Raw genomic sequence first — 128,722 nt, forward strand, 5'->3', positions numbered from 1 at the left:
AGCTCCTTTATGAATGATAGCCTATATATATATAGAAGATAGAAGATAGATGACCCGTGGCGTAGCATACGCTGAATAAGGGGGTAGAGGGCAGGAAGGGGGTATTGGGCACAGCGGTGGGGAGAGGGGTCGGACCCCCCCTCACCTGGGTCCCTCATGTGCGCTCCCCCTCCAGCTTAAGCTCAGCAGGACCCTCCCTCCCTCACCTGGGTCCCCCATGTGCACTCCCCCTCCAGCTTAAGCTCAGCAGGACCCTCCCTCCCTCACCTGGGTCCCCCATGTGCACTCCCCCTCCAGCTTAAGCTCAGCAGAAGCCCCCCTCACCTGGGTCCCCCATGTGCGCTCCCCCTGCAGCTTAAGTTCAGCAGGACCACCCCTCCTGCTTAAGCTCAGCAGCAGCCGCCACTATTAGTAAGAGGCAGCGGGCAGGGATGACTCACCTCTTCCGCGTTCCAGCGTGCATTCCACTGTCGCCACTTCCTGCAATGCCGCCCACTGTATTGGTGTAATTTGCCTTCTTAAAACAGAGTTACCCACCATGCACTGCTACTAAATATGCAAATTATCCCATTTCACCCTTGGTAAGCCAAGCAAGCATAAAGAACCGCTGGTGTATAGCAAGCATATAGCTTTAAATTTTACACAGTCATATCAAACCCTCAACCCCCTGTCACATGTGACAGCCTATTTCAGACTTTCAGTCCTCATCAGTACATAGCAGGGATTGATAAGGCTGTATGAGATAGGGCTTGGACCAGTACAACAGAGTAACCAAGCAGCTCAGGTTGACCCAAACCACTCGGAATGTATAGGGGGATAAAAGGGACCAAAAAGACCTTCTGCTAAAAAAATCAAAGCTTGGTGTAATTTGCCTTCTTAAAACAGAAGGAAATCTGCAATAATTCAGCTATAAGTGAAGATTTGTGGTTACCCACAATGCACTGCTACTGAATATGCAAATTATCCCTCTTCGCCCTTGGTTTGATATGGCACTACTTCTTCTTCTTGCTTGGACCAGCCCCTTCTTCTTGCTTGGACCGGCCCTGGGGGCAGGGCGCTACTTCTTCTTCTTGTTTGAAGGTTGAGGCACTTACTCTATTATATTTTACTAGCCGACCCGTGGCGTAGCATACGCCACATAAGAGGGTAGAGGGCACAGCGGCTGGGAGGGAGGTTGGACACCCCCCCCCCCTGGTCCCCCATGCCCGCTCCCCCTCCTGCTTAAGCACAGTAGCAGCTGCCACTATTAGTAAGAGGCAGCGGGCAGGGATGACTCACCTCTTCCGTGTTCCATCGTGCGTTCCACTGTCGTCACTTCCTGCAATGCCGCACACTGTATTGGTGTAATTTGCCTTTTTAAAACAGTAGGAAATCTGCAATAATTCAGCTATAAGTGAACATTTGTGGTTACCCACAACACACTGCTACTAAATATGCAAATTACCCCTTTTCCCCTTGGTAAGCCAAGCAAGCATATAGCTTTAAATTTTACACAGTCATATCAAACTCACATGTAGACAGCCTGTTTCAGACTTTTGGCCCTCATCAGTGCATAGCAGGGATTGATATGGCTGTATGAGATAGGGCTTGGACCAGTACAACAGAGTAACCAAGCAGCTCAGGGTGACCCAAACCACTCGGAATGTATAGGGGGATAAAAGGGATCAAAAAGACCTCCTACTAAAAAAAACAAAGCTTGGTGTAATTTGCCTTCCTAAAACAGAAGGAAATCTGCAATAATTCAGCTATAAGTGAACATTTGTGGTTACGGCCACAATGCACTGCTACTAAATATGCAAATAGTTCCCTTTCACCCTTAGTAAGCCAAGCAAGCACCCAGAACCACTGGTGTATTGCAAGCCTATAGCTTTAAATTTTACACAGACATATCAAACCCACATGTGACAGCCTGTTTCAGACTTTTGGTCCTCATCAGTACATAGCAGGGATTGATAAGGCTGTATGAGATAGGGCTTGGACCAATACAACAGAGTAACCAAGCAGCTCAGGGTGACCCAAACCACTCAAAATGTATAGGTGAATGAAAAGGACCAAAAAGACCTTCTACTAAAAAAAAAATCAAAGCTTGGTGTAATTTGCCTTCTTAAAACAGAAGAAAATATGCAAAAATTCAGCTATAAGTGAACATTTGTGATTACTCACAATGCACCACTACTAAATAAGCAAATTATTCCTTTTCACCCTTGGTAAGCCAAGCAAGCCTATAGCTTTAAGTTTTACACAGTCATATCAAACCCACACGTAGACAGCCTGTTTCAGCCATTTGGCCCTCATCAATGCATAGCAGGGATTGATATGGCTGCATGAGGTAGGGCTTGGACCAGTACAACAGAGTAACCAAGCAGCTCAGGGTGACCCAAACCACTCGGAATGTATAGGAGAATAAAAGAGACCAAAAAGCCCTCCTACTAAAAAAAAAACAAAGCTTGATGTAATTTTCTTTCTTAAAACAGAAGGAAATCTGCAATAATTCAGCTATAAGTGAGCATTTGTGGTTACCCACAACACACTGCTACTAAATATGCAAATTATCCCTCTTTGCCCTTGGTTTGATATGACACTACTTCTTCTTCTTGCTTGGACCAGCCCCTTCTTCTTGCTTGGACCGGCCCTGGGGGCAGGGCGCTACTTCTTCTTCTTGCTCGAAGGTTGAGGCACTTGCTCTATTATGGATATAGATAGAAGATAGATAGATAGAAGATAGATTTGCAATAATTCAAGTTGGAGTGAGCTTGAGATGTCTCCCAGTACATCACTGCTGAATATATGTAAATTAACCACTGTTGCCTTTAGAAGCTAAACACACCTCCAGATACGCTGGACTGCAATGATGTGTCAGCTTGTTAATTTGTACTGAGCCATAATAATCCAACATGCATACAGACTGTTTCAGATTGTTTGAATCTAATCAGTGCATGGCATCGATTAACTTGGCTCTATGGAGTAGGGCTTGCAACACGGAGAGCAAGCTCATGGTGACCCAGAACTCATTGGAGTGTTTGAAGGGCTACAATGGTCTTAAAAGCCCCCTTACTAAAGCACTATGGAAAACAAAAGTTTGCTTCCTTAGAACAGAAAGAATTTGCGATAATTCAGGTTGGAGTGAGCTTGAGATGTCTCCCAGTGCATCACTGCTGAATATATGCAAATTAACCATTGTTGCCTTTAGAAGCTAAACACACCTCCAGAGCTGCTGGAATGCAGTGTTTAGCTTCTTCTTGCTTGGACCAGCCCTGGGGGCGGGGCGATACTTCTTCTTCTTGCTTGAAGGTTGAGGCACTTAGCCTATTATATATATAGATTATATTATATGGCACCACAGGGCCTTTTTGATAAACAAGACTAATAATATTTGTAATACAGTTGTATCTAATGAGTTCTTTAAATGAACTATGCTGTGTTCCTTTTTTTCTTTCTCTGCCTGAAAGAGCTAAATATCAGGTATGTAAGTGGCTGACTCAGTCCTGACTCAAACAGGAAGTGACCACAGTGTGACCCTCACTGATAAGAAATTCCAACTATAAAACACTTTCCTAGCAGAAAATCTCTTCTGAGAGCAGGAAAGAGATAAAAAGGATCAATAGTTCATTGATTTTAGCTCTGGCATACTTCAGTGAATGTGTCGTTGAGAAAAAACGATATAACAGTTAAAACTTAAAAAGTAGATTTAAATTAAAAATAAAACTGTGGTCATTTTTAGGAGAAGGAAGATAGATACAATTGTTTATTTCATTAGTTTATTTTCGCCTCGGGTGTCCTTTAAATTCTCACTTGTCTAGCTGGGCACCAGCTTATGGTATCTACGACCCAATAAAATGATGGTTGCAATGTAAATATAACAAGTCGTTATATTAAATGTGAATACCACATTTAAAGTGCATGTATTTTAATTTATTTATTTTATATTAGGTTTCTTGAGGCCATCAGACGGTGTAACGCAGGGAGCCAGCATGCATAACCTGGCTCACGTGTACTTCGGTGGAACAATGGGCAGGGTGCCAATCTCAGCCAATGACCCGATGTTTGTCCTGCATCACTGTTTCGTAGATAAGTAAGTATAAAGGTGGCCACACACCAAAGCAGGTAACTTCTGCAATGCTATGATGCGCGCCCCGCGCAAGAGTCATTCTGGGGCGGGGATTCGGTGATCGGCAGACCCTGAATTACACCTCCCTCGGTATAATGCGCGTTTTGCGCGCATTATAACGTGCGTAACAGTTTTTATGCAATCGCAAATGTTAGTTTGCGCGTGAAAATTTGCGATTGCGTGCGGAAACCATTATGTGTATTATAACGCGTGCAAAACACTAGCGCAATCGTGCTATGCGTTAGCACGGCTTTGTGAATCAAGCCTATAGAGTGCAAAAATGTATGTCAAATTTTATTAATGGTCAAATTCCAGTGAATAAAAAAATATAAAATCAATAATAAATAATAGTAATAATAATACTTACACCTCCCTCCGAGTTGCTACAACTGTATACAGTGGTGCAGCAATAGGGGGTGCAGAGGTAGCGACCATATCGGGGCCCTAGCCAGAGGGGCCCCAAGGAGCCCTCCCTCAACCACAGTATTCACTGTTTATTGGTCCTGTGCTGATAACAATCAGTGCTGCTGGGATACCCCTACATACAGGGGAGTGGCCAGTGTTCCTTTCTGTGATTGAGTGCCAGGGTTTAGGCTGGGACAGCCCTCTGATTGGCTCAATGAGGTCAGGTGGGGCTGGCCAGGGTTTCCCTCTGTGATTGGTTGCTAGGGCTTCTGCTGGGAGCCCTCTGATTGGCTCCAGGATGTCATCTCCTTAGTTACAGTATTTCGGATCCGGATACCTGCAATATCCACGGATATCCGCGTTATGCGTCCCCACATACGCAGAAAACTAGCAGGATTTTTTTTAAAATCCCGAATCCGAATCGGATAGCGTAAAAAAGTTCCGGAATCCTGATGAGCAGCACTAATAACAATCACATCTGATTTCTGTTCCCCATCCCCTTATTGCACCTCTGACACTGTGGTTGTCGTTGATTGGTTTTGGTGTGCCGTATAATTTGTTATGTATATAGCATTTGGGTGGGCCCCATGTTAAACTTGCCCCGGGGCCCACAGCTTCTTAGCTACACCACCAACTGTATAACACTGCCGGGGAGTTTAGCGGCAGCAGGGAGAGCCGTCATTTGGCTCGCCCTGTGCCCAACTCACCGGCGGCCATACAATATGTTGTACGCTCACACACAATACAGTAAAAAGATTTGATTTTATAGCAATTCAATAAAAATGATCGGTTATACAGAGAAAAATCTTTTTTTTTTTTTAGTGAAAAATCTGACTGAATTTACCAATTTTATCAATCTAAGGCACATATGTCAAACTCCGGCCCGTGGGCCAAATCTGGCCCTCTGAGCCTTCAGATTTGGCCCTCTGGTGGTTCTCCCGCTTGCATTATGATTGGCCCACTCTAGACCACCAGAGAAGCTATATTGGAGGGTAAGCCATAGATCACCAGGAATGCCATATGGGGAGGGGGAGTAGCACTAGATACCAAGAAACCGTATAGGAGAGGGAAGGGGGCCACTAGACACCAGGGAACTGTTTAGGGAAGGGAGGACCACTAAACTTCAGGGAATTTATAGGGGAGGAGGGAGAACCACTAAACATCAGGGAACTGTATAGGGAATGGAGACCAGGGAACTTTATAAGAGAGAAGGGTATAACCACCAGACACTGAGGTTGGCCTGCGACTTGATCCCAGAGCTCAATTTCGGCCCACTTTGTATTTGAGTTCAACACACCTGATCTAAGGGCTGAGCCCCCCTGAAAAGCTTTTTTGATACGTCAGCCTTGCATTTTTAAAAACAAACTCCCACTGACTTGCATTAAAATAGCGGTTTTAAAGTATTTTACCACAATTTTAATGCAAGCCAACGGGAGTGTGTTTTCAAAAAATCACAAATTCAGCGCTGCCAAATTGAACAAACACTCATTGTGTGGCTCAGCCCTAATGCAATCAGCAGTGGCTGATTTTTCTGATCAGTTTTTCAGAAAATTGAATAAAGTAAGATAAATTGTCTACAGGGCAGTTTTTAGGCTGAATTGCACCCCTGGCGAGGATGTAAAAATTGTGCCCCCCCCCCACCCGTGGACTTACGAACCCTTAATCTTTAGGAACAGTCACACATTCGCAGGTCACAAGTAGATTGGCCTACTTTCTAGTGACCAGTTGCTCCAGGAGGAAGCAGGGACCAGGAGAACACACAGACGAGGAGAGCCGGGAAAGCCGACTCCTCCATGGGTGCCGCACACTGCCAGCCTTCAGTACCGCTACAGGATATCAGATGTCATCACGGGGTGGTGACGTGATGATAACTTGACGTCTGACGCAGGCAGCCTAGGAGGAGTCAAGGAAGGTGATCGCGCTGGTAATCTTCCTTCTTCTTCCATTTGGCTGCACCGCTCATCACCAGCTCCCTGGCAATTATGACCTTCTGCCTGCACCCCCCTTCTTCTACTTGCCTGTCTGTGCCCAGGGTGGCCGCCCTGCCTACACTGCCCAAGAAATGGCCCTGATTGTCTAGTATGTTTAGTATGCATAGTATGTCTTATAACCCTCGCATCACATATGTAGAAAGGACCTTATTGATGAAAAATTACGGGCTAAAGCTTATCAATGCAAAAATATCAAAAACTTTATTGACACAGACATAAAAAGAGTAAAAAGTTCTCTATTAGAGGTTCCTTGTGGATATATCCAATACAAAATATACAGTACAGACATCGGCTTAATCGTAGAATTAGTGCAAATTTTGAAAAAGGCAACGACACGCTCGTTTCGGGCACAGAGGGCCCTTCATCAGGCCAAGTTGCAAAGAGCACTGTCTGCCAGTACTGTGAACAATGCACTTTTAAGGACACCAAGGAAGCAAAAACATCTGAGCCAACCAGATGTAGATTACACCATCCCAATGGCTGATAAATATAACCCTCGCACACAGGAGACACTTCTGTCACCCAGCAGGGATCAGTACTTGATCCCTTGAGCAACAGTGCTGTGCCAACACTGTACAGATGTGTCTAATCCAGCATGTGTACATAGCGTTAGGGAGTGGACCACATCAGTGAGGGACACACCTAGCAAGAGAAGGGACTGAGCACGGGAAGGACTAAATAGCATAATTATAATTATTTAGTATTTATATAGCACTGACATTTTCCACAGCACTGTACAGAGTATATTGTCTTGTCACTTAACTGTCCCTCAGAGGAGCTCACAATCTAATCCCTCCCATAGTAGGATTTTGGTGTTGATCCAGGGATTTTATCTGCCATCTGGAATCCGGAAGGAATTTTTTCCCTTTTGGGGCTAATTGGACCATGCCAATGATATTTTTGTGACTGAACTTTTACATATCACATTTTTTTTTTCAGGATTTTGGAAGCGTGGCTTGAAAAATACAAAGCAACCCCAGCGGTGTACTCTGAAAACACTCAGCGAGGGCAAGGCGCTGAAGAGTGTGCCACCCCCTACTTCCCCTGTTACCGAAACAAAGACCTCATAAACAGATCTGACAAGTTTGGGTACACCTACTCAGTTTTCCAAAACCTGTAGCGTTCTCTTTCTAAGCAAGTTGTGTGGGATTTTTTTAAAAAGTTTGATACTTGCCTCAGTAGTTTGAAGCCCAACATTCCTGTGCAAGTTTCCTCTTCATCTTTAAAGAGAATCTGTACTCTAATATTCTTACACTAAAAAGCATACCATTCTATTCCTTATTTTCTCCTGTGCCCCTCTGTGCTGTTTCTGCCACTCTCTGCTGCAATCCTGGCTTGTAATTAACAGTTTTAGGCAATGTTTACAAACAAACTAACCAGCTTCTAATAGGCTCAGCTAAGCATAGTGTGTGAGTCATTCACAGTGTGCAGGGGGCCTGCAGAGGGTGTGTATCGCTTCTACCAATCACAAGCAGCCCTGCACATTCCACACAATCAATCCTTAGCCCGACAAACAGGACAGAGGAAAGATACATTGATTTATTACAGAGACAGTGTAATTAGGAAAGACTGCAGTAAGCCAGAGCAGATTAGAACAGGCATAGGAACTCATAGGATAGAAGAACTAAGGCTGAAAAAATTGTTACAGAGTCTCTTTAAAGATAATCTGTATTGTTAAAATCGCACAAAAGTAAACATACCAGTGCGTTAGGGGACATCTCCTATTACCCTCTGACACAATTTCGCCGCTCCTCGCCGCATTAAAAGTGGTTAAAAACAGTTTTAAAAAGTTTGTTTATAAACAAACAAAATGGCCACCAAAACAGGAAGTAGGTTGATGTACAGTATGTCCACACATAGAAAATACATTTATACACAAGCAGGCTGTATACACCCTTCCTTTTGTATCTCAAGAGATCATTTGTGTGTTTCTTTCCCCCTTCTGCTCTCATGCACTGAAGTTTCAGGCTGCTCTTTTCTTCCTGCAAACAGCTTTGCCCTTGTCTGTAATTCCTCACTATGTGAAAGCCCAGCCAGCTCAGTGGACGATTTATCCAGCTTGTAAAAGATAAGAGAGAAGCTGCTCTAATCCTAAATAATACACAGGCAGTGTGCATAGAGGGGCCTGGAAGGGGGAGTTCATAGCAGAACCACAACACTGAAGAACTTGGCAGCCTTCCAGACACAGGCTGACAAGTCTGACAGGGGAAAGATACATTGATTTATTACAGAGACAGTGATAGTATAGAGTGCTGCAGTTAGCCAGAACACATTAGAATAGCTTTTTGAACTTGTAGGATGATAAAAAACAGGATGCAATTTTTGTTACGTAGTCTCTTTAATGGCCCCCCAGCGTTCACACCCTTTTCCTTGCCTACCATTGGTGACCCTCACAGCCTGGGGGTCTGTCTTGCAAAGGTCATAAAACAAGTGTGAAAATAATGTTCTCACCCATAACTAATGCGGCCACAAAAGCACCTGATCTAAAGCGTGGAGCCCTTTATTGAAGGTAGGGAAGATTAGTAGTTGGGAACCCCTCACAGATCTGGGTTCCGCTGCAATCTTGCAAGGGCTGCTCCCCTGTAATTATGCCCAAGGTCCACACATGCCCAGTACAATGAATAGCATGAACCCACTCGTGCCCAGTCCAGATGTGCTCATCTTAAAGGAGAACTGTAGTGAGAGGTATATACTGTATAGGCTGCCATATTGATTTCCTTTTAAGCAATACCAGTTACCTGGCGCTGGCGGCCCTGCTGAGCTATCTGCCTGCAGAATCACACCAGAAACAAGCATGCAGCTAATCTTGTCAGATCTGACAATAATGTCAGAAACACCTGATCTGCTGCATGCTTGTTCAGGGTCTAGGGCAAAAACTATTAGTGGCAGAGGATCAACAGGATAGCCAGGCAACTGGTATTGCTTAAAAGGAAACCAATATGGCAGCCTATACAGTATATACCTCTCACTACAGTTCTCATTTAAGACAGCCCTCGTCGTGATCAGAACAAATATATTTAACTGCCGTAAGTTGAATAGGTATAAAAGGACCCTGAGATGGATCAGTGGGCTGCAGGAGTTGACCATTAAGAGGCTTCCTACTACTGAGATAAGTATGTAACTTTTCTTCTCTCTTCCGGTGTACTGTAATCAGGGTACTATTTGTTTTTGGAAAAGCACTTGTAACAAACAAATTCTGATTTTAAAGGATACTTGTGGTCATCTGAAAAGAAATTACATACTGACCTAAAAAGAGGGAAGGCCCTGGATCTGTTAGCGCCTTCCAGGTCCCTCCTGTCTCCACTAGTTCCACCACCAGGCCACTGTTGTAGCCAGCGGCGTAGCTAGGGTATTTGACACCTGGTGCGGATAATTTACAGACAACCCCCCCCCCCCAAAAAAAAAGCGAAGTGCATCACATGGGCGGGGCTAACTGTAATGTAACTGTAACAGTAAGGCAGTGGGCTAATATAGGTAGCCAGAATAGTTGCCCCCAGCATAGGTTAGGTAGGTAGGTGCCTCCAATATAGGTAGCCAGTATAGTTGCACCAGTATAGGCTAGCTAGGTAGGTAGGTGCCCCAATACAGGTTAGATAGGTAGGTGCCCCAGTATAAATTACATAGGTAGCTGCCCCCCAGTATAGGTTAGATTGGTAGGAGCCTCCAGTATAGGTTAGATAGGTAGGTGCCTCCAGTATAGGTTAGATAGGTAGCTGTCCCCCAGTATAGGTTAGATAGGTATCTGCCCCCCAGTATAGGTTACATTAGGTAGGTGCCCCGAAGCAAAGGTTAGATAGGTAGCTGCCCCCCAGTATAGGTTAGATTAGGTAGGTGCCCCTCAGTACCCCCAGTATAGGTTAGATTAGGTAGGCGCCCCCCAGTATAGGTTAGATAGGTAGCTGCCCCCCAGTATAGGTTAGATTAGGTAGGTGCCCTCCATTATAGGTTAGATAGGTAGCTGCCCCCCAGTATAGGTTAGATAAGTAGCTGCCCCCCAGTATAGGTTAGATTAGGTAGCTGCCCCCCAGTATAGGTTAGATAAGGTAGGTGCCCCCCATTATAGGTTAAATAGGTAGCTGCCCCCCAGTATAGGTTAGATAGGTAGCTGCCCCCCATTATAGGTTAAATAGGTAGCTGCCCCCCAGTATAGGTTAGATTAGGTAGCTGCCCCCCAGTATAGGTTAGATAGGTAGCTGCCCCCCAGTATAGGTTAGATAGGTAGCTGCCCCCCAGTATAGGTTAGATTAGGTAGCTGCCCCCCAGTATAGGTTAGATAGGTAGCTGCCCCCCAGTATAGGTTAGATAGGTAGCTGTGCCCCAGTATTAGGTAGGTAGGTGTCCCCTCCCCATAATGGAGGGGGGAGTCAGCCGCGGGGAGGGCAGCCGATCTCTCCATCCCTTCCTCTCCCCGGGCCGCCCTCCCTGCTCCCCCCTCCAACTGCAGAGTGAGAGCGCAGGGAAGCACTATACACAGCTGCTCACCTCCCTGGCTCCAATCGCCGCTCACTCGCCGCCGGCCTCCTCTTCTTGCATAGACACTGATACACACGCTGCTTCCTGCTAAACAGGATATATTATCTCCTAGAAGATAACTCAGGATAAAAGCTGAATTGCATGCATATGGGCCTGTGTGTGTGTGTGTGTGTGTGTGTGGGGGGGGGGGGGGGAGGGGGGGGGAGGGGGGGGGTGCGCGCAAAGAGGATGAATGGGGGGGGGGGGGTGCACCAAAATCTGGTTACGCTCAAGGCACTGTGAAACCTAAGGCCGGCCCTGCAGATAGGGAGAAATTATGACACAGAGGCTTACACACTGACAGGCTGGCACACCGACGGGTGGGCAGGATGGCACACTTACAGGCAAATAAGTCTGACACACACAGAGACTGATACACTGAAAAGCTGGTACACTGATAAGGGGACAGGCTGACACAAAGACAAGCTGAGTCACTAACAGGCTTGCACACCAACAGGTGGACAGGTTAACACACTGACAGGCAGAAAGTCTGATACATAGAGAGGCTGACACAAAGACAGCCTGGCACACTGATAAGCGGACAGGCTGGCACACTGACAAGTGGAAAGGATGACACACTGACAAGCAGACAGGCTGACACACTGACAGGCGGACACAATGACACGATGACACACTGACAAGTGAACAGGCTGACACACTTACAATCGGACAGGCTGATACACTGACAAGCGGAAAGGCTGACACCCTGACTGGCAGACACACTGACAGGCTGGCACACTGACAAGTGGACAGGCTGACACACTGACAAGCATACAGGTTGACACAATGACAGGCGGGCACACTGACAGGCTGACACACTGACAGGATGACACACTGACGAGTGAACAGGCTGACACACTTACAAGCGGACAGGCTAACACACTGACAAGCGCACAGGCTGACACACTGACTGGTGTACACATTGACAGGCTGGCACACTGACAAATGGACAGGCTGACACACTGACAAGCATACAGGCTGACACAATGACAGGTGGACACACTGACAGGTTGACACACTGACAAGTGGACAAGCTGACACACTGACAAACAGATAGGATGGCAGATTGACAGGCTGACACACTGACAAGCGGAAAGCCTGACACAGGTGGACACACTGACAGACTGACAAGCGGACAGGCTGACACACTGACAGGTGGACAGGCTGACACACTGACAAGCGGACAAGCTGACACACTGACAAGCTGACAGGCTGACACACTGACAGGCGGACACACAGACAGGCTGACACACTGACAAGTGGACAGGCTGACACACTGAGAGGTGGACACACAGACAGGCTGACACACTGACAAGCAGACAGGCTGTCACACTGACAGGCGGACACACTGACGGGTTGACACACTGACAAGTGGACAGGCTGACCCACTGACAAGCGGACAGGCTGACACACTGACAGTCGGACACACAGACAGGCTGACACATTGACAAGCGGACAGGCTGACACACTGACAAGCGGACAGGCTGACACACTGACAAGCGGACAGGCTGACACACTGACAGTCGGACACACAGACAGGCTGACACATTGACAAGCGGACAGGCTGACACACTGACAAGCGGACAGGCTGACACACTGACAAGCTGACAGGCTGACACACTGACAGGCGGACACACAGACAGGCTGACACACTGACAAGTGGACAGGCTGACACACTGAGAGGTGGACACACAGACAGGCTGACACACTGACAAGCAGACAGGCTGTCACACTGACAGGCGGACACACTGACGGGTTGACACACTGACAAGTGGACAGGCTGACCCACTGACAAGCGGACAGGCTGACACACTGACAGTCGGACACACAGACAGGCTGACACATTGACAAGCGGACAGGCTGACACACTGACAAGCGGACAGGCTGACACACTGACAAGCGGACAGGCTGACACACTGACCAGCGGACAGGCTGACACACTGACAGGCGGACACACAGACAGGCTGACACACTGACAAGTAGACAGGCTGACACACTGACAGACGGACACACTGACAGACTGACACACTGACAAGCACACAGGCTGACACACTGATAGGCTGACCCACTGACAAGTGGATAGGCTGACACACTGACAAGCGGACAGGCTGACACACTGACAGGTGGACACACTGACAGGCTGACACACTGACAAGTGGACAGGCTGACACACTGACAGACGGACACACTGACAAGCGGACAGGCTGTCACACTGACAAGCGGACACACTGACAAGCGGACAGGCTGACACACTGACAGGTGGACACACTGACAGGCTGACACACTGACAAGTGGACAGGCTGACACACTGACAGACGGACACACTGACAAGCGGACAGGCTGTCACACTGACAAGCGGACACACTGACAAGCGGACAGGCTGGCACACTGACAGGCGGACACACTGACAGGCTGACACACTGACAAGCAGACAGGCTGGCACATTGACAGGCTGGCATTCAATGCACACACAAACTACTACCTGCTGCAGTGTTGTCACTCTCTTCAACTGTGCTGCAGTCATCATCACTTCTGCCTCTTGTTTTTCTAGACAGCTGACCGGCTGACACAAAGACAGAGTGACAGGCTGGCACACTGACAGGCAGAGAGTCTGACACACAGAGGATGACACACTGACAAGCTGACACAACGACAGGTGGACAGGATGGCAAACTTACAGGCAGATAACTTGGACACACAGAGAGACTAACACACTGACAAGCTAGCACATTGACAGGAGGACAGGCTGACTCATTAACAGGCTGGCACACCAACAAGTGGACAGGCTGACACATTGACAAGTGGACAGGCTGACACACTGACAGGCGGACACACAGACAGGCTGACACACTGACAAGTGGACAGTCTGACACACTGACAAGCGGACAGGCTGACACACTGACAAGCGGACAGGCTGACACACTGACAGGCGGACACACAGACAGTCTGACATAATGACAAGTGGACAGGCTGACACACTGACAGACTGATACACTGACAAGCGCACAGGCTGACACACTGATAGGCAGACACACTGACAGGCTGACACACTGACAAGTGGACAGGCTGACACACTGACAAGCGGACAGGCTGACACACTGACAGGTGGACAGGCTGACACACTGACAAGCGGACAAGCTGACACACTGACAAGCTGACAGGCTGACACACTGACAGGCGGACACACAGACAGGCTGACACACTGACAAGTGGACAGGCTGACACACTGACAGACGGACACACTGACAGACTGACACACTGACAAGCGCACAGGCTGACACACTGATAGGCAGACACACTGACAGGCTAACACACTGATAAGTGGACAGACTGATACACTGACAAGTGGACAGGCTGACACACTGACAGGCGGACACACTGACAAGCGGACAGGCTGTCACACTGACAAGCGGACACACTGAAAGGCTGACACACTGACAAGCGTACAGGCTGACACACTGACAGGCGGACACACTGACAGACTGACACACTGACAAGCGGACAGGCTGGCACATTGACAGGCTGGCATACAATACACACACAAACTACTACCTGCTGCAGTGTTATCACTCTGTTCAACTGTGCTGCAGTCAACATCACTTCTGCCTCTTGTTTCTCTTGACAGGCGGACCGGCTGACACAAAGACAGAGTGACAGGCTGGCACACTGACAGGCAGAGTCCGACACACAGAGGATGACACACTGACAAGCTGACACACCGACAGGTTGACACACCGACAGGTGGACAGGATGGCACACTTACAGGCAGATAACTTGGACACACAGAGAGACTAACACACTGACAAGCTGGCACATTGACAGGAGGACAGGCTGACTCATTAACAGGCTGGCACACCAACAGGTGGACAGGATGACACGCTGACAGGCAGAAAGTCTGATAAACAGAGAGGCTGACACAAAGGCTGGCACACTGACAAGTGGACAGGCTGATACACTGACAAGCGGACAGACTGACTCACTTACAGGCTCGCACACCAATAGGTGGACAGGCAGACACAAAGATAGGCTGCCACATTGGCAAGTGGACAAGCTGAAACATTTACAGGTGGACAGGCTGACTCACTTAAAGGCTGGCACAGGTGGACAGGATAACACACTGACAGGCAGAAAGTCTGATACACAGAGAGGCTATCAAAAAGACAGCCTGGCGCACTGATAAGCGGACAGGCTCGCACACTGACAGACTGACACAAACACAGGCTGGCACACTGACAAGCAGACAGGATGGCACACTGACAGGCGAACACACTGACAGGCTGACATACAATACACATACAAACTACTACCTGATGCAGTGTTGTCACTCTCTTCATTTACGCCCAAGGTCACTTCTGCCTCTTGTTTCTCTTGACAGGCGTACTGGCTGACACAGACAGGCTCAGAGCCGGAACAAGGTCCTCCAACTCCCAAGGCTGAGACACCAAAGTGCGCCCCCCCCCCATCCCTCCCACCCCAGCTACACTGATTGCTATTAGACTAAGAGGCGCCCCAGGCCCCCCCCCCAACACCTTAATCTTTAGTTAGCTGGCTTGCAGTCAGTGCCATGTATCCCCTTTTCTTACTTCTCTCTGCTTCAAACACAATAGGGGAATGATAGCCAGGTGAGTTTTGCGCCCCCTCCTACACTGCACCTGAGGCTGGAGCCTCTCTCGCCTCTGCCTCGGCCCGGCCATGGACAGGCTGGTACACTGACAGGAGGGCAGTTTGGCACACTGACAGGCAGAAAGTCTGACACACAGAGGCTGACACACTGAAATTCTGGCACATTGACAGGCGGACAGGCTGACTCACTAACAAGCTGGCACACCAACAGGTGGACAGGATGACACACTGACAGGCAGAAAGTGTGATACACTAACAGGCTGACACAAAGACAGCCTGGCACATTGATAATCAGACAGGCTGACAAGTAGACAGACTGGCACACTGACAAGCAGACAGGATGGCACACTGACAAGCAGACAGGATGGCACACTGACAAGCGGACAGGATGGCACACTGACAAGCGGACAGGATGGCACACTGACAGGCTGACACATTGACAGCCGGACACAAAGACAGGCTGACACACTGAGAAGTGTACAGGATGGCACACTGATAAGTGGGCAGGCTGGCACACTGGCAAGCGGACAGACTGGCACACTGACAAGGGGACAGGATGACACACTGACAAGCGGACAGACTGGCACACTGGCAAGCGGGCAGGATGGCACACTGACAGGCTGACACACTGACAAGCGGACAGGATGGCACACTGACAAGCAGGCAGGATGGCACACTGACAAGCAGACAGGATGGCACACTGACAGGCAGACACACTGACAGGCGGACACAAAGACAGGCTGACACACTGAGAAGTGTACAGGATGGCACACTGATAAGCGGGCAGGCTGGCACACTGGCAAGCGGACAGAATGGCACACTGACAAGCAGGCAGGATGGCACACTGACAAGCAGACAGAATGGCACACTGACAAACAGACTGGATGGCACACTGACAGGCTGACACACTGACAAGCAGGCAGGATGGCACACTGACAAGTGGACAGACTGGCACACTGACAAACAGGCAGGATGGCCCAATGACAAGCGGGCGGGATGACACACTGACAAGCAGACAGGCTGGCACATTGAGAAGAGGGCATGCTGGCACACTGAGAAACGGGCAGGCTGGCACATTAAGAGGGCAGGCTGGCACATTGAGCAGCGGACAGGTTAACACACTGAGAAGTGGACACAAAGACAGGCTGGCACACTGAGAAGTGGGCACACTAGCACACTGAGAAGCGGACAGGCTGGCACACTGAGAAGCGGACAGGCTGGCACACTGAGAAGCGGACAGGCTGGCACACTGAGAAGTGGACAGGCTAGCACACTGAGAAGCGGACAGGCTAGCACACTGAGAAGCGGACAGGCTAGCACACTGAGAGGCTGGCATACAATACACACATTTGGCCAAATTTGCTCCCGCGGCTAATGAGAACTTCTGCCCGATATGCTTTGAGTAGTAGGCGGGCAGACTGCAGCTGACAGCAGCCCTGGCTCCAGATAGAGTGCAGTAACTTGGCTCCTGTCCCGCCTCACTGGAGAGCGGCATCATGCTGAGAACTAGGCGTAGAGCGCTAAGGGACGTGGTGTCCCATCATGCTCTGCTTAGAGAGAGGGGAGGCATTCTGGGAGGGTGGAAGCTGCCTCTGTTACTTAAGGCGCCTGTTGGCACACGCCTACAGTGCTTTATGGATAAACCGGCTCTGACAGGAAGAGTTAAAAAACGTCAGTTGTTATCTATGCAAAAGAGCTTCTCTGAGCCATTAACTACTAGCCGATCACGTCACGCCGACGGCATGACCGCGGCGGCAGCCCCAGCACCGCTGATCGGCGCAAAGCCCCAGGACGGGGATTTGCAGGAGATCGTGTGCGCCGATGCGCGCGTATCTCCGCTTGGATCTCCCAGCGGCGATCTCCGATAGGAGACTGTTAGTCGGTGAAACTGCCATCTATTTAGTCTGTGCAGAGCTGCGATCTATGGCTGCGCTGTACTGGGGCACCCGTGCTGAAGCCTATGACAGCACAACCCACTCAGCTATCATTCCTCTACTGTGTTTGAAGCAGAGAGAAATAAAAAAACGGGATACATGGCAGTGACTGCAAGCCAGATAACTGGAGATTAAAGGATTTATGAGCTGAAGCAACAAAAAAAAGTTAATTACCTTAGCTGAATGTCAGACCTTAGGGCAGATGATCCGTGCCTCCCTTGCTATTTGTAGACCCTCTGTTATGTTAATCCAGCTATCATTAGTGGCCACGACCCTGGCCAGGGTCGCCTTAGCTCATGACGATTAGAATCGCCGCTTTAAAACTCCTCTGCCTACAGCCCTGGGAGTGCACATCATCGCTCGGTATACTGTTATACGTCATGTGGGCGTCACCACATGACAGCCCACATGACTGAATGCACTTCGAGATGGCCGCGCCCCCTCAGCACAGAATACCAGCGCTAAGCGAGGGAGGATGTTACCTAGCTACAGGATTTGTTTACTGCAGATTTGAATAAAATAAAGTACTCTGCAAAGCTGCAGTAAACAAATCCTGTAGCTAGGTAACGTCCTCCCTCGCTCAGCGCTGGTATTCTGTGCTGAGGGGGCACGGCCGGCTCGAAGTGCAGTCAGTCATGTGGGCTGTCATGTGGTGACGCCCACATGACGTATAACAGTATACCGAGCGACAATGTGCGCTCCCAGGGCTGTAATCCTGCGCAGCCGCAGTACTGCGCAGGCAGAGGAGTTTTAAAGCGGCAATTCTAATCGTCATGAGCTAAGGCGACCCTGGCCCGGGTCGGGGCCACTAATGATAGCTGGATTAACATAACAGAGGGTTTAAAAATAGCAAGGGAGGCACGGATCGTCTGCCCTGAGGTCCGACATTCAGCTAAGGTCATTCACTTTTTTTTGTTGCTTCAGCTCGTAAATCCTTTAAGGTGTTTGGGGGGATCAGTGTGTGACGGTTGGGGTGGGAGGGATAGAGGGGCGCACTTTGGTGTCTCAGCATTGGGTGCTGGATGATCTTGTCCCGGCTCTGCTGAACTGTACAGCCCTGCAGCGAGGCCTTAAAGCTGCAATGGCCTATTTTGTTAAAAATGGCCTGGCCACTAGGGGGGTTAAACCCCTGGTCCTTAAAGTGAACCTAAAGTGAGGAAGAAAAAATGAGTTTAACTCACCTGGGGCTTCCCTCGGCCCCCTGAAGCTGATCGGTGCCCACGCTGACTCCATCAGATGTCCCTGGACCGGCCGGCGGCGACTTCCGGTTTCGCCGTCACCGGCCGACAGGCTGGGAACGAGAGTGATTCTCCGCGTTCCCAGCCAGAATATCGCCCCCTATGCTGTTATTGCGGCCTCCCTATGCTGCAATAGCAGCATAGGGGGCGCTATTCTGGCTGGGAACGAGGAGAATCACTCTCGTTCCCAGCCTGTCGGCCGGTGACGGCGAAACCGGAAGTCGCCGCCGGCCGGTCCAGGGACATCTGATGGAGTCAGCGTGGGCACCGATCAGCTTCAGGGGGCTGAGGGAAGCACCAGGTGAGTTAAACTCATTTTTTCTTCCTGACTTTAGGGTCACTTTAAGTGGTTAAACCAACTTGCGTCAAATGCAGTCCTGTTTTCTAAAGCACCTAAACAGCCAAGAAACAGCGAGAGACCGCTTGAGATACGTTTTTACTGCAGGAAAGTTGAAAGGGTCATTATTTTTGCTCAGTTTTATCGCTTAAAAGACAAAGCATGGATTTAAAACTGCAAATGTGACAGAATGCTGCAATCTTATCAATAAAGCTATATAACTAAACATAGAAAATATGAGACTGTATGCTAATGGTCTATTTATTATACATACTACACATACAATTCATTATATCATAAGTTGGTTTTTTCACTTCAGGTTTGCTGTAAAAAGAAACCTGATACAAGTGGGATATGGAAGCTTACATATAATTTGCCTGGCAGTCCTGATTATCCTCTTGCCTCTTAGGCACTTTTCACAATATATACGTTGCTTATCCTGAATAATAGGATTGCAGCGCAAGGGGGATGTATCGTCCCGTCACAAATAGCCACACCGCGAAAGTAACAGTGTAAATGCCTCCATTCAAATATAATTTCATTGTGTTTTGAATTGATGCAATTAAATTGGGCATTGCACTATGATGCAATGAACGTAGTGTGAAAGAAGCCTAAAGGTGGCCACACACCATACAATTTTTTAAATATCTGTTCAATTTAAGAATTGCAATCAATTTTTTTGACTGATTGTAACATTTCAAAAATATGACCAATGTACCACACACCTATGTAAAATTTTTCCCCAATTATGATAAAAATGATTGGAAATTTAGAGAAAATTGCTAGGGTGTGTATATTAATAAATTAACAATCCAACACACACCATACAATCTGTAGTAAAAATTGAAGAGAAATATCTGGCTTTCCGGATCAATTGAAATCGAAAAAAAACGGGAACATTTTGCAATCAAATGGAAAAAAAAGCTTTCAATTTTTTTCGAGAGATACGATCGTTTTTATCAAATTACTGTAAAATCGGATCATTTTATTGTGTCGTGTGTGGCCAACTTAATACTTTCAGCCACAGACCCTGAACAAGCATGCAGATCAGGTGATCTGACTGAAGTCTGATAAGATCAGCTGCATGCCTGTCTCTGGTGTGTGATTCAGACTCTACTGAAGCCATAAAGTTCACCAGGATGCCAGGCAAGTTGAAATGAATATGGCAGCCACCATACCCCTCTCTCTTCAGGTGTCTTTTAACTGTTACAGGCAACATCCAAGAATTTAATGTAAAGTATATGCATAGCTCCTAACTGTCCCTCTTTCGGAGGGACAGTCCCTCTTTGGTAACCCTGTCCCTCTTTCCTCCTCATTTGTCCCTCTTTCAGGACTTTGTCCCTCTCTCTATGTAAATATATATATTTCTCTACCCAAAAAATGTGTTTGATTGACTCTAAACTTTATTCCCATCCTTTAAATTGATATATTACTAATTGTAAAATGTTACTATGAAGGAAAATGAACCAGGATAGAAAGGACCAGTGTGGTTTGAATTATAAACCAACATATTTTTCTCATGAAATCTTTTTGGTATGCGTGACTAGGGTTGTGACAGGGGCGTGATCAGGGGTGTGGCAGGGGAGTGGCTTAAGTGTCCCTCTTTCTCATCTCCAAAAGTTGGAAGGTATGTATATCTGTATTGTGGGTTCATATAAATGATGAAGTTAAAAATATGATAAAACTTTTAACAATAGGACTTTTTTTTTCTTTGAAGGCTTTTGTGATCATTTATATTTGGGTTGAAAATGATATCGATTTTTAATAGATTTCAATGTATATTCATTGTAGTTTCTGCTCTGTCTTAAAGTGTAACAGAGCTGAGTAAACTTAAAGGATACCCGAAGTGACATGTGACATGATGAGATAGACATGGGTATGTACAGTGCCTAGCACACAAATAACTATGCTGTGTTCCTTTTTTTCTTTCTCTGCCTGAAAGAGTTAAATATCAGGTATGTAAGTGGCTGACTCAGTCCTGACTCAGACAGGAAGTGACTACAGTGTGACTCTCACTGATATGAAATTCCAACTATAAAATACTTTCCTAGCAGAAAATTGCTTCTGAGAGCAAGAAAGAGGTAAAAAAAAAGGGGAATTTCTTATCAGTGAAGGTCACACTGTAGTCAGGACTGTGTCAGGACTGTGTCAGCCACTTACATACCTGTACCTGATATTTAACTCTTTCAGGCAGAGAAAGAAAAAAAAAGAACACAGCATAGTTATTTGTGTGCTAGGCACTGTACATACCCATGTCTATCTCATCATGTCACATGACACTTCGGGTATCCTTTAAAAGTTTTATACATACCTGCAGCTTCCTCCAGCCCCATCTGCATGGATCGCTCCCACGCCGCCGTCCTCAGCCTTCTGATGCGCCGGTACCAAGTCCCGTAACTTCATCCAGTTGCGGCCAGTCTGTGCAAGAGAAGTGTGCTCTTTACGTATCTCTCCAGCAGCAGCCGGAGAGATACGAGAGATACTTCTCTTGCACAGACTGGCCGCGATGGGCTGAAGTTACGGGACCCGAGACCGAAGAGGGAGAAGACTGAGGACGGCGGCGTGGGATCGATCCATGCAGATGGGGCTGGAGGAAGCTGCAGGTATGTAGAAAACGTTTACGTTTACTCAGCTCTAAACATACCATGCCAAATTTACACCGCAAAAGAGGTGTAGCAGTTATTTTGCATTTTCTATTCTCTCCTGTATTAAAAATACTGTATTAAACCCGACTATAATAACTGGATAGTGTATAAAGATATTAAAGCCTGTTTGGAACTTTTACTGTTGTCTGTGTCTTTCTTGGAGAGTTTAACCCATTATCTTTAGCTGTGACTCTATAAACCTTAGGAGAGCAAAGAAAAATAAAATAAAAAGTAAAAGGAGGGCTGACAATTCTTTGGTTTACCCCCCCCCCCCCCCCCCCCAAATAAAATAAATAAATAAATAAATAGTTTGGCCTGCTGATGACTGTGTTCCTGTTCAAGGGATTTACTACTTCCTGTCAGAAGGTTTAAAATATCCTCCAAGACTGGGACATAGATGGTATTAAAACCACAAAAGACTTTCTTACTCCTTTTCACATTATTGGTGATTAGACTGACTGCTTTGGACATACTTTGGACACATAGGGGCTGATTCACAAATCTTTTTTGTTGCTTTATCTTACCTTATTTACAGTATTAACTCACAATTTATCTCCCCTTAAAAAAGACTTAACTCCTGATCCATCTCTCCTTATCTAATTTAACTCATGATTTATCTCTCCCTAACTGATTAAAATCATGGTTTATCTCACCTTCTCCGACTTAACTCATGATTTATCACTCCTTGGGCCTGATGCAATGACCAGCATTAATACCGCCTTGCAGAGACAGCACACACAATATATGGGCACTAGCATAGGCAGAGTACCGCAAGTTACACTATTGGCATTAACATGTGTGTTGCCGTAGCAATTAGAGATTGCCCGAACACTTTGCGGGCGAGCACTATTCAGCAAAGATCGGGTATTCGTGACCCCTTACATCACAGTCAGCAGCCACATAGCAGCCAATCAGCCTGCACTCCCTCATGGACCCCCCCGCCCCCTATAAAAATGCTGCAGCGCCCACCATATTCCAGCCTGTCTTCGTCTGGAATAGTGAGAGGAAAGGAAAGAGTTTGCTGGAGATAGGGAAAGCGTTAGCTAGGCCTGTTCATTTTTATTCTCGCTGACATACTTGCTGTGAAAGCATCCCAAACAGTCTTTCTGAGGGATACTTCCTCAAAACTGGGACATGGAGGATATTAAAACCGCAAAAGACTTTCTTACTCCTTTTCACATTACTGGTGGCTAGCCTGAAAGTTTTGGACATACTTTGGACACATTGGGCTTGATTCACTAACCGGCGCTAAGCCTTATCACTTAGTGGGCACAAACTACAGCGCTAACCTTATCTGAGGTTAGTGTGCCTTATCTGAGGTTAGTGCCCCTTAAGTAGCTTTGTGCACACTAAAAGATGCACAAAGCTACATCGTGCACTGCACCGTTGCATCGCGTTGCACCGTGCGCAAAGATCGGTGCATTACGCTGTGCGTGGTGCAGTGCGCGATGTAGCTTTGTGCATCTTTTAGTTTGCACAAAGCTACTTAAGGGGCACTAAGTTCAGATAAGGCACACTTACCTCAGATAGGGCACACTAACTCAGATAAGGCGCACTAACCGGCTTAGCGCTGGAAAACTCTTTTTTACTCCGGCGCTAACACTTAGCGCCGGTTAGTGAATCAAGCTCATAGGGGCTTATTCACAAAGCTTTTTTGTTGAATTGTCTCACCTTTCTTACAGTATTAACTCACAATGGGATTGATTCACTAAACCGTACTATGACAAATAGCATGCCTTATCAGAGATAGCACTCTTTATCAGAGATAACACGCCTTATCAAAGTCAACAAGCCTAATCAGAGTAGCATAGCGAGCGCTACAAACCCGCAGGGGCTCAGGGCAGGACAAGTGCCATAGCTAATTAGCAGCCATAAGTTCTTAGTGCTCGCTATGCTACTCTGATAAGTCATGTTAACTTTGATAAGGCGTGCTATCTCTGATAAGGCGTGCTATTTGTCATAGCACGGTTTAGTGAATCAACCCCAATGGGCTTGATTCAATAAGAAAAATAGCAAGCCTTATCCAGGTTAACACGCATTATCAAAGTTAGCGTGCCTTATCAGAGTAGCATAGCAAACTTATGCCTGCTATTTGCAATGACCAGACTACTCCTCACGGTTTAGGGCCCCTAAAATGCCAGGGCAGTATAGGAACCCCACAAGTGACCCCATTTTAGAAAGAAGACACCCCAAAGTATTCTGTTAGGAGTATGGGGAGTTCATAGAAGATTTTATTTTTTGTCACAAGTTAGCGAAAATTGATTTTTATTGTTTTTTTTCCACAAAGTGTCATTTTCCACTAACTTGTGACAAAAATAAAATCTTCTATAAACTCACCATACACCAAACGGAATACATTGGGGTGTCTTCTTTCTAAAATGGGGTCACTTTTGGGGTTCCTTTTCTGCCCTGGCATTTTAGGGGCCGTAAACCGTGAGGAGTAGTCTAGAAACCAAATGCCTCAAAATGACCTGTGAAATCCTAAACGTTGGGCCCCTTAGCGCACCAAGGCTGCAAAAAAGTGTCACACATGTGGTATCGCCGTACTCAGGAGAAGTAGTATAATGTGTTTTGTGGTATATTTTTACACATACCCATGCTGGGTGGGAGAAATATCTCTGTAAATGACAATGTTTTGATTTTTTACACACAATTGTCCATTTACAGAGTTATTTCTCCCACCCAGCATGGGTATGTGTAAAAATACACCCACTTGGCACTTTGCACGTGGCACTTTGCACGTGACACTTTGCACGTGACACTTTGCACTTGGCACTTTGCACGTGGCACTTAACACAGTAATCCTATTCCCTAACCTAACCTATACTGTAGCTAAGGCTAGTAGCTGGCTAGCAGGCAGCAGCTGGCCTGGTCTGTGCACAGCACACACACAGACACATAGCAGCTGCAGCAGGCCTGCAGCACACACTCTGACTGTCTCTCACTGAATTAAATCAAGCTAGCTACCTAATTAACAGGGACATCATCTCCTTAAATACAGTATCTCAATAGTTGGATTTCTGCGGATACCTGCGGATATCTGGATTGCCTGCCAGTTATCCGCAGATAGCTATCCGGATTTGGGCCCAGGTATCCGGAATCCGAATCCGGTTGGATAGCTGAAAAAGTTTGGATTATCTGGGTAACCCAGATATGCGAAATCTTGCTGAGCACCACTGGCGCCGATTGCTGGATCCAGGCTGGGTAATGTATAAACGGGGGGAGCGCAGGGGATTGGGGGGTGCCGGACACTTGTACTAGCTAGCCTAGAGCTAGCACTAAAGGTTTTGCAGCTATTACTGCAAATTAATTGATCCTGGGGCACTCCTGAGGACAGAGAGCGGTATACCCGATACAGTGTCAGGCATACTGCTAAGGAGGTTAATAGTGACATAATGCGCTCAGGACCGGTTCTCTCATGAAGCAAGGTGAAACATTTGCATCAGGCGGCAGAGATTTCAGGGGCAGCATTTTTGTACTGTGTGTAGCTTCCTGAGGAGGAATGGAGCGACTGAGGGTGAGCAGTTTGTTTGTCACAGACTCACAGCCAGCCAGTGTGCTATTGTGTTGAGCTGCAGCATGTCATGTGAGAACATTAAATAAAGCAGAGTAAATTGGGTGCTTTGCGATCATTCCAAATGGGGGGGGAGGGGGTTGTCATCCTCACAAGTTTGTCTCAGGCAGCAAAAAGTTTAGAACCGGGCCTGATTGTGCTATTGAGCTCCCATTGTCTCTGAGGTTTTTTCCTAAGGTGTTCCCCTTTTTCATCTCCCCCCTTCCCCCCTTGGCAATACACTCAGGCTGGTCATGATGCACAGGAGTTTAAAATTGAATATGGTATATACTTAGTAGGCCACGTTCACAGTGGGAAATTGCGTTGTGTTCCCCGTATAACAGAGAACACAATAGTCGTACAGCACTTTATGGATGTGTTACGTTGCATACAGTGAAGCATACAGTCAATGAAAAATATGCTTCACTGTATCTGTTAACATGTGCATTTAGCGGTAACGCTCTGCATGAAGTGTATTGCCATACTGCAAGCTGTTATACCACAACACTGCCGCATACGTAGTGCATTGCAGTGCGGTAAGCCACGTTACAAAGCAGCCACTATAACACACTGCAACGCACTACTGGGAACATGGCCTTAAACCTAAAAGAAATCCATCAAAATGTAATAAAACCCCACATATTTTTTACAATTCTGAGAAAGGTACTCCCTTCCAAAAAATACAAGATAGAACTTCCAACACAATCTAAAATAGGGGCCATGGAAGAGATATGACTATTGGTACCCATACACGGTGCAACAGGAACTTTCAATTTTCCAGTTTTTTTACCAAAACGATCTAATCGAATGAAAGTTGAAAAGAAAAAAGAAAATATAGTTTGTTAGAGCAGCTACACAACCAAGGTGCCACCATCCTTACAGCCAATTTCCAAAAGCTTGAAAAGGGTCTAAGCGTATCGAGATTGGGTCTCAAGTGAGGAAGGATTACCACCAAAATAAGATATATAAACCAGTCCAGAAACATTCAGATAAAGTATATTTTTTTATTCATGATGTGGTGATGGCATGGGTCAAACTATTTCAGTGGGTTTGTAATTTTAGCCCAGAAGACAGAAGTTTTGATTGTGTGATCATAGATATTGAATATAAAAGGACGGTCAAATGTAACACTAGGAGGAAGGCTTGTTGGGATGCCTTCAATGACGGTAGTTGCTGCAGCCTCTGTTCCTTTCTCATCAATGCTCATCTTAGCTTTATGAAGAGCCTGTGGAGGAGAAAGAACATCAGATTCATATCTGGGTTGTTTACACTATAGGACTTATATACTAAATCCATGAAGAACAGTAGACATCTACTGTAATGAAGAAAAATTAAATACAGTTCCACTTCCTCTTAACAAGAAGACATTTTTGCATTACGTGTTATGTAACCTGTGTCTGCCCAGAATGCACGCAGCACAATACTCGCACATGGACGTGAATTTATGTCTCTGGCCAGTTCCATGTACGTGTAAATCGCAAAAACGTGAATTTCCTGTTATGATGGCAGGTGTAACCTTTGCCCATTGTAACATCTTTCCTCTCCCTGATTTACATTCTGACATTTATCACATGGTGACATTTTTACTGCTGGCAGGTGATGACTGTTGAAAGAGATGATGTATTTTTGGCAGTTGGAAAGAGCTGTTATTTCCCACAATGCAAAAAGGCTCCCACAGTGTGATATCAGAACCATGGTCCTGACATCACACTGTGGGAGTGGTTTCATCACAATATCAGCCATACAGAGCCCCCTGATGATCCGATTGAGAAAAGGAAAACATTTCTCATGGGAAAGGAGGTATCAGCTACTAACTGGGATGAAGTTCAATCCTTGGTTACAGTTCCTCTTTAAAGGACCACTATCACAAAAAAAAAGTAGAGAGTTGAAATCTGACAGAACTGACAGGTTTTGGGCCAGTTCATTTCCTCATGGGGGATCTTCAGGTTTTTTTTCCATGGACCTCATAGGGCAGGAGGAAGCCCTGGGTACGAATAAATACAGGATAATCCTTGATCTCAGGTCCACTTTAAAAGGTTCATAATATATGAAATAGACTTATTGCATGCAAAGCCATAATTTGTTATAATTTTCATGATTATGGTTTACAGCTTATGAAAACCCCAAAATCAAAATTTCAGACCGTTAGAATGTTGTGAAAATGTTCAATATTCTTGGCTGAAAGTGTCAGACTCTAAATAGCTAATTAATCCAAAACATGATGAGGTTGAAAGAAAAAAAGTTTTTTAAAAGTAATACCTTTTAATGGCTAACTGATAAAGTTAAATCATGCAAGCTTTCATGGATCTCCTGCGCCTGCGTTGTAGAGCGGACCCAACGGAAATCGGCTATTTCTGCCTATATCCGTCCTGAGAGCCGCAACAGCGCCCCCCGCTGGAGCCAGGTAAGGTAAATAAATCAGCGCTTGTCAGGCTTGTCAGGGGAGGATTCCGGGACGCTTCTGGGGAGCCAGCGCTGGACTGCCTGCAGCTACAGGGGATTGGGAGCCTCATTGGGACCCTGAGACTTCCCCCTCCAGAGGTGAGTACCCCCCAAAGGATGTTTTTTGTTACAGAGTCTCTTTAAATGAGATGGAATGTCCCAGTCTCTATTATAAATGTTGCAGTCAAAGATAATCTAGCCTAAATCAATGCAATACTGACATCTTGTGGTTATGCAACTAAATGCACCCATTGTATAGTACCTATTATTTATAGGGGAAATCGGGAAATGTGGGCCCCTCAAGCTAATGGAGTATTTGGGTGCTCCACAGGCACTAATGCAAAATATATATATTATATATTATACAACTGTTTGGAGCCAAAAGAAGAAATTTGGGCGCCGGATAAATAACTGGGGTCGGGCCTGTCCAATCATTTTGAAATTCTTTTTGAGAATTAAAATGTAATAAATCATTGTATTATCTTTGAAATGCTTCTTGTATTTGGAGGGGTTTTAGGGTTAGGCATCAAGAAGAAGGTCTTAGGGTTAGGCAACAGGAAGGAGGTCTTAGGGTTAGACATCAGGAAGGAGGTCTTAGGGTTAGACATCAGGAAGGAGGTCTTAGGGTTAGGCAACAGGAAGGAGGTCTTAGGGTTAGGCATCAGGAAGGAGGTCTTAGGGTTAGGCATCAGGAAGGAGGTCTTAGGGCTAGGCAATAGTGATGGGCGAACACCTGGATGTTCGGGTTCGGGAAAGTTCGCCGAACATGGCCGAGATGTTCGGCATGTTCGGGCCGAACCCCGAACTTCCCGAACATCCCTATTTTGGGGGCCCTATGGGGTCGCAGGCATAAGGGGGGAGCATGCCCCGATCGCGGGGGGGGTCGGAAATTCCCCCCACCCCCTCCGCTAGCGCTCCCCCCTCTGCCCGCTTCCCCATTCAAAAGTTTCAAGAAGTACCTGTATAGCGGATGGCCTGGCAGTGGGCGGCACTGTGGAGTGAGGAGGAGGAGGAGTCCGGAGAGTGACGAGTTGAGGGAGGCCGGGCAGCGGGCGTGAGGTCAGCGAAAGGGCGGAACTTCCGCCCTTTCTCTGACCTCACGCCCGCTGCCCGGCCTCCCTCAACTCGTCACTCTCCGGACTCCTCCTCCTCCTCACTCCACAGTGCCGCCCACTGCCAGGCCATCCGCTATACAGGTACTTCTTGAAACTTTTGAATGGGGAAGCGGGCAGAGGGGGGAGCGCTAGCGGAGGGGGTGGGGGGAATTTCCGACCCCCCCCGCGATCGGGGCATGCTCCCCCCTTATGCCTGCGACCCCATAGGGGGGCCGTATTGCGGCCTGTTCGGCCGAACAGGGCCCTGTTCGCCCGAACAGGGGCCCTGTTCGGCCCTGTTCGGGGGCATACAGAAGTTCGGGGCGAACCCGAACTTAAAAGGCCGAACACCATGAGGTGTTCGGCCGAACTCGAACATCACCCGAACAGGGTGATGTTCTGCAGAACCCGAACAGTGGCGAACACTGTTCGCCCAACACTACTAGGCAACAGGAAGGAGGTCTTAGGGTTAGGCATCAGGAAGGAGGTCTTAGGGTTAGACATCAGGAATGAGGTCTTAGGGTTAGGCATCAGGAAGGAGGTCTTAGGGTTAGGCACCAAGAAGGAGGTCTTAGGGTTAGGCATCAGGAAGGAGGTCTTAGGGTTAGGCATCAGGAAGGAGGTCTTAGGGTTAGGCATTAGGAAGGAGGTCTTAGTGTTAGATATCAGGAAGGAGGTCTTAGGGTTAGGCATCAGGAAGGAGGTCTTAGGGTTAGGCATCAGGAAGGAGATCTTAGGGTTAGGCATTAGGAAGGAGGTCTTAGGGTTAGACATCAGGAAGGAGGTCTTAGGGTTAGGCATCAGGAAGGAGGTCTTAGGGTTAGGCATCAGGAAGGAGGTCTTAGGGTTAGGCATCAGGAAGGAGGTCTTAGGGTTAGGCATCAGGAAGGAAGTCTTAGGGTTAGGCATCAGGAAGGAGGTGTTAGGGTTAGGCATCAGGAAGGAGGTCTTAGGGTTAGGCATCAGGAAGGAGGTCTTAGGGTTAGGCATCAGGAAGGAGGTCTTAGGGTTAGACATCAGAAAGGAGGTCTTAGGGTTAGGCATCAGGAAGGAGGTCTTAGGATTAGGCACCACCAGAAGGGCTCTTAGGGTTAGGCATCCATATGGAAAAGGATTTGTGTGAGAGAAAGGTTAGGTTTAGTTGTATTAAAATATCAGTAATAATTGTCAATGTTTTACTATGCTTATTATGACTGTAAATATATTTTTGTTTTTGTTGTTATAGACATTGGCCTTGATTCATAAAGCATTCCCGCATGCAGTAATTCTGAAAACAGCTGACTTTATGGAGCACTTAGCAAAGTGTCAATTCATAAAAGCTGTTACTGCATGAAAAGCTGAAATTCCCGAGCAGTGAGGTAAATTACCGACTTCTGCAGTGAACTCCTCCAGCACATGTCAGTAAATGTCAATTCATAAAAGATTAGGGCAGGCAGTAATGACAAAGAGAATACTGCTCTGAAGAGGTGATAACAGTGCGATAAGAGCTCGCGACTGTGTAAAAGCCAGCAGCAGAGCGATCAGAACAAACAAGGCTTCCCTGTATACCACAGGCTGTGTTGTTAGCCTCTTGGGTACCTGTTTTCTGATGTATTTCACATCAGAAAGCCTGCCTTGTGTAAAGTTTCTTGAAGTTCTTTTAAGCTGTGGCAATTAAATAGATTGTTTAGAAAGACTAATAGACAGATTCAGAGCAGATTCAGGGCAAGCAGAGGTAGTATAACAAAACATGCACATCTAAAGGGAAGTTGGGGATGCCTCTTTTATTGTAATGCTGTCTCTGCACAGAGAACAGGAATGTAACAACTCAGCCAGCTGCTCATTAATGTATCAACTCAGCCAGTTAATCTGCTCTTGTTACTACCGACAGTTTAGTTCGGTAAATCCCCACATTTCTTTCACAGCTGTAACAATGTTTATGAATTAGCACACAAAAGTCTAAAATACCGAACGCGGTATTCTCCCAAACAGATTTTTTTTTATTGCACATGTTTTTTTAAGAATCGAAGCCAATGTTTTGTGATTTCAGCTTCACCTTTTATTACTGTTATCTTAACACATGTATTATTCTATCTCAGATAAAGATGAAGAAACAATAAAAACGTTGTTATAGATAATAATTTCAGCTACACCCTGTGACATCTTCCATGGTGCTTTAAAGAGCCCATAGTCACATCACTAACTTGCTCAGAGGTGTTCAAAAATCCAATCCCCTGCCACAGTCATTAGTCCATTGTAGTCTAGGGCCAACTGTCCAATGTCCGATCAGGGTTGTAGCTAGACTTAATAGGGCCCCCTGCAAAAATTTTAGCATGGGACCCCCTTGGTCCCTGAACCGCATGAGGGTCACGTGATCGGGCGCTGGCAAATGGCAGCAGAGAGTTTCCTGCAGCGAAGCAGCATCTGGAAGCAGGAAAAAAATTAGACGTTCCCGCTACTCTGCATAGTGAGAGGAGGTGAGAGGGACAACTTTTGTGAGCAAACAGGGAGTTTTTTTGCTAATTGGCTGCACTTTTGGTTGGGGACAGGAAGGAGGAGGGCCCCCCGAAGTCTCTGGGCCCCCCTGCGATGGCAGGGGTTACAGGGGTGATTGCTATGCCCATGTGTCCAATGTCTATTGTAGTCTAGAAATTCACGCAGAAACATGGAGAACCTACAGACTCTATGCAGATAGGGCCTCTGCTGAGATTTGAGCTGAGGGCCAAGCAATGCAAGACGAGAACGCTTCTCTTGAGTTTATTCTCACTTCATGTGAATTGGTGGCTTGGGAATAGGAAAATAATACAATCACTGAAGCAATTTAACATCATAGTGCTATTCACATTTTGAAACTTGATATTTTTTTTATTTTAGGAAGACCAGTCCAAGGGCCTTCTGCCTTAACAATTATCAGTGCTGCTGTCCCAATGTGTTGTCATAGGCTGATTGAAACACGACATCTTTCGGCTGATGAACTGACTTTTTGCTACTGAGACAACTCTTTATATTTGAAAAGACATGCCATGCATCCTATGGAGAATTCTAAAGGAAAACGAAATTGAGACGTGTATAGGCTGCCGATGCTGGCTTGCTAAAAATGTCTGCTTGCCTGGCTTATGTGCTGAGCAGTGATGATCGTAACCTGCTAATCACGATTACGCAAAATTTGGCAAAATTTTTCCGCAATTACAGCCATATGTAATTTTGATTTTGTAGAGTTCTATATAATATTAGTCAAGTGTCCCTGCCTCATCGAGTCCGTGTGTCCCTGCTTCCATTGCATTGTGGGAAATAGCAGCTTTTTCCAACTGCCAAGCAAGCAACATCTCCCTGTGTGCACATACTTCGGACAGTGGTGGAAGACGGGTGAGCAGGACGCATCGGTATGCGCGTTGCCGGGGTATAGCGGCTGTGGCCTAGCATCCGTTTTTTAATGGGCGGGCCTTTTTACTAGTCCATTCATAATTTTGTGCAATTTTCGCGTTATTTTGTGCCGACTTTAGCAGTTAGAAGCAAAGCCCCATACATGCCATTGTCACCAAAATTGGTATGTTAAGTATGCTAATCGTAGGAATAAGCTAAAACAATTATAAAAAGACCTTGTATTTTTTGGGAATTTTTTTTTTTTCAAAATAATTTTTATTATCGCACCCAATAAAATTTGACAAACATTTCAAGACTGAATATTCAATCAACGTGCATATAAATCTTATTATGTATACATATTTTGGGTGACAATAAAGATATATATTAACAAATTACCACTAATTGTTGAGTCAAATTTGCCAAATCATGCAAAAATTGATTTTAAATATGCAAAGGAAAAACGTTTTGTTTTTTAACTCAGAAAAATGACTTATTTAAAAACCATTTCCTTTGCATTTAAAATCCAACACAAGCAGTGGCGTAGCTAAGGAGCTGTGAGCCCCGGTGCAAGTTTTACATTTGGGCCCCGCAAGCAATCTATATGTAAAAATTGATACGGCGCACCAAATCCTGCCAAGGACAACCGCAGTGTTAGAGGTGCAAGAAGGGGATGGGGAACAGTTTGTTAATGATTACCACTATTCAACGCATCTATAGGTGTGGTTATCACCGGCGCAGGACCAATAAAGAGCTAATACTGCAGGTTCAAGGAGGGCCCCTCTGGCCCAAGGGCTCTGGTGCGGTCGCAACCTCTGTACCCCCACTGCTACATCACTGACTACAAGGTCTTTTTTAATAAAGATATTTTTTTCATTTGTTGCCACTATTCCCTTCAACAAAACTAGCAATTTTGGTGACAATAGCAATGTATGGGGACTTTGCTATTAAAGTGAACCTCCGGACTAAAAATCGACTCAGCAGTACTGAAAAGGCCTGGTGTTTCTTTAACAGATTCACAGCATCAGAACCATGTTTCTTTTATACAAGCCTCATTTTTAGCTGCACAGAAGAAAACTGCCCGGGCTTTTTCCCCCTGATGCTGTGCAAAGCATGATGGGATTTCTGATGTTGTTGCTCTCGTTCTGCTGTTTTGGTGCAATTTTTTTTTTTTTACATTTTGAATTCGAAATTTAAAGCCTAGCGTGTGCAGCTGGGAGGGGTTATCAGGACAGAGGACAGTTGGAACTGTGTCTCCTGCTCCTTGTCACCTCCTTTCAACCAAAAAGATGGCTGCCCCCATGACAAAGATGGCAGCCCCCATGAATCACAAACATTTGCCTGTTCTTTTAAAACAGGGTGGGTAAAAAATTATATTACCTATCTATTCTAATTAACATAACTAATGTAACTTAATGACAGTATGTTTGTTTAGGCTGAAGTTCCCCTTTAACCACTAAAGTTGGCACGAAATTACGCAAAATTAGAAAAATTACAGTTCCTGATTACATTTACATACGAAATTAATCAGTATTTTTTCCAAATTTTCACATTATTATAATTTCACCTGGTAATTGCGAATTACGGTACAAAATTACTATTATGCAACTTTTGTGCTCGTCACTTGTGCTGTGATCTGATCCTCTCCCTTCTGAGTCACTAAAACATAATTGGGTTTATTCACTAAATCGTGCTGACGCATAGCACGGCCGTTAACACGCCTTATCAGAGATAACACACCTTATCAGAGATAACACGCCTTATTAGAGCAGCATAGCGAGCACTACAGGCTCAGGGCAGGACGAGTGGAGCTCTCGTCATTGCCAATTAGCTGGCATAAGTTCGTAGCGCTCGCTATGCTACTCTGATGAGGCATGTTAACTTTGATAAGGCATGTTAACTTTGGTAAGGCGTGTTATCTCTGATAAGGCGTGTTAACGACCATGCTATGCGTTAGCACAGTTTGGTGAATCAACCCCACTGGCTCATATGCAATTCACTTTTTCTCCTGAGTAGATAATTTTTCATCTTCAATTTACATTAATTTTTAATGGAAGAAGTGCCAAAACGTAGGTGAAAAAGTACTTAAAAAAAAAAGTATCTTCAGTATTTGTTTTCTTGCTGGTGGTGTAAAAGGTATTTTATTTATAAGTTGTAAAAATATCTCCTAGGAGAAAACTCAGGTGAAAAAGTGAATTGCATGTGACCCCCATATGTATACAGACCTGACTCTAGTTCCATATGCTTGTTCTAAGTGCGGGACTCAAACCCTACTAAAGCCAAAACCTCAATCAGACGACGGACATGATTGGAAAACTATAAAGATGGCAGACTTTTGCGGGTTTCCATTAAAAAAAATTGGGAGATCCATAGGTAGAAAATGTGGATACTTTCTTTATGAGAGGGAAGGCTCTGGATCCTGCGGTGGCTTCCTTGCACTTCTCTGTCCCTCCGTTTGAGTGACAAGACCCCCAAAATACCACAAGAAATGGCCCACACTATTCAGACACAGACGGTTTGTGCAGCAAATAAGTAGAGAGGAGGTGCACAGGACCGCCAACCAGGTCACTCCAGAGTGCTCAAAGCCCATAAAGCAATATCACACGGCTTGTTGCTGAAGAGATAGAAGCGGCTGGGCACATCCAGTAAAACAGACCTTTATTGAAGATTCGATTAAAAGTTCAGCACATACACACAGGCAAAGGTCAGCTGGGAGAGAGAGGATTAAGCATGCAAGAGATTGTCGACAGCTGTTTCGCACTCCTCAAAAGAGTGCTTCCTCAGGACGGTTTGTGCCTCAGTAGCACAGAGCCACTTTCCGGGCTTGGTAAAAAAAAGCCATGTCCATTCGACTTTGTGGAAGTATGCAGGCGCAAGCTGTTTGTGCAGTGCTCGTAAGCTTTGTCGACAAGGCCCCCTCCAACCCCTATAGAGTTCCCTAGTGAAAGCAAAGTGGGGAAACCACTTGGGGGTCAAATTTAATGGCTCGGAGGGCCAGATATGGTCCTCGGGCCGGAGTTTGACATGTATGGCCTAGAGGATCCAGAGGCTTACCTCTCACAAGGTAAATACCCAAAATGGAAACTTATTTTTCCCAAGTTTTACTTTAATGATCAGTCATCAAGCCACAATTCTTGGATTTTTAGATTTATTTTTTTTAGGACAGACACAGTTTTTTCCTGTTAATTTTTGTTTCTGTAAAAAACTGGAATAACGTGTGCCAACATAAAAGTAAATACATTCTCACCTTTGATACCATCAGATTAGGCGCCCCAGTGATGCCAGAGAGATCAGCATTGTTGGAAAACAAATCAACTATTCCTAATTTAGCGAACACGTCTTTCAGTTCAAATGAGCTCTCCACGGAAAATTTGGGGACGCGAACCTCCAGAACACTGGTGGATAACAGAAGAGACGATGGGTTATTGAGGCAAATGCAAACAGGACATAATATGTGCATTGATGATAAAACCACATTAACCACTTCAGCCCGCGGGTTGTTTTCACCTTATGGACAAGAGGAATTTCACATTTTAGCATCTCTACTATTCATTCCCCAATAACTTTTTCACTACTTATCACAACGGAATGATTTATAACTTGTTTTTTTTTTTTTTTTTGACACCAATCAGATTTTCTTTGGGTGGTACATCATGCTAAGTATTATTTTATTCTAAATGCATTTTAATGGGAATAATAAGACACAAATGGCAAAAATTCATTATTTCTCAGTTTTCAGCCACTATAGTTATGAAATAAAACGTAAAGCTGTAGATAAAAGCCACACATCTTATTTGCCCATTTGTCTTAGTTATTGCAACGTTTAAATGATATCCCTAATACAATGTATGGTGACAATATTTTATTTTGAAAAAAAAGGTGCATTTTCCAATTTTACATCCATCAGAAGCTCATAATTTAATAACAATATACCCTCTTGACATACATAATAAAACATTTTACATCCATCACTAATCAGAAGCTCATAATTTAATAATAATATACCCTCTTGACATACTTAAAACATTTTTATTCTCTAATGCATGTAGGTGTAACTTTACTATTTGGCCACAAGATGTCCTCACTATTTCTGTCCCCTGCCACCAATCCCCCTGTTTCCGGGACCATCACAATCGCGGGCTTCTGCCTGCACAATCGTGCATGCAGCCCCCCAAACTGCACGGGCGTGAGTCTCGCATCCCTGCGGCTGTAGCCGCAGCAGCGACGGATGTGAGCCTCATGTCCGTGCGGCTAAGAAATTATTCTTTCTTACAGTAATCCCCACCACATCCGTCATAGTCTAAAGCCAACTTTTTTGAGGAAGCCAATTGACCTATCTGCATGTTTTTGGGAATTGAAAGGAAATCAGGGTGCCTGGAGGAACCACCCACAAACAAAAGACAACATACTGTATAAACTCTGTTCATATAATGTTTTAGTCCATCCAGCACTGCAAGGCAACAGTGCTACCACTATACCCCAAATGTCCTTATATCATCAGAAAACAAAGGAAGCTTTGGCTAGACTCAGTGTTTGTTCTAGAAGATACCTCATCCTGTACAGTAACCTCTTCCATTCTAGGAAGGTGTTCTACGGCAGTAAAACAGTACTAAAGGAATAGTGCTACCACAGAGAACTACCAACAGAACACATAAGCCCTGCTTGAGTTCGGTAATCCGGCTTTAACCTGTCAACCAACCATATTTTTCCTTTACTCATCACTTGACAGTCCCACAGCCATAAGCAATGTCAACATCTTTAACTCCCACTGTGACCTTCACCTTCAACCATCCACCACCACCGCATGTTTTTCTGCTGAGCAATTTGCACAGCTAGACTGTTATAATATACATTATACAATAGGTTTAACATCGCTCACACCCACGCTAATCTCTTCTCTAAAAGGCCTCACTGTCTTAAATAGATACCCTCATTCTTCACTATCATTCTGGACTCCACTTTCTCCCATGTCATCCCAAGCTTTCCTCTTCTTTCATTCCTGCTTTGACATCTCTTTTCAACCTCAATCATCTCTCTCTCTCTGCTGGCATTTTCCCTTCCTCATTCAAACTGGCACATACCGCCACCACCGTTTCTATGAATGGGCGAGGTGGATTGGTGCCCAGGGCTCAATGCCAGAACGGGGAGCAGCACGGACACGGAGAGGGGGAAGCACGGCCCATTCAGAGAGTGTGCAGTAGGGCGAGAGGTAAGTGACTTGCCATCCAGGAGATAGACACAGGGTCTGTCTTCCTCTTTGGTGTCCTGGTCAGTGGTGGGCTGAAATTTCGCATATGCAAAATTTCGCATTGAAATTTGCAATTAGGCATCATAATCGTAATGCGGAATTTCAGAGAAAATAGTAATTAATTTCCTATGTAATAGTAGTATTTCAAAATTTTGCATCATTTTTTGTGTAATTTTCGTGAATGTTGCATAATTTTGAGCCGACTTTAAAGGTTATTAGCAAAACCCCCATACATGCTATTGCTACCAAAATTGCCACCTATGTGAAGCAGAATAGTAGGTATAAGTCACACATTTTTTTTTCAAAAAGACCTTGTAGTTTTTGAGAAACTCGATTTTAAATATGCAAAGAAAAATGGTTTTTAAATTGACATTTTTCTAAGTTTAATAACGATTTTGTACTTGCATTATTAATATCGAGTTTCTCAAAAACTATAAAGTCTTTTTGCAAAATTCTTTTTTTTTTTTACTTGTACCCACGATTCTCCTTAACATAAGTAGCAAATTTGGTGTCAGTAGCATGCTTTGCTATTCACTGCTAAAGTCGGCAAGAAATTACGCAAAATTTTGTGAAATTTTATGCGAAATTACGAATGACTACATGAAATCAATTGCATTTGCAAATCGTAATTTACTCGAAATTTTGCGAAATCGTAATTTGTTGATTTCGATCATCGCTAGTCCTGGTCTCCATAGCTGCAGTGCGTAAGTCGTCACATGATCTGTGGTTTATGTAATAACATTGCTTCTGCTACTGAAGACCAGGAGACCAAAGAGGAAGACAGATCCTGTCTCTCCTGGATATGAAGTCACTTACCTCTCACTTTGCTGCACTCTCTGCATGATGAAGAAATGTAGGATCAGCTTTTGCCACCTATATTTTGGGGGTATCTCTGCTACCTACAATTGGGAGGGGAGTCTGCATCTTGCTACCTAATAATACTGGGGGAATCTCTGGCAACTTATACTGGGGGTAGTGCTACAGATCTGGCTACCAACATGCGGGGAGGTGACATCTGGCTACTGGGGGCCCTGAATTTGGCTACCTTATACTGTGGACTCTTGTGGCTACCTATACTGGAGGGGGGCTGCATATGGCTTTGTAAAACTGGGAGCTCCCCTGGATCCCGATACTGGTGTGCCCATCTGACTACCTATACTGGGGTGGGGCTACATCTAGCTACCTAATACTGGGGACTTTGCTGGCTGGGTATACAGGGTGTCCCATTCAGTTACCTATACTCGGGCTACCGCATCGCAACATTGTGCTCGAGTCAGGAGGGGTGGGGGGGATTTCATAACCCCATCCTGAGAGCTATGTGGCCCAGAGACTCCTCTACCTACAACCCTGCTAGCTACCATCCTGTGTACCTTCTTCCACTTCTGTCCTTTGCTTCTAAACTGATGACATAACACATCTAGTCAGAACTGATAGATTGTCTCTGCACTAATTGTTTCTTTGACCAACTTTAGTCTGATTTTTGCCTTCATTAATTCACTGAAACAGCACATTGCTAATGGTAGCAAAACTCATAGGGCCTGATTCACAAAGCGGTGTAATCTGTTTGCACGCCAGTGAAAAGTCCTTTATCACGCCTAAACTCAGTTGAGGCGTGATAAGAAGAAACTAGCACGAAATTCCCGCGCGCACAGTTTTGTGCGCGCAGTCGGATGCGCCTATTAAACCCTATGGGCGCTGCACGCGGAATTGCGCTTTGTGCACGATCACCAGCACAAAGCGGTGCTAACTCAGCGGTTTAAAGGTTATTACGCCTAAAGTCTTTTAGGCGTGATAACTGGGTTATCACCGCTTTGTGAATCAGGCCCAAAGGCTAATTCTCCATGCTCATACTCAACCTTTCCTCTGCCTTTAATACTGTTAATCATTTTTGATTTGTTCCTCCAGACTCTTGTCATCAGTAGGAGTTAAAGGACCACTATTGCCCCCCCAAAAAAATGTAACATTTAAAATGCATGTAAACACATACAAATAAGAAGTACATTTCTTCCAGAGTAAAATGATCTATAAATTAACGTTTTCCTAAGTTACTGTCACTTACAGTAGGTAGTAGAAATCACACAGAACTGACAGGTTTTGGATTAGGCCATCTCTTTATGGGGGAATATCAGAATGGCCTTTATTGTTCATAAAGAAACTCCCTGAAAATAATTTATACAAAAGTGCTGGCCAGCCTTCCTGCTCACTGCACAATGTTTTTGGCAGTTGAAAGGAGCAACTACCATTTGGTAAGTGCTTTTAAAAATAAAGACATCCTTGAGAGACCCCCAGGAGGAAATAGGCTACTCCAAAACCTGTCAACTCTGTCAGATTTCTACTACCTACTGAAAGTGACAGCAACATAGGAGAAAATTAAATTATGGCTCATTTTAATCTGAAAGAAATGACTGTTTGAATGTTAGAAAGAATTATTTGAATGTGTTTACATGTATTTTAAATTGTATGATTTTTGCGATCATGGCCCTTTAAGGCATATACACACCTTTGACTTATGTCACCCATCAGTAATCGGGACCCAATGCCCTTGGTCGACATCACTGAGTCGCCCACTACAGATGCGTGTCAGCTTTATAACTGACTATGGCCTCAATTCACTAAGATAATGCTGGAGATAATAAGGCAAGAGGAAACTTGCCACCACACAGTGAGATAGTTATCTTATCTCTTCATTCCTTAAGTTACCTCCTCAGTAGTTAAGTTACCTCCTCTGTAGTTATTTTCGCACACAGTCAATTAACAGCCTGTCTTTAACTTTAGCATTCTAGAGTTATTTTAAGGATTGAAGAGTTAACTTTACAGATCTCACCTAAACTTAACGACAGAAGAGTTAACTTTAGGTTTGCCTGAGGTAAAATGTTTCCTGAATTTACAACATGCCTTATCACCATGGTGATAACTCTAGAAACGTTATTAAAGACAGGAGATGAGCTTAGTGAATTGAGGCCAATGGCCTCAATTCACATTCACTAAGATCATGCTGGAGATAATAAGGCAAGAGAAAACTTGCCACCACACAGTGAGAGAGTTATCTTATCTCTTCATTCCTTAAGTTACCTCCTCTGTAGTTATTTTCACACGCAGTTAATTAACAGCCTGTCTTTAACTTTAGAATTCTGGAGTTATTTTAAGGATTGAAGAGTTAACTTAAAGACAGAAGCGTTAACTTTAGGGTTGCCTGAGGTAAAATGTTTCCTGTATACTACATGCCTCATAACCATGGTGATAACTCTAGTAAAGTTATTAAAGTGAATGGAAACCGCATTTAAAAAATGAGACAGATACTTACCCAAGGAGAGGGAAGGCTCTGGGTCCTATAGAGCCTTCCCACTCCTCGCCCGGTAGCAGTATGTGACTAAATTAGTCAAATACTGCTTTACCCGGCCGAAGGAGGCTTCAGAAGTCTTCAGGGAGCCCGAGTGCTCCTGAAGAAGGGCGGCCCTGTACTGCGCCTGCGCAAGCACGCTCTCTTGCACGCTCACGTCTGTGCAGTATGGAGCCGCACGTCTTCGGGAGGACACGGCTCCCGAAGACTTCCAAATACCCTTTCAGCGGGGGATTGAAACCGGGGTGGGGGGGGGGGGGGTGAACCAGCACAGGATAGAGGGCACTGAAAGAGGAGACGGGAGGCTCTATACAACCCAGAGCCTTCCCTCGTCTTAAAGTGGACCCAAATTAAAAATACAAAATTTCAGAAATAAAATCTATTTTCTAAATTATAATAATAAATAGCAGCCTTTTTTCAGCTGCATGATGACAAATATAAAATATTTTACATTTATTGGAGGAACCCCTCCCTTCCTTTCATATTGCCGGGATTTTTCTGGCAAACTGGTGGAGTAGATGGTGTCTGGCAATGGAGGAATTGCTAATGGCTGCAACCTGTATGATCCTAGTTATGAAAAGAGAAGGGTGAAAAGCATGCACTGAAATGTCCATAGGTTTGAAGGAGTGTTTATTTATCTTTGTATGTGTCAGAGTGCTGCAACTAAATATTTTTAATTAAAAAAATGTTTGGTTTGGGTCCGCTTTAAGTATTTGCTTCATTTTTTTAAATGCGGTTCTCATTCACTTTAGAGACAGGAGATAAGCTTAGTGAATTGAGGCCAATGGCTTCAATTGTGGTAGCTATGTGAGGTAAATATTTTTGGGTCGGTGAAAAACCTCATGCGGTATTTTCCTCTTTTTTTTTTTTTTTGTAGCAATTCTGAAAGATTTTTCTGCATTTCTGAACATAAGTTAAAACATGCAGTAAAATCCGTGGTAAATGCATAAAGTGTGGTAAAACGTGCGGCATTTCGGTGGTAAGCATGCAGTAAATAAATAATAGTACTCTTTAATTGTCTTCCATAAGTTAGGATAGTTTTTTTTTTTTTTTAATTGAGGGGGGAAGGTGTATTTGATTAAGTAGCAACCTATAAAAAGTATATTTATAAAAAAAAAAAATATCCAGTAAATATTTGAAGTTTTATTTCTACTATTCTTTCCTATTACACAGCCTGCAGGGGTCTCAAACTCAATGTACCTGGGGGCCGCAGGAGGCAAAGTCAGGATGAGGCTGGGCCGCATAAGGGATTTCACAATCGCGGCGCATCGCCGCCTCTGCCCGCCCCTCACACTCTACCTTCACAGAGAGGGGCGGGGAGAGGCGGCGATCCACGTCAGGAGGGGCAGAGCTGAAGCTGAAAGCCCTGACCCTTCCAGGAAATGCCGGCGGATTGCCCCCCCCCCCCCGCGCGCGCGATTTGGGGGCTCTGCAGCCCTCGTTCAGCGGCGGGGATGCGGCAGAATACTTGGGAGCACTGAAGAGAACTATAAGGAAGCTTTTGCCGGTGAGGGCCACAAAATATTGTATCGAGGGCCGCAAATGGCCCGCGGGCCGCGAGTTTGAGACCCCTGCTGTATAGCAACAACACTAAACAGCAACAGGAACTCCACTAAAAAACTGCAAAATGCATACCAATTGACTTTACCTCCAGGTACAGGCAGATATTAAACTGATCGGTAAATTATGTGCTAACATGTCCCCTAATTTCCATGAAAATAGCGAAGGCAAATTACCTCACGAATTACCGCATGAGGTAAAACATGACTAAAACCTACCAGAATTGCTAAATTTCATTACCACATGTGGTAAATTACCTCACATGAGGTACTGTATATAGTCGACTATAAGTCTAGAAATGTAGGTCTGATTCACTAAATAAAAGCATAGGGGTCGACTTATACACGAGTCACCGGCAACACTGAGCACACTGAGTAATGTGTGTACTAATAGTGACATTCCCATTTGCAGCAATGTACCCAGTGGTAAATGACACTGTGAGGAAAGGGAATGCCAAGAAACACAGGTGTGAAAATCCTGTCTACAACAATTAAGAAGGAAAGGAAAGGGGAAAAATACTGGGCTGCAGGAGGGGGGAGTGAATAGTTGCTGCACTTGGTGGAATGGAGGAGGTATTGGCTGCATTTAAAGGACAGGAAGAGTTAATAGCTACAGTACTGTATGCAGTGCAGCCATTAACCCCCTTGCCGTTCCAATTCTGACGGCAAAGGGGGCGGCGCAGCACTTTGAATTTTTTTTTTTAAATCATGTAGCGAGCCCAGGGCTCGCTACATGTTAGCCGCTGACAAGCGGCATCCCCCTACCTAGTTCGATCCGGACCGGCGATCTTTGCAAGCAGGAAATCCCGTTCAGAACGTGATTTCCTGCAGGGCTTCCCCCGTCGCCATGGCGATGGGGCGGGATGATGTCACCAACGTCATGGACATCGGGACGTCAGAGGGATTCCCGATCCACCCCTAAGCGCTGCCTGGCACTGATTGGCCAGGCTGCGCAAGGGGTCGAGAGGGGGGGGGGCGGCGCAGCGCGGCGAATCCGTCGCAATCGGGATATGCACGCAGCTAGCAAAGTGCTAGCTGCGTGCAGTAAAAAAAATGTGAAAATCGGCCCAGCGGGGCTGGAGAAATCCTTTTGCGCAGCTTACCCTGAGCTGAGCTCAGAATAACCGGCAAGAAGGTTAAAGGACACCTGAAGCGAAAATAAACTAATAAAATAAATGATTGTATCTATCTTCCTTCTCCTAAAAATGACTTTTTAAGGTATTCAACAGTCTTATTTTATGTTTAAATCTACTTGTTAAGTTTTAACTGTTTTGTTGTTTTTGCTTAATGGCACATTCATTGAAGTATGCCAGAGCTAAAATTTATGAACTATTGACCCTTTTTATCTCTTTCCTGCTCTCAGAAGCCATTTTCTGCTAGGAAAGTGTTTTATAGTTGGAATTTCTTATCAGTGAGGGTCACACTGTAGTCCCTTCCTGTCTGAGTCAGGACAGAGTCAGCCACTTACATACCTGATACTTAACCCTTCCAGGCAAAGAAAGAAAAAAAGGAACACAGCCTAGTTATTTGTGTGCTTGGCACTGTACATACCCATGTCTATCTCATCATGTCACATGTCACCTCGGGTATCCTTTAACCCTTCCTGGTCCCCAAATGCAACTGTTTATTCTTCCTGGTCACCAAGTGCAGCCATTAACTTTTCTGGGTAGACTTCTACTTGAGTCAGAACAAAAATCCGGCTTAAGAGGGTCCAATATTGCAGTCGACTTATACACGAAGTTGACTTACATTGGAGGATACACAGTAATTTTTTTGAAAACCCTACCAGAATTGAGGCCAATGTATTATGTTTTTACATGGGGGGGGCAGAGGATTGACGGAGCAACTTGTGCGTGATGCCACATGGCGGGCAGAGGATCGGTGTGAACAATTAAGTTGGCTGTCAATCAGGTGAGTTGATCTTCAGGGTGTGTCGCGGCTGGGGGGCATAGGCTGCCGTACACACGCTTGATTATCAGCAGAGGCGGTTGTTATCGGTCACCTCAGGCAACTTTAATGAATTTAGTACTCTGGATCACTAGGGATATATGAGGGAGCAGGCTGCTGTTGTACTTCATTTTCTTGTTGATCTCGATGGACATATGTCTTTTTTCAACCCAAATAGCTATGTAATTATGTAAAGCGTGTATGTGCCTTTAACCTCCTTGGCGGTAATCCCGAGCTGAGCTCGGGGTAAGCCGCCACAGAGGATTGCTCAGGCCCTGCTGGGCCGATTTGCATAATTTTTTTTCAAACACGCAGCTAGCACTTTGCTAGCTGCATGTTTGTTGCGATCGCCCCCACCGTCTCGATGCGCTGCTAGCCGCCGCGATACAGGGCCCCCCCGCATCTCCCTTGCGCAGCCTGGCCAATCGCCGCCAGGCTGCGCTATGGGGTGGATCGGGACTCCCTGTGAAGTCACGACGTTGATGACATCACTCCGCTCGTCGCCATGGCGACGGGGAAGCCCTGAAGGAAATCCCGTTTAGATTTCCGGATGGGCTTGATCGCCGGCGGCGATCGGAGGGGTGGGAGGGACACCGCAGGGAGGGGGGAATCATGTAGCTAGCGCTAGGCTAGGTACATGATAAAAAAAAATAGGCTAAAAAAACCTCCTGCGGTCGCACAGCCAAAAATCAATTGACCGCCAGGGAGGTTAAAGACAGTCATACTTACCTAAGGAGAGGGAAGGCTCTGGGTCCTATAGAGCCTTCCTATTCTCCTCCTGGTGTCCTTGGTGCAGTTCTAGCTTCCATGATTAAATCCCCGCCATGGGAGACTTAGTTTGGAAGTCTTCAGGAGCCTCCCGGAGACAGGTGACTCCATACTGCGCACGTGCAAGTACGTGAGAGAGTGCTCATGCATGCGCAGTATGGAGCGGCCCATCTTTGGGAGCACATGAACTCCAGAAGATTTCTGAAGCCTCCCTTGGGCGGTGGAGACAGCAGCATTTGATCAAATTGGGATCCAGAGCCTTTCCTCTCCTTAGGTAAGCTTGTTTTTATTTAATGACAATTCCCATCGACTTTAGGCGGTCTACCTTTTACCTGCGTGTGCTGTTTTACTATATTCTGTAACAATACTAAAAAGAAGTTAAAAAATTATCTCTTAGGTAAAAACTCAAGAGAAAAAGTTAATTGCATATGGGGCAGAATGTGGTTTTAAAACTGCAACTGTGACAGTTTGATGCAATGAAAAAAAAAAGATCTATAACTGAAAATAAACATAAGAGACCCTTTTCTTTGCTATTTATGCTCTCTTCATTATCTGTACTACATATACAATTCATTATATATATTTTTTCTCTTCGGATTTGCTTTAACCCCCACATTTCAGAAACAAGTTAGTCATTAATCTTAGAAGGTTCTCTTACCCAGTGTGACGTGTCTTTACATATTTCATGACTATATCCTGTAAGTTGTCTTCTACGTCTTTCATTTTCCCTTCCTTGGGTAATATGATTAAGGCATTGGCGTCCCCTTTGTAGGGAATGGCAACGACGTCCGCATCCTCCAAGAAAGCTGCCTGAAAAAAACTCAGTTTCCACATAAAGGGTACTTTCACTGTAACTTTGTCACTGACGTGAAAATCTCCTTCCTTTGTAAACTCCTCCTCAAAAGGTTTTTCCCACTCTCCTAAAAGAGGAAAAATTATTGAATTAGACAATTAAAGAGACTCTGTGACAACATTTTCATGCTTATTTCTTCTCTCCTATACCTGTTCTAATGTGGTCTGTCTTACTGCAGCCTTTCCTAGTTGCACAGTGGCTGTACGGCTTTGTCGGGTTCAGGCACTCAGGCTGGAATGTGCTCATCTGCTTGTGATAGGATAGAAGCTATACACACCCTTTCCAGGCCCCCTGCAGTCTCTGTGTGAGTCACACACTGAGCTACTCTCAGCCTATCACATGCTGTTAGCAGTCATGTCTTTTGTTTGTAAACACGGCCTAAAACTGGCAATGACAAGCCAGAATTGCAGCAGGGAGTGGCAGAAACAGCACAGAGGGGCCCAGGAGAACATAATGAATAGAATGGTATGCTTTTTATTGTAAAAATTTTAGAGTACAGATCATTTTTAAGATGATGAAAGGTGAGTATCAGTTAGCTGTTAGGATTTCCTTTGGACGTCATCACTTAGGATTAGGAGGGTTAGCACTAGTGGGGGGCAGAATTTACGCCTGTGCGTAATTACGCATCCTAATTCTCAATTACACATCGTGAACGTAATGCGAGAATTGCAGATTATGCGTAAAAAAATTTGCCCGTAAATGTAATCACGAACTGTAACTACGCATGTTAGTGTAATTTACGCAACATTTTATTCACAGGTAAGTATCAGTTAGCTGTTAGGATTTCTTTTGGATGTCATCACTTAGGATTATGAGGGTTAGCACTAGTGGGGGGCAGAATTTACGCCTGTGCGTAATTACGCATCCTAATTCTCAATTACACATCGTGATCATAATGCCAAAATTGCAGATTATGCGTAAAAAAATTTGCCCGTAAATGTAATCACGAACTGTAACTACGCATGTTAGTGTAGTTTACGCAACATTTTATTCACATAATTGAGTATATAGACGTGAAAGTTTTTACGCATACGAACTGATTTTTCGTATTGAATATTACTATAATAGACATGCATGTGCAATACACTGGCTGATGAACACAATTTTTATTTTTTTTTGCATACGAACACATTTTTCTCATTGTATATTTAAAGTGAATGTTTACCAGATTAAAAAAAAAAAGTCAGATACTCACCTAAGGAGAGGGAATGCTCGGTCCTAATGAGCCTTCCCCCTCCTCTCCCGGTGCCCTCGGTGCTGCGCAGGATCCCCCGTGGCAGTTTTCGACCAGTTCGGTCAAATACTGCCACTTCCGCATGCCTTCGGGAGCTTTCGGAAGCCTTCGGGAGCACTCGGGCTCCCGATGACGCGGCCACTCCATACTACGCATGCGCGAGCGCCCTCTATGACGCACTCGCGCGTACGTAGTATGGAGCTGCCCGTCTTCGGAAGCCCGAGTGCTCCCGAAGACCTCCGAAGTCCCTGCGGCGGCGGACGCGAACGGGGGAGCCAGCGCAGCACCGAGGGCACCGGGAGAGGAGAGGGAAGGCTCATTAGGACCGAGCCTTCCCTCTCCTTAGGTGAGTATCTGACTTTTTCTTTTTTAAATAGGTACCCATTGGCTTTAAATATTAGCCGCACATGTGCAGTACACTGGCTGATATACACCATTTTTTCTGCATTGAATGTCAAATTACGCATAATTGCGTAATTACAGGTGTCATTTCGAGTGACAAACGTAGTACGCTGTACATAACGTAAATGAAAAATTACAAAAATTTTTGCGTAATCGTAATTTACCTATTTTGAGCACCACTGATTAGCAGTGCACTAGTGGAAATGGCAGATGAGGATATTTTTTAGTTTTTATGATTAATGGGGAGAGGAGAACTAGGCATCAGAAGGGCACTATGTTAGCAAAGGGGATTAGGGGTCAGACACTTAATTTTAATGAATTAGGGTAAGGCAAATTATTGGGGACAGGTCCAGAACTATCCATCTACCGCATCACAAAGCCAATATGTTGGAGTATTAATAACAGGACTCTACCAATTAACTGAATATTGTCTTTTCTGGAAAACGCGACTAGCGGCGGTTCTAGCTACAATGGTAACAAAAAGTAACTTGGGGGGCCCCTAGCAATACCCCGCCCCCCGGCAGCCCCCGAGCTAACTCCCATCCCATCACACTCCTAGCCACACAAATTCATTAGGTGTCCATCAATATGTCCCCAAAAGCATTATTGAGGAACCCATTTTCCCCTCCTCTTTTCCCTTACAAATCTAGAGTGTACACACATTGGGGTCTTACCTAATCCAGGAAGGACACAGGAGGCAGCGCCATGCTCTTACACTCCAGGCTTCACCCCACAGCGCCTCTCTTCCTCTTTCCTTTCAGGCATGTATGGGGTCACCATAGCTGGAGGTGAGGGGACACACATTGGGGTCTTACCTAATCCAGGCTGGGCAAAGGAGGCAGCACCATGCTCTACACTCCAGACTCCTCCCCACAGGGCCACGCTTCCTCATTCCCTTCAGGCATGTATGGGGTCGCCGTAGCTGGAGGGGCGGGGACACACATTGAGGTCTTACCTAATCCAGGCAGGACACAGGAGGCAGCACCATGCTCTACACTCCAGACTCCTCCCCACAGGGCCACGCTTCCTCATTCCCTGCAGGCATGTATGGGGTCGCCGTAGCTGGAGGGGCGGGGACACACATTGAGGTCTTACCTAATCCAGGCAGGACACAGGAGGCTGGACCACACTCTACACTCCGGACTCCTCCCCACAGGGCCACGCTTCCTCATTCCCTGCAGGCATGTATGGGGTCACCATAGCTGGAGGACCGGAGACACACATTGAGGTCTTACCTAATCCAGGCAGGACACAGGAGGCTGGACCACACTCTATACTCCGGACTCCTCCCCACAGGGCCACGCTTCCTCATTCCCTGCAGGCATGTATGGGGTCGCCGTAGCTGGAGGGGCGGGGACACACATTGAGGTCTTACCTAATCCAGGCAGGACACAGGAGGCTGGACCACACTCTACACTCCGGACTCCTCCCCACAGGGCCACGCTTCCTCATTCCCTGCAGGCATGTATGGGGTCGCCGTAGCTGGAGGGGCGGGGACACACATTGGGGTCTTACCTAATCCAGGCTGGGCAAAAGGAGGCTGGACCACACTCTACACTCCGGACTCCTCCCCACTCCTCCTCTCTTCCTCATTCCCTGCAGGCATGTATGGGGTCACCATAGATGGAAGGGAGGGGGACAAACCTTAGGGGAATCATACAGGCTCTGGGGCCCTGGGGCAATTGCCCCCCTTGCCTCTATGGAACCGCTGGCCCTGACACAGAATCTAATCTATCACAAGAAGCCTCATGAGTCCACTCAATATGTGAATGTAACTCTATTGAAGTATCTTAGTACTGTACCTCTAAAATAAATGAAGTTTGCAAGGATGAAAACTGCCTCCTTGTCTACACTGCTCAGCACCTCGGGGATCTTGCCATTGGTATGCTTATCCACATAGCTGTTGATTTGTTTCTTGGCTACTTCATTGTCCTGGAAATCTGTAGAGAAGACTTCTGAATCATACAGTTTCTTGGCATTGTCTAGAAACTCGTCGAGAATATTCCATTCTTTGCTTATAAAGAGGCCATTCCCACTATCAAGATGCAGCTCCGTCTTATTGGACATCACTTCCCGGAGATTCTGGAAACCTCCATGGATTTCCTTTTCAGAGATCTCTGTCATATTGAAACCAATGCCCTCTATTATCTGATCATGGGTGTTGGCCTTGGCGCCGAGGGCAAGTAAAGCCAATGCCGTTGCAATGCTTATCGGAGATAAGACAATATTCTCTGATGGATGAGCTGAAGATATCTGTCTAAATAGATCATAGCCAAATTTGGCGTTTTGTGGAGCTATTCTTTGGGAAGGCAAAGGTTTTTTGACATGGTGGTGGTCTTTCCCTTCTTTGCTGTGGTCGTGTTTCTCATGTTCCTCATTTTTCTTGTGGTCACCATGATGGTCAGCAAACACTGAAGAATACAGAAGAGCTACGCTCAAGCCCAGGTACAAGAGAAACCTCATTTTCCTTTAAAAGAGTAAAGAAATAAATATAATTGTTAGCTTTGTCTAAGGCTAATCAGGAGGCAGAATAGGAATGTCAAGTTTACAATTTTATTAAAAAAAAGTCACCAGTCAATAATATAATGAACTTCCAATTTTCCCTTTTACAAACATATACTATTAAGCCTTGTCTACTAGAGTTGGGCCGAACCTCCGATTTTAGGTTCGCGAACCCTGTTCGCGAACTTCCGCAAAAGGTTCGGTTCGCGAAAAAGTTCGCGAACCGCAATAGACTTCAATGGGGAGGCAAACTTTCAAAGTTTTAAAACATTCTATCAGCTGGAAAAATGATAGAAAACATGTTTCAAAAGCTCTAATACCTGGAGCCACACCTAATTGAGTGAAATACACATCACTGCTGGAGGACCCACCCTCCCTCCTCCTCCTCCAAGCAAGGTCCTTTATACCATTTGCCTACCTACACTAATTAGTTATGGGACAGCTGCTACACACTCTGCTAGGGAGATTTTATCCTCCCTCCTCCCTTCTACCCTTCTACCTCCTACCGGAGGGAGGAGGGTCTCTTCTGCCAGGGAATTATACTATTTTAAAAACCAGTATACATCATACCATAGCTGGGAATACATACATGAGTATACATCATACCATAGCTGGGAATCGAACCCAGATCTCACTGTGTGGTGGGCACATCACCCTAAGCACTGTACCACTACAGAAGTAAGTGAAGCTTGCCTAAAATTTAACATTTATGCTCAATGCATTAGAACCATTAGGTTGCTTAAAGGAGAACTGTAGTGAGAGGTATATGGAGGCTGCCATATTGATTTCCTTTTAAGCTATACCAGTTGCCTGGCAGCCCTGCTGATCTATTTGGCTGCAGTAGTGTGAATCACACCAGAAACAAGCATGCAGCTAATCTTGTCAGATCTTACAAAAATGTCAAACACCAGATCATACCATAGCTGGGAATCGAACCCAGATCTCACTGTGTGGTGGGCACGTCACCCTAAGCACTGTACCACTACAGAAATAAGTGAAGCTTGCCTAAAATTTAACATTTATGCTCAATGCAATAGAACCATTAGGTTGCTTAAAGGAGAACTGTAGTGAGAGGTATATGGAGGCTGCCATATTGATTTCCTTTTAACCACTTGAGGACCCACCCTTTACCCCCCCTTAAGGACCAGCGCTGTCTTAGCTGATCTGTGCTGGGTGGGCTCTGCAGCCCCCAGCACAGATCAGCGTGCAGGCAGAGCGACCAGATCGCCCCCCTTTTTTCCCCACTAGGGGGATGATGTGCTGGGGGGGTCTGATCGCTCCTGCCTGCCGGGTGTTGCGGGGGGGGCACCTCAAAGCCCCCCTCCGCGGCGAAATCCTCCCCCTCCCTCTCCTACCTGGCCCCCCCTGGAGATCCGGGCTGCACAGGACGCTATCCGTCCTGTGCAGCCAGTGACAGGCTGTCTACTGTCACATGGCGGCGATCCCCGGCCGCTGATTGGCCGGGGATCGCCGATCTGCCTTACGGCGCTGCTGCGCAGCAGCGCCGTACAATGTAAACAAAGCGGATTATTTCCGCTTGTGTTTACATTTAGCCTGCGAGCCGCCATCGGCGGCCCGCAGGCTATTCACCGAGCCCCCCGCCGTGAATTGACAGGAAGCAGCCGCTCGCACGAGCGGCTGCTTCCTGATTAATCAGCCTGCAGCTGGCGACGCAATACTGCGTCGCTGGTCCTGCAGCTGCCACTTTGCCGACGCACGGTATAAGCGTGCGGTCGGCAAGTGGTTAAGCAATACCAGTTACCTGGCTATCCTGCAGATCCTCTGCCTCCAATACTTTTAGCCCTAGACCCTGAACAAGCATGCAGCAGATCTGGTGTTTTACATTTTTGTAAGATCTGACAAGATTAGCTGCATGCTTGTTTCTGGTGTGATTCACACTACAGTGGCTGGATAGTGTACTGGTTAAGGGCTCTGCCTTTGACATGGGAGACCAGGGTTTGAATCCTGGCTAGGTCAAGTACCTATTCAGTAAGGAGTTCAAGGCAAGACTCCCTAACACTGCAGGGTGGCCTCTTGAGCACGTCCCTGTGGCTGCAGCTCTTGAGCGCTTTGAGTCTGACAGGAGAAAAGCGCTATACAAATGTTTGGATTATTATTACTGCAGCCAAATAGATCAGCAGGGCTGCCAGGCAACTGGTATAGCTTAAAAGGAAATCAATATGGCAGCCTCCATATACCTCTCACTACAGTTCTCCTTTAAGCAACCTAATGGTTCTATTGCATTGAGCATAAATGTTAAATTTTAGGCAAGCTTCACTTACTTCTGTAGTGGTACAGTACTTAGGGTGATGTGCCCACCACACAGTGAGATCTGGGTTCGATTCCCAGCTATGGTATGATCTGGTGTTTGACATTTTTGTAAGATCTGACAAGATTAGCTGCATGCTTGTTTCTGGTGTGATTCACACTACTGCAGCCAAATAGATCAGCAGGGCTGCCAGGCAACTGGTATAGCTTAAAAGGAAATCAATATGGCAGCCTCCATATACCTTTCACTACAGTTCTCCTTTAAGCAACCTAATGGTTCTATTGCGTTGAGCATAAATGTTAAATTTTAGGCAAGCTTCACTTACTACTGTAGTGGTACAGTGCTTAGGGTGACGTGCCCACCACACAGTGAGATCTGGGTTCGATTCCCGGCTATGGTATGATGTATACTGTTTTTTAAAATAGTATAATTCCCTGGCAGAAGAGACCCTCCTCCCTCCGGTAGGAGGGAGGAGGGAATAGGTAGAAGAGTAGAGGGGAGGAGGGAGGCCAATTAAAATCACCCTAGCAGAGTGTGTAGCAGCTGTCCCATAACTAATTAGTGTAGGCAGACAACTGAGTCAAATGGTATAAAAGGACCTAGCTTGAAGGAAGGAAGGAAGGAAGGAAGGAAGGAAGGAAGGAAGGGAGGGAGGGAGGGAGGGAGGGAGGGTGGGTGGAGTCTTTAGCACTGAAAGCAGTGTGTTTCACAATAACATGTCTGCTGACAGTAAAATGGAGGCGAAAAATTTTGCTTTATGGGGCGAATCGAACTTCCGCAAAAGTTCGCCTGATGTAGGCGAACGCGAACCCCCAAAGTTAGCCTGGAACCGTTCACCGGCGAACCGTTCGGCCCATCTCTATTGTCTACAATCTTTGTCTGCACTTTTAGCCCTTTCTGCTAGAAATCAATGCATTACATTAACCTCTTCAGCCTATCTGGACAACTATAGTCATCCAGATAGGCACTGCTTAAGTCTAACTGGGCACATCCAGTGTTTAAGCGGGGGGTGCATGCACACGTGACCACCGCTCTTACCTTATTTCCATGTTGATGGTTGGGGTAGGGAAGCAAGGCTTCCCTGAACCATTCGCAGTGTCTGTAATGAATGGATGTGACCCCGATCGGGGTCATGTCCATTCATAAGAACAAAAGTTAATAAATAAATGCAACACTTCCTGGTAAATCAGGATTCTGTTTCTAGCACCATCTGGTGACGAAAAGTTAAATTGCAGACATCACACACCTTCAATAAAAGAAATAATAAAATAAATGCCTTCCAAAGCCCCCTGCCCCGCCCACCCCAGCAACCAAGCAAACATAAAAAATAAATAAATAAATAAAACTGTAAAAAAAATCCATAAATAGTTGCCTTAGGGACTCAGCTTTTTTTTAATATGTATTCCATGAGGGTATTTTACTGTTATTTTAGTATATAAGGGCTCCAATTGACGAGACACAAAAAAATAAAATAAAATACTGAAAAAATACACCTTAACCACTTGACCACTGAGGGGTTTTTACTCTTTAGGAGCAGAGCATTTTTTACCTGTCAGCGCTCCTCCCTTTCTTTCGCCAATAGCTTAATCACAACTAATCACAATGACATGATCTATATCTTGTTTTTCACCACCAATTAGGCTTTCTTTGGGACGTATATTATGTTAAGAATCATTTTATTCGAAGCACATTTTAATTGGAATAATTCGAAAAAATTTAAAAAAATAATTATTTCTTCGTTTTCGGCCATTATAGTGTTAAAATAAAAAATTCTACTGTGGATAACACCCACACATTTTATTTGCCCATTTGTCCCGGTTATTGCATCATTTAAAATTTTTCCCTTATACAATGTATGGCGCCAATATTTTATTTGGAAATAAGGGTGCAATTTTTCAGTTTTGCGTCCATCACTATTTATAAGCCTGCATATTAAAAAACAACAGTAATATATCCACTTGAAATAATTATTAAAAAAGTTCAGTCCCTAAGGCAACTATTTATGTATTTTTGTCTGTAATATATATATATATATATATATATATATATATATATATATATATATACATATACAAACATGTTTGGGTACTATGGGGGAGTGTGGGAGGGAAATAGTTAATTTTAAATGCAAGTGTAGGTATTTTTATTAAATTTTTGATGTAGTTTTACTATTTGGCCACAAGGTGTCCTCAGTCATTATTGCCGATTCACGTACATAAGGATGTGAATCGGAAGAAATGAGTGCACTGTAACAAGAGGAAGATACAATGAATGGAGGCGTCTCGGGGACTTAGTTCCCATTCATTCATGTCCCTGCTAACCGATCCCATTGACTAACTTTCGTGTCCCTGGGACTTCAAATGAAGTTTCCCAGGACATGAATATACTGCACCTGGTCCCAGGACATGAATAATTGGCACCATATCCAAATAATATATCAGTGCCATACAGTGCACTAGGGACATCATTTAAATGTTGTGATAGCTGGGGCCAATGAACAAATAAAATGTGTGGGTTTTATTTATAGTATCATTGCTTATTTTAAAACTATAGGGGATGGAATTGGAGAAGTATTGTATTTTTTCCTTTTTTTACCCCCTTGCATTCACCTATAAAATGCATAAAAAATAAAGTAATTACTAAAAACAAGTATTGCCCACAAAAAACTTAATTTGTGGCGATAAAAAGGTGAGACGCAGTAATAAAGTTGTGGCCAAATAAATGGGGGGAGAGCTGACAGGTAAAAATGGCTTTTAGCGTTAAGGTAAAATGGCCTGTAGGCTGAAGTGGTTAATGAAATGAATGTAAAAAAAATAAGTTTTGGCACTCAAAAACCTACAAATGTGCTCCTAGGAGTAGTCATGATCAATCATAATCTGCTAATTAGGGATGCTCAACTCTGGATCCGGATGAAATCCGAATAGTTGTTATTCCGATTTCATCCGGTTAAATCAAATCACCTGTGCGGGGTGGGCGAGGGGGTTAATCTTACGCATCATGACGTCTTCTTCAGTCCGTCCCTCGACGCCTCCAGTGATGCAGTCCACGCGCGTCACGCGACTACAAACACTTCCTCCTTCAACCCGGAAGGAGGAAGTGTTTGTAGTCACGTGACTGCCGCTAGGACCGCATCGTGGGAGGCGCCGAGGGAAGGACCTAAGAAGACGTCAGACAGGTAAGATGAACCCCCCACCCACCCCGCACAGGTGATTTTATTTAACCGGATGAAATCCGAACAACAACTATTTGGATTTCATCTGGATCAGGAGTTGATCATCCCTGCTGCTAATTACAATTACGCAAAATTTCACGTGCATTTTCACAATTATGGTCATATGTAATTGCGATTTGGACATTCAAATTATTTAGTGTCATCCTATTTGTAATTCATGTAATTTTGTGCCGACTTTAGGAGTTAATAGAACATTCCCCATACATGCTATCATTCATCATCATACTATCGTTACCAAAATTGCAATATATGTTAAAGTGACTCTGTAACAAAATGTTGAGCCTTATTTCTTCTATCCTATAAGTTCCTATAGCTGTTCTAATATGATCTGGCTTACTGCAGCCTTTCCTAGTTGCACAATGGCTGTGTTATCTCTGTTATATGATCTAATCTTCTCTCCTCTGTCGGCAGTCAGGCTGGAATGTGCTGTGCTGCTTGTGATTGGATAGAAGCTATACACACCCTCTCCAGGCCCCCTGCACACTCTGTATGACTCACATATTCTGTATGACTCACACACTGAGCTACTCTCAGCCTATCACTTGCTATGTCTTTTGTTTGTAAACACTGCATACAAATGGCAATTACAAGCCAGGATTGCAGCAGGGAGTGGCAGAAACAGCACAGAGGGGCCCAGGAGAACATAATGAATAGAATGGTATGCTTTATATTGTAAGAATTTTACAGTACAGATTCTCTTTAAGGAAAATGGTGGGCTTAAGGCAACATTTTTTTTTCACAAACATCTTGTAGTTTTTGAGTCAATCGATTTTAAAAATGCAAAGAAACATTTTTTTTTTAAAGAGACACTGTAAGAACCACCCTCTTGGGGATACTTACCTCGAGAGGGGAAATCCTCTGGATCCTAATGAGGCTTCCCCCATCTTTCTCCGTCCCAGTGATCCAGCGCTAAAAGCCCTCAAAACCACAGCAAACCACAGCCAACAAGTATTGCCAGGACGGAGGAGGATGGGGTAGGCCTTATTAGGATCCAAGGTAAGTATTCCCCAGGAATGAGGAAGGCGGGCTCTAACCATTTTTCTCTAACCCCCTGCCGACCGCTCCACGCCACTTGGTGTAAAAGCGACGGCAGCCCCAGGACCACTCCATGCTGATTGGCGTGAATGGCTAGGGGCGGGGATTGCAAGAGATTGCGTGTGTCAATGCGCACGTATCCCCACTGGAATGACGGAGCTCTGCTCTGCCATCAGGCGGTGATGTCGTCTAATAGGACTGTACAGTGCTGCGATCTAAGGCAGCGCTGTACTAGGGGACAGCTGTGTGACAAGGCTGTCTCCCTGGCAGGCTCAGGGGTGATCTGCTGTCATAGACTGAAGCCTACGATCACAGTGATTGGCTGGCGGGAGGAGGGAGGGCGGGGATAGTATAAAGTAAAAAAAAATAGCTAAATTTATTTAAAAATAAATCAAATACATATTTGTATAGAAATAAACAAACATCCCAGCAAAGATCAGAACCCACCAACAGAGAGCTCTGTTGGTGGGCAGAAAAGGGAAGGGGGGTATCACTTGTGTGCTGAGTTGTACGGCCTTGCAGTGAGGCCTTAAAGCAGCAGTGGCCTATTTAGTAAAAAATGGCCTGGTCATTAGGGGGCGGGGGGGGGGGGGGGGGTTAACACCGCAGTCCTCAAGTGGTTAAACTGTCATTTTTCCAAGTTTAAAAAATATTTACCCATATGCAATTCACCGTTTCTCCTGAGTTTTGTCTGAGGTGATATTTTTACACCTTGTCATAAAATGCCTTTGAAGCCCTCAGCAAGCGAGAAAATACTCAAAATAATTTTGATAGTACTTTTTCACCAGCTTGTAGGTACTTTTTCAATTGCAAAAAGCTTAAAAGTTATTCTAAAGAGAATAGGAAAATTATCTTCTAGGCGATAACTCATGAGAAAAAGTTATTTGCAGATGGGCCAAGGTCTTTGTGAAAAATTATTTTTTGCCTAGTGCACACTATTCCCTTTAAAGGACTTACGAGGCCAGACAGGCAAAAATAGATCAGTACCTGTCAGATTTTTTATTTCATAGAGGACGTCATCCTCACCCTCTGTTTTGTTCTGCCGCCATTATACTCCTTGTACTGGCCCCAGGTCGGGTCCCAACCCCATATAGAGCCTTCCCTATTAACCAATAGGAATTAGGACAGCCTCCTCCCTTTTATGGCCCTTGCAAGATGTACAGTGGGGGTTAAACAAAGCCTGTCAGCTGTTTCGCATTAAACAAATGCTTCCTCAGAGGCTATAAGGATGAACCTAAGGAAGGCCAAAAATGCCCATTGTTTGGAATAGTTGCCTTTTTCCTTTTCTACCTTCAATACAGTGTGTCCAGGCCTCCTTGCAGAGGAATCAGACCATATAGAGCCTGCCCTACCAACCAATAGGAATTAGGACAGCCTCCTCCCTTTTATGGCCCTGCAAGATGGTTCCCCAGACTGTGAGGGTCTGGGGGCCAGAGGCCCATACGCAATTTACTTATTCTCCTGAGTTTTCTCCAAGGTGATATTTTTGCACTTTATCGAAAAAATGCTTTTTAAACCACCTGCAAGCAAGAAAATACTCAAAATAATTTTTATAGTACTTCTTTGACCTACTTTTTTGGTACTTTTTCAACTGCAGAGTGCTGAAAAGTTATTTTAAAAAGAAGTTGGAAAAATTATCTCCTAGTAGAAAGCTCAGGAGAAAAAGTAAATTGCATATGGATCATTGTCAATAAAATGCCTCTTAACCCCCCAGCAAGTAAGAAAATACACAGAATAATGTGATAGTACCTTTTCTACTAATTTTGGAAATTTTTCAACTGCAAAATGCTGAAAAGTATCACTTAGGAGAAAACTCTGGAGAAAAAGGGAATTTCATATTGCAGTTTACTCCTAGAAAATGTTTTTTTAACTTCTTTTTAAAATGACTTTTGAGCATTTTGCAGTTGAAAATGTACCAAAAAGTTGGTGAAAAAGTACTATCAAAATTATTTTGAGTACTTCCTAGCTTGCAGTTGGTTTAATTGTTATTTTATTGGCAAGATGTGAATGTATTACCTAAGAGAAAACTCAGGAGAAAAGGTTAATTGCACATGGGCCAGAATTTTCTCCTCGGAGATATTTTCACAACTGGTCATAAAATGCCTTTTAGGCTAACAGCAAGCAAGAAAATGCTCAAAGTAAATTTGATAGTAACTTTTCACCAGCTTTTGAGTACTTTTTCAATTGTAAAATGCTGAAAAGTTAGTTTAAAGCGGAATTTAACCCAGAATTTCTTCTTTGCTCTAATAGATTATTCACAGCATATTATATATAACCAGCATTTTTTTTTTTTACTAGAACATCATTCAAAGGGTTAAACACAGGCTTCAGAAGCTCCCCTGCCAGCAGAGCTGCCGCAAATGAATGTTAACCACTTCACCACTGAGCGGTTTTACCCCTTGACCACCAGAGCAATTTTCACCTTTCAGCGCTCCTTCCATTCATTCGTCTATAACTTTATTATTACTTATCACAATGAAATGAACTATATCTTGGTTTTTTTTGCCACCAATTAGGCTTTCTTTAGGTGGGACATTATGCCAAGAATTATTTTATTCTAAATGTGTTTTAATGGGAAAATAGGAAAAAATGTGTGACATTTTTTTTTTATTATTTTTCAGTTTTTGGCCTTTATAGTTTTTAAATAATGCATGCTACTGTAATTAAAACCCATGAAATTTAATTGCCCTTTTGTCCCGGTTATAAAACCGTTTAAATTATGTCCCTATCACAAGGTTTGGCGCCAATATTTTAATTGGAAATAAAGGTGCATTTTTTTCAGCTTTGCGTCCATCCCTAATTACAAGCCCATAGTTTATAAAGTAACAGTGTTATACCCTCTTGACATAAATATTTAAAAAGTTCTGTCCCTAAGGTAACTATTTATGTATTTTTTTTTATTGTCATTTTTTTTTAATTACAAGAAGAAAAAAATTGGGGAGTGTGGGAGGTAAGGAGTTAATTTTGTGTGTAAAACTAATTTATTTGTATGTGAAAAATGCTTTAGGGTGTAGTTTTACTATTTGGCCACAAGATGGCCACAGTAACATTTTGTTTATGCGACCTGCAAGCGTCCGGAAGGACGCTTGCAGGAAGTACAAAGAGGCTGGGAACTTTTTTTTTTCACAATGATCGCGCTGCTTATCGGTGAAGCAGCGGATCATTGCGGGGCTTAGATCAACGAACGGGAATGGATTTTCCCGTTCATTGATCTCCAGGCGAGCGGCCGGCGGCGTGTTTACCCATGGGAGTGAGCGCTAGAGCGAGTGGGAGCGTGGGCAGCGGCGGGAGTGTGGAAAGTACGCATTTCTCCGTCCCTGGTGGTGAAAGGATGGGAAAAGGGACGGAGAAATGCGTATGCGTGGGGGTAAAGTGGTTAAACAATGTTATCTTGTGTTTACTTAAATGTATCAAGTAAGGAATGTGACACATTCTCTGACTGTGGAGAAGCTCCCGGACACAGACAAAGAGTCAAGGCATGTCTGCCTGAATGAATTAATAAAAGCAGTTATTAATACATTGCAAAGTCAGCTCACAAAGCAAAAAACTGTACTTTTGGGAAGCTATAACTTATAAATGGATAATAATACTTATGCACAAAGTAGGAAAACATGTTTTTATTGAATATTATGTCCGGGTTTTCAACCGCTTTAAAGAGAAGATGAAAATGATCACCTAGGAGATAACTCAGGTGAAAAAGTGAATTGCATATGGGTCATCATCAATAAAATACCCCTTAAACCACAAGAGACCAAGAAAATTGGAGTATGTGAATAAATTGTCTTTATCTCAAACCACAGCATGTGTCTATTTGTTAGTGGTCGGTCCACCACCGCCACCCGAATATTTTAAACATTTTAGCATATTTTATCCTGTTGGCGCCTCTGTACATCTGTTTGTCAAGTTATCCACCTTGGTGGAAGGGTGATACACCCTCTTTTCCTTCTTCGGAGAGCGACATCTTAATCCTGAGTGGGGACAGGTCTAATCTCCTCACCTGCCTATACGGTGGTTGCCTGAGTGGTAACCCATGTTTGTGAGTATAATACTTACCTAACACTGTTCCTCCTTGTTCCAATACATACTACACCATATCGGGCTCTCGGTTTCTCTATTTTATCAAAATAATTTTGACAGAACTTAACTATTTCAACTACAGAGTGCTGAAAAGTTATTTTAAAAAGAAGGGGAAAAATTATCTCCTGGATGAAAACATCGGGGAAAAGGGAATTAGATATGGGCCTTGGGCCCATATGCAATTCACATTTTTTTCCTAAGTTTTCTCTAAGGTGATATTTTCACAATCTTGTTATAAAATGCTTATTAAACTACCAGCAAGGAACAAAAACATTCAAAATAATTTTGATAGTACTTTTTCACCAACTTTTATGAACTTTTTCAATTGTAAAATGCTTAAAAGTTTATTTAAAGAGAATATCACAATTATCTCTTAGGAGATAACTCAGGAGAAAAAGTTAATTGCAGATGGGCCCAGTTTTTCCTCCTAGGTGATATTTTCTCAACTTGTCAATAAAATGCCTGTTAAACCACTGGCAAACAAGAAAACACACACAAAAGTAAATTTAACCTACTTTTTGGTATCTTTTCAATAGCAAAAATCTAAAAAGTTATTGCAAAGAGAAAAAATATCTCCTAGGAGGAAACTCAGGAAAAAAAGTTAATTGCATATGGGCCCCTGTCAATAAAGTGTCTCTTAACCTCCTCAGCGGTATGGACGAATATATCCGTCCATCACCGCCGGAGGTCGCCGCTCAGGCCCTGCTGGGCCGATTTTTGCAAAATAAAAAGCAGCACACGCAGCCGGCACTTTGCCAGCCATGTGTGCTGCCTGATCGCCGCCACTCTGCGGCGATCCACTGCGAGCAGCGGCAAAAGAGGGTCCCCCCAGCCGCCCGAGCCCTGCGCAGCCGGAACAAAAGTTCCGGCCAGCGCTAAGGGCTGGATCGGAGGCGGCTGACGTCAGGATGTCGGCTGACGTCCATGACGTCACTCCGCTCGCCACTATGGCGACGATGTAAGCAAAACAAGGAAGGCTGCTCATTGCGGCCTTCCTTGTTTATTCTGGTCGCCGGAGGCGATCAGAATGACGCTTCTGGAGCGCCCTCTAGTGGGCTTTCCTGCAGCCAACTTTTAGTTGGCTGCATGAAACAGTTTTTTTTTTATTTAAAAAAAACCCTCCCGCAGCCGCCCTGGCGATCTTAATAGAACGCCAGGGAGGTTAAACAACCACCAGCAAGCAAGAAAATACTCAAAAGCATTTTGAAAGCACTGTTTCGCCAACTTTTAGGAACTTTTTCAATTGTACAATGCTTACAATTTAAAAGAGAAAGGAAATAAATAATAGAAGGGGAAAAAAGTTCATTTCTCCTGATTTTTCTCCTAGGAGATAATTTTTGAACTTCTTTTTAAAATAACTTATCAGCACCAAAGTACCAAAAAGGTGAAAACATACTATTATTATTTTGAGTATCTTCTCGCTCGCTGGGCCTAGGCATACAAAGCATTTTATTAAATAAGTGTAAAAAAAAAACAAATAGCAGAAGACGCAAAAGAAAAAGTGAATTGCATATAGGCCAAGTGCAATTCGCTATTTCTCCTAAGTTTTCTGGGTGATATTTTCACAACTTATCAACAAAATGCTTTTCAGGCCACCAGCAAGCAAACACACTTATACTTTTATCTACTTTTAATACTTTTTTTTTCAATTGCAGAGTACTGAAACTTTATTTTAAACAGCAGATGAACACATTACTCCTAGGAGAAAACTTAGATAAAAAGGGGCAGTTGAATAAGGGACCATATGCAATTCACTTTTTCTTCGTAGGCTGCATTTCCACTTGTGCGGTGGGAATCGTCACGGTCTATGCGAATTTTCATGCGAATTCGCATGGATGACGATGTATGGGAATTTAACCATGGCAGTGCTGGTGTGATTTTCCATTGTTTCGAATTCACATGAAAATTCGCATACCCAAACCGCATGCGAATTTCCTATTAAATACATTGTATGCGATTCGCATAGCGGTATGCGGATTCTGATGGCTCTGTCATGCAAATTTAATCTGCACAGAAAAACGCAAAGGAATCCTGACAAGTGGAAACAGTCCCATTCACTTGTATTGCTATGCGAATTTGCATGCGACAAACGCATGCAAATTCGCGATAGTGGAAATGAGCTCTCAGTGTTCTTCCAGGTGATTTTTTTCACACCTTAGAAATAAAATGCCTTTTAAAGAGACACTGAAGCGGAAAAAAAAATGATAATATAATGAATTGGTTGTGTAGTACAGATAATTACTAGAACATTAGTAGCAAAGAAAATATTCTCATATTTTTATTTTCAGTTATATCGTGTTTTTTACAACATTGCATCATTCTCTAATACTTGCAGTTTACACACTACTCAGCATTCTACATGATTTTACTGAGCAGGTCAGTGAATTATTGACCAGTCCTCTGCAGAGAAAAAAAAATACAATGACTGACAGTTGACACTTGAGATAACAAGCTTCAGAAGACAGAGCTCTCTGCGACTTTGAAAGTGAACGTTTGCATAGATAACAACTGGAGTTTCTTAACTCTCCCTGTACTGGAAAACAATATTAGACTTTTGTGGCTGCTCCTAATGTTTTATTTCTTAGCTGAGCTCACTGCTCAGAGAGAGTGAAGAAACATTTTCTACGACACCAAAAAAGTTGTTGAGCAGAAGCTACCTTATTGTTTCTTTGTATTTTTTTTAAATATTTCCTTTTGATAAATGTTTATCTCTACCACAGCCAGTAAAAAAAAAAAAAAATCAAAGCAAAACACTCCTTCAAGAAATTTTATAAACATTGATTCAGGCAGCATGCCGGTGGCGTAGTGGTCAACACTCTTGCCTTGCAGCGCTGGGCCCCCGGTTCATATCTCAGCCAGGTAGAAGAAAAAGGGACACCGAGAGCCCAGTATAGTGTAGTATGTAAAATTAATGGGTATATAGAAAGTAAGTAGACAATATACACACAAACCAGGGTCACCGTATGGTCAACCACTGTAAATGCAGGTGGGGAGATTAGACCTGTCCTCACTCAGGATTAAGATGTTGCGCTCTCTGTAGATCAGAAAAAAGGGTATAAACCCCTCCATCAGGGGTGGACACATGTATTGTAGAAGGAGAACAGAGGCGCCAACACCCCACTATATGTACGTACCCACCAATGCCAATACCGCCCTATTATTCACTAATTATTACGCCAATATTATACCCACCCCCCATTTTCTGTTTATCCTCATTACCCCACGGTCACCATACTAGAACATGTATAACTATTGTTATCATCATATACACATCCCGCATTGTCATACAAACTATGGTCCGATGGCGCTTCTTTTTGTCTCTGCCTTTACAGTTGTATACTCCTACCTATTATTGCCTGAGGAAGCAAGAATATACCTGCGAAACGTGTTGCTTTGTATTTTTGGAGTATTTAAATAAATGTATCTGTTTGAAAATCTAAAGTTTCATGTCTACTTCGGGGTGTAAGTCCACCACTGCCTTCCTTGAAAATTTTAAAGCTTTTAGCATATTTTATCCTGTTGGCGCCTCTGTTCTCCTTCTACAATATCCCAGCCAGGGCACTATCTGCACGCAGTTTGTATGTTCTCCCCGTGTCTGCGTTGGTTTTCTCCAGGCACTCCAATTTCCTCCCACATCCCTAAGACATACAGATAAGTTAATTGGCTTCCCCCTAAATTAGTCCTAGACTATGATACATACACTACACTATACATACAGTGTCCCTACACTACGCGATATAGACTTTTGACTAAGGTAGGATTAGATTGTGAGCTCCTCTGAGGACAGTCAGTGACATGACTATGTACTCTGTAATGTGCTGCAGAAGATGTCAGTGCTATATAAATACATAATAATAATATGGTGGGACATTAGACTATGACTATGGTAAGATTAGATTGTAAGCTCCTCTGAGGACAGTCAGTGACATGACTATGTACTCTGTAATGTGCTGCAGAAGATGTCAGTGCTGTATAAATACATAATAATAATATGGTAGGAATTAGACTATGACTATGGTAGGATTAGATTGTGAGCTCCTCTGAGGACAGTCAGTGACATGACTATGTACTCTGTAAAGTGCTGCAGAAGATGTTGGCACTACATAAATAATAATAATAATCATTCTAAAACAAACCTTTACTCAAAAGGTCTGTTTGTAGTAATGTCAAGAAGTTTTGAATCAGGATGATACTTTTTATTGGCAAACTTATAGGTAAAAAAAAAAGGAAGCTTTCGGAATATAAAGATTCTTCAGACTTTGTTCCTGTATATTAACAAGATATTTAAAGCACATAGCTCATATGCACTGGACATTCAGAGTTGTATATAAGCTGCATATTTTAACATCTTGTTAATATACAGGAAAAAAGTCTGAAGAATCCTTATTAGCCAAAAGCTTACTTTCTATTTACTTCTAAGTTAGCCAATAAATGGTATCATCCTGATTTGAAACTTCATGCTTTTACTGATGGCTAATACAGTACACCACTCTACTGCTTCTACGATAGCGATAGTTAATATCTCAGAGTAAATGAGCTGTTTATACTCACTGCAGAGTCCAGAGATCCCAGAATCACCAGACGTGTATGGCCAAACCGACCACTTATATAGATCTGTGTCTAGACTATTGCAAAAGCAATGTCTCTTCTAAATATTAACCTGACCAGCTCACTGCCATGTGCTCACTTGCGGAACAGCAAATATTGCTGAATACATCTGTTTGCCTTCATAATGTGCCAAAAGAAGGGGGTTTGGGGTTTGTCGGTACAAGCGTTTTTAAAACCCGCAGAAACCAATTTTAAATGCACTTTAGGAGGTGTCATAGCCTTTCAGTGAATTATGATTACAGAGTGTAAGATAATTCTTCAAAAAAGAACAAAGCAAAAAAGTCTGGCACTGTAGCTTTAATGGGTGAGCAGCAAGTGTACAAACACGGGTGCTAGAAAGTTCATAAATCACAACATGAAAGCTTCATAAAGGTGGATGTTACTTATCGTGCTCTGCTGGGGATGGGAGACAGCTGTGGGCGCCAGTAGGTGCACGGCCTTACAACCGTTTCAATGGGGTAAGCCTTGCTTCTTCGGAGGCTAAACGTGCACATATGCTGGATGGAAGAGGCCATTAAAATAGCCTTCTTCCGTGTAAGGTCCCGCCTACCTGTCCTGCATGACGTGGGATAATACTATTGGATGCGGCTTGTAACGCGTCATGACGGCGGTGCATGCGTCACCGTGTACTACAGATGCGTACATACTTGGAGTACGAAGACATTGCCATGGCAACCTATGCCGCTCACAAAGCCGCGTGAGAGGCGGCAGCCCAGACATTCAGGCTGTCAGCCAATCAGCGGAAAGGGGGAAGGTTCAAAAACATTATGCATCAAGGCGGCCAGTCAAATAAAAACATAGCAATATGTAGAACTGTCAGTCTGTCCCGCATTCCACACCGGGCAGCAGGAGAAAGATCCCGCAACCAGGGATGCAGGCGGGCGGACATGACAGACACAAAAATACAAAAATAGATGCTATGCCACGTAGAGCGCTGGATATATTATCCAGGCATACAGCTTAATAGCTAATAGCGTGGTAAGGCCGTGCACCTACTGGCGCCCACAGCTGTCTCCCATCCCCAGCAGAGCACGATAAGTAACATCCACCTTTATGAAGCTTTCATGTTGTGATTTATGAACTTTCTACCACCCGTGTTTGTACACTTGCTGCTCACCCATTAACCCTCCTGGCGTTCTATTAAAAACCGCCAGGGGGCAGCGCTGCCGTTTTTTTTATTTTTTTTTTGTAAATCATGTAGCGAGCCTAGGGCTCGCTACATGATAGCCGCTGCTCAGCGGCATCCCCCCAGCCCCTCCGATCGCCTCCGGCGATAGGCGATCAGGAAATCCCGTTCAAAGAGGTCATGGACGTCGTGACGTCTAAGGGAGACCCGATCCACCCCTAAGCGCTGCCTGGCGCTGATAGGCCAGGCAGTGCAGGGGTCTAGGGGGGGGCTCTTCGGCGACACGGATAGCGGCGAATCGGCGCTGGGCGGCGGCGATCGGCGTGCTGACGCAGCTAGCAAAGTGCTAGCTGCGTTCAGCAAAAAAAAAATTACACAGATTGGCCCAGCAGGGCCTGAGAAAACCTCCTGCGCGGCTTACCCCGAACTACGTTTGGGGTTACCGCCAGGAAGGTTAAAGCTACAGTGCCAGACTTTTTTGCTTTGCTCTTTTTTGAAGAATTTGCAGTACTTTGCCTTCTGTCTAGCGCACGTAGCTTCTGCTGGGGTTTACCATCAATATACAGCTGCCACTATCCACTGTTTTTACTGAGTGCCTGCCTTCCTTCTTTTGGTGACAGAGTGTAAGATCCTCGGGGCACTCATGGCGGCGGAATGCCGAGACCCACACTGAGGCGCAAGCCTCTGGGTCTCGGCAGGCCACTGATGTCCCGGGAGCACGTGGCGCTCAGCTCCCATTCGATAGTCGGCGGACGCACTCTCAGTACGCACTCCGCCGCTGTAAACAATAACCACGTGTGTATGGCGTGTCAGCTGACCTGCTGACACGCCACAATGTCGCTGGTCATTTTGGATGCTTTTGCTTTCTGATTGGTTAGTTCTTGTATTTAACTCAAGTGAGCGCCCCCAAACATCGCCGGTGATAGCATTAGCTTTTGGCTTGTTGCTGGGTACGCGCTCACAAAAACCTTTTGACTCCTGTTGCCGATTTTGCCTTGTATCTTGAACAAGCTTACTTTAGATTCGATTACCTGTTGCTGACTCTGCTTGTTCCTGACCACGCTATATTGGATCACCTGTTGCCGACTCTGCTTGTTCCTGACCACGCTCTATTGGATCACCTGTTGCCGACTCTGCTTGTTTCCTGACCACGCTCTATTGGATCACCTGTTGCAGACTCTGCTATTGTACCTGGATTCTGATTGCTGCCTGGATCGACCTCTGGCTGGATAAGGACTTGCATGAACGCTGCCTGCCCTGACATCTAGTACTGACCACCCTATCTCTAGCACATCATCTGCATACCATTACTCCTGCTTGCAGTCATCTGACTCTCATCTGGATTGTCTCATCCGTCAGGCCTCAGGTGACTATATCATTGTCAACTGTGCTTTGTATTATTGCTATTGGTTCTGTTGGTGGATACTATCTGTCAGTCTGTATGCTACATCTACCTGCAGGGTTATTGTAGTTTTGTGCTAGGTAGGAGCGTGTGCAGGTGTTACAGGCTGGGCTATAAGTCAGTCATATGGGCATACAGTCTGACCTATAGTCATTGGCCAGACAAGCCTGACACAGAGTTTGTTAAATTCAGCCCTGTACACACCTTCAATTATGATTGGCTAATCACTGACCTATTTTACCACTACCATGTAGTGGTCAACCGTCATTAATGGAAGGTGGTTATTGGCAAGTCATTGGCCAATCAAAATTGAAAGTGTGTACCAGGCTTTACGGTGCATACACAGATCCAATTTTGATTAGCCAATCATATCCCCTCCATGTAGGAGGGCCAACAGATTTGTAATACTATGAATAGATTGTGTAGATAAGTCCTCATACTACATAGATGTGGTAAAATTGGCATGGCCAATCAAAGTTTGATGTGTGTGTGTGTGCACTCTTGACTATTTGTTGCCAGAAACCAGCGGAGTGTCATGAATGGGTAGCACATCATCTTGGAAGAGAGTAGAGTTTACCAGGACCACTTCCATCTGGGTGTTCTTTAATACGGACATGTACATTATGCAGTTAATTTAAAGAGGGCCTCCATAGTAAAACTCAAAATACTGCAGCGTCCCTGTAAAAAAAGTTATATTTACCTGAGTAGCCTTGTCCTGCGAAACTGCTCCGAAGACCCCACATCAAGGGCACAGAGAGGCAGCAGGGGGCTGGCAAAAGCCAAAGGTAAGAAAAACTTACCCCGCATCACTTGACGTCTGGCGCCTGGCCACGACTCCTCTGTCCTCAGAGAAAAACGCCATGCCATTTACTGTAGTAAACAGCTTGACTTTTTCTCAGAGGAGAGAGGGGAGGCGGGGCCAGGCGCCAGAAGTCAAGTGATGTGGGGTCTTCGGGGCAGTTTAGCAGGACAAGGCTGCTCAGGTAAATATAACTTCAAGGGCACAGAGAGGCTGCAGGGGGCTGGCAAAAGCACAAGGTAAGAAAAACGTACCCCGCATCACTTGATGTCTGGCGCCTGGCCACGACTCCTCTGTCCTCAGAGAAAAACGCCATGCCATTTACTGTAGTAAACAGCTTGACTTTTTCTCAGAGGAGAGAGGGGAGGCGGGGCCAGGCGCCAGAAGTCAAGTGATGTGGGGTCTTCGGGACAGTTTAGCAGGACAAGGCTGCTCAGGTAAATATAACTTCAAGGGCACAGAGAGGCTGCAGGGGGCTGGCAAAAGCACAAGGTAAGAAAAACGTACCCCGCATCACTTGACGTCTGGTGTCTGGCCCCGACTCCTCACCAAAGGATCCTCCAGTCCCCCGCCGTGGCTCTGTTTCTTACAAGTTTCGGTCACTGCGCCTGGCCGCGTGCATCCTTGCTCCTGCTTGCGTCACAGTGGGGGTGTCCTGCGGAGGCTCAGTACTTACTGCGCCTGCGCAGGATGCTTCCGGTGATACCAGAGGGAGCAAGAACGCACGTGCAGGTGCAGTGGTCCCCCGACTCACAAAGTTAAACTGAGCGGCGGTGAGGAACCGGAGGATCGTTTTTTAATTATCGTTGGCACAGAATGTCAGCAGGGGGCCGGTAGAAGCCCCAGGTAAGTTAAACTTCTTTTTTTTTTCACATTACAGGTTTCCTTTAACACTGTAATCATGTCCTTATGTAACATTGTTAAAGGCTGTCATGTCTCCCTTATCTATTGTACAGCCCTGGTATTGTTAGCACTTTATAAATAAAGTTTATTAAAAATAATGTTAACAACAATAAGTGATCCTAGAGTAGGTGAAAAAAAGTGTGTAGTCTTTTTGGAAAGGATTAAGCTTTTTCCAACAGTCAAAAGGTCACATGTAGCTAGGTGACATGTGTCTAGTAGGTTTCATAATGTGTTTTCAGTGGATAATTTCAGCTAGCAATGGGTACATTAGGAGAGTATTTGTCAATCCTCGGGTCCAGGTCTGAAGTGTCACCAGTTAGCATGTGTATAAAGTATATGGAAAAAAAAACAAGTTAGGAAAATATATTTCTTGATATTGGGCACATGGTGGTTTTTCACAAAGTTACCTGCAAGTAGGGCTGCTCAAATCCGATCCGAATGAAATTCAGATAGTAGCTATCCGAATTTTTCCCAGTAAACCTTCACGCGTCACGTGACTAAAAACACTTCCTCCTTCCGGGTTGAAGGGGGAAGTGTATAGTCACATGACGCCGGATTGGACCGCATTGTGGGAGGCGCCGAGGGACGGATGAAGAAGACGTCATGATAGGTAAGATTAAACCCCCCGCCCAGCCCGCAAAGGTTTACTGGGAGAAATCCGGATAGCTACTATCCAAATTTCATCCGGATCGGATTTGAGCAGCCCTGCCCAGGGCAGCCATCAGGGGGGTACAGGAGGGACAGTAGTATAAGGCCCAGGAAGGGTCTGGGGCCCAAACAGTGGCAGTGCCACTCGAGCCTCTGCTGGCAATGATTCTACCGTGGCATAACAGAAGTTGTGTGGTCATCTCTGTCTTCCCTGCTGTGTGATTGTGGAACACGCATCAATGCAGAGGGGAGGGTGTTATGGGCGACAGGCAAGCTACTTTGACTCTACCCCACATACCATGGCTCCACCCCCACACAATCTGCCTATCACTTCGTCTGCAGCTATAATCAACCTATCAGATTGTTATTTGGTTTGAGGGGGGGCCCTGTAGATTTGCCAAGTATGGGGCCCAGAAAATTCTGATGGCAGCCCTGGCCCTGCTTGCAAGCCTGTACTGTGAGCATGCAACGAGTGAAACTGTTTTAGGCTTTGTTCACATCATAAATCACAAGCGCTGACGATTTATTGAGATTTTTTTTTTTGCGCTTTTCCCTGCTCTTGGAAAAATGCTTTTCTAAGCGCTTTTGTAGAGCGATTTGTTTTTTTCACTTCCTGACGTCAGTCAGGAAGTGAACTCTTTCACCCGAAAATGAATAAATACAGGGGGCTTAATTCTCTAAAGAGTGCTAACTGTTAGCACGCCCGTGCTAAACAGTTAGCATGCGAAGTGCCGTGCGCGCATCTTTACGCATGCAAAGTTTCACTCCCGCGCGGTAACTACCGTTTATGCGCAGTAACGCGTTATCTACCATTCACGCGTAAACGGTAGTTACCGCGCGGGCGCAGAAACTTTGCACATGTAAACATGTGTGCACGGCACTTTGCGTGCTAACTGTGTAGCACGGGCATGCTTTTAGCACTCATTAGAGAATCAAGCCCAATGTATTTATTCATGAAAGCACTGGGGAAATCGCTGTACAAAGCGCTTTTTCAAGCCCTTTGCAATTTCGCTATACCTTCCATTGAGCCAAACGGAAATGGTACAGGCGGCGCTTTGGTGAGCGGATCGGAATCGAACCTCTAAGATGTGAACACTCTCATAGGAAATCATTGCACAATCGCATTTAGGGCGATTTCTGAAATCGCCAGTGCTTAAAAAAATCTGCAAAACGCCCTAGGTGTGGTGAGGTGAGGGATTTAAGCCAATTCACATTTAACATAACTTTTAATAAAAATGTGTTTTCCTACTTTGTATTACCCATACAGTTATCATATTTGCTTTTGTGGACAAGTAATATTGTCTGTTTACAAATTACAAATTTCCATTTTCCAAAGTACAGTTTGGGCTCGATTCACAAAGCGGTGCTAACCTAGTTAGCACGCCTAAAGGCTTTGGGCATGCTAACTAGGGTGCTAAGTAGTTAGCGCGCACAAAGCTTTAAGAAATTGCGCACAAAGTTATGCGCGCAAAACTTTCCGCGCGTAAACCTTTATGCGCGCATAAAGGTTTAGTGTGCGCATAAAGGTTTACGCGCGTACATAAATTTGCGCGTGATGCGTTTCACGCGCAAAGTAGCGCGCAAAAAACTCTTTTAGGCGTGCTAAGGGGCTTTTCACAGGCGTGCTAACAGTTAGCACCGCTTTGTGAATCAAGCCCATATATGCTGTATTTATATATTAAAATCTATCTAGTGATCACTTCTCAGCTCTTTCTGCTTCTCAGGTCAGTGCAGCTCAGATTCGGCACTTTGATAATGTTTACTAAATGTATCTGACAAAGGAATGTAAACAAAATATAATGCTATCACCTCTTCGGCTGTGGCCAGAAGCTGCCCACTGAAACAAGGAGCTTTCCACTGAGGCAGGGAACACACTTGACTGTTTTCGTGCGCGTTTTCTGCACAGAAAAACTGAGAACTCATGTTAATCAGTGGGCTAGTACACACTTACTGTGTTGGTCGTGCGCAGAAAAATAACTGACATTCTGCATCCTGATTCTGCACATTTTGTCAGTTTTCTCTATCAACTACATCAGCTGCTGTGAAAAAAAACGCGCTCGTTTCCTGCATAGAAACACACTTGGTGTGCAGAAAAAGTATGCAGGAAAACGTGCGCAGAAAACTTAAAGACAAGTGTGTATCCTGCCTGAAGAAGTAGATTTTATGCTGTAAATAATCTTTTAGAACAAAGAGGAAATTCTGAGTTTCATACGACTTTAGTGAGATTATGTTGAGTAGGGATGAGCACACAGGTTTCACTGAGTTCCTAATTCAGGCTTCACATTGGAGTTTCGCAATTTTAAGGTCAAAGTCGAATTGCACAAATCCAAACATTACATGAAACTACATGTGTATAATGCACAAACATTTTATTTTTTTCATAGCAATACAATGTCTATTGAGCATGCTCAGGGGACATGATTCCCTCATGGGGGATTCTCAGGGTTTTCTTCAATTTCAGAAAGACAAGGTGAACGGTAGATGCTCACTCCAACTGCCAGAATAGTGTGCAAACCGGTGGGCACTGGCCTGCATGTTTGTATAGAATGTGTATAGATCCTTTCCAGGGGGTGCTTTTGTAAAGAATAAATGAAATATTAAGAATCCACCATGAACAGCTGGACAATTCAAAACCCTGTCAGTTCTGTCAGATTTCTACTACCTACTGTAAGTGACAGCAACATAGTAGAATAGTAATGTATTGCTCATTTTACTCTGGGAGAAACATACTGTATGTCTTATTTATATGTGTGTACATGTAATTTAATTTTGCAATTGTTTGCGATAGAGGTCCTTTAACCTCCTTGGCGGTTTATTTTTTCTGCAAAAATTGCAGAAATCCAAAAATTGCAGAAATCTAGTGGAGTTTCATGTAGTGGTAGCTACATGAAACTCCACTAGAGGGCGCATGTGTCCCTCTAGTTCGATCGTCGCCGGCAACAATAGCAAACAGGGGAACGCGTATATAACGCGCTCCCCTGTTTAGCTTCTCCTGTCGCCATGGCGACAATCGGAATGACGTCATGGACGTCAGCCGACGTCCTGACGTCAGACGTCTCCGATCCAGCCCATAGCGCTGCCCGGAACTCATTGGTCCGGGCAGCGCGGGGCTCTGGCGGGGGGGGCCCTCTTGCGCTGCTGCGTGCGGGCGATTGCCGCAGAACGGCGGCGATTAAGCTGTACGCGCGGCTAGCAAAGTGCTAGCTGCGCGTACAGCACTTTACAGGGTGAAAATCGCCCCACCAGGGGCTGAGATCTCCTCCTGCGCGGCATAGCCCGAGCTCAGCTCGGGCTTACCGCCAGGGAGGTTAAATCACTGAGCTATGTATAGCCAAATGTTTAGTCAAGGTGAAACAAGTCAGAGAGTTCATCATAATAGCTGGTCAAGGGGTTAACACTGAGGCTATCCAAAAAAATCACTTCATTTGCAGGCAAACTTTAAAAAAAACTTTTAAAAAATGTAATCAGTTTAAGAGATTCCTCACAGGGCCCCTAGGCATAACCGTTTTAAAGTGATATTATAGCGTCCTTATCTTTGGCTAATGGCAAATGTAATCATTGCTGGCTGAAGCTCTCTGAGGCATGTGCCTTCACTCTGCACCCCTCCTTTTCTGCTGAAGTGTCTCAGCTGTTGCCAGGGAAATGTTTCTGTTCTGTAGAGGGAGGGAGCAAAATCGGAACAGAGGCAGAGAGTGTTTTCTACCTTTGCCGATGAGACAGAGAGAAGCTATCTCGTACCTCTCTCTGCAGTGATAGTATACATTTTTACACACAGATTACTTGGGATTGCTTTCAAATGTTCTTCTATGTAGCTAAGGGCCCGTTTCCACTAGGAGCGGTGCGATGCGGCTACATAGCCGCATCGCACCGCGGGTGTCTTGAAACACATGCACAGCACTGGTAGAGTTTCTACTGTGTGCATGTTGTGCGGAGCTGTCCGAGAATATGCAGAATGCTGCAGATTCTCGCACGGCCGCATCCGCCCGCAGCCACGTCCCATTGGGAGATGCGGAAGTGAAGTGGGCGTAAGTGATGCGAGCCGCATTTGCATCACTTTAGTAGTGGAAACCGGCCCTAAGAGTAATTACTGAAATTGTAGATTTGAGATTATATTATCACTTTGAAAAGGTTATGTCTAAGGGCCCTGTGAGGGATCTCATGAACCTATCGCATGTGTGGGGTCAGAAAGCACCAATCATTGTACCCATCTGAGTGAGATAGGATGTCTGTTATTGCTAATGATCATATTTTACTGGCTAGCATATGAATAAGAAGGCATAGGAACATGGGACAATTCTTGTCTGGTTAATGTCAGCAAATGGACTTTGAGTGGGTGCAAAATCGAGGATGTTGTACTGACTACCCTTGGGGAATACCAGCAGGGGAACCTGGCCACCAGCTAAAATACTGCTTTGGAATATTTAAAAAGAGCATAGGGCATTCTGATTCATAACAGGTATTCTATTCTAGTTATGACATATATACATCTTTGGATTGCTCCAAACTGGTCACAGCCAGACACCCCCCCCCCCCCCCCGCCCCCCTTTTCTCTTTTGCAAAGACAAAAATCAATAAAAGAAGACCAACAATTAACAAGTACATTTTTATGATGTGAGAAGTAGTTAAAGTCTCAGGAGGTAATCCACACAAATACGGCAAGAACATAGAAACTCCATGCAGACAGTGTCCTGGCTGAGCATTGAACCTGAAGTGCTATCCATTAGGTGTTAGGAATATTGTTACCTCTGCAGTGGGGAGCGGGGCGGCCGCCGCTCCCGCGACTGACGTCACGGCGGATCCCGCCGCGTCCTCTCGCTCATCTCTTTCCGGCAGAACAGGTCTCTCCAGGGTGCATCAGGACAGAATAGCGCACGCGCGTACCAGGAGACAGGACCTTTATGCATTAAGGAGGCGGGTCAGCTGACCGGCCGGTCAGCTGACAGCAGTGGTCTGACTCTCGCCACTGATTGGCTGAGATCAGCTGGGCGGAACCATTGGTATGATCATCTGTATTTAAGCCCTGGGCTGTCAGTGGCTCGTTGTCTGCTGTTGCTGAAACTTCGCAGTGAAAGCTCTCAGACTTTAGTCAGATCCGTGTGTGCTTGATCCGGCAGGACTGCGGGGATTCACACTTAGACTAGGAAAAACATATCATTGTATATTTATTCATGTGTATGACTCTTTGCTTGAACCTCTGATTACTCTTTCTGCCTCTCAATTTTGTACCTTGCCGATCTGATCTGCTGCCGACCTCGGCGCGACCTCCACTCTGCTTTAGGCCTTCTGATTCTGTACCTTTACTCATCTGATCTGTTCCCGACCTCAGCCTGTTTACTGACTACGTATTTGCCTGACGATATTGTACCGCTGCCTGACCGACCCGTTACCGACATTGCCTGTACGACAACTCTATCCAGTGATAATCCCTACAGCCAAGGGCTATCACATAGGAGTACTCCTGTGTTATATACTGTGCACAAAAGTCACGTGTGATCGCACTCTGAATAAAATACTGACTACTGAGCTGATAGAGCTTGTTCTGATCATCATATATGTCACTGATCATTACATAAGGCCACTGTTTTGTAGCCAAAAGAGGAACTCCAGTGAAAATAATGTAATAAAAAAGTGCTTCATTTTTACAAAAATTATGTATAAATGATTAAGTCAGTGTTTGCCCATTGTAAAAGCTTTCCTCTCCCTGATTTACACTCTGACATTTTTCACATGGTGACATTTTTACTGCTGGCAGGTGAAGTCAGTGGAAGTAGCTGCTGCTTGCTTTTTTTGGCAGTTGGAAACAGCTGTAAACAGCTATTTCCCACAATGCAACAAGGTTCACAGAAAGGAAACTGCCAGCACCATGGTCCTCACAGTTTCCTGTGGGAGGGGTTTCACCACAATATCAGCTACACAGAGCCCCCTGGTGATCTGTTTGTGAAAAGGAATAGATTTCTCGTGAGAAAGGGGTATCAGCTACTGATTGGGATGAAGTTCAATTCTTGGTTATGGTTTATTTTTAAGGTTTGCTCTTTTATGTATCTCTGCCTCTAGTGGAGGTGAACGACGTAAAAGTTTTCAAGATCATTAAAATAAAGCACGCCTTTTATTTTTGAAACAGCAATGAGATCAACATTCAGTTAGATTGATGGGTTTGCAATTTTGGCAAGGAAGAGGAAGCTTCTGGTGCTGTGGCTGTATATAGTGAAGATGAAAGGTCGGTTGAATCTCACAGTGGGAGGAAGACTCATCGCCATAGCCTCGAGGACGGTAGATCCAGCGGCCTCTGTTCCTGTCTCATCAATGGTTATTTTAGCTTTATGAATAGCCTAGAGAAAAAAAAAGACCATCAGATTAAATCAAATACACTCTTTATAGTTCATCTCCAGGAATTTATTACGCCTTCCCTTCATATGAACTAACACTGCTTTTCCCACCCTCCAAAGGTACCCCAAATATTAATTTACAAATATGGTCATCCTTCAAGTGCCCCTCTCTATCCGGCCAGAGAGTTTGTGGAATCAAACCACCATTGGCTGTCTCTTATTGGCGCTGTCCCCAACCCCAACACTGAAATAATGCCCCCTCACCTTCCACTCCCAGTGCTCGAAATACCAGAGGGGGAGATTCATGGGGGGGGGGGGGGGGGGATGGCACTAAAGGCAAAGCTAGCTTTAGCTGGTTCTTAGTGGAAATTGTTCATAAGAGAAGTAAGGTTTCATCAGATGATTGATCTTTAATGTGACTTTGAACCCACATTAATTATTGAAATATAATCATTCTTCAGTTACAACTGTGTAAGTATATGTTATTTTTCCAGCTTACCATGAGGTGGCACTGGTGGGTACATGTAAAAAGGGCGTGAGTTAATTTGGGGGCGGGAAATAACCGCTAGAAGAATAACGGTAAAATTACCAATACTGTACTATTAGGCTTTGTAATAACTGTCACTAAATGGCATCAGCACTACAATGGAGAGCAACACAAGTGTTTACCTACAATGAACAGCCACTTGCTTTGTTAAGTGGAAACAAGATCTTATAGACAGTCTGTAACATAAATCTGACCGTTCTGAACCGGCAGGGCTTGGACTAGTTCATCTACTGATGGGGTAATCTCAAACCTTACTTTACACTTTTGTAAAGTACTCCCCGGAAAGGCAAGGTAGCCTGTCTACCCATGTCACACTAATTTGACAGCTGGACTTCAGAGTGCTTTTGAAAATAAAGGAAATCCTTAGAAACCCCTCCCCCTTTTATGAAGTAAAACCTGCCAGGAAAAGGGTTAAGAGTTTTAATTTTAATATCTACTGTAAGTGACAGGTACATAAGAAATAAGTAATTTACAGTGCATTTTACTTAAATGTACCTCTTGTATTGACACATACATGTAAAAGTTTACAGTTTTTGGTTATAGTGATCCTTTAAGCAATCACACCACAGGCAGTATGAGTGGTGTTGACATTTTGAGGGTGCAGCAAGAAATGTGGCGGACAAGAGTTAGTGCAGACTGCTGAGCACTATTCACCACTTTTAAAGGGACTCCGAGCAGTGCAAAAACTATGGAAAGATGCATATCATTTCAAAGCTCTCTTTTCCATAGTTACATTGTATTACACAGGGTGACTTTTTCTCAAAGTCAGCAGCTCCATTCAGCAGAAAAAGTCGCCCTGTGTAATACAATGTAACTATGGAAAGATGGATATCATTTTAAAGCTCTCTTTCTCCTCTTTCTGGCGACACCTAAATCGTCGCCCTACGCCTTTTAGTTTTCTCTATTTTCGCGATCGAAATCGCAGCCGCTGCAATTTCAGTCACGAAAATAGCGAAACCTAAAAGGCGTAGGGTGGCGATTCGATTTATATATCATTGGAAAGAGGAGAAAGAGAGCTTTAAAATGATATGCATCTTTCCATAGTTTTTGCACTGCTCGGAGTCCCTTTAATGCAATGGCGGACTTACTGGGTGGCGGCAGGTGTGGGCCACTCCAGGTGTCATCGTGGCAGGGGGGACACCGGAGACCTCCTGAAGCCACCTGAATGCAGAGTATTGTGAGCGAATGCCCTTAACTCGTCTGCTCCATTGCTGGAGTCCACCAATGTCCGTCCTCCTGGCACTGCTTCACTCTCACCCTAGCCGTGTGCTAGAGCGACATCTGAACAGTGACAAGAGGAACGCATTGGTGGAGAAGGTGAAATAATGGTACGGCTTGCTTATGATCCCAGTGCTCTGCAGTTACAGTGTTAGGTGAAGGTGGGCAGCGGGCAGAATCTAAGGCATGGGGAGGTACCCCCACACCACCTATGCCATAGACTCTGTCCACCTTCACCTAACACTAACTGGGGACCCCACGTAGCCTGGCCAAACACTAATCTAACCCTATACCTGCACCTGGCACCTCCCCCATACCTACACCTAGCATTGACCCCCACCACCTATGCCTAACACCAATCCCCACATTATTCGCCTAAAACTAACCTCCTTGTACCTATACCTAACACTAACCTCCCCTATATTTACACCTAACACTATCCTCACCCCCTTACCTACACCTAACACTAACCTCCTCTATACCTACACCTAACACTAACCTTCCCTATACCTACACCTAACACTAACCTCCTCTACACCTACACCTAACACTAACCTCCCCTATACCTACACCTAATACTAACCTCCTCTATACCTACACCTAACACTAACCTCCTCTATACCTACACCTAACACTAACCTCCCCTATACCTACACCTAATACTAACCTCCTCTATACCTACACCTAACACTAACCTCCTCTATACCTACACCTAACACTAACCTTCCCTATACCTACACCTAACACTAACCTCCCCTATACCTACACCTAACACTAACCTCCTCTATACCTACACCTAACACTAACCTCCTCTATACCTACACCTAACACTAACCTCCCCTATACCTACACCTAACACTAACCTCCTCTATACCTATACTTAACACTAACCTCCTCTATACCTACACCTAACATTATCCTCACCCCCTTACCTACACCTAACACTATCCTCACCCCCTTACCTACACCTAACACTAACCTCCTTATACCTACACCTAACACTATCCTTGCCCCCTTACCTACACCTAACACTAACCTCCTTATACCTACACCTAACACTATCCTCGCCCCCTTACCTAGACCTAACACTATCCTCACCCCCTTACCTACAACTAACACTAACCTCCTTATACCTACACCTAACACTATCCTCGCCCCCTTACCTACACCTAAAACTAACCTCCTTATACCTACACCTAACACTATCCTTGCCCCTTACCTACACCTAACACTAACCTCCTTATACCTACACCTAACACTATCCTCGCCCGCTTACCTACACCTAACACTAACCTCCTTATACCTACACCTAACACTATCCTCGCCCGCTTACCTACACCTAACACTAACCTCCTTATACCTACACCTAACACTATCCTTGCCCCCTTACCTACACCTAACACTAACTTCCAAGCCTGGAAACCTTCAAACCTACTCTCAAAACACACCTCTTCAGACAAGCCTATAATTTGCTACAGGTAGCATTGGAGGCTCACTGGCTCTTCCACTAACCCCTGTGTTTCCTCCCCTAATGTCTCAACCCACTACCCTCTAGATCGTAAGCTCGCAAGGGCAGGGTCCTCCTCCTAGTGTTTCTTATCCTTCTGTAATTTATCGTATGAACTTGTACGACTATTGGTGATGTCACAAACCACACATCAATTATGTATGTAGCTGTACGTGCATTGCTGGATAACCTGATTGTATAGAGTTTTGTGTATCTATGCTCCCCTACTTACAGCGCTATGGAAGATGTCCAATATAGACTGGACAATAACATCCCCAGCCTAGCAGAGGAACTTAACAACTTCTTTGCTAGATTTGAAAAAGACAACAATCGGCCTCCAGTCAACTTTGGGCCCACTACAGACTCACAGCCATTAATCCTTCACATACATGAAGTGCAGCAAGCACTCACAAATATCAACACCAGGAAAGCTGCAGGTCCTGATGGTGTGCAAGGACGTGTGCTCCAGGCCTGTGCTGGTCAACTAGCGAAAGTTTTTACACAAATATTCAACCTCTCTCTGTCCTTGGGTGTAGTCCCATCATGCCTTAAATCTACAACCATTGTGCCAGTCCCAAAAAATCCTAGGATAACCTGTCTTAATGATTATCGACCAGTTGCTCTAACCCCTGTCATCGCCAAGTGCTTTGAACGACTGGTAGCCACACACATCAAGGCCTCCATCCCAGCAAATCTAGATCAACACCAGTTTGCTTACCGAACAAATAGATCGACTGAGGATGCCATCTGTGTAGCTCTCCATGCTGCCCTCTCACACCTGGAAAAGCCCAACTCCCATGTTAGGATGCTCTTTGTTGACTACAGCTCAGCATTTAACACCATTGTACCTAGCCAGCTGACCAACAAACTCCATGCACTAGGTCTTGCTCCCTCCATATGTACTTGGTTATTGGACTTCCTTACTAATCGCCCTCAAACTGTCAGACTAGGAAAACAGACATCCTCCACCCTTACCCTGAGCACTGGCGTGCCACAGGGCTGTGTATTAAGCCCTCTCCTCTATGCACTTTTCACCCATGACTGCCAGCCTATCCATACCTCAAACATAACTGTTAAGTTTGCAGATGATACGACTGTCATTGGGCTTATATAAGACAATGAGGAAGCTGCATACAGAGAAGAAGTTAGGAACCTGACTGCATGGTGCGACATTAACAACCTGTTATTAAATACAAAGAAGACCAAAGAAATTATTCTGGACTTTAGGACCACCAAAAAGACTACTCACCTACCGCTAATGATCAATGCAGAGGCTGTGGAGAGAGTTTCCAGCTTAAAATTTTTGGGAGTCACCATCGCAGAGAACCTGTCCTGGGCTGACAATGCTTTAGCTCTAACTGGCAAAGCACAACAACGCCTCTACTTTCTGAGAAAACTAAGGAGAGCTAACCTCCCACAGAAGCTGCTGGTTAATTTCTACAGATGCACTATAGAAAGCGTCTTGGCCAATTGCATGACGGCCTGGTACAACAGCTGCACGAAGGCTACTAGAGAAGCCCTGCAGCGAGTTGTTAAAACAGCAGAAGCCATTATTGGCACTGAACTACCATCACTGGAACGTTTGTATAATACTCGCAGCTTGAGAAGGGCCAAAAACATTATCAAAGACAACACTCACCCTGGAAATGCCTTGTTTGAGCTCCTTCCATCAGGTAAACGTTTTAGATCAACCCGCACACACACAAACAGACTGAAAGACAGCTTTTTCCCATCCGCCATAAACTTGATAAACTCTGAATCCTCTCTGAAATAATTAACACTGTGTACAAATTGTTTAAACATCTGTAATACCTGGCATACTTGTATAATTTCTTCTCTTCCTTGTTACTATTTCTTCTCTTCCTTGTTACTATCACTATGTTCCCTATATGCACCGTGGGGTTGTCATGAAAAGTAATTTCGTTGTGTTACACAATGACAATAAAGTGAATTGAAGTGATGTTGGACCTACATAATAATAATAATAATAATAATAATACATTGTTTCTGCAGTGGCATTTAAAGGGAACCAGAGACGAAGCACCCTTGTGTATTTTACCATATATATCAGTAAGAACATTAGAGAAAACACTTACCCTGCTCTCCGTTTCATCCTCACTGCTAAAAGTGTCTGTTATCAGCTGTGATAAGAATCCCGGACTGAGCATTCAGTCTGGTTTTGCAGGGAATAATTATAGCTGAGTCATTATAGCAGAGCCACAAGGGGGCAGGCTTGGGCTTGAAAAGACACCAGAGAAGACAGACTCAGCTATAATCATTCCGTAGCAAAGCTAGACTGAGTGCTCAGTGGGGGATTCTTATCAGAGGTGATAACAGTCAAATTAAACAGAGAACAATGAAACAAAGAGCAGATCAGGTGTTTACTGTCATGTTCCCACTGATTTATAAGGTAAAATACAAGAGGGTGCTTCATCTCTGGTTCTCTTTAACTGGTCCATTTCCAAGCTGCAGAATATTTTATTAAATGAGCAGTAAAAACAATTGCATTAATTTGGAACTAATTGCATCTCATTGGTGGGAACAGAGACAAAAAACCTCACCTTAGAAATGTACAGGTTAGGAAGCCCAGTGATGCCGGAAAGATCAGCCTCTTCGGTAAAGACGTCAGTTATGCCCAGTTTACTTAATGTGTCTTTCAGGTCAAGGGAGCCAGCCACAGAAAACTTGGGGATGAAGATATCCACATTTCTGCCAGATGACAAAAGGGAAAAGAGCGTTGTTAATGGAAAGGATAAACGGTTAGGGCTTTTTCACACTTGGATGTTGCATTTGATGCGACGTTAAGGTTGCATAACGTGCCCCTAACGCAACGCATGTTAGCTTTGAAGTTGGACGTTACATTGCACTGCGTTATGCGTCTCTTGATGCATACGTCATGCATACTTTTTAAGGCATACGAATCGAACGAAACCGGCGCATGCGGCACATTTAAAAAAAAACAAAAAAACATTACTGAGCATGTGCAAACAGTCTAACGCAGCCAAATACGAGTATAACGCACAGCACGCTGCACTTTCATTTAACGTGCAGCATTACACTCCAACGCAACGTGGGCACTGTGAACAGCACATTGATTTGTCATTGCAGTGAGTTGGGCTGCGTTACAGGCTGCTCTAACGTGGGTTTTTCACGTCCCACTGTGAAAGCAATCACGTAAAAATCAAGGGAAATGGGGGGTTGGGAGGCATGTGTAATAAGTTCACTATAAACACCAATATATATAAAAATACAAAACCTTTATTAATTATTGTCAAATAGATAAACCATAAAAAGACCCACACATACACCGCCTACCAGAAAACTACCACACAGCGACCCTCTTACATAGCCACACACCACAACTCCTAGCTTGAACCACCTAATGTGGTTAGGGATCCCATAAAAGGCTTTCAATTTCGCCAGATAAATATGCCAAATAGATGAAAGCTTGCTCAGAGATGATTGGCATAGTTAAAGTTGCAGCAATAGCATAGGGGCAGCAGATGCACAGTGTTAGTTGCAAGCAAAGGATCCAGCAGGTGACCCAGGCATACAGTTCAGGTCCAAAAGTAAATGAAAGCTTAAGCAAGCATGGCAGATTACAGCAGCAAATCCGCATGTAGATTCCACATCAGGACAGTTCACAGATGTAAAAACTGCATATGAAACCGTATACTGTACCCACTCCGGGCGACGGTAATCCACAAAGATGCTTGTGCTCAAAGTCCCTCAACCCACCGCCGGAGCTCGCGGCTAGGGGAGGAACAAAAAACAGTCCAAACAGGTCCAGTGATACTAAGGCGGATTTCCAAGTATGGTCCCCTGCCAATGCTTGTAGTGACTGATGCTGGAAGTAGCAGGACCATAGGATGGTTCACAGCAGTCGTGGAGAGATGGCGGAGGGCAGCAAGGGATAGGCCTGGCTGAGCGGCATGTGCGATGGCCTGTGTCACGCCACATGCCCTAACATGTTTCGCCGGCCACTTCCGGCTTTCTCAAAGGGAGGCGTGGCTAACCTCATCTCTATGCGCTGCCTAAATACGCGTCACGCCGCCTTCAAAGCGGCAGGCGTACGCGTCATCCTCATCCCAGACGGACCAGAGCCAATCAGACACAGAGGCGGAGCTGAACCAGGTAAACAGCTCCGGTGTGTGAAGCTGGTCACACGCTGATGGCATATAGTGCCTGATAATGGATGGCTCCAACTGGGAGGGTAGACCATATTCAAACACACATATCTCAATCAATCAGAGTATATCAATTACTCCCTGAACTCAAACAATACGTATAGTGTCAGAAATATATTCTCATAAATAGATGGAGCAGACGCTTGGAAAAAAGGCTTATTAATATACAATTATAGGGCATCAATCAAGATGACCAGTATTGGGTGTACTATCCCATATCAAACTGCGATCCAGAGAAAAAAGGGGGGGGGGAGGAAGATATCAATTTCATTGAATCAATCGCGTCGTACGCAACCATACCACAGGGGGAGGACCCAGATCACAACCCGATCAAAGTGACCCGCCCACAGACACAGGGCGCACAGAGCTGACCGGGAGGGATGCAATCAGGGGAGCTGGGACACAGGGAAGGGAGAAGAGTGAGGGGCCCACAATACACATGGACCTCAATTAAGTTGGTAAAAATGCTGAGAATCCAATTGAATCGTTTAGACCCGGAGGGTCAGTAGCTCTTAATTCGAAAATCCATCGGGATTCTTTTTGGAGAAGTAACCGATCATAGTTCCCTCCCCTAATCGTTGTATGTATGCGATCGAGGCCAACAACTCGTAGGCCACGATAGTCGCCCCCATGCATCGATTTAAAATGTCTGGCCACAGGTGTGGTCGATGTAGTACTTCTAATGTTGGTGAGATGTTCACCAATACTACTTTTCAAATCCTGTCCCGTTTTGCCAATGTAGAAGGCCCCACATTGGCAAGAAAGGAGGTACACCACAAATAGGGTGTTTGTGAGAAAACGCGGAAAAGCCGCCAATACTCAAGGTGAGGCGGTTGACTCCGCGTTCAACATGGCAGCTGGCGCGCAGTCGGAGCGCGGAGGAACCACCGCATGCTCTAACAACAGGATGGCGGATTCTGCGTCCAATGCGGCAAGTTGCTCGCACAGGCCTGCTCCTCTCAGCAAAGTGGAATGCGGAGAAAACGCCGCACGCACTGACAGCGGTGCGGCGGTTCCCGCATCCAACTCAGCAGATACATTACTACACATGACTGGTGTGGCTGGGACTGATAGTCCACACTGGTTTAGGAGGACGCACGCGCAGAGAGGCAGGGCCTTTATGGCAGTCAGAAGAGGGTCAGCTGACCAAGCTGGTCAGCTGACAAGTTCAGTAACTTCCATTGGTCCAGCACTTAGGGGAGGCGCTGGTGAGCGATAGTGTATATATACCTGGTGCTGGTCATTCATCTGGTGTCTGCCGTTGCGATCACTACGTGGTAGCACTCAGACCTTGTCTGTATCTGTGTTATTAGACCAGTTTCCAAAGGTGTTGATGGCCAAGGATCTCACACCTTAGTCTAGGAATTCTGTTATTATCTGTATTGTTATCTAGACCAGTTTCCTAGGTGTTGACGGCCAAGGAACTCACACCTTAGTCTAGGAATTCTGTACCATCTGTATCGTTCACATTATTCTAGTCTAGTTCCTGGAGTGTGAGAATCTTGGAGCTCACACTCAAGTCTAGGCATTGTTGATTATCTGTTATGACTTTCTGCATTTCCTGACCATTCTCCTGATCTCTGATTCTGTACCTTTGTCTTTCTGATACCTTGTTGCCAAACTCTGCTAGTTCCTGGATTCTGCCTCTGTCTCCTGTCTCTGTACTGTATCTGTCTGTGTGGTTACGACCTGGCCTGTCCGACCTCGAGAACTATCTCTGCTGTTAAGAGATAGTTCACAGATCTGTTAGTGACACTATCCTTGGTGTCACTCACGTTCTGTCCTTCCCACTGTCTCAGCCTGGCTCCGCCCCTTGGGGAGCATCGGACCTGTGGAAGGAATCTGATCCATAGCAGTAGCTCTTACTGTCTAGCACCCATCTTCCGGGTGCGTTCCTCAAAGTATTACTGTTGCACCAAACACTCTCATCTCTCGGGTGTCCAGAGGTTAGAAGATATATCTGATTATCGGTGATACTGCAGATCATCAATAATCGGGTATATTCTGCATTCTCGGTGATACTGCAGATCACCGGTAATCAGATCCTCTCTGTGTTACACCGATCGTTACAGTGTTGCAATTGACAAAATGTTGCAATCGCCAATGATGTCCATTGGGGAGTACAACCTCCCTCCCCACGGATAGAAATCGACATATACCACATCCACCACAGCTGTATCTGTGAAAAGCAGCCTTAAAGAGGAACTCCAGTGAAAATAATGTAGTAAAAAAGTGCTTAATTTTTTACCATAATTATGTATAAATGATATAGTCAGTGTTTGCTCATTGTAAAATCTTTCCTCTCCCCGATTTACATTCTGACATTTATTACATGGTGACATTTTTACTGTGGGCAGGTTATGTAGCTGCTGCTAGCTGTTTTGGCTGTTAGAGACAGCTGTAAACAGCTAATTCCTGTCTGTGAACCTTGTTACATTGTAACAAACTGCCAAAAGTACCGCGGTACTCAGAGCTTCTTGTGGGAGGGGTTTCAGCACAAAATCAGTCATACAGTGCCCCCTGATGGTCTGTTTGTGAAATTCATTATATTTCTCATGTAAAAGGGGTTATCAGCTACTGATTGGGATAAAGTTCAATTCTAGGTTGGAGTTTCTCTTTAAAGTACAATAGAATAGAAGCTCACAAAAATAAGACACTTTGTTTGTCACATGTTTTTGGGAGAAAAAGTGTGTCTTATACAACGGCAAATACGGTATGCCCAATTCGCTTAATGTATCTTTAAAGTCAAGGCTCCCTCCTCGCTTGTCCTTCCTACTGTCAGCCTGAGCCACTTGCTCTGCATACACGGCTCCTGATGTCACATGATCAGGAGTCGTGTATGCAGAGCGAGTGGCTCAGGCTGCTGGGAGGAAGAGGAGAAGTTAGGAGGATTGGGTAAATATAGACACATGGCTTCACTGTGCAAAAACTCTGCTAGGAGGGTGGGAGGAGAACCAAGCCCCAAAGCCCCTCCATCGCGAGGGTCATGGGAGTTATTGTTATACCCCTGCTGATTAAACTGGAGATGGCTCCTCCACTCCCTACAATCAATGGGCATTCAGAACCTAGCCTTAGCCTGGATCTCCTCCTACCTCTCCAACTGCTCCTTCACAACATTCTTCAATGGCTCTTTATCCATTCCTACACCCCTCTCAGTTGGTATTCCTCAAGGTTCCGTCCTAGGACCACTACTGTCCTCACTCTACACTGCCTCAATAGGCAAAATCATCCCCTCCATGGGCTTCAATTACCACCTGTATGCCGATGACACCCAGATATACCTCCACACCCCAGATCTCTCCTCCTCCACCATGGACAAAGTCTCTGCCTGCCTCACATCCATTTCCTCCTGGATGGCCGCCAGCTTCCTGAAGCTTAATTGTGACAAGACTGAGCTTCTGATATTACCACCCAGCACAGCTGTACCCCTCCCAGATTTACACATCACTATCGAAAATACTACCATCCGCCCTACCTCCCAAGCCTGCCGTCCGTCTAGGTGTTACCCTGGACTCTGCACTTTCCTTTACACCCCACATCCAAAGTATTGCCCGATCCTGCAACTTCCACCTCAGCAACATCTCCAGGATCCGCTCCTACCTGTGCCCTGACACCACTAAACTCCTTATCCACGCCCTTGTCATCTCCCGCCTAGACTACTGCAATTCTCTTTTGTCTGGCCTCCCCTCTAACCATACTGCCCCACTTCAATTGGTAATGAATGCGGCAGCCAGACTGATACATTCTTCTCACCGCAGCGCCTCTACAACTCTGCTCTGTAAAGCACTACACTGGCTCCCCATCAGCTTTAGGATCAATTTCAAAATCCTGTGCTTGGCCTACAAATCAGTGCACAAGACCTGTCCGACCTACATCTCTGATCTTGTCCACAGGCACATACCAGCCCGCCCCCTCCGATCCTCCTATGACCCGCGCCTAGTCGCACCATGCATATCTCACTCCCATGCACTATTGCAGGACTTCACTAGGGCTGCCCCCACTCTCTGGAACTCGCTCCCACCAGCCATCAGACTCGCCCCCACCTTTAATACCTTCAAACAAGCCCTCAAGACTCACCTTTTCATGCTCGCATACCCCCCTACACCAGCACCATATTACACTCTATTGGACACCCTCTTAACAGATGCACCTATTGTCTCCACCCCCACCCTTTAGATTGTAAGCCTCTGGCAGGGCCCTCCCCCTAGTGTTTCCAGCTTGATTATGCAATCTTACTGTCAATCACCCCTCTTATGGACTAGAACAGTCTCTATTTTGACCTATGACACTGTAATGTTATCAAATCATTTGCATGATCTTGTTTTGTTGAGTTTCCTGCAGGTCCTACCTTGTATGGTAACCCATTTATCTATTGCGCAGCGCTGTGTAATATGTTGGCGCTTTATAAATACAATAAATAATAATAATAACAGTTAATGGGATACTAAGAGCAAATAACATTGATGCAAATGTTATGTTCATTTTAGGCACATTTATGCAGCTAGGAATTGGACTGATCAAATGCAGAAGCTTTAACAGCTTGCCAAGCGCTCCACGCCAATTGGCATGGATGCGGCGGCATCCCCTAGGACCGCTCAACGCCAATTGGCGTGCAGTCCTGGGGCGGGGTTATGCAGGAGATTGTGCGATCGCCGCTAGGAGAAGTTAGATAGTGAAACCGCTGTCTATTTACATTGTACAGCGCTGCGATCTACTGCAACGCTGTACTGGGTACAGTCGTCCCCCTGGGAGGCACAGAAGAGATCGGCTGTCATAGGCTGATTCATATGACAGCCGATCGCTGTGATTGGCTGGTGGGGGGAGGGGAAAAATAATTTAAAGAGGTGACATTTTAACCTCCTTGCCGGTTATCTTGAGCTCAGCTCGGGGTAACCTGCGCAGGAGGATTTCTATCAAATAAATCGGTTGGACCGATTTCTATCAAATAAAAAGGAGCACACGCAGCCACGCGTGCTACCTGATTGCCGCCGCAGCGCGGTGATCCGCCGCGTGCAGCGGCGAAAGAGGGTCCCCCCAGCCGCCCGAGCCCAGCGCAGCCGGAACAAACAGTTCTGGCCAGCGCTAAGGGCTGGATCAGATGACGTCACTCCGCTCGTCGCCATGGCGACGAGGAAAGCGAAACAAGGTAAGCCGCTCATCGCGGCCTTCCCTGTTACTTCTGATCGCCGGAGGCGATCGGAAGTGCGCATACGGAGCGCCCTCTAGTGGGCTTTCATGCAGCCAACTTTCAGTTGGCTGCATGAAATAGTTTTTTTTTTATTTAAAAAAAACCCTCCCGCAGCCGCCCTGGCGATCTTAATAGAACGCCAGGGAGGTTAAAAAAAAAATAATTACAAATAAATAACGCCCCCCCCCCCCCCAACATGCCGGAAAGGTTTAGAAATGGGGGGGGATGACTTGTGTGCTAGGTTGTATGACCCTGCAGCAAGGCCTTAAAGATACAGTGGCCTAAATTGAAAAAAATAGCCTGGTCTCAAAGGGGGTGTAAGCTATGGTCCTGAAGAGGTTAAGGATACCCAAAGTGACATGTGACATGATGAGATACACATGTGTATGTACAGTGCCTAGCATACAAATAACTATGCTGTGTTTCTTTTTTTTCTTTCTCTGCCTGCAAGAGTTAAACATCAGGGGCTTGATTCACAAAACAGTGCTAACTGTTAGCACGGCTGTTAGCATGGCATTTCGCGCGTTTTAGCGCGTTTTCACATGAAAATGGGTTTCGCGTGAAAAAATGGTCACTGCGTGCAAAAATTTGCATTCGGCATTAACGCGATTTTTTCGCGTGTTAGCGTTCGTATTAGTGCGATAACGCAAATTTATCACGCGAATACGACCATTAACGCATGAAAAAATTAAAATTAAATTTTTAACTGTTATCATGCGAAATTTCACACAAAACACTTTTCACAGCGTGCTAACAGTTAGCACCATTTTGTGAATCAAGCCCCAGGTATGTAAATGGCAGTTCCTGTCTGGGTCAGGACTGGGTCAGACTACAGTGTGACCCTCACTGATAAGAAATACAACTATAAATGTGCGTACATGTCCAACTTTCTCGAACAACTTGTCGTCCGACTTGTCTGAAAGACTGGTTGCTTGCAACTTTTCAAGTAGTTCAAACAATGTCATGTACACACTGACCAACAAAGTGGCTGATATGCTAATTTACCTAATTTACATGTAATTTAACCAACTTGATAATGGACAATGGACTGGGTAGAACAATGGACTAGAATAAATGACTGATCAAACGACTTGTTTGAACTTCTATTAGTTGGACAACTGACTAAAGGGGCCCATACACCTAACGATTTTATACAGCAGATTCAATCACTGTGTTCGAATCTGCTGTGAAATCATAGCACAAACGCTGACAGAACGATCGATTTCAGTGTGAAATCAATCGTTCCAGCCGCCCGAGCCCAGCGCAGCCGGAACAAACAGTTCTGGCCAGCACTAAGGGCTGGATCGGATGACGTCACTCCGCTCGTCGCCATGGCGATGAGGAAAGCGAAACAAGGAAGGCTGCTCATCGCGGCCTTCCCTGTTACTTCTGATCGCCGGAGGCGATCGGAAGTGCGCATACGGAGCGCCCTCTAGTGGGCTTTCATGCAGCCAACTTTCAGTTGGCTGCATGAAATAGTTTTTTTTTAATTTAAAAAAAACCCTCCCGCAGCCGCCCTGGCGATCTTAATAGAACGCCAGGGAGGTTAAAAAAAACTAATTACAAATAAATAAACCCCCCCCCCCCCAACATGCCGGAAAGGATCAGAAATGGGGGGGGGGGGGATGACTTGTGTGCTAGGTTGTATGACCCTGCAGCAAGGCCTTAAAGATACAGTGGCCTAAATTGAAAAAAATAGCCTGGTCTCTAGGGGGGTGTAAGCTATGGTCCTGAAGAGGTTAAGGATACCCAAAGTGACATGTGACATGATGAGATAGACATGTGTATCTTCAGTGCCTAGCATACAAATAACTATGCTGTGTTTCTTTTTTTTCTTTCTCTGCCTGCAAGAGTTAAACATCAGGGGCTTGATTCACAAAACGGTGCTAACTGTTAGCACGGCTGTTAGCATGGCATTTCGCGCGTTTTAGCGTGTTTTCACATGAAAATGGGTTTCGCGTGAAAAAATGGTCACTGCGTGCAAAAATTTGCGTTCGGCATTAAAGCGATTTTTTCCGCGTGTTAACGTTCGTATTAGTGCGATAACGCAAATTTATCGCGCGAATACGACCATTAACGCATGAAAAAAATGCGTTTTAACACGCTTCCCTGTCCCTGCTGAAGAGAAGCACCCCCCGAGCATGATGCTGCCACCACCATATTTGACAGTGGGGCTGGTGTGTTCAGAGTGATGTGCAATGTTAGTTTTCCGCCACACAAAGCGTTTTGCATTTTGGCCAAAAAGTTGCATTTTGGTCTCATCTGACCAGAGCACCTTCTTCCACATGGTTGCTGTGTCCCCCACATGGCTTGTGGCAAACTGCAGTCAATTCTCGTCGATCTGTCCGTGCGGAAGATTTTGCTCGATCGCCGGCGGGTCTGGAGTGCATCAATAGCGGCATTTGAATGCCCGACGACCGATGCAATACAGCAGCAATACATTACCTGCTCCAGCCGGCGCGAGTCCCCGCTCTCTCCGCTGTCCTCTTCTTCGCTCCGGGCTCCAGCTTCACTGAACTTTCTGTCCCAGCAGGAAGTTTAAACAGTAGAGCGCCCTCTACTGTTTAAACTTCCCCCGGACAGGAAGTTCAGTGAAGCAGCCAGCCGGACCCGGAGACCAGCGCGGAGAAGAAGACAGCGGAGACTGGGGGAGTCGCGCCGGCCCGAGCAGGTAATGTATGCAGGGGGCGGCAGCTCCACAGACTGTGATCGGTGTCATGCTAAAATCGATTCACAACCTGTTTGCAGTAAAGGCAGATTCGATCAGAGAGGGATCTCTCTGTTGGTTGATCTGATGGCAAATCGACCAGTGTATGGCCACCTTAAGAGTCATTTGTACACATGTACGGACCTAACAGTCGTTTGAATGACAGTTGGTCCAATGAACCGCTAAGCAGATCAGGCAAACCGGCTGTTATCGGTCGCTCAACAGCACGTATACGTGTCCAACTTGTCGTTCAAACGACAAGTAGTTTGAAAAAGTTGGACGTGTGTACGTACCTTAAAGGGATACTGTAGGGGGTCGGGGGAAAATGAGTTGAAGTTACCCGGGGCTTCTAATGGTCCCACGCAGGCATCCTGTGCCCACGCAGCCACTCACCTATGCTCCAGCCCCGCCTCCAGTTCACTTCTGGAATTTCAGACTTTAAAGTCTGAAAATCACTGCGCCTGCGTTGCCGTGTCCTCGCTTACTCTGATGTCACCAGGAGCGCACGGCGCAGGCACAGACCATACTGGGCCTGCGCAGTACGCTCCTGGTGCCATCAGCGGGAGTGAGGATATGGCAACGCAGGCGCAGTGGTTTTCAGACTTTAAAGTCTGAAATTCCAGAAGTGAACCAGAGGCGAGGCTGGAGCATTGGGGAGTGGCTGCACGGGCACAGGATGTCTGTGGGGGACCATTAGAAGCCCCGGGTAACTTCAACTCATTTTCTCCCGACCCCCCTACAGTATCCCTTTAAAACACACACATACATTTTCGCAATTACGTCCATATGTAATTAGGAATCTAAAATTCAATCGATTTTAATCGAGTTTAATAGCAAAGCTCCCATACATGCTATTGTCACTGAGTATGAGTATGTTAAAGGGAACCAGAGAGGAACGGGCTGAAAAAATAGAACAAGATTTTATACATACCTGGGGCTTCTTCCAGCCCCATAAGCCTGGATCGCTCCCACGCCGCCATCCTCCGCTTCCTGGATCGGCAGTACCGGGTCCCGTCACTTCTGGCAGACGCGGACAATTGTCCGCATCACAGGGGCTCCCTCCATACTCGTACGCATGACGCTGCGCAGTAGGCAGCCTCATGCGTATGTGTATGGAGGGAGCCCCGTGTGATGCGGACATTTGGCCGCGTCTGCCGGCCGATTGTCCGACTCGCGGCCATGACGGGATCCAGTACCGGCAGATCCAGGCAGCAAAGGACGGCGGTTTGGGAGCAATCCGTGCGTATGAGGGTGGAGGAAGCCCCAGGTATGTATAAAAGCTTCCCCCCAACCTCTCTGGTTCCCTTTAAAGTGGACCGAAACTAAAAATACAAGATTTCAGAAATAAAATCTATTTTCTAAATTATAATAATAAATAACAGCCTTTTTTAAGCGGCATGATGACAAATATAAAATATTTTAAATTTATTGGAGAAACCCCTCCCTTCCTTTCATATTGCCGGGACAGAATCCGGCAGACTGGTGGAGTAGATGGTGTCCAGCAAAGGAGGAATTGCTAATGGCTGCCACCTGTATAACCCTAGTTATGGAAAGAGAAGGCTGAAAAGCATGCACTGAAATGCTCATAGGCTTGAAGGAGTGTTTATTTATATTTGTATGTGTCAGAGTGGTGCAACTAAATATTCTGAATTAAAAAAATGTTTGGTTTGGGTCCGCTTTAAGGGGAATAGTGGGAAGAAGTCAAAGGATTGTTTTTGAGAAAATCAATTTTAAAACTGCAAAGGAAAAATGTGTTTTAAACACATAAAAATGTTTAAAAATATTTTTCCTTTTCATTATTACATGTATTTTCTTAAAAACTATAAGGTCTTTTTTTAAAAATGTTTTTTTTATTTCTTTCTAGTGTTAAACCTTAAAGGACTTCCAAGGCCAAATGACCCAAAAAAAGTTAATTACCTGCATCATCTTTTAAGGCACGGAGGACGCCGTCCGTGCCCTCCGTGCTGATCCGCCGGGTCCTCCCGCTCATTAGCCCCCCGGGCCGGCTCCCGACCCCACGGCCCGGGTCAGGCTCTCCTGCCTCTCCTAAAATGGCTGCTTGATCTGGCCATGGCTGCGCAGTCCGCATAGTCGCGAGTGCGGCTGCACAGCTCTAGGGCCAACCCGGCGGATCGGCACGGAGGGCGCGGACGGCGTCCTCCGTGCCTTAAAAGATGATGCAGGTAATTAACTTTTTTGGGTGATTTGGCCTCGGAAGTCCTTTAACATACGTAGAAATTTTGGTGGCGATAGCATGTATGGAGGGCTTTGCTATTAACCGCTTTATTTGGCGCGAAATTACGCAAAAATTATGGTTCCTGATTATGGTAACAAATGAAATGAATTACAATGTTTCCTGAAACTTTGCATTAGGAAGTGTAAACTGGAAATGTGTTTCTAAATATGGCAAAAAGGGTAGCTTTCCATACTTAATAATTAAATAGTTTCACAGCAAGGCTCTCTTACTCATTCCAATTCACTTTTCTAAACTTCTTCACTATATCTTTTAAATTAGCTTCCACTTCTTGCAGTTTCCCTTCGCTGGGTAGAATGAACAAGGCGGAAGCGTTTCCTGTGTAGGGAAGAGAAACCACCGTGGCATCTTTCAGGTTCGCCATCTTGAAAGAGTCGCTTTTCCACATAAATGGAACCTTCACCGTTTCTGTGTCGCTGACGTGAAAATCGTCCTCCTCGGTCCATTTCTCCTCAAAAGGAGATTCCCAATTTCCTAATAATAATAATAATAATAATAATAATGAGTTCAGGAATTGAATGAGTTTGTGACTGGCAAAATTCCATATTAACTAAATGTAATACAGTTTAGGCAAACAATTTAGGAAATGGACATGCTAAACAACTGTATCAATGTTCAATTCCAAGGAGCAGCAAGAAAAGCAAACAAAATGTTGGTATGTATAGGATAAGTAAATAAATATGAGACTTCTGTATTCAACATAAATTACTTGCAAAACCATGTCGGGAACATAAAATACAGTTTGGGGGATTGTGTTATAGGAGATAATGGAGTTTTAGAAAGGGTTCAACAACAGGCCACTAAATAAAAGTAAAAGAGGTTTACAAAAGTGGGTTAGACAAACTAAGCTTACGGAACTTGGAAAAGAGATTGTGCCGTAAAGAGAGCTCCTGGAGAAAAGACACAGGGGAGAGAGCCCGGCAGGGGAGAGAGACACACGCTGTTGGATAGATGTTTATGTAAGCACTGCACAAGAGGAAGGGGAGGGGGACCTGTGGACCCGGCAGGCAATGAGAAAAGACTTTCAATAGCTTTCATTCCAAAATGTATTCCAATTCTGAACATTCAAGGCCAACCTAAAAGCTTGGTGAATTATCTTTTTATGCCTAATTCAGGAGGACATCATGTATTTAATCAATTTAAAGGATACCAGAACTGACATGTGACATAATGAGATAGACATGTGTATGTACAGTGCCTAGCACACAAATAACTAGGCCGTGTTCCTTTTTTTCTTTCTCTGCCGGAAAGAGTTAAATATTAGGTATGTAAGTGGCTGACTCAGTCCTGACACAGACAGGAAGTGACTACAGTGTGACCCTCACTGATAAGAAATTCCAACAATAAAACACTTTCCTAGCAGTAAATGGCTTCTGAGAGCAAGAAAGAGATAAAAAGGGGAGAATCTTCATTTCAGTCACTTCCTGTCTGAGTCAGGATTGAGTCAGCCACTTACATACCTGATATTTAACTCTTTTAGGCAGAGAAAGAAGAAAAAGGAACACATCATAGTTATTAGTGTGCTAGGCACTGTACATACACATGTCTATCTCATCATGTCACATGTCACCTCCGGTATCCTTTAAAGAGACTCCGTAACAAAAATTGCATCCTGTTTTTTATCATCCTACAAGTTCCAAAAGCTATTCTAATGTGTTCTGGCTTACTGCAGCACTTTGTACTATCACAGTCTCTGTAATAAATCAATATATCTTTCCCTTGTCAGACTTGTCAGCCTGTGTCTGGAAGGCTGCCAAGTTCTTCAGTGTTGTGGTTCTGCTATGCACTCCCCCCTCAGGGGGGAAAGAAACACACAAATGATCTCTTGAGATTCAAAAGGAATGCTGTATACAGCCTGCTTGTGTATGGATGTATTTTCTATGTGTGGACATACTGTACATCAACCTACTTCCTGTTTTGGTGGCCATTTTGTTTGTTTATAAACAAACTTTTTAAAACTGTTTTTAACCACTTTTAATGCGGCGGGGAGCGGCGAAATTGTGACAGAGGGGAATAGGAGATGTCCCCTAACGCACTGGTATGTTTACTTTTGTGCGATTTTAACAATACAGATTCTCTTTAAAGAGGAACTGCAGTGAAAATAACATAATGAAAAAAGTGCTTAATTCACATTATAAATTGCCAGTGCTATCGCAAACACTGAGTGCTTTATACTGTGATTTCTACAGCACTTTTCCCAATTTTATTTACTTCCTGACGTCAGTCAGGAAGTGAACTCTTTAACCTGGAAAGGAATACAATGTATTTATTCATAAAAGTGTTTGGGAAATCGCTACACTTTTTCAGGTGCTTTGAGATTGCCCTATACCTTTCAGTGAGCTAAAGTGCTCAGAAAATGGTACATGTAGTGCGTTTGCGATTTCAAGAAAATTGAAACGCTTACATTATTATTATTATTATTATTATTTATTGTATTTATAAAGCGCCAACATATTACGCAGCGCTGGACATTAATTTAGGTTACAGACAATATTTAGGGGTGACATACAGCAATATGACAATACAGGAATACAAGAAAACCAGATCACACAGCACAGTATTAGTACAAGGTAATGCTTAGTCACTGGATGGGAGCATGGAGATCACACAGCACAGTATGAGTACAATAATGCTTAGTCACTGGAGGGGAGCATGGAGATCACACAGCACAGTATGAGTACAAGGTAATGCTTAGTCACTGGAGGGGAGCATGGAGATCGCACAGCACAGTATGAGTACCAGGTAATGCTTAGTCACTGGATGGAGCATGGAGATCACACAGCACAGTATGAGTACAAGGTAATGCTTAGTCACTGGATGGAGCATGGAGATCACACAGCACAGTATGAGTACAAGGTAATGCTTAGTCACTGGATGGAGCATGGAGATCACACAGCACAGTATGAGTACAAGGTAATGCTTAGTCAGTCACTGGATGGAGCATGGAGATTAGGCAAGTTAGGTTCACTCAGATGCATAGCATGGGTTCACAGTAATGGAGGCGCATGATCAGGTTGGACACAAAAGGAGGAGGACCCTGCCCAAAGGCTTACAATCTAGAGGGAGAGGTAAGGACACGAATGGTAGGGGACCAGAGTTCAGCTGTAGGTTTAGAGCACTTGTGAAGGATAGTAGGCCAGAGTGAAAAGGTGAGTTTTGAGGGCTTTCTTGAAGATGTTGAAGGAGGGGGCTGCCCTAATGGGTGGAGGTAGGGAGTTCCATAGTGTTGGAGCAGCTCTTGAGAAGTCCTGGAGGCGTGCATGGGACTGGGTGATTCGGGGGGCGGTTAGGCGAAGTTCATTGGAAGAGCGGAGTGAGCGGCTAGGTGTGTACCTCTGAGTAAGATCGGAAATGTAGGTTGGACAGGTTTTGTGGACAGATTTGTAGGTCAGACACAGTATCTTGAATCTGATTCTGGACTGGATAGGAAGCCAGTGGAGGGATTCTAGGAGGGGATCCGCCGTGGTGGAGCGATGGGAGCAGTGGATAATTCTGGCTGCCGCATTCATGATGGACTGCAGTGGGGCTGTTCGGGTCATAGGGAGACCAGACAGCAGGGCATTGCAGTAGTCAAGGCGGGAAATTATGAGGGCATGGATGAGGAGTTTGGTGGTGGCAGAGGTCAGGAAAGGGCGAATCTTACAGATGTTACGAAGGTGGAAGTTGCAGGACTTTGTGAGGTTTTGGATGTGGGAAGTGAAGGAGAGTGCGGAATCCAGGGTGACACCCAGACAGCGGGCTTGAGAGGTAGGGCGAATGGTAGTGTGGTTAACAGTGACATGCACATCTGGGAGGTTCGTGGATGGCCGGGGTGGGAAGATCATAAATTCCGTTTTGTCTAGATGTAGTTTCAGGAACCTAGCGGACATCCAGGAGGAGATGGCTGATAGGCAGGAGGAGACCTTGTCCATGGTAGTGGTGGATACGTCAGGGGTGTGGAGGTAGATCTGGGTGTCATCTGCATACAGATGATAGTTAAAACCCATGGAGGAGATAACCTTGCCAATGGAGGATGTGTATAGGGTGAACAGTAGGGGGCCAAGGACCGAACCTTGGGGAACTCCCACCGATAGGTGGTTGGGGGTGGAAGAGGACTCATTGAAGGCGGTCGTGAAGGAGCGGTTGGAGAGGTAGGATGAAAGCCAGGACAGGGCGAGATCGTGAATGCCCAAGGACTGGAGGGACTGGAGGAGTAGGGGATGATCTACTGTGTCAAAAGTTGCTGACCGGTCAAGGAGGAGGAGAATGGAGTATTTACCTTCAGCTTTAGCTAAGGCAAGGTCGTTGACCACTTTGGTGAGAGCAGTTTCGGTTGAGTGGGCAGGCCGAAATCCAGATTGGAGTGGGTCTAGCAGTGAGTTGGCATTGAGGTGAACACACTTATAGGAAATCATTGCACAAGCGCTTTTAGGGCGGTTTTCAAAATCTCTAGCGCTTAAAAAAAATCAGCAAATGCTCATAGTGTGAATGAGCCCTTAGTCAGTGTTTGCTCACTGTAAATTCTTTACATTCTGACAGTTATCACTGGTGATGACATCTTTGCTGCTGGCAGGTGATGTCTGTGGAAGGAGATGCTGCTTTTTTGGCAGCTGGAAACAACTGTTATTTCCCACAATGCAACACGGCTCCCACGGTGTGATGTAAGTACCTTGGTGCTGACATCACACTGTGGGAGGGGTTTCACCACAATATCAGCCACACAGATGATCTATTAGAGAAAAGGTAAAGATTCCTCATGGGAAAGGGGGTATCAGCTACTGATTGGGATGAAGTTCTATCCTGGGTTACAGTTTCTCTTTCAAAAGGTGTTCTTTACAGTTAGGCCCCGTTCACATTACAAACGCGGACGGGCACGCACGCGGAACGCAACTCGTACGAACGCACTCCATCCGCGTTTGTATGCGTTGCGTGGCTGATTCCATCACTGAAAAGTGAATGGGACAGCCATGCGTTTTGGCAAAAAATGTGTGCAGCATGCGTTCCCGGACCGCACAGGTCCGGAACGCATGCAGTGTGAACATCAGACATTGCGCTCTATGCACTGTCTGATGTCATGCGTGTCGGCCTCCTGCACGCGTTTCCAAAACGTGGCTGGAAACGCGTGCAGTGTGAACGGGGCCTAATGCTACATACACATGCATCATTACTGTTGCCCACAGGGAGTCCCCCTTCAATGTACATGAACTCATGCAGGTAATTATAAAGGGAAATTTCAAGAAACCCCATAGCGACATATAGTAGATTGTGTTAAATTATTCAGAATACCGACTTTTATATGAATTATCCTGGTTGAAGCATCAGAAACACTTCCTATTGCTACATATTGCTGTATATTGGATTTTAGCCCCGCCCTCCCAGTGATGTTTAGCCTAGGCTGATTAGCTATGCCGAATTATTCTCCAGGAGCATTCTGGGAGACCCTGAATTACTTTCACTGGCTTTCAGAAATATCAGTAAACAAACAATCCATAGAGATACACCTGACGGGACAAAAATTTTTTGCCATCTGTAATAAATCTCATAATGCAAATCGGGGTGAGTAAAGATTATACACTGTGCAAACACTCACTAAATAATTTATAAAGTAATGTATATATTAAAGTCGACCTGAACTCTTGCACAGGACAGAACGAAAACATAGAGAAATGCACCCTGTATGTATTTAGTGAGTTTAGCCTGTCTAAGTCTTCCTCATCTGTTGCTATTCACCACTGTAATTTGATCTCTCAGCTGTGTCAGCTGGCTGCCACGACAGAGCAGCTAATTTGTAAACAATGGATGTTAACCCTATGTATGCTTTCATGAAAGCAAGAAGTAGACACACTGCAGATTTATTGAAGGATTTGTATCAGCTGTAACAAAGAAATGTTTTTCAGTAAAGGTTATTTTTATGATGTTGTGTTTATCTTTTAGAGCAGAGAGGAAATTCTGAGTTCAGGTTGGCTTTAAGCAATTTTATGTATTACATTATTTTCAGTATATCAGTATATCACAATTAATTATTTATTTGCCTTACAATGACTTGATCTTTGTATGTATCTTATATACCAAAGTAGCTTGATGACATACCTTTAAAATAAATAAAATTAACAAGAACCAAAGCTGCATTCTTGGCTACACTGCTCAGCACCTCCGGGATCATTCCTCCGGTCTTCTCTTCAACGTAAGTGTTGATTAGCTTCTTGGCCTCTTCGTTATCCTGGAAGTCTACTGAGAAGGTCTCAGAATCATAGACATTCTTGGCCTCCTCTATGAACTGGTCAAGGATCGTCCATGTCTTGCTTATAAAGAGACCATTTCCGCTCTCAAGGCTCAGCTCGCTCTCATCATCATTCAGCATATGCTGGAGATGGTGGAAACCCTCTTTGATGTCCTTCTCGGGGGTCTCCGAGGTATTGAATCCAATGCCCTCTATGATCTGGTTATGGGTGTTAGTCTTGGCACCAAGGGAGAGGAGAGCCAATGCCGTTGATATGCTGACTGGGGAGAAGACAATATTTTCTGATGGATGGTCTGCTGCCAACTCTTTAAAAAATTCAAATGCAAATTTAGCATTTCCTGGAGCTATTTTGTGGCAGGCCGAAGTTTCATTGAGATAGTAGTGGTGCCTGTGGCGATGGTGACGGCCATGGTGACGGCCATGGTGATGGTCATGGTGACGGCGATGATGCTCATGATGGGGTCGACCTCCTTTCTTCTCATGATCATCTTTGTGGCTGCGACTTCTGCCTGGGCCTTTATAACTGTCAGCGAAGACCAAGGTGTACAACAGAGCTACACTTAAACCCAGGTACAGGAGGGCCTTCATCTTCCTATAAAAAAATGGAAAATGGTAACATCTACAGTTTATTTTAATTTTTTTTTAAAGTATAGATGCTTTTTTTTTTTACATATTTCATGACATAGAGTAAATAAAAGAAAAAAAATCAACTATGTAAATAAACAGTATCTTTCATTTTGTCCCTAGAGGAGAGTGTGTGAGAGGCGGAGAGAGAAATAGGGAGGCGGAGACACAGAGGCCCACATGCAACTCTCCTAAGTTTTCTCCTAAGTGATCATTTCTTTATCTTCTCTTTAAAATAACTTTTTTATCATTTGGCAATTTAAAGTTTTGTTTTTTTTGCCAGCTGGTGGCTTAAAAGGCATTTTATTAACAAGGTATGAAAATATCACCTAGAATATGGGTCAAGTGTCATAAAATGCCCTTGACAATACTCAAAATAAATTTGATAGTACTTATTCAAGTTTTCGGCTCCTTTTTCAATAAAAATCTTTTATATGATATAAAGATTTCGTTATTGAGGTAAGAAACCTCGTTACCCTTTTCATTTTTAAACTGTTTTTTAGAAGATTTTATGCATTTCTCTTGCTGAAGACAAAACTGAAGGGAAAATGCCCCAAGTACAAGCAGGAACTGAAGACAGTTGCAGTAGAGGCCTGGCAGAGCATCACCAGGGATGAGACCAGCGTCTGGTGAGGTCTGTGCGTTCCAGACTTCAGGTCGTAATTGACTGCAAAGGATTTGCAACCAAGTATTAAAAAGTGAAAGTGTAATGGGCCAGAGAGAGAAATAGGGAAATAGAGAGGAGAAAGTGGCCCATATGCAATTAACCTTTTCTCCTGAGTTTTCTCCTGGGTGATATTTTCAAACTTGTCAATAAATCGCCTTCTAAACCACCAACAAGCAACAAAACACTCAAAATAATTTTGAATGAACTTTTTCAACTAGTTTTTGGTACTTTTTCAATTACAAAGTGCTGAAAAGTTATTTTAAATCGAAGATGAAATATGATCTCCTAGGTGAAAACTCAGGAGAAATAGTTAATTGCATATGGCCCAGTATGTGTGGGGGGAAGAGAGAGGTAGGGAGAGACCAGTAAGACAGAGGCCCATATGCAATTACATTTTTCACCTGAGTTTTCTCCTAAGTGATATTTTTAAATTTGTCAATAAAATGCATTTTAAGCCACCAGAAAGCCAGATAATACGCAAAATACATTTGATAGTGCCTTCTCATCTACTTTTTGGTACGTTTTTAGTTGAAAAGTGCTGGAAAGCTATTTTAAATCAAAGATGAAAAATGATCTCTTAGGAGAAAACTCAGGTGAAAAAGTGAATTGCAAATGGGCCAGAGGCCCATATGCAATTCACTTTTTCACCTGAGTTTTCTCCTAGGAGATAATATTTAGGGCCATATGCAATTCAATTTTTCAGCTGAGTTTTCTCCTACGAGAGAAAAATTTTCATCTTCGATTTAATATAATATTTTACCACTTTCCAATGGAAAAAAAGTATCAAAAAGTAGGTAAAAAGTACTATCAAAATTATTTTGAGCATTTTTATGCTTGTTGATGGTTTAAAAGTCATTTTATTGACAACTTTCAAAATTTCACTTAGGAGAAAACTCAGGTGAAAAATGGAATTGCATATGGGCCTGAATCTTTAATTTAAAACAACTTTTCAGCACTTTCTACTATAGTACCAAAAAGTAGTTGAAAACTACTATCAAATGTATTTTGCGTATTATCTTGCTTTCTGGTGGCTTAAAATGCATTTTATTGACAAATTTAAAAATATTACGGTACCTAGGAGAAAACTCAGGTGAAGAGGGCTACATGCAATTCACTTTTTTCTCTGGAGTTTTCTCCTAGGAGATATTTTTTCATCTTGTACTTAAAATGACTTTTCAGCACTTAAAAAGTACCAAAAAGTAGGGGAAAAAGTGCTATAAAAATATTTTGAGTATATTGTTGTTTGCTGGTGTTTTAAAAATATTTTATTGACAAGGGGTCCGTATGCAATTCACGTTTTCACCTGAGTTACGTTTTCTCCTAGGTGATATTTTAAAACTTGCCAATAAAATCTCATTTAAACCACCAGCAAAGAAAATAAATATTCAAAATAATTTTGATAGTATTTTTTACCTACTTTTTGATACTTTTTTTTTTCCATTGCAAAGTACTAAAAAGTTATTTTAAATCAAAGATGAAAAATGTTCTCCTAGGAGAAAACTCAGGTGAAAAAGTGAATTGTATACGGGCCAAGTTGAAAATATCACCTAGGAGAAAACTTAGTAAACCAAGTGAATTGCAAACGTTTGTCCTTATCTTGCCCTATTCAGTCCAGGCTTGCTGCACCTCACAAGCAGTGTTGCATGCACGCTAGTACAAACTAAAAAAAACAACAGAAATTTTGGACTAGAGTATTTTAACCACTTCCCCACTGAGAGGTTTTACCCCCTGAGCACCAGAGCAATTTTCACCTTTCAGCGCTCCCTCCATTCATTCGTCTATAACTTTATTATTACTTATCACAATTAAATGAACTATATCTTGTTTTTTTTCGCCACCAATTAGGCTTTCTTTAGGTGGGACATTATGCCAAGAATTATTTTATTCTAAATGTGTATTAATGGGAAAATAGGAAAAAATGTGGGAAAAAATTATTATTTTTCAGTTTTCGGCCATTATAGTTTTTAACCACCCTGGCGTTCTATTAAGATCGCCAGGGCGGCTTCGGGAGGGTTTTTTTTAAATAAAAAAAAAACTATTTCATGCAGCCAACTGAAAGTTGGCTGCATGAAAGCCCACTAGAGGGCGCTCCGGAGGCGTTCTTCTGATCGCCTCCGGCGGCCAGAAGTAACACGGAAGGCCGCAATGAGCGGCCTTCCGTGTTTTGCTTACTTCGTCGCCATGGCGACGAGTGGAGTGACGTCATGGACGTCAGCCGACGTCCTGACGTCAGCCGCCTCCAATCCAGCCCTTAGCGCTGGCCGGAACTATTTGTTCCGGCTGCGCAGGGCTCAGGCGGCTGGGGGGACCCTCTTTCGCCGCTGCTCGCGGCGGATCGCCGCAGAGCGGCGGCGACCAGGCAGCACGCGCGGCTGGCAAAGTGCCGGCTGCGTGTGCTGCTTTTTATTTCATTAAAATCGGCCCAGCAGGGCCTGAGCGGCACCCTCTGGCGGTAATGGACGAGCTGAGCTCGTCCATACCGCTAAGGTGGTTAAATAATGCATGCTACTGTAATTAAAACCCATGAAATGTATTGCCCATTTGTCCCGGTTATAAAACCGTTTAAATTATGTCCCTATCACAATGTTTGGCGCCAATATTTTATTTGGAAATAAAGGTGCATTTTTTCAGTTTTGCATCCATCCCTAATTACAAGCCCATGGTTTATAAAGTAACAGTGTTATACCTTCTTGACATAAATATTTAAAAAGTTCAGTCCCTAAGGTAACTATTTATGTTTTTTTTTTATTGTATTTTTTTTTTTAATTACAAAAAAAAAATTGGGGAGTGTGGGAGGTAATGAGTTAATTTATTGTGTAAAACTAATGTATTTGTATATGTAAAATGCTTTAGGGTGTAGTTTTAATATTTGGCCACAAGATGGCCACAGTGAGTTTGTTTACATGTGACCTGTAAGCGTCCGGAAGGACGCTTGCAGAAAGCACTACGAGGCTGGGAAAATCACAATGATCGTGCTGTTTCTCAAAGAAGCAGCATCTCATTGCGGGGGCTTAGATCAACGAACGGGAATGAATTTTCCCGTTTACTGATCTCCAGGCGAGCGGGCGGTGGCGCGGAAGGTACGGATTTCTCCGTCCCTTGGTTTTTTAGGGGGGGAAAAAGGGACGGAAAATTCCGTAGCACGGGGGGTAAAGTGGTTAAAAATGTTCTATTAGGCCTGGTGCACACCAAAAACCGCTAGCAGATCCGCAAAATGCTAGCAGATTTTGAAACGCTTTTTCTTCTTTTTCTGTAGCGTTTCAGCTAGCGTTTTGCGGTTTTGTGAAGCGTTTTTGGTGTAGTAGATTTCATGTATTGTTACAGTAAAGCTGTTACTGAACAGCTACTGTAACAAAAAACGCCTGGCAAACCGCTCTGAAGTGCAGTTTTTTAGAGCGGTTTGCGTTTTTTCTATACTTAACATTGAGGCAGAAACGCATCCGCAATCCAAAATCTGCAGCAGCCCGGGAGTATGCGTTTCTGCAAAACGCCTCCCGCTCTGGTGGGCACCAGCCCATTGAAATACATTACCCTAGCGGATCCGCACCCGCAAGTGGATCGCAAACCGCAGCAGAACCGCTCTGGTGTGCACTAGGCCCAAGTACATAGGGGGCCATATGCAATTCACTTTTTCACCTGAGTTTTCTCCCAGGTGATAAATTCACAACTTGTAAATAAAATGCCTTTTACACCATCAGCAAGCAAACAAATACTCAAAATAATTTTGTTAGTACTTTTTCACCGTATTTTTGATAGTTTTTCCATTGCAAAATTCTAAAAAAATATTTTAAATTGAAGATGAAAAATTATCTCCTAGGAGGAAACTCAGGAGAAAAAGTGAAATGCATATGGGCCAGTGTAGCAAATGAACAAACTGCAAATTCTTACATGACGTCAGGTGGGTGCTGCACACACTAGATAGCTGACTGATCACTAGCCGATGTCGTTATGGACTGTTTGTGGAGTGATTGGTCAACTTCACCACCTTCATGTAGTATGAGGGTAAACACACTGAATACTATGACCAGATTGTGTGGGTAAAATTGGCCAATTAAAATTGAATGTGTGTTCTTAACGTCTAGAGACATGATGATTGGTAGTAGCAACACAGCTATCTGTTTGACATGAGCCAATATATGAAGACTTATATATAAATATAAGAAACCAACCAACCAACCAAAAAAAAAAAAGTTAAATTGAAGACTAAAAAATAAATAAACATACTGCTCATGACAGCTAATGATTACAATGAGATGTTAATAGGTCCCACCGGAGCGCTGCTTCATGTAAATTAGATGCAGATTAGAATTGGTCCAACCAAAATTGGCAGGAAGTACATTTGAGTATCCCATCTCTAAGGGCCCGTTTCCACTAGTGCGTTGCGGAATCGCCGGCGAATCACCGCAGGCGAAATCGCATGCGGGTGCGATTCCGCATGCGTTTTTTGCCACGATTTCGCATGCGATTTCGCATAGGTGAAGGTACATGCAATTTTAACCATGTCACTGCCAGTGTAAATTAACATTGGTTCTTATGCGAAATCGCACGCGAAACCGCAGGAAAAAGCGCATGACAAAGCCGCATGCTTTTTTACCTATTAAATACATTGCGTGCGATTCGCCTGCATTCCAAACGCAGGCGAATTCTGCAGGCTCTGCCGTGCAGATTTTCCCCGCACATAAAAACGCTCCTCTCCAACGCGCAAGTGAAAACAGGCCCATCCACTTGTATTGGCTATGCGAATCCGCATGCGGATTCTTGATAGTGGAAACGAGCCCTTAAGCCTGGTACCTACTTTTAATTATGATTGGCCAATCACTGACCAATTTTACCCCATCCAAGTAGTACGAGGGTCAAGACATTGGCTTCGATTTACTAAAGGGTTAAGTGTTAGCACGGCAGTGAAAAGGCACTTAGGACGTGAAAACAGCCGCTTCACGTGCTAATATGCGTGCAATCGTTCGCACGATGCGCCCGAAACGTCGCACCGTCCGCGTGCAAAATAGCCTGAACAGCTATTTTGCACACAAACGGTGCGACCTTTCGCGCGCACCCTTGCGACGTTTCTGGTGCACCTGATAGCGCGCGATCAGTAACAGCTTTGCCTGTGCAAGCTACTTAGCACCCTAGTTTGCACGTCCAATGCCTGAAGACGTGCTGACTGAGTTAGCACCGGTTAGTGAGTCGAGGCCATTGAATTCTATGAGAAGATTATGTAGGTTAGCCCTTATACTACATGAAGGTGGTGAAATTGGACAGTGATTGGTCAATCACAATTGAAAGTGTAAACCCCCCCCCCCCCCCCAAATAAAAATGTACTCAACAGGAACACCCAGCGATAAATTAGAACAATGGGGAACAAGAAAAATAAGAAGCTGCCAGAACAAATCCAATGCTGTTCAGTCCAAAGTCAATAAAAACATAATACATCAATATCGGCGCTTCTACAATCTTTAAAGAACTTGAGCACAGCAGTACTATTGGTCATCATATGATGTAATATGCTGAATTATGCTATATTGTTGTATCATGTTAAAACTGAAAGTGTGTAGCAGGCTTAACGTGTACCTGAGATTGGTTAATAGGGCTGTATTTATACTTACCTGGGTCTTCCTCCAGCCTCATGAGGTGCGATGGGTCTCTCGTCATCCACTCCATTCTGCCACTATCTCACCCGGTAATCAGACCAGCCATGTTTTTCAGCGCATGCACGGCTCTGCAGGGCGCAGGTCCTCTGTCGCGCTCGCGCAGCTGGGAGCATTCTGCGCCTGCCGTGAGCACTTTGGGGGGCGTGCAGCCGAGCCGCTCATGGGCTGCAGGGCATGACTGCCCTCAACTGACCGGAATACTGGGTGAGATGGCAGCAGAACGAATCAGCCGGAGAGGAGAGCGAGGGGCCACATCTCATGTGGTCGGCGGATGTCCAAGGCAAGTATAAATTCAGCCTATTACTAACCTTGGGTACACTTTAAGCTGTTTACAAATCACATTAAAGAGAATCTGTACTGTAAAATTCTTACGATAAAAAGCATACCATTCTATTCATGATGTTCTTCTGGACCTCTCTGTGCTGTTTCTGCCACTCCCTGCTACAATCCTGGCTTGTAATTGCCATTTTTATGCAGTGTTTACAAACAAAAGACATAGCAAGTGATAGGCTAAGAGTAGCTCAGTGTGTGAGTCATACAGAGTGTGCAGGGGGCCTGGAGAGGGTGTGTATAGCTTCTATCCAACCACAAGCAGCACAGCACATTCCAGCCTGACTGCCGACAGAGGAGAGAAGATTAGATCATATAACAGAGATAACACAGCCACTGTGCAACTAGGAAAGGCTGCAGTAAGACAGAGCACATTAGAACAGCTATAGGAACTTATAGGATAGAAGAAATGAGGATCAAAATGTTGTTACATAGTCTCTTTAAGCTGGAATTATTTGCATTTTTGACCACCAGTGTTGATAACTCAGTAACTACATCTCTATACTTTCTGGAAAGGTTTTTGCTTTCTAAAGAAAACTCTTGACAGTTAAAGCTTGTGTACTCACCGCAGATTTTAGAGTTCCTCGTTTAACTGAATTTTTTTAACCCCAAACTGGTGACTTTTATAGGAAGTGAGTATAATCTGTTGTGAAAACATCGAGCCCTCTAAACATTAACCAGATAACCTCAGTGCCATAGGGTTCCCTGGAAGATACTGATGTGCGTATATTTGCTTTCATAATAAGTCAAAGGATACCGCGTTTGAACTCATTGCAATGGGGCATTATGAGAAAGATCTCCAGACTTTAATTGAAAAATAAATATGATGTGCAATAGCTTTTCATAAAGGAAGCGTGATGGAAAAACTGATAACACTTTTATAAAACAAATGAAAAACAATTTCTGGGTAATGTGCTTCTAATTCCTAATTTCATGTAACACCTGTAACTGGCTAACCTATACTGGGGGTCACCTGTACCTGGCTAACCTATACTGGAGGGACACCTGTACATGGCTAACCTATACTGAGGATGGGGGACACCTGTACCTGGCTAACCTATACTGGGGGACACTTATACCTGGCTAACCTATACTGGAGGGACATCTGTACCTGGCTAACCTATACTGGAGGGACACCTGTACCTGGCTAACCTATGCTGGGGATGGGGGACACCTGTACCTGGATAACCTATACTGGGGATGGGGGACACCTGTACCTGGCTAACCTATACTGGGGGACACTTATACCTGGCAAACCTATCCTGGAGGGACATCTGTACCTGGCTAACCTATACTGGAGGGACACCTGTACCTAGCTAACCTATACTGGAGGGACACCTGTACCTGGCTAACCTATACTGGGGATGGGAGACAACTGTACCTGGCTAACCTATACTGGGGGACACCTGTACCTGGCTAACCTATACTGGAGGGACACCTGTACCTGGCTAACCTATACTGGAGGGACACCTGTACCTGGCTAACCTATACTGGGGATGGGAGACACCTGTACCTGGCTAACCTATACTGGGGGACACCTGTACCTGGCTAACCTATACTGGGGGACACTTATACCTGGCTAACCTATACTTGGGGACACCTGTACCTGGCTAACCAATACAGGGGGACACCTGTACCTGGCTAACCTATACTGAGGGGCTAAATACCGCATCACAAATAATGTTCTTGAGCCCATTGGGGGGTGGGAGAGATTAAATTTTTACACCCTCGTCTTGGGAGCAATTTAGCCTAGAAACTGCCCTGAAGCTTAGCTTCCGATGCACACGGGGGAGACATGGGGGGGGGGGGGGGGGTCTTATGCTTGAGTCGACTTATAAGTGCTGAAAAGTTACTTTAAAGAGAAGATGAAGATTGAATAATTATCTTCTAGGAGAAAACGGAAGAGGAAAGGTGAATTGCATATGGGCCTATGTGTCACTGTACAAACTGCAAAGGTTGAAAGATAAAGTGTGTGGGCAGCACAGTTGTGGAAAGTTCAGCTAACTGGCCTTACAGTTCAGGGTGGTCAGTTCAGGGGCTATAGGGACATTGTGTGCTTCCTGTATTGCAGTGGTTTTTAGCTGCGGTGATAAGAGTATTTCCTGACATACAACAATAATAATAATATTTTTATAGCGCTTTTCTCCCTGGGGACTCAAAGCGCTGTGACCCTGCATTATGCAGTCTCAAAGGCGAGGGAAAAAGGGGGGGTTTTAGCCTTTTTTTAAAGCTGTCCAGAGAAGGAGCCTCTCGTACTGATTGTGGAAGTGAGTTCCATAGAGTAGGGGCTGCATAGGAAAAGGCCCGAGCACCAAATGTTAAGTGTATCCTGGGAATAACCAGCTTCATCTTGTTGGCAGAGCGGAGGGTGCATGGAGGGGCATAAAGTTCCAATAGATCCGCTTTGTATTTGGGTCCCATGTGGTTAAGAGCTTTGAATGTCAGCAGGCAGATCTTAAAATGGATTCTCCATTTTACTGGCAACCAGTGAAGAGTTTGCAGTACTGGGGTGATGTGTGAGCTGCGGGGGGCATTGCAGTACTGGGGTGATGTGTGAGCTGTGGGGGCATTGGCAAGGAGTCTGGCTGCAGCATTCTGTACTAGCTGTAAGGGGCGCAGAACCTTATCTGTAGATCCGATGAACAGGGAGTTGCAGTAGTCTAGGCGGGAGGATACAAATGCATGAACCAGGATAGGTAGGTCTTCAGCTGGGATAAGGTGTTTGATTTTCGCTATATTTCTTAGATGGAAGAAGGAAGACTTGACGACAGCTGATACCTGCTGTCTGAGTTTTAGATTTCCATCCAGGATCACCCCAAGGTTTCGCACAGAGTCTTTATACTGTACGGTATCTCCCCCAATTGCTAGTTTGAGGTGGTGAGCGTTTTGAACTTTATCCATCATGTGTGGACCACCTACCACCAACACCTCTGTTTTGTCAGAGTTCAGCCTCAGCCAGCTAGTGTTCATCCAATTTTGTAAATCCACTAGACACGCATTTATGGATGCTGATGGGTCTTGGGTGCCAGGCTTGAAGAACAGATACAGTTGTGTGTCATCTGCATAACAATGGTATCCTAGGCCATAGTTCTGGATTATTTTGCCCAGTGGGAGCATGTAGACTGCAAAGAGTAATGGTAATAGTACAAAACCCTGTGGAACTCCATAGGCAAGTGGCACTGGATTAGAGTGGTGTGTGCCCAGACATACTTGCTGTGTCCTGCCAGATAGGAAGGTCTGAAACCAGCTAAGAACAGTACCCTTTAGACCACAGTAATTCTTCAGTCCCTGGATAAGTATTTCATGATCCACAGTATCAAATGCTGCAGACAAGTCAAGAAGAATCAGAATTGAGCAATCACCCTTGTCCCTTGCAGTGAGTAGATCATTCATTACTCGGACTAATGCCGTTTCAGTGCTGTGCAGTGAATCCTGACTGAAAAGTATCAAAGATCTTGTTATCTGTAAGCCTGGCTTCTAGCTGGTTGGCAACTGCTTTCTCGATAACTTTTGATAGGAATGGTAAGTTTGCCAAAGGTCTGTAGTTGGTCACAGAATCAGGATCTAGTGATGGTTTCTTCAAGAGGGGTTTTATGATTGCTTTCTTTAGTTCTTCTGGGAAAAGTCCACTTTGCAAGGAGCACTGAGTGATTTTGTGAAGTGCTGGCCTGATGATCAGCTCTGGGCACTGCACTATGGATCCAGTTGGGCCAGGATCCAGGTCGCAGGTAGTGAGGCAGAGACTTTGAATGAGAATTGCAAAATCTTCTTCACTCAAAGTGTCAAAGACTTGCCATGGTGGTACGGTAGAAGGCATATGCAAAGTCCAGTGGTCAATTGATGTTGTTGGTGTAATGCTGGCACGCATGGCAGACACCTTGTTTGTGAAGAAGGCAGAGAATTCTTCATACCTTTCCCTGGAGAATGTGGTTGGGGCTTTTAGGCAGGAAGGATTGCAGAGTGATTTCACTGTGTGGAAGAGTTGAGCAGCTCTGTTGTTGGCTGTAGATATTTTGTGCGAGATAAAGTCTGATTTTTTCTTGGTTATTGCTTGTTGGTATTATCTGAGGTGTTGAACTAGGCTAGATTTGTGCTCCTCAGACCCTGATTTACGCCACTGTCTTTCTAGTCTGTGCCCTTTCTTTTTTAGATCCATGATGGTTTTGTCAAACCAATTAGCTTTCTGCTTTTTGGTTGCTGATTTGGTGCGCCATGGGGCAATACTGTCAAGTGTTTCATATATCGTGTTGTTGTACTGGGTTACTAGAGTGTTGGGGTCCATTTGAATGTGGAGCAGATTTGTAAAATCCAGGTTGGCAGTTATCCTCTCCGGTGTTAATTTATTCAGGGGACGGATTTTGATTGTTTCTTTAGCGAGCTGCTTGATAGGGTGATGTTCAATAGTAAACTGTATTATGTGATGGTCCGACCACACCACTGGGGTTACTGTTATGTTCCTAATGTCCATTCCAAGGTGGAACAGTAAGTCTAGCATATGCCCTCCTCTGTGGGTAGCAGATTTTACAACTTGTGTGAAGCCTAGTCCACCCGTGAGATTTATTAGTTCATTTGCATCTTGTGATTGGGTGTCATCAGCCCAGACGTTGAAGTCACCAAGGATGATCCATCTCGGATAAGACAGAGTCAGCATGGCCAGAAGTTCTGAGAATTCCTGTAGGAATATATCAGTAACCTCTTCCACTCACAAAGCACATGTACCCAGCAACCAGTTCAACCAAGAGACAGATATAAAAACCCCACAGGTGTTAGAGATGGAGGACACCAGTTATCAAAACACTGCAGCCTCAAGAGGCACAGCTTCCTCTTTATAATCGCTCACTGTCCTGACTAACACAGCCCACTGGGAAGGGTATTAAGGCGGGGTCCAGGGGACGTTAAGGTTAGGAACCAGAATTTTTTGATTTTTTTACACACAATTGTCCATTTACAGAGATATTTTTCCCACCCAGCATGGGTATGTGTAAAAGTACACCCCAAAACACATTATAATACTTCTCCTGAGTACGGTGATACCACATGTGTGACACTTTTTTGCAGCCTAGGTGCGCTAAGGGGCCCAAAGTCCTATGAGTACCTTTAGGATTCCACAGGTCATTTTAAAGCATTTGATTTCCAGACTATTCCTCACGGTTTAGGGCCCCTAAAATGCCAGGGCAGTATAGGAACCCCACAAGTGACCAGATTTTAGAAAGACATCACCTCAAGGTATTCCGTTAGGAGTATGGTAAGATCATGGAAGATTTTATTTTTATCACAAGTTAGCGGAAACTGATTTTTATTGTTTTGTTTTTTTCACAGAGTGTCATTTTCCACTTGTGACAAAAAAATAAAATCTTCTATGAACTCATTATACACCTAACGGAATACCTTGGGGTGTCTTCTTTCTAAAATGGGGTCACTTGTGGGGTTCCTATACTGCCCTGGCATTTTAGGGGCCAAAAACCGTGAGGAGTAGTCTGGAAACCAAATGCCTCAAAATGACTGTTCAGGGGTATAAGCATCTGCAAATTTTGATGACAGGTTGTCTATGAGGGGCCGAATTGTGTGGAACCAGTCATAAGCAGGGTGGCCTCTTAGATGACAGGTTGTATTGGCACTGAAGTGCAGGAAGCGCAAGATGTTCTCAAATCGTGACCTGGACATGGCAGCAGAGAACATGGGTATGTGATGTATTGGGTGCATAGACCAATAAGACTGCAATACATTCTTTTTGACTAGACCCATGTTAAGGAGAAGGCCCCAAAAAATGTTACGTTCAGAAACTTGGAGTGGTTTCCACCGAAAAGGCTGGGCATGATAGCTTCTTGTATTGGCGGTTGCGTATTGTGTGGCATAACGGTTGGTCTCGCCACAATTAAGTCGTAGAGACCAGCAGTGATCAGCAAAAAAAAAATTCTGTCAATGCGGTGGGGTGGGTGAGGGTTTGTCCGGGTGATCAGAAGCCCACAGGGGGCAGATTAGGGCCTGATCTGATGGATAGGAGTGCTAGGGGGTGACAGGTGGTGAGGGGAGGTGATTGATGGGTGTCTCAGGGGGTGATTAGAGGGAAGAAAAGATGCAATAAAAGCACTGGGGAGGTGATGGGAAGGGGGTCTGAGGGGGATCTGAGGGTTTGGCCGAGTGATCAGGAGCCTACACGGGGCAAATTAGGGCCTGATCTGATGGGTAGGTGTTCTAGGGGGTGACATGTGGTGACAGGAGGTGATTGATGGGTGTCTCAGGGTGTGATTAGAGGGGGGAATAGATGCAAGCAATGCACTGGCGAGGTCGATCAGAGGGGTCTGAGGGCGATCTGAGGGTGTGGGCGGGTAATTGGGTGCCCGTAAGGGGCAGATTAGGGTCTGATTTGATGGGTAGCAGTGACAGGTGGTGACAGGGGATGATTGATGGGTGATCAGTGGGTGATTAGAGGGGAGAACAGATGTAAATAATGCACTGGCGAGGTGATCAGGGGGGACTGAGGGCGATCTGAGGGTGTGGGCGGGTAACTGTGTGCCTGCAAGGGGCAGATTAGGGTCTGATCTGATGGGTAGCAGTGACAGGAGGTGATTGATGGGTGATCAGTGGGTGATTAGAGGGGAAAACAAATGTAAATAATGCACTGGGGAGGTGATCAAGGGGAGGGGGGGTCTGAGGGTGTGGGCGGGTGTTTTGGTGATGTAAGTGCAGCAGCGTGTCTTGTATTCCTTGCATCCTTGCAACTTAAACCAGTGAATGCATATCCCTAGGGAAAAAGAATCAGGCACATACCGGGTAATCTTCCAAGTACAGTCTGCGGTAAATGAAAGTTGGTTTGTTAGGGAGAACTCTCGTTAGTGCTGGATCACTCATTAGTATTGGCCAATGTTTTTTAATGATTTTTTTCTACCTTTCTATACTGTAGGCTATAGTTACTAATAAATGCAAGCTCATTCTGTGTTGGCTGAGCCACTGCTTTACCAGCCACAAATTCCTCTCTATTCATCCTTCTCCCCTCCCCAATAGTACGGCCCAAAGACTCATCATTATAACCCTTTTTCAAAAACCGTTTCCTCAATACATCAGCTTGTTCATCATAGTCATTAAGGTCACCACAATTTCTACGTAATCTAACCATTTGGCCCTTAGGGACCCCCCTCAACCACTGTCGATTGGTATGAAACCGTTTCTATTAGTCTGTTTGAAAAATCATCTGGTTTTAATTTTTCCTTCTTCCACACAGATGTTTAGATCCAAAAAGTGGATGCTTTGTTTGTCAAATTCTAATGTGAGTTTAATGTTTGGCCAGATGTTATTTGCTTGCTCAAGAAATTCCTTAAAGGCCTCCTCTGCTCCTCTCCACATAATTAAGAGGTCGTCAATATACCAGCCCCATAATATGATGTTGGGGGCGCCCTTCGCAACAGCTTGCTCCTCCCACCTCCCCATATATAGATTTACCAGCGAAGGTCGCCCCCATAGCACATCCGTATCTTTGTTGGTAGTAGTCTCCCCTGTACCAAAAATAGTTCTTGGTTAGTGCAAACCTGAGTAGATCCAGCAGGAACTCAATCTGGTGAGCATTAAGGGTATTGTCTTCTTCCATATAGTATTTCACAGCATCTATTCCTCCTTCATGAGGTGTGTTCGTATAGAGGAAGTGTAACGATTGTGGAACTTTCTCCGTGATCAGTGCACGACGCGTGCGCTGATACGGCGGAAATCCTCCACAAGCGTATAATTGCAGGAACCCAGCAAAAGGTGCTACGCACCCGTAGAGGGAAATTCCTGTTGGCAGATGGCGCTGAGGAGTGCAGAGGAACCAATCCTCTGTACCTCCACAGATGCCAGACAGGAATTGTACGAAGCGCAGAACGCAATCGCAAGAGAAGCGATTGCGAATGAGAACGAGCAAAGGGACAGGTAGTATGTGTGTGCGCCAATATAGTCCCCACCCACGACAGCGCACACACAACAGCAGATACGAAACAGAAACGCAACCACAAGAAAGGCAATTGCCAAAAGTGACACAAGGCAGATCAGAACAGAATACGAGGATAGCAAAGGCACAGCAAATCATACAATGAGGAGATATGGAAAATAACAAACGCTAACTGAACGCGAACACCGCACTCATTCGCAACAGTGCACGCGTTCATGCGCGGTCTCCACGTGATAAGCACAATAGAGACAAGCACGCCTAACTAACCATCGACAGACGAACATGTAACAGAGGACGCGAGCGCTTCCTTAACGGTTACCTCACCGACCCTCCAGCAAGCGTTCGTAGCAGACAAGACAGACACACGAAAACAGGGACAAGCGAGAGATAGGATCCACAGCACTAGCGAAAGTAGCTAGCGCGATCCAGGAAGACAGAACAGAAGGATCCACAGTACTAGCGCAGGATGCTAGTGCGATCCGGGTACAGAGTAGCAGAACAGAAGGATCCACAGCACTAGCGCTAGGCGAGTGCGATCCAGGCAGACAGAGTAGCAGAACAGAAGGATCCACAGCACTAGCGCAGGATGCTAGTGCGATCCAGGAAGGCAGAACAGAAGGATCCACAGCACTAGCGGAAAGTGGCTAGCGTGATCCAAGGAGACAGAACAGAAGGATCCACAGCGCTAGCGCAAGATGCTAGTGCGATCCAAGTGAGACAGATCAGAAGAGATAGCTTGTAGCAACCGCTGCTCCAGCTATACTCCAAGAACAGAGATCAGAACGATTTCCTGTCGACCACTGCTGGGACAGGACAATCGCAACAGAACAAACAAAACAGATAACCAATCCTAACTGCACTAAGGAAACCTGCCTAGTGCAGTTTTCCAGGAATTATTCTAAGCTGATCTTCAAACAGAGAGTAAAGCTGACACTCCTCCAGGAGTGTTTCACAGGAAGGAATCCTTATGACCAGCCAAGCATTGTAGGAAACACATAGTACTTATAGTACACGCCTCCAATGAATGTGGCCAGGCAATTTGCATGACAACGTATGCAAATTCCTCAGCAAGCACAAGCTGCAAAACTGACAGAAGCTCTCCTTTCCAGAGTCCTGCAGCATGCAAACCTAAACAATGGTCAAAAAGCTGCCTGCATGCACAGGCAGCTAAGCAGATCATTACAGTACCCCCCTCCCCCCTCCAGGGTCGAATTCCAGACAACCCTCAAAACTGCTATTAGCAAAAGACTCCAACCGAAGACTCATGAAGGTCGGGACAGCTCGACAAGGTCCAATTCCAGAGTCAGTCCACCCGAAACCGACCTCATCGGAAACAGAAGCCAGCGAAACATGCCTATTAGCACTACAAGTCTCAGCGTAACACCCATCAGGACTGTGGATACCAGAGAAGAAGCCATTGACACCCTCCAGACAATACCCACCACCTTCCAAGGAGCGTCCGAAAATACCAAAACTGCCACAAAACATGTTCGAAGTGTCTCTTTCAAAACAAAAGCCGCTGTTGATCGTATTTAGGGTACCAAGCAAAACTTCTCTCGGAATCTCCCAGAACGCCTTGAAGCTCCGCAGAGATTCCAAGAAGCCAGAACGCTCACCAGGCTCACATGGAGAGCTACCAAGCACCCCCATGGAACCTATGACAGTTCCAGATTCAGAATTAGCAGGACACCCATCAAGATCAGGACTTTCAGGGACCACTTCTGGGCATGCAAGCAGGCAGGCTAAATCAGAACATGTCTCCACTGAGAAATCATCTGAGTACGCTGGTAACCGAGGCACACTTGGGCTTTCTGGGTCACAGAGCACACTGGGGTACACCAGCACAGGAGAAACCTCAGGACATGTCGGGGAACTGCCAACCTCAGAGTCCGGCACGACCAGACCAAAACCAGGACCGGGCAGAAAATCATCACGAGTAGAGGTCACAGGTACTGGTATTTCAAAAGAAGACTCGGTCTCAGGCTTAGAGATCTCAATGACTGTAATGGTATCTGACAGAAATTCATCATTGACTACCCATGACTGAAGCTCCATCAGAGCTGAAAAGGTAGCCAGCAAGGCAGCAATGCCTACGGAAGAGGGCAACACCTCAGCAGGACTTGGGGGGCAGGAGACATCTCCTACAAGTTCTGCACCCTTTGGGAGGAACTCGGAGACCTCCAGAACATCAAACAAGACCTCAGGAACATCATTTTCCAGGTTTTCTAAGAAGGATTCTGAACTATCCATGTTACAGGGCTGAACAATAAATACCTCCTGCAGGCAGGGCAGATGTCCCAGGAATGGTTCCACCATAACCTGAGACTGAACTTCATCATAATTAGCAGGATGTACAGGAATATTTACTGGAACACACACTGACTCCCTAACTTCATTCTCACTGTACCCAGAATTCTGTGTGGCAGTCAAACTAGCTTGTAACTCCAAAACTGCAGAAAAACAGGTGAGTATAGTGGCAATACCTAGACGAGCCTCTAGGGACACTGCAGGGGATTCTAAGCAAGGCCACATTGACTCATCCAGAGTACAGGGTGCAGAATCAGCACTTCCCTCAGAGCAAGAAAGGGGCTCACAAACGTCAGTGTGAAAGGAAAACATGTTTTCATTCATGGTACAGGGCAGGTTCAGAGAAAGCGTCTCTGAATAAGGCAAAAAAGGTTCAGCATCAGATACGCAAAACCGAAGCGCTGTCTCACTCTTAGATTCGGCTAACAATGTAGAATCCGAGGAATCAGAACGCAAAACCTGCGAATAAAAATTCACTTTAGGTTGTGAAACTGACGCTTCCATAGCGCAAACCTCCGCGATCTGCGGAGCAGACTGCAAGGCATCTAGGACCGAAACACTGGAGCAACTGTCATCAGGCAACGGGCCCCTACAAGTGTGAACAGGGTGAGACAGAGACTCATTTGCAGAAGAAATAGCGACATCAACAGGATAAACTTTATTAGGCATATTAATTTTACTTTTGACGCTGCATAGTCGAGAAATTTTCCCCATAGCAGGGTCACAGACGGAAGATCTCAAAGATCTGTTTCTAAATGAAAAAGGATCCCACACATCCTTGAGGAAACCGGCAGACTCATGCCGATCACAATCTGCAGAAACATCCGAGAAACAGGCATCAGATCGCATAGATTCAAACTGCACACTGTCAGGAGAGAATCCTCCAGGATTCGCACAGGAATCAACCACAGCGGCACACTCACTCATTTCAGATTGCACAAAGTCAAGACTCTTATGCTTTACCCCAGAAAGGCAGGAACAATCATCCGACAACGATGTCTCTTTATTGGAATCAATTGGTTGGTGTGTGTGCAACTTATCCAAAATCGTCTGCCACACATAAATCACCAGATCCACATCACCCTCGTCACATTCATCGGAATCAATCAAAAGGTACATAGAATCAAGACAATCATTCAAGACATCCTCGCTTTTTGCGATGTCGCAAAAGGCTTTCCAATCACAATCGAATTCTTCCAGCAAGGCCCCAACATCCCAGGAAGCAAATGGGGGTTCAAACAGGCCAGTATCAAGATAATTTCAATATGAGTGGAGTTCAGGAACAAGAACAGATTTTTTAACTGCTTTAATATAGTGTGCGATCCTACCTATAGTAGGATCCACATAAGCTTTGGATTGGGGCAAAAAACCTGGAAACTGATCAGCAGATGCATACTCAACAAAATCGTACAAATCGGAAATTCCGTCTACACTGGGGTTTTGGGTTGGGCTGGTCATACTGTAACGATTGTGGAACTTTCTCCGTGATCAGCGCACAACGCGTGCGCTGATATGGCGGAAATCCTCCACAAGCGTATAATTGCAGGAACCCAGCAAAAGGTGCTACGCACCCGTAGAGGGAAATTCCTGTCGGCAGATGGCGCTGAGGAGTGCAGAGGAACCAATCCTCTGTACCTCCACAAATGCCAGACAGGAATTGTACGCAGCGCAGAACGCAATCGCAAGAGAAGCGATTGCGAATGAGAATGAGCAAAGGGACAGGTAGTATGTGTGCGCCAATCTAGTCGCCACCCACGACAGCGCACACACAACAGCAGATACGAAACAGAAACGCAACTGCAAGAAAGGCGATTGCCAAAAGTGACACAAGGCAGACAGAACAGAATACGAGGATAGCAAAGGCACAGCAAATCATACAATGAGGAGATACGGAAAATAACAAACGCTAACTGAACGCGAACACCGCACTCATTCGCAACAGTGCACGCGTTCATGCGCGGTCTCCACGTGATAAGCACAATAGAGACAAGCACGCCTAACTAACCATCGACAGACGAACATGTAACAGAGGACGCAAGCGCTTGCTTAACGGTTACCTCACCGAGCCTCCAGCAAGCGTTCGTAGCAGACAAGACAGACACATGAAAACAGGGACAAGCGAGAGATAGGATCCACAGCACTAGCGAAAGTGGCTAGCGCGATCCAGGAAGACAGAACAGAAGGATCCACAGTACTAGCGCAGGATGCTAGTGTGATCCGGGTACAGAGTAGCAGAACAGAAGGATCCACAGCACTAGCGCTAGGCGAGTGCGATCCAGGCAGAGAGAGTAGCAGAACAGAAGGATCCACAGCACTAGCGCAGGATGCTAGTGCGATCCAGGAAGGCAAAACAGAAGGATCCACAGCACTAGCGGAAAGTGGCTAGCGCGATCCAAGGAGACAGAACAGAAGGATCCACAGCGCTAGCGCAAGATGCTAGTGCGATCCAAGTGAGACAGATCAGAAGAGGTAGCTGGTAGCAACCGCTGCTCCAGCTATACTCCAAGAACAGAGATCAGAACGATTTCCTGTCGACCACCGCTGGGACAGGACAATCGCAACAGACCAAACAAAACAGATAACCAATCCTAACTGCACTAAGGAAACCTGCCTAGTGCAGTTTTCCAGGAATTACTCTAAGCTGATCTTCAAACAGAGAGTAAGGCTGACACTCCTCCAGGAGTGTTTCACAGGAAGGAATACTTATGACCAGCCAAGCATTGTAGGAAACACATAGTACTTATAGTACACGCCTCCAATGAATGTGGCCAGGCAATTAAAAACGTATGCAAATTCCTCAGCAAGCACAAGCTGCAAAACTGACAGAAGCTCTCCTTTCCAGAGTCCTGCAGCATGCAAACCTAAACAATGGTCAAAAAGCTGCCTGCCTGCACAGGCAGCTGAGCAGATCATTACAGGAAGCTGACGTCTGCTGTCCCCATCACCATTCCCTCTTCTACCTTAACCTTCTCTAAAACCCGTAAGGTGTGGCCTGTGTCCTTTAGTACCCTTGGAAGCTTCTTAACCAATGGTTGGAGAAAGGCGTCAAGATACATGCCCAATCTATGAGTGACCGACCCAATCCCTATAATTGGGCGGCCAGGTGGATTGGTCGAGTTCTTGTGGACTTTTGGGGTTTGGTAAATAACTGGCACTCAAGGGGCCGAAGGAACCAGGTAACTATATTCCTGGTCAGTTTGGTTAACATCCCCTCATCCAGCCCACCCCTTAGTAATTGTATAAGTTATTTTTTGTATTCTGCAGTGGGGTTACCAGGTAGTTTTCTATATGTATTTTCGTCAAACACAATCTTATCAAGTTCGCCAAAATATTGATCTTTACTCACTACCCCCCCCCCCCCCCCCACCCTTATCCACTTGGTTGGGTGGCCGCAAAGGGCAGATTAGGGTCTGATCTGATAGGTGTAATGATCTGCTCAGCTGCCTGCGCAGGCAGGCAGCTTTTTGACCACTGTTCAGGTCTGCATTCTGCAGGTCTCTGGAAGAGAGACCTTTTGTCAGTTTTGCAGCTTACTGCTGCTGAGGAATTTGCATACGTTTGTCATGCAAATTGCTTAACCACATCCTTTGTAGGCTTGCTCTATATATACCATGCGATTCCACAGTACGTCGCTGGTCATAAGGGTTTGTCCTGTGAAACACTCCTGGAGTGTCAGCCTTGCTTATTGTTTGAAGATTAGCTTAGAGTAATTCCTGGGACTGCACTAGGCATCCTTGCTAGAGCAGTCAGGATTGTATTATTTGTATTGCCTGTTCTGTCAGTCTGTCGTGCTTGGACCACACTAGCCTCTAGCAGCAGTGGCTGTGGATCCTTCTGGTCTGCAACTCTCTTGCTATACTTGGATCGCACTTGCTTTGATGGTAAGAGCAGTGGATCCTGCTAGCTCTGTTGCCTTACTTGGGTCGCACTCGCTCTGGCGGAAAGAGCAGTGGATCGTATCTCGCACTTATCCCTGTTTTTGTGTACCTGTCTTGTCTGCTACGAACGCTTGCTGGAGGCTCGGTGAGGTAACCGTTAAGCAAGCGCTCGCGTCCTCTGCTTCATGTTTGTCTGTCGGTGGTTAGTTAGGCGTGCTTGTCTCTGTTGTGCTTAACACGTGGAGACCGCGCAGAAAATGCGTTCGCTGTTGCGAATGAGTGCGGTGTTCGCGTTTATTATTTTCCTTATCTTCTCATTGTATGATTTGCTGTGCCTTTGCTACTCTCGTGCTCTGCCTTGCTGTAGCCTTGTGTCATCCTCTGGCAATCGCCTCTCTTGCGATTGCGTTCATACTTCATATCTGCTGTTGTGTATGTACTGTCGTGGGTTGGCGACTAGATTGGTGCACACACATACAATCTGTCCCTATGTTCATTCTCATTCGCAACCGCTTCTCAGGCGATTGCGTTCTCACTCGGTTTCCTCTGTTGTGTGTCCACCGTCGCAGGTTGGCGACTAGATTGGTGCACACACATACATTCCTCCTCTGTGCTTATTCTGTCTTGTGTCGCTGTTAGCAATCGCCATCTCCTGCGATTGCCTTCTCACCTGATCTTCATGGTTGTGTGTTCATCGTCGCAGGGTGGCGACTAGATTGGTGGACACACATACTCTCTGTCGCTTTGCTCTCTCTCTTTCAGGGCTATCTTGCCCTGCGTTTCTTCCCTTCGTACAATTCCTGTCTGGCGTCTGTGGTAGGGCAGAGGAGCTGTTCCTCTGCACTCCACAGCTCCACCTGCCGACAGGAATTTCCCTCTACAGGTGCGTTGCACCTTTTGCTGGGTTCCCTCAAATTATACGCTTATGGAGGATTTCCGCAGTGTCAGCGCACGTCCTGTGCGCTGATCACGGAGAGAATTCCACAATCGTCACAGTATGACCAGCCAAACCGAAATTCCCAGTGTAGAGGGAATTTCCGATTTGTACAATTTGGTCAAATATGGGTCCTGTATCTTTAAGAGGTTTAAGATACTGGACTCTGAAACTAGAGATGAGTTCATATCAGAATGTTCCAGATTCTTGGCAAATCCTGAATTTCAGGCCACCAATATTTCCACTTGGATTGGTTACAATCTTTTCCAAGGGGATCTCTTCGTGTGGGCTGATGAGTATGCCAGACACAAGAATCTGAGACATAACCCTCGCAGGTTTCTGGCTCATGTTTTTTCTCGTAAGCTTAGAATTCCCCTGCCAGGCTGTTTCTATGAGTTTTTTCCTGCTGTGCAAAATGTTGATCAGATTAGGTTATGCAACATTTCTCTGTCATTACCATATGTTAATGAGTTGGTGCTTGCAGGCCAATCTGCTGATTCGGCTTGTCAGCCAAAAAAATAAAGAGGTTATTTCTGTCAAGTCTGAAATGTGCAAAACCATTCAGTATGGTAATCAGTTCAATGTTTCTCTTGCCACTTCAACTTCCAAGCAGGTGCAAGAGAACTGCCTGGATACGTTTCTTGCATTTAAACAGCAGACATGCAAAGTTGCTGAAAAGGGAAAAACTAGAAATCACAAGCATCTGAATAAAACACTCCCTATTGATGTTTACAATGATGTTGCTCAGTCTCCGGGTTTTTTGCCCCAATCCAAAGCTTATGTGGATCCTATTATAGGTAGGATCGCACACTATATTAAAGCAGTTAAAAAATCTGTTCTTGTTCCTGATCTCCACCCATATGGAGATTATCTTGATACTGGCTTGTTTGAACCTCCATTTGCCTCATGGGAAATTGGGGCCTTGATGGAGGAATTTGATTTTGATTGGAAAGCCTTTTGTGATTTTTACATCGCAAAAAGCGAAGATGTCTTGAATGATTGTCTCGATTCTATGTACCTTTTGATTGATTCCGACGAATGTGACGAGGGTGATGTGGATCTGGTGATTTATGTATGGCAGACGATTTTGGATGAGTTGCACACACACCAATCAATTGATTCCAATAAAGAGACATCGTTGTCAGATGATTGTTCCTGCCTTTCTGGGGTAAAGCATGTGAGTCTTGACATTGTGCGATCTGAAATGAATGGGTGTACCACTGTGGTTGATTCCTGTGCGAATCCTGAAAGATTCTCCCTTACATAGTTACATAGTTACATAGTTATTTTGGTTGAAAAAAGACATACGTCCATCGAGTTCAACCAGTATAAAGTACAACACCAGCCTGCTCCCTCACATATCCCTGTTGATCCAGAGGAAGGCGAAAAAACCCTTACAAGGCATGGTCCAATTAGCCCCTAAAGGGGCTGTGTGCAGTTTGAATCTATGCGATCTAATGCCTGTTTCTCGGATGTTCCTGCAGATTGTGATCAGCATGAATGTGCCAGTTTTCTCAAGGATGTGTGGGACCCCTTGTCATTTAGAGACAGATCTTTAAGATCTTCCGTCTGTGATCCTGCTATGGGGAAAATTCCTAAATTATGCAGCACCAAAAGTAAAATTAATATGTCTAATAAAGTTTTTCCTGATGTTGTCGCTACTTCTATTGCAAATGAGTCTTTGTCTCACCCTGTTCACACCTGTAAGGGCCCGTTGCCTGGTGACAGTTGCTCCAGTGTTTCTGTCCTGAACGCCTTACAGTTTGCTCCGCAGATCGCGGAGGTTTGCGCTATGGAAGAGTCAGTTTCACAACCTAAAGCGATTTTTGATTCGCAAGTTTTGCGTTCTGACTCCTGGGAGTTGACATTGTTAGCCGAATCTAAGAGTGAGACAGCGCTTCGGTTTTGCGAATTTGAAGCTGAAGCTTCTTTGCTTTGCCCAGAGAAGCTTTCTCTGAACCTGCCCTGTACCATGAATGAAAACATGATCTCCACTCGCACTGACATTTCTGAGTCCCTTTCTTGTTCTGAGGAAAATGCTGATTCTGCACCCTGTACTCTGGATGAGTTAATATGGCCTTGTTTAGAATCTCCTGCAGTGTCCCTAGAGGCTCGTCTAGGTATTGCTACTATTCCCACCTGTTTTTCTGCAGTTTTGGAGTTGCAAGCTAGTTTGACTGCTACGCAGAATTCTGGGTGCAGTGAGATTGAAGCTAGGGAGTCAGTGTGTGTTCCAGTAAATATTCCTGTACAGTCCACTCATGATGATGAAATTCAGGCTCAGCTTATGGTGGAACCATCCCTGGGACATCTGCCCTGCCTGCAGGAGGTATTTAATGTTCAGCCCTGTAACATGGATAGTTCAGAACCCTTCATAGAAAACTTGGAAAATGACATTTCTGAGGTCTTGTTGATGTTTTGGAGGTTTCCACGTTCCTCCTAAAGGGTGCAGAACTTCTAGGAGATACCTCCTGCCCCCCAGATCCGTATGAGATTTTGCCCACTTCAGTGGGCATTGCTGTTGTGCTAACTACTGTTGCAGCTCTGGAGGAGCTTCAGTCTTGTGTAGTCAATGATGAACATGGGGTAGATACCAGTACAGTCACAGAGATTTCTAGGTTTGAGTCCAAGCCTTCTTTTGAAAGTCCAGTGCTTGTGACCACTGCTCGTGATGATTATCTGCCCGGTTCTGGTTTTGGTCTTGTCGTGACGGACTCTGAGGTTGTCAGTTCCTCGACGTGTCCTGAGGTTCCCCTTGGGCTAGTGTACCCCGATGTGTTCTGTGACCCAGAAAGCCCAAGTGTGTCTCGGTTGCCAGCTTGCTCAGATGCTTCCTCGGTGGAAACCTGTTCTGATGTTGCCTGCCTGCCTGCATGCCCAGAGGTGGTCCCTGAAGGCCCTGGTCTTGATGCTTGTCCTGGCAATTCTGAATTCAGAATTGTCATTGGTTCCATAGGGGTTCTTGATAGTTCTCCGTGTGAGCCTGGTGATCGTTCTGCCCTCCTGGGGTCTCTGCGGAGCTTCAAAGTGTTCTGGGAGATCCTGGGAGAAATATTTCCTGGTATCTTGAATGAGATCAGCAGTGGGTGCTTTGTGGAAATGGACACTTCGAATGGGTATTGTGGCAGGTTTGGTATTTTTGGATGGTCCCTGGAAGATGGTGGGCATGGTTCGGTGGGTGTTGATGGCTTCTTCTCTGGTATTCACAGTCCTGATGGGTGTTACACTGAGACTTGTGGTACTGATGGGCATGTTTCGGTGGCTTCTCCTTCCGATGAGGTCGGTTTCGGGAGGGCTGACTCTGGAATTGGGCCTTGTCGGGCTGTCCCGACCTTCATGAGTCTTCAGTTAGAGTCTTTTGCAAATATCAGGTTAGAGGCTCGTCTGGAATCCGACCCTAGAGGGGGGGGGGGGGTACTGTAATGATCCACTCAGCTGCTAGAGCAGTCAGGATTGTATTATTTGTATTGCCTGTTCTGTCAGTCTGTCGTGCTTGGACCACACTAGCCTCTAGCAGTAGTGGCTGTGGATCCTTCTGGTCTGCAACTCTCTTGCTATACTTGGATCACACTTGCTCTGACGGTAAGAGCAGTGGATCCTGCTAGCTCTGTTGCCTTACTTGGGTCGCACTCGCTCTGGCGGAAAGAGCAGTGGATCGTATCTCGCACTTATCCCTGTTTTTGTGTACCTGTCTTGTCTGCTACGAACGCTTGCTGGAGGCTCGGTGAGGTAACCGTTAAGCAAGCGCTCGCGTCCTCTGTTTCATGTTTATCTGTCGGTGGTTAGTTAGGCGTGCTTGTCTCTGTTGTGCTTAACACGTGGAGACCGCGCAGAAAACGCGTTCGCTGTTGCGAATGAGTGCGGTGTTCACGTTTAGTTAGCGTTTATTATTTTCCTTATCTTCTCATTGTATGATTTGCTGTGCCTTTGCTACTCTCGTGCTCTGCCTTGCTGTAGCCTTGTGTCATCCTCTGGCAATCGCCTCTCTCGCGATTGCGTTCATACTTCATATCTTCTGTTGTGTATGCACTGTCGCGGGTTGGCGACTAGATTGGTGCACACACATACAATCTGTCCCTTTGCTCATTCTCATTCGCAACCGCTTCTCAGGCGATTGCGTTCTCACTCGGTTTCCTCTGTTGTGTGTCCACCGTCGCAGGTTGGCGACTAGATTGGTGCACACACATACATTCCTCCTCTGTGCTTATTCTGTCTTGTGTCGCTGTTAGCAATCGCCATCTCCTGCGATTGCCTTCTCACCTGAACTTCATGGTTGTGTGTTCATCATCGCAGGGTGGCGACTAGATTGGTGGACACGCATACCCTCTGTCGCTTTGCTCTCTTTCTTTCAGGGCTATCTTGCCCTGCGTTTCTTCCCTTCGTACAATTCCTGTCTGGCGTCTGTGGCAGGGCAGAGGAGCTGTTCTTCTGCACTCCACAGCTCCACCTGCCGACAGGAATTTCCCTCTACAGGGGCGTTGCACCTTTTGCTGGGTTCCCTCAAATTATACGCTTGTGGAGGATTTCCGCAGTGTCAGCGCACGTTCTGTGCGCTGATCACGGAGAGAATTCCATAATCGTTACAATAGGTAGCAGTGACAGGGTGATTGATAGGTGATCAGGATGTGATTAGAGGGGAGAATAGATGCAAGCAATGCACTGGCGAGGTGATTGGGGGAGGGGGGGTCTGAGGGCAATCTGAGGGTGTGGGCAGGTAATTGGCTGCCCGCAAGGGGCAGATTAGGGTCTGATCTGATGGGTAGCAGTGACAGGTGGTGACAGGGGGTGATTGATGGGTGATTGATGGGTGATCACTGGGTGATTAGAGGGAAGAACAGATGTAAACAATGCACTTGGGAGGTGAAACACCTAATTCCTGCGGAGGATCTTCCAACCCTAGTTCATGCCTTCGTCACATCAAGGTTGGACTACTGCAACGTCCTCTACACAGGTCTGCATAAGAAAGACTTATGCCGCCTGCAATTAGTACAGAATGCCGCCGCAAGGCTGTTAACGAGCCAACCCCGCCATTGCCACATAACACCAACCCTGTGCTCACTCCACTGGCTACCGATAAAATGGAGAATTCTATTTAAGATTGGCTTACTGACATTCAAATCCTTGCACAATCTGGGCCCTGGATACCTGAAGGACTTGTTGCAACTGCATTACACCCCCCACAATCCCAGATCAAAAGCACGTAACACCTTGGTCACCCCCAGAGTCCACCTCAAAACCTTTGGAGACAGAGCCTTTTGTCATGCTGCCCCTACACTTTGGAACTCCCTGCCACACCCAATTAGGACAGCTCCATCCTGGAAGCATTTAAGTCTAAACTGAAAACCTACCTCTTCAGTCTGGCATTCATGAACACCTGACTATCTCCTCTGTAACACAGCCTGCAACCCTGTATTAATCTGAGACACAACTATGCGCTTTGAGTCCTATGGGGAAAAAAGTGTTTTACAAATGTTATTGTATTGTATTGTATCTGAGGGTGGGTCTGCGGGCGCTCTGAGGGTGTGGGCAGGTGATCAGGTGCCCGCAAGGGGCAGGTTAGGGTCTGATCTGATGGGTGTCAGTGACAGGTGGTGACAGGGGGTGATTGATGGGTGATTGACAGGTAATTGACAGGTGATCAGTGGGTGATTACAAGGGAGAATAGATGTATAGAGTACACAGGGGGGGGGGGATCTGAGGGTGTGGGGGGTGATCAGGAGCCCCCAAGGGGCAGTTTAGGACCTAATCTAAAATATAGCGTTGACAGATAGTGACAGGGAGTGATTGATGGGTGATTAGGGGGGTGATTGGGTGCAAACAGGGGTCTGAGGGGGTGGGCGGGGGGGGGGGGTCTGAGGTGTGCTGCGGGCGATCAGGGGGCAGGATCAGTGTGTGTGTGTGTTTACATGCACAGCTGCCTCCTCCCCTGGTGGTCCCTCGATCACTGGGACCACCAGGGCAGGAGGCAGCCTGTATAATACACTTTGTATGCATTGCAAAGTGTATTATACGCTTTGTATGTGGCAGATCGGGGGTTAACAACCCGCCGGCGCTGCTAATTGGCCGGTGGGTTGATGTCGCGG

General features: G+C 45.1%; 3 protein-coding genes across 7 annotated transcripts in view; 1 reads left to right on the plus strand and 2 right to left on the minus strand.

Moving 5' to 3' along the window:
* Positions 1–7,654, plus strand: part of LOC137533356 (tyrosinase-like) — a 31,733-nt gene extending 24,079 nt beyond the window's left edge. For all 5 annotated transcript variants that reach the window (XM_068254723.1, XM_068254726.1, XM_068254724.1 and 2 more), the window contains 2 exons: positions 3,931–4,072; positions 7,444–7,654. In XM_068254723.1, coding sequence (XP_068110824.1) covers positions 3,931–4,072; positions 7,444–7,624 — 323 coding nt within the window. In that variant the 3' untranslated portion in view covers positions 7,625–7,654. The remainder of the gene's footprint in view (positions 1–3,930; positions 4,073–7,443) is intronic.
* Positions 7,655–26,336: 18,682 nt separating this feature from the next.
* Positions 26,337–65,330, minus strand: LOC137533359 (alpha-1-antitrypsin-like). Its single transcript, XM_068254729.1, has 5 exons — positions 65,242–65,330; positions 49,378–50,042; positions 45,745–46,006; positions 35,472–35,619; positions 26,337–26,571 (listed from the first exon to the last, which is right to left on the minus strand). Exons 2-5 carry the CDS (start codon positions 50,036–50,038, stop codon positions 26,383–26,385), a joined length of 1,260 nt encoding a protein of 419 aa, XP_068110830.1. The 5' UTR covers positions 50,039–50,042; positions 65,242–65,330; the 3' UTR covers positions 26,337–26,382.
* A 10,933-nt stretch (positions 65,331–76,263) lies between these two features.
* LOC137533360 (alpha-1-antiproteinase-like) lies at positions 76,264–108,203 on the minus strand. Its single transcript, XM_068254730.1, has 5 exons — positions 108,166–108,203; positions 100,180–100,922; positions 94,323–94,584; positions 82,336–82,483; positions 76,264–76,505 (listed from the first exon to the last, which is right to left on the minus strand). The coding sequence occupies exons 2-5, from the start codon at positions 100,916–100,918 to the stop codon at positions 76,317–76,319; spliced, it is 1,338 nt and encodes a 445-aa protein (XP_068110831.1). The 5' UTR covers positions 100,919–100,922; positions 108,166–108,203; the 3' UTR covers positions 76,264–76,316.
* Between the last annotated feature and the right edge of the window lie 20,519 nt (positions 108,204–128,722).

Source organism: Hyperolius riggenbachi, chromosome 9 (genome assembly GCF_040937935.1).
Source record: "Hyperolius riggenbachi isolate aHypRig1 chromosome 9, aHypRig1.pri, whole genome shotgun sequence".
Taxonomy (NCBI): Eukaryota; Metazoa; Chordata; class Amphibia; order Anura; family Hyperoliidae; genus Hyperolius; species Hyperolius riggenbachi.

Coding starts and splice junctions, on each gene's coding strand:
- LOC137533359 (XM_068254729.1), bottom strand. CDS start 50,038: ATGAGGTTTCTCTTGTACCTGGGCTTGAGCGTAGCTCTTCTGTATTCT. Junction 46,007..49,377: donor AAACTTCATTTATTTTAGAG/GTACAGTACTAA, acceptor TTCCTCTTTTAG/GAGAGTGGGAAAAACCTTTT. Junction 35,620..45,744: donor GTAAAGACACGTCACACTGG/GTAAGAGAACCT, acceptor GTTATCCACCAG/TGTTCTGGAGGTTCGCGTCC.
- LOC137533360 (XM_068254730.1), bottom strand. CDS start 100,918: ATGAAGGCCCTCCTGTACCTGGGTTTAAGTGTAGCTCTGTTGTACACC. Junction 82,484..94,322: donor AGAAAAGTGAATTGGAATGA/GTAAGAGAGCCT, acceptor GTCATCTGGCAG/AAATGTGGATATCTTCATCC. Junction 76,506..82,335: donor CTAACCTGTACATTTCTAAG/GTGAGGTTTTTT, acceptor TTTTTTCTCTAG/GCTATTCATAAAGCTAAAAT.